A 138,279-nucleotide genomic window follows, 5' to 3' on the forward strand; every position below is an offset into this window, starting at 1 on the left:
GCTGGTCTTGAACCTTGGGACCTTGAGGGAAAAAAGGAGTTCAACTGCCCAGGAGTTCAAAGTCCAGGAAAGAGCTAAGTTCTCCCAGGGCAGAGTGGGGATTGAAGAGAGCAGGGCACCCACAGTGCAGAGTTCTCTCTGCCTTCCTCTGCTGAGCCCAGGCTACTGACATTGGTCAAACCACTTATGCTCTCTGAAGCTCCCAGAAAGTCAGTTCTTCGTCTGGTCTAGTGAAATAATACTAAGGCTCTGCCAACGAAAACAGGCTCCAGGGGCTCCTCATGCCCATCCCAGGTTAGCTTATAAAAATGCTTCTTTTTAAGGTTTACATGTTATTTTATGTGTTTGTACCTATGTCTGTGTGTGAGTTGATGTAAACCACATGTGTACAGGAACCTGGTTCTCTTCAGCCCCAGAAAACACTGTATAAAAGTGAGCTTTCTAAATGCTTTCTTTATTCCAATGTCACTCCTTAACACAAGAGCAGGCCACTGCTCTGTCTGAAGCTTGACTCCCGGCAGACCCTGCTGTGGGCTAAGAATTCTAACCCAGTGAGTTGCTGCTTTTGAAGGTGTGAGCTTCATTTGTTTTTTGTTTTTCTGTGTTCTGCTATTATATTTAATAATTAGCTTTGAAAATAAGTTACATAGGTGTAATTATGAAAATAGCCTACCTTGTACATAAAGTTTATAAATATTTCAAACATCCAAAGCTATACAATAAGACAGTAAAAGGAAGTCGTCAAACTCTCCTCTGACTTTGACTGCCTGGGATGCAGTTGTTCTATTATCATTTAAACCAGGAAATCAAGATGCTTCTTCTTGGCACAGAATCTTCTTTCTGCCTATTTCATTGAATTTATTGTAAGAAAAAATATAACATTTAGCATCTCACCATGGATTTGACAGACACATAAGCATATGAGCATATTTTTAAACTTAATTGTACTTTTCTAATGTATAAGGTTAGAAATTTTAACAGTCCAGTGTTCTTTTGAAGTTTTGCTTAATTCTCCTTTTCCTTAGGCCAGTTGTCAACAGAAATCTATGGACACAAATTCTGTCATAGCAACAATCTAAAACCTAAGATGTTATTAGAGAAAATTTAAAATGGAGTTGAGTAACCACATTTGAAGTTGCCCACTAAATGAGAGTGATCACTGTGGCTTTTTCCTATATTATTATTACTTAGCCAATTAAATTAATCAAATTAACATGTAGTAGCACAGACTTTAAAGATAGAAGATGTTTATTTTAATGATAAAAAATTTTCAACTATTACAGTATTTTTTTAAAGTCAGTAATATGTTTTAACTGATCTCTGAGGATCCAGATTTAAAGTTCAGTACCACTTTCCCAACATACACAAGACATAATCATAGCAAGAGAAAAGTATATGTGATTAACTAAGCTAATGTTTATAATTGATGAAATATGTTACATACTTTATTACTTCTTTTTTCTGGCTCATGCATTCTGATTCTCTGGGATGTTTTGTCTTCTACTGATTGCTTAGAAATTTATAAAAGCGTTGATCCTTAAAGATATGTGTATATGTCAACTATTATCTTCTCAGTCTTGGTGCATACAGGGACCTGGTTCTGAAAAATAAGATCCAACTGAGTGTTGTGTGTCTACGTCCTTATGCTTCACATTAGTGCTGCAGTAGAAACCAGTATGGGAACCTGGGTATGGTCATACACACACGTGCTTCTTATGCCTACTCTCAGGAGATAGAGACTAAAGGAGCTCATGTTTGAGAATAATTAGCACAACACAGGACTACAGGTTACAGGGAGTCACTAACCACAGAGTGAGATTCTGTTTGACAAAAAAAAAATCTTGACCAGTTATTGCATTTATTTACTAATTTCTTTTCTTTTTTTTTCTGTCTTTCTGGAAGATGATTAATTTCTTGCTTTTTCTAAGGTGTAGTTTCCCTCCTTGTGTTGGAGTTCTCCTTTTTTATCCTTTGCAGAGATGAATTTGTAGAAAGATATTGTGTAAATTTGAATTTGTCATTGAATATCTTGGTTTCTCCATTATTGTTAATTGAGAGTTTTGCCTGGGCTGGCATTTGTGTTCTCTTAGGGTCTGTATGACATTTGTCCAGGATCTTCTGGCTTTCATAGTCTCTGGTGGGAAGTCTGGTGTGATTCTGATAGGTCTGCCTTTAGTGGTACTTGACCTTTTCCCATTACTGCTTTCAATATTCTTTGTTTTGTGCATTTGGTGCTTTGACTATTATGTGACAAGAGGAATTTCTATTCTGGTCCAATCTATTTGGAGTTCTCTAGGCTTCTTTTATGTTCATGAGCATCTCTTTCTTTAGGTTAGAGAAGTTTTCTTCTATAATTTTATTGAAGCTATTTACTGGCCCTTTAAGTTGGGTATCTTCTCTCTCTTCTATACCTATTATTCTTATTTTGGTCTTTTCATTCTCTTCTGGATTTCATTGAAATTTTAAGTTACGATCTTTTTGGGTTTTGCATTTTCTTTAACTATTGTGTCAATGTTTTCTATGGTATCTTCTGCCCCTGAGATTCTCTCTTCATTCTCTTCTATTCTGCTGGTGATCTATGACTTCTGATGTCTTTCCTTGGTTTTCTATCTCCAGGGTTGTCTCTTTGTGATTCCTTTATTGTTTTTATTTCCACTTTTAGATCCTGTATGATTTTGTTCAATTCCTTTACCTGTTTGGTTGTATTTTCCTGTAACTCTTTAAGGGATTTTTGTGTTTCCTCTTTAAGGGCTTTTACTTGTTAACCTGTGTTCTCTTGCATTTCTTTAAGGGAGTTATTTACGTCCTTCTTAAGTTCTCTATCATCATTATGAGAAGTGATTTTTAAATCCAAATCTTGCTCTCCTAGTATGTTGGAGTATCCAGTACTTGCTATAGTGGGTGAACTGAGTTCTGATGATGTCAAGTAGACTTGGTTTCTGTTGCTTAGGTTCTTGTGCTTGCCTCTCACTATCTGGTCATCTCTGGTGTTAATTGGTCTTGCTGTCTCTGACTGGAGCTTATCTCTCCTGTGGGCCTGTGAGCCTGTGATCTTAGGAGTGAGAGTGCTCCTGGGGGAACCAGCTCTCTCCAGGCAGGCTTTGGGTTCAGAGTGCTGTGGGACAGTCTTAGATATGGGCGCAGATGGAGACTGGAAAGATTCTGTCCCACGTTGCTCTGCGGTTCCTGTGCTCTGTGGGCTCTTGAGTCCCTCTTTGGACAGTTATTGGAGCGAAAGTGGTGGTATCACCTGTGAGTTTAGGAGTGAGAGAACTCCTGGGAGACCAGCTCTCTCCAGGCAGGTTTTGGGTCTGGAGAGCTGTGGGACAGCCTTAGCTCTGGGCACAGATGGGAGACTGGAAGGCCATTTTCTTCTTTTAACCAAGGGATTAAAAGGACACTGTGGCCTGCAACATCTGCAACACTTGTCCTAAAGATGGAGGTTTATGACAAATACATCTCTGTGGACTCAGCTTTATAAATTCTCTTTTAATAATTTTCTTAACACCCCCAAATTCCAGTAAATTAATCACTTCGTCACCTGTTTGTGAAGTTGGGAAACTAAATTTTATGCTAAATATCTCAACCTCCACAATTAAAGACGTTAATGGTAATCCATTACAACAATCACTGAGCTAGAAGCCACCTTTGTTGGTGGAGGTTGTCCGACACACCATACCATTTAAGGCTACTACACAAGTGTACAATATATCATTTTAGTGAAAGCTATTGGAAGGAATTACATCAACTGCTATGAGGCAGCCTATCTAGCTCTGCCTCAAGTGCACCTCTTTTGAGACACCATCTACTCCACTAATGGCTATGTACTATGCACCTCTTTTGAGACACCCCCTCCTCCACTCATGGCTATGTACTATGTACCTCTTTTGAGACACCATCTACTCCACTCATGGCTCTAACAAACAGTTATGACTCTGACTTTAGGAACCATCTTCCTTGACTCACATATTTCTAAATTCTGAAACATAACACAGGAACAGTTTCTGGGAGCCTAAATAGTGTTGAAATTTTAAAGGTTTTTCTAAAGCTTCTCTAAAACACTCTCATGCTGCTGAAGCATGCTGGAAGCAGCCTGACATCCACCCCTTCACCTTTGTCTTCATACCTTAAAGATGATCTACACTTAGTACTCCTTCCTTACCTTGGATGTTCCTAGATCTAGCAACACATATTCTGATCTGTAAACCTGATAGTTGTTTCCAGTTTTCCAGTTCCTTCATTTCACATATACTCACTGGAGTACCAGTTGTTGGCCAGAAAGCTAACACCTATGATGCTGGCTGGCCTCCCTTGTCCTACAAGAGGAGGTAGACATAATCCTCCCCTCAATCCAGCAAAGAGTTTGAATACATGACAAAGATGTCTACCACTCAGACAATAGGATCAAGCCAAGGCTGCAGAGTACCAAAATAGAAGGAGCTGAGCTGTTCTGTTGGCAGTATGAGGCATTTGCAAAACACAAAAATAGAAAGGATAATAGCAATTTAGTTCCTGTCCACAAATAGCTTCTGGCTATGTATGAAGCTACCAATGCACAAGTCACACCTGGGAATCAAATGGCAAACTAAAAAAGAGTGATGGCTAGTAGGAAGATGCCTGCGATACACTTAATTTTGGATAAATAATGTATGTTTCTCAAGAATTTGATCTAAAGTGTTAAGTCAGCCCTTCCATTGTTCTTTCTCATCTGTTAGACCTTCCTGCAGCAGCACATGACCTGGCAAACAACCAGCACCATCATGTTCTCTAATTGGTAGGACAGACTAGTGTTTTCTATATCATCATCATCGTCATATTTGTAGGGGAAAACGTTTCAGCAGAATTAAAGATCTCCATAAATTGTCATAAAAGTATACTCATTTATAAGGAAAAACTACTCTAATGCTACTTGTGGCTTGTCACCATATTAAGACTTTTAGAATAAGGGTTTTAATATGTAAGAGATCTCATATCAAATTGTTCAAGATAAAGAGCCTTCAACATGGCTTCAGTGTTGAAGCTATAGACTTTCAAAAGTTACCAAAGTGATTTGGAGCTAGGATAAGATTAGAAATAATTATCAGCAATAATCCCTTACTTCCTTTTGTCTTTTACTGTGGAAATACATCTATCTCTGTGGCGGGATTGCTGCAAATAGTGACAATAGCAATGGACTATTAAATGAACACTTATTAGACACCAGATGCTCTATGCAGCTCTTTATCACATTTGATAATCACAAAACCACTGAGACTGTGGCTGTTACTAACCCTGATTTACTGTCTGGAAGACTGTGTTTACCATGTAACATTTATTGATCAGTAGATTTCAAAACATATGGCTAACCAAATAAGAGCCCCAGCACAAGATCTTCAGAGAAATCGTTTAGTCCTCCATCAAATATAATAAGTTTTTAGACAATATATCCAGCTAAACAAAAGTTTGCATCAGCATATTTTCCTGAGAAATGTCAATTGCATCATTTGGTGACAAAATATCAGCATTTGAATTGCTATTGATTATTATATGTTCCAGAATACAAAAAAAAAGTTTACTAATGTTTTAAGAGTTTAGTATGACACATTATGGCTACTACTTTGTGAATTTCCTTATGTTTGCATGTAGAGATGGTTAATATCTTTCATATTTCAAGAAAATATAGATAAATGTTTTCTCTAGTGCTTAGAGGTAGGGTCTAATTCCCCAAAGGGAGTAAAAGATATAGTTACTTAGCTTGGGGCTGTGAGAAACATATTTTTGTAACAAAAATATATTAAAACTGAGAAGCAACTGTTATAATTCATTGAAGGTTCTGTGTATTCAGGTCTCAGGTTTTAGTAACAACTTATAGGATACTATTATAGTCCCAAGTGTCCTTTAGAAATTTTAACTTCAGGACATAAAGTATGATTCCTTGCAAGTGACAGTCCAGTGTTCTTGTTTTGTGCATGCAATATGAAGTCATCAGCTCTTTTTGTTTCTATCCAGATCTGCAGTAGGAAACAAGGAGAATGGCAGACAAAGAAGTGGGAAATCACATGGTGGAGAAGCACAGTCTTATAGATTAGTAATCTGTAGATTTGTCTTGCACTATTATCATAAGCCTATAATTCAATGAAGTCACTAATAGTGGATACCCTTGGCAGTTGGTATTTGTGGCAATGATTTCAACATTCTGTGATTTTATTAATAACATCAGAAATACTCAGAAACGTTCACCAGTATCTAGTCAGTCTGAATCCTTGGAATTGATCTTCCAGTTTTAAAAAGTGTCTCTAAACCCCAAATACGAGGAGAGCCATACACTGTTGATCAATAGATTTTCCAAGTGCAATAATTGTTTCTATTTGGGAGATTCCCATTAGTCCCAGAAGGAAGAACCCTTTGATTGACCTCAAAGAACACAGCAGATGTGGATAAGCTGTGTGTGCTGCTGACTTTATCAGACAAAAGGCAGGCCTTGAAAATAACAGAACACTCTGAGCATATGCATATTGGCTGTGGGAACTAAACGGCTGGTCAAGTACGAGTCCCAAATCAGCCAAATAAGAAACTGCAGATCATGATAGGGAAAGGAGGAAAACACATCCTTTAACCAAAACTCTCTATATACTTAAAACATTCTAGGGAATAAAATGAAAACAAATAAGTATGTTTTTAACACCTGGGAATCTTTGACACATCAAGAAAAATAATTATACATAAAACCCTAAGGGCCCAATTGCTTAAGCTCCTAGATATAGAGTTCACCTTTGATGACATATTTCTTGCTCTCTATTTGAGTTCTGCAGCCAAAAAGATGGCTGCAAGAGGTCAGATAATGAGGATACTTTACGCATCATAGATAGTTCCAAACCAATGATAGTTCCAATCCAATTTAAACTGGATGGAGGGGGTCAGGGAGGGAGTTTCTATACTTTGAAATGAGTGAAGTTTTAGTTCCACCAAAAATTTCTTCTCAGGATCAATTAGTTATCAGGGACATTCCTTTGTCTTCCACCATTAGCCAGACCAAGAACTTGAATACATCTTTAGTATTGAAAAATTCCAGGTCACTGCACTGGGCATTTCTAAGAAAGCAGCATATGTTCTTAGGAAAAGCACAATAATATCCTTCAAAAGGCAACACTGGTTTGCTTGGCTTTTAATTTCTAATATTTCTGTCTGTTAGCATACAGAGTATTGAATTCCATCACAGTGTTTTTATATAAAGGTGTCATTACAGTTTCTTCTCAATGATTTCCAGCTGTTTCCCTTTCCTGTGCCCTCTCCCTTATCCCTCTGTTTCCCCTGCTTCTCCCAGCCAATAAGCTAACTACTACTTTCACCAGGCACATTTCTATTTTTAGTGAGACTAGTACAATATTAAACAAATGAAACAGATCTGGTGACCGAAAGCAAGCCCTGGCTTTACATGCAAGGAGGGGACTCAGAAGAAAAGAAAACTCAGAGGAAACATCTTTCCCACAGCTGGCATGGCCTCAGGGAAATATTTCTAAAAAGACTATTTGTAATTCACCCTGAAAGATAACACCTTGCCTCTCCTGCAGAAGGGGCAACATTTTCTTCATTAATATAGTAATATCTGGCTTCAAAATAAATGTCTTTATCACATTAGAAAACATTCCTTTCATGACATTCATCCTAATACTTAATCAAAGAAACTGGAGGAAGTGATAATGACACTTCCTTTAAGGTCTTGGCTGTAAATTCTTCTGCTCTTATCATCTGGTAGTACACTGCAGGGAGATTAGTACAGCTAGGTGTAGACATTGTAAAGTCGTGCGACGGAAGTATTTCTGAGATGCTACAGAGCCTACCAAGATAACACTCACTGTTTCTTTCTATGGTCTCTTGAGATCATATGGTTCAGGAAAAGAAATTATAATTTAATGTTCATGCTCTCAGGAACTTGGAAAAGTAGCCAAGAACACTGAAGATGAAAGAGTGCAGTGCTTTCTGGGATTCAAGTGCAAGGCACTGACATTTTATAGCCTGTGTACAGAAGGATGCGAGATATAGCCTGTATACAGAAGGATGAGAGATATAGCTTGTATACAGATGAGAGAAATAGCCTGTATACAGAAGAATGAGAGATATAGCCTGCATACAGAAGGATGAGAGATATAGCCTGTATACAGAAGGATGAGAGATGTAGCCTGTATACAGAAGGATGAGCGATAGATATAGCCTGTATACAGAAGGATGAGAGATATAGCCTGTATTCAGAAGGATGAGAGATAGATATAGCCTGTGTACAGAAGGATGAGAGATATAGCCTGTATACAGAAGGATGAGAGATAGATATAGCCTGTATACAGAAGGATGAGAGATAGATATAGCCTGTATACAGAAGGATGAGAGATATAGCCTGTATACAGAAGGATGAGAGATAGATATAGCCTGTATACAGAAGGATGAGAGATAGATATAGTCTGTATACAGAAGGATGAGAGATATAGCCTGTGTACAGAAGGATGAGAGATGTAGCCTGTATACAGAAGGATGAGAGATAGATATAGCCTGTATACAGAAGGATGAGAGATAGATATAGCCTGTATACAGAAGGAGGAGAGATATAGCCTGTGTACAGAAGGATGGGAGAAAGTCACTGCCCACAGTAATGATCCTGGGAAAAACTTCTGGAGGTGTATCCTGCATGACGATAGAGGACTCTGTGAGCTAAACATCACTTCAGTTTTAAGTAGATAAAACAGAAGCAAGAATGATCTAGGGTGGCTCGACCCAATCATTAAGTAACACTGAGGAGCATTCTGAAGATGCAGGGGGAGAGGCCTGTCTTGCTGATGGAGGCAGAACTGTAATGCTATAGTTAGCTCTGTCTCGTCTCACTGTCAGCCTTCTTAGAATGAGTCTGTTCTGTAAGCTTCTACCCCTTTCTACTCCCCCCATCAGTCTACCTATGTTAGAAAGAGTCTATTGCCTCATCATAACTAGAGAGCTAAGCCCAGCCGAACAGTCCATTCCATTCACGTTGTCTCCACTGCATTCTTGGCCATTCATTCATGCAATATTTATTTTAAAACGTAGTCTATACACAATGATTCTATGTCTGGACAAACTCAGCACCATAGAGGCATCATTGCTGGAACTCGGAATGCAATGGAGTGGATGCAGAATAGATAGAGCAGAGAAAAGCAGAATAATTGCAACAGGCAAAAAAAGACACACAGAAAATCCACAGGGTATTACTATCCACAGGGCCTAAGCAACAAGAAAGCCATAATCTATCAGGGTCACACCATGTTCATATATTGGTTCTACTATCACAATAGCTCGGGAGAAATTGTGTGACTTTCTTATGATGATATTTCCTCTGCTACAAAGTGGAAATGGCACTATATGCCTTGCAGTATTGTTACAAGGGTTACATGAATTGACATGATTTTATTAGGTACATGAGACAATGACATTGATAAAGAGCTTTCCTACAACTGTTGATATGATCACATAATCTTTAAGGTCCTTCCCAGGCAGCCAGTACACATTTCTTGTATTTCTTCTAAAGACTTATTAAATACAAAAGCAATCTAGATCAACAGAGCCAGGTCCTGTGTTTCCTTGTCCTATGAATGAGGCTGCTAATGACAACATAGCAATCTTCTCAATGTATTACTATATAAAAAAATTAACCAAATCCTGTCTTACACCAATTCTGCAAGAAAATCTTACCTCCTAGTAAATATAAGATCTGATAGGGAGGAGGCAGCAATGAACAGCCAACACTGTGTCATAAACATGTGTGAAAGATCAGATGTGGTGACCATAACACTGATGAGAGATAAACAGTCAAGTAAACACAGCCTAGGTAATTCCCAAGTAAAAAAATGTGCACAACTCTAATATGTAATTGAACACACACAGGGATTGAGGGTCAGGGATAGCTCCAGTTCTAAGTAGCGAAGCCTTACCTCAGTCATTTTATCCCCAATATAAGATCTTGTGGTACAGCAAGTACTGGAGGCACGATTGGGAAATGTACACTTACAATACTAGAAAAATGACCCTCCATATGAGACTAATATTGCTTTGGATTGAAGAAATAAATAGAAGAATAAAGAGTTTTCAAAAGTTAAGGTAAGAATATGTTTCCTCTTGTCATAAAATCAATACTGAGTTTAAATTTTGAATTGTACTTATGGTGTCAGGCTTTATACTGACATAAACCTCAGGTTTCAAAGCTCATTAACTCTTAAATATTTATATCATAAATGTGCCTTAGAAGGAGCTATACACATTTACAGATTGTTATGTATTGTAGCTGTCTTTAAAAGGAATTTTAACTGTCTGTGCCTTGAAGAGGTGACTTCCTTCCTAAAGTATCATTCTGAACTTTACTCATTTAAATAAAGGCACCTCCAGCTCTCTTGATGGAGCTTAGCATCTTGGAAAAGCATTTTATCACTTAAGTCATATTTATCATTGATTATGTATTATCTGTGTATATTAAGAAGCAATATTAACTACCATGAGCAGTTAATGTTTATGAAACAATCAATAAAAACCAAATGCAACAAGAATTAACTCAAACAAGTAAAAAGACCAGAATTAAGAAAGACCTGAGACTATGTGAACTTCAGAACTTCAGAACAGCAGCCTCTATGATAATTCTTTTCTGCTCAAAAGATGTATCATTTTGATGATGTCAAACTTAATAATCGATGCTGTCTTACAGATTCAGTGATGCAGCAACTTGATAATAACTCTGAGGATTTAGAAATCGATTCACTGATTCACATTTTTTAATTGGACTGTGTAGGGTTACTTTTAAGTGAGCAAACTGTCCAATAATAGACGTAAAAAGAAAGTGAATAGAGATGTAGACACCCGCCTCCACATTACAGCCCTGCCTCTGTTCCACTCAAGAGTAGTCAGCCACTTTCCACTGTGAGGCCCACTGAACGATGTAGACAGAAGGCATGTGTAATGAGAAACAGTGAGACAAAGGCACACGAAGAATGGGATCATATACAGTTGCACGAGTGTGCGCACATATATACTTCACAATGCCCTTCTCAGATAACTACAAGTTCGGTACCGTGTGAGCAAACAGGAAGAAATATAGATTTTCTTTACTTCTATATTTAACAGGGAGATTTAAAAAAAGACTGTTGTTACATCTCAGGTTTGCATCTATGTGGAGAGCTGTACTGCTCAAAGATTTCCATACTAAAATTTCATTGAATGTCCAAGCTGGATAAAATCTGTGACTAGTCAGTCAACCTCACCCTCTTCAGATGTAGGGAGTCAGAGGTCCAGGAACATGAAGAGAACTGTCCAAACTTAGACAGTGAGTTAGAAACAAACTCTGTCCTTTTTCTAGTGCCACCCAGCAATCATTCCACTCCAGCACATTTCTCTGATCTTCCTTCCCCAAGCACACATTTTCTGACACTTAACAATGGTGAAATTAATGTGTCTGTGAGTTAAAGATTGCCTTTAAACAAATTGGTTCATTATTATTTAATTAAGGAGGCTTTGAAGCAATAAAAGCCTTCTTTATGAAAACTGCATAAGCAGCCCATGAAACACTGAACTCAAGAAATGCAAAACCTGTCACTACTCAATATGCAGTGCCTTCCTGGTTGATAAATGCCACCCGATAGTTTTAGAAGCATTAGACACAATAGTGTCCCAGCACTCTGTAGTAATATATTAATGTGATTAGGAGCATAAACTATAAACAAGAATGTACATATTGACTGTTCTGGACACTTGAAGTCTAACAGAAGTCTAACCTTTCAAGTGAAAGGTCCTTCATCTTATGTGCATCAAATTATAGACAAGTCATTTTCTTGAATCTGAAAATGTGGTTCTCCATATGACTTTATCTCACAGCTATGAACTTAATCATACCATAGCTTCCTTGGGCATGAAAAATGTACCAGGAGCACTTAAAACCATAATGCATATACCAATAAACAATTTATACACTGCTGGGAAAGGGATTATCTAAGAGAAACCATTCCTGTAGGCTGAATAAGTGTCCTACAACAGCATTTTCACTCTGGCAGAATGTTTCAAGGTTTCTGTAGGCTGATTAATGCATGAGCCTATTGTATGCCTCCAGAAAGGTACAACATAATAATATGCAATGTCACAATTTACTTTTATTTTTATCTAAAATACTAAATTTGGACTGATTAATAAACTAGAGTTTATCTTCAGATAACAGCGAAATATTTAGATGAGGTTGGTTACATGTCCACTGTGTGAAAACCCTATTTCTGGAACTTTCTCAGAGACATGAGCTTCCACCTAGCAGTCTGCCTGGTGTTTCAGCTGGTTATTGGAAGATACAGCTCACAATCCCGCAGCCACTTCTCTGACATGATACACATTTCTCTGGAGCCAATATCCTTCCTTCTGCTGGCCTCCAGCAGTGCAAGGGCTTTGGGGTTGGAACATTTTCAGTTTGTGTATTCTTTATAAGAACAGCAACTCTCACTTTTTGACAATACCTCCAGCTCTAAGCTTCAAAGGATGCCCTGTCCCCATCTGCTGGCAAGCATGATTGTTAACGCAAGGATATTATTCTTGGTTTCCTTGAGTTTTTAAACAAACTCAGGATTTCTTCTGACCAAGGCATTATTGTATTTTCAGATAAATTGAGAGAGAGAGAGAGAGAGAGACAGAGACAGAGACAGAGACAGAGAGACAGAGAGAAAGACAGAAAGACAAAGACAGAGAGATGCCAGCCTTTAGGTAAATATTGAGACAAATCATTCTCTTTTTTTTAATTAATTCTTTCTCATCTTTATTAAATTGGGTATTTCTTATTTACATTTCAAATGTCATTCCCTTTCCCGGTTTCCATGCCAACATTCCCCTAACCCCTCCCCCCATTCTATATGGGTGTTCCCCTCCCAATCCTTCCCCCATTACTGCCCTCCCCCCAACAATCACGTTCACTGGGAGTTTAGTCTTGGCAGGACCAAGGGCTTCCCCTTCCACTGGTGCTCTTTAGGCTATTCATTGCTACCTATGAGGTCTGAGCCCAGGGTCAGTCCATGTATAGTCTTTGGGTAGTGGCTTAGTCCCTGGAAGCTCTGGTTGGTTGGCATTGTTGTTCATATGGGGTCTCCAGCCACTTCAAACTCTTTTAGTCCTTTCTCTGATTCCTTCAACGGGGGTCCCGTTCTCAGTTCAGTGGTTTGCTGTTGGCATTCGCCTACATATTTGCCGTATTCTGGCTGTGAGACAAATCATTCTTAAGTGTTTGTTTTGAGCTGGGCCTATGGAACTTTCTCACTAACTCATCTAAGACCCTATATTAGCTAAAACCAACCTTAAAATCGAATTTCTTTTGCTCTTGAGTTGAACCATTTTGAAAAACTTATTAAACTCATATTCCTTTAGTCAGAAGTTGTTATCCATAATGCATATTTCTAATTTATACTAAGAGCCCATAATTCTAATAAATAAAATGGCAAAATTACTTATTAGACAACGAAATGGCTTGATTTGAATGTTCAATACTTCATTTTATACTGTTTTATGTGTATATGTACATGTGTTCCCATTCTTGTGTGTGTGGTCATGTGTGTGTGTGTGTGTGTGTGTGTGTGTGTGTGTGTGTGTGTGTGTGTGTTGAAACATGGTCTCATATAGCCCAGACTAGCCTTAGAGTTACCCTTAAACATATGATTCTGCTGCCCCTCAATTGTAGAGGTCTGGAGCATGCGCTGCCGTGCCAAGTTAATGTAGGGCTGAGGGACAGAACACAGAACTTTGAGGAGGCTGCATAGACCTATCTGCCACAACTGCTATTACAGTTTCCTTTAATTGTTGTTGGATTTTTTTATTTAAATTTCAAATGTTATCCCCTTTCCTGGTTTCCCAAAAATAAACCCCATATCCCCTTCCCCCTCCCCATACTTCTATGAGGGTGTTCCCCCAACCACCCACCCACCCCTTCCCACCTCCCCGCCCTAACATTCCCCAACATTTCCCTACATTAGGGCATTGAGCCTTGGCAGGACCAAGGGCTTCTCCTCCCATTCATGCCCAACAAGGCCATCCTCTGCTGCATATGCAGATGGAGCCATGGGTCTGACCATGTGTACTCTTTGGATGGTGGTTTAGTTCCTGGGAGCTCTGGGTGGTTGGTATTGTTGCTCTTATGACTCCTTCAATCCTTTCTCTAATTCCTCCATTATGGACCTCGTTCTCAGTTCAAAGGTTGTTTGCCAGCATCCACCTCTGTATTTGTCAGGCTCTGGCAGATGCTCTCAGGAGACAGCTATATCAGGCTCCTGTCAGCAGGCACTTCTTGTCATCAGCAATATTGTCTGGGTTGGGTGGGTGTATGTCTATGGGCTGGATCCCCAGGCGCGGCAGTCTCTGGATGGACTTTCCTTCAGTCTCTGCTCCGAACTTTGTCTCTGTATTTCCTCCTATGAATATTTTTGTTCCCCCTTTTAAGAATAACTGAAGCAAGCAAACTTTGATCTTCTTTATTCTTGAGCTTCATGTGGTCTGTGGATTGTACTTTGGGAAATCCAAGCTTTTGGGCTAATATATACTTATAAGTGAGTGCATACCTTGTGTGTGGTTTTGTGATTGGGTTACCTTACCTTGTGTGTGGTTTTTGTGATTGGGTTACCTCACTCAGGATGACATTTTCTAGTTCCATTCATTTACCTATAAGTTTCATGAAGTCATTGTTTTTAATACCTGCATAGTACTACACTGTGTAAATGCACCAGATTTTATGTATCCATTCCTCTAGAGAGGGACATCTGGGTTCTTTCCAGCTTCTGGCTATTATAAATAAGGCTGCTATGAACAGGGTGGAGCATGTGTCCTTCTTATATGTTGAAACATCTTTTGGGTATATGCCTAGGACTGATATAGTTGGGTCCTCAGGTAATACTATATCCACTTTTCTGAAGAACCACCAGTCTGATTTCCAGAGTGGTTGTACCAACTTGCAATCCCACCAACAATGGAGGACTGCTCTTCTTTCTCCACATCCTCACCAGCATCTGCTGTCACCTAAATTTTTGATCTTAGTCATTCTGACTGGTGTGAGGTAGAATCTCAGAGTTTTTTTGATTTGCATTTCCCTGATGACTAAGGATGTTGAATATTTCTTTAGGTGCTTCTCAGCCATTTGATATTCCTCTGTTGAGAATTCTTTGTTTAGCTCTGTACCCCATTTCTAATAGGGTTATTTGATTCTCTGGAGTCTACCTTCTCAAGTTCTTTGTATATATTGGACATTAGCCTTCTATTGGATGTAGGATTGGTAAAGATCTTTTCCCTATCTGTTGGTTGCTTTTCTGTCCTAATGACAGTGTCCTTTGCCTTACAGAAGCTTTGCAATTTTATGAGGTCGCATTTGTCGATTCTTGTTCTTAGACCATAAGACATTGGTGTTTTGTTCAGGAAATTTTTCCCAGTGCTCATGTGTTTGAGGCTTTCCCCCACTTTTTTGTCTATTAGTTTGAGTGTATCTGGTTTTATGTGAAGGTCCTTGATCCACTTGGACTTAAGCTTTGTATAGGGCGATAAGAATTAATCCATTTGCATTCTTCTACATGATGACCACCAAGTTGAACCAGCATCATTTGTTGAAAACGCTATCTTTTTTTTCACTGGATGGTTTTAGTTCCATTGTCAAAGATCAAGTGACCATACATGTTCATTTCTGGATCTTCAATTCTATTCCATTGATATATCTGCCTGTCTCTGTACCAATACCATACAGTTTTTAATCACTATTGCTGTAATACAGCTTGAAGTCAGGGATGGTTATTCCCCCAGAAGTTTTTTTTTTTTATTATTGAGAATAGTTTTCACTCTTCTGGGTTTTTTGCAAATTGCTCTTTCTAACTCTATGAAGAATTGAGTTGGAATTTTGATGGGAACTGCATTGAACCTGTAGATTGCTTTTGGCAAATGGGTCATTTTTATAATATTTGTCCTGCCAATCCATGAGCATTGGAGATCTTTCCATCTTCTGATATCTTCAATTTCTTTCTTCAGGGACTTGAGGTTCTTGTCATACTGATCTTTCACATGCTTGGTTAGAGCATTTTATATGAAGGTATTTTGTTATTTGTGACTATTGTGAAGGGTGTCATTTCCTTATTTTTTTCAGTCTGTTTATCCTTCGAGTAGAGGAAGACTACTGATGTGTTTGAATTAATTTTACACCCAGCGACTTTGCTGAAGGTGTTTATCAGTCTTAGGAGGTAGAACTTTTGGTGTCACTTAAGTATACTATCATATCATCTGCAAATAGTGATATTTTGACTTTGTCCTTTCCAATTTGTATCCCTTTGACCTTTTGTTGTCTGATTACTCTGGCTAGACATTCCAGTACTATACTGAATAGGTAGGGAGAGAGTGGGCAGCCTTGTCTAGTCCCTGGTTTTAGTGGGATTACTTCAAGTTTCTCCCCATTTAGTTAGATGTTGGCTACTAGACAGCTGTATTTTGTTTTCACTATGTTTAGGTATGGGCCTTGAATTCCTGATCTTTCCAAGACTTTTATCATGAAAGGGTGTTGAGTTTTGTCAAATGCTTTCTTAGCATCAAATGAGAAGATCATGTGGTTTTGTTCTTTGAGTTTGTTTATACAGTGGATTACATTGATGGATTTCTGTATATTGAACCATCTCTGCATCTCTGGGCTGAAACCTACTCATGATGGATAATCATTTTGATGTGTTCTTGGATTGGGTTTGTGAAAATTTTATTGAGTAATTCTTAATATTCATTGATATTCATAAGGGAAATTGATCTTAAGTTTTCTTTCTTTGTTGGGTCTTTGTGTGGTTTAGGTATAAGTGTAATTGTGGCTTCATAGAAGGAATTGGGTAGCCTTGCTTGTGTTTCTATTTTCTGGAATAGTTTAGACAGTATTGGTATTAAGTCTTTTAAGACTGTCTGATAGAACTCTCCACTAAACCCATCTGGTCCTGGACATTTTTTTGTTTGGGAGACTTTTAATGACTGCTTCTATTTCTCTAGGAGTCACAGGACTATTTAGATAATTTATCTGATCTTGATCTAACTTTGGTACCTGGTATCTGTCTAGAAAATTGTCCGTTTCATCCAGATTTCCACTTTTGGTGAGGATAGATTTTTGTAGTAAGATCTGATAACTTTCTGGATTTCCTCCGTTTCTGTTGTTATATCTTCCTTTTCATTTCTGATATTGTTAATTTGTCACTGTGCCCTCTGGTTACTCTGGATTAGTGTTTATCTATCTTGGTGATTTTCTCAAAGAATCAGCTCCTAGTTTTGCTGATTCTTTATATGGTTCTTTTTGTTTCTACTTGGTTGATTTATGCCCTGAGTTTGATTATTTCCTGCCATCTACTCATCTTGGGTGTATTTGCTTCTTTTTACTCTAGAGCTTCCAGATGTGCTGTCAAGCTGCTAGTGTATCCTCTTTCCAGTTTTTTTTTTTTTTTTTTTTTTTTTTTGGAGGCACTCAGAGCTTTGAGTTTTCCTCTTAGCACTGCATTCATTGTGTCCCATAAGTTTGGGTATGTTGTGCCTTCATTTCCATTAAATTCAAAAGTCTTCAATTTCTTTTTTTATTTCATCCTTAACCAAGTTATCATTGAGTAGAGCATTGTTCAGCTTCCATGTATATATATATGCTTTCTCTCATTTTTGTTGTTTTTGGACACCAGTCTTAGTCTGTGGTGATTGGATAGGATGCATGGGATTATTTCTATGTTCTTGTATCTGCTGAGGCCTTTTTGTGATTGATTATATGTTATATTTTGGAGAAGATACCATGAGTTTCTGAGAAAAAGGTATATTCTTTTGTTTTAGGATGAAATGTTCTCTAGATATCTGTAAAAACCATTTGGTTTAAAACTTTTGTTAGTTTCACTGTGTCTCTGTTTAGTTTCTTTTTCTATGACATGCGTGGGATGTTGAAGTCTCCCACTATTATTGTGTGAGGTACTGTGTGTGCTTTCAGCTTTAGTAAAGTTTCTTTTATGAATGTGGGTGCCCTTGCATTTGGAACATAAACATTCAGATTTGAGAGTTCATCTTGGATGTTATTTTTTATAAGTCTAAGTGTCCCTCCTTAACTTTTTTGATAACTTTTGGGTGAAAGTCGATTTTATTTGATATTAGAATAGCCATTTCAGCTGTTTCTTGGGACTATTTGCTTAGAAAATTGTTTTCCAGCCTTTTACTCTGAGGTAGTGTCTGTCTTTGTCTCTGAGGTATGTTTTCTGTAGGCAGCAAAATGCTGGGTCCTCTTTACCTATACAGTCTGGTAGTCTATGTCTTTTTATTGGGGAATTGAGTCCATTGATGTTAAGACATATTAAGGAGTAGTGATTCCTGCTTTCTGTTATTTTTTGTTGTTAGAGGTGGAATTATGTTTGGTTCCTATCTTCTTTTGGGTTACTTGAAGAAAGTCTACTTTCTTGCTTTATCTCAGGTGTAGTTTTCTTCCTTGTGTTGGAGTTTTCCATCTATTATTGCTTTTATTTGTGGAAAGATATTGTGTAAATTTGGTTTTGTCATGGAATATCTTGTTTTCTTTATCTATGGTAATTGAGAGTTTTGCTTCATATAGTAGCCTGAGCTGGCATTTGTATTCTCTTAAGGTTTTTTATGACATCAGACCAAGATCTTCTAGCTTTCATAGTCTCTGTTGAGAAGTCTAGTGTGATTCTGATAGGTCTGTTTTATATGTTACTTGATCTTTTCCCCTTACTGCTTTTAACATTTTTCTTTGTTTTGTGCATTTGGTGTTTTGACTATTATGTGACGGGAGGAATTTCTCTTCTAGTCCAATTATTTAGTGTTCTCTAAGTTTTTTGTATGTTCATGGGCATCTCTTTCTTTAGGTTAGGGAAGTTTTCTTCTATAATTTTGTTGAAGATATTTACTGGCCCTTTAAGTTGGGAATCTTCACTCTCTCTTCTATGCCTATTATCCTTACATTTGATCTTTTCATTGTTTCCTGGATTTCCTGGATGTTTGGGGTTAGGAGTTTTTTGCATTTTGCATTTTCTTTAACAGTTGTGTCAATGTTTTCCATGATGGCTTCTGCCCCTGAGTTTCTCTCTTTAATCTCTTCTGTTCTGTTGGTGATGTTTGCATCTGTGACTCCTGATCACTTTCCTAGGTTTTTCTATCTCCAGGGTTGTTTCTCTTTGTGATTGTTTCTATTTCCATTTTTAGATCCTGGATGGTTTTGTTCAATTCCTTTACCTGTTTGGTTGATTTTTGTGATTCCCTTTTAAGGGCTTCTACCTATTTATCTGTGTTGTCCTGTATTTCTTTAAGGGAATTTTTTTATGTCCTTCTTAAAGTCCTCTAACATCATCATGAGTTGTGATTTTTATATCAGAATCATGCTTTTTTAGTGTGTTGGGGTATCCAGGGCTTGCTGTGGTGTGGGAACTGGGTTCTGATGATGCCAAGTGGCCTTAGTTTCTGTTGCTTAGGTTCTTATCCTTGCTTCTCACCATCTGCTTCTCTCTGGTGTTAGCTAGTCTTGCTGTCTCTGACAGTAGCTTGACCCTCCTGTAAAACTATGAGTTAGCACTACTCAGAGACCAGCTCTCTCCTAGGGGGATCTGGATACAGAGATCTGTGGCATAGGGTCAGGTCAGGGCACTGGCTGAAACCAGGAGTATCCTGTCCCAGACTGCCCCTCGGTTTTGTGTCCTGAGGGCTCTGGATGGGTTCCTCTTGGGCAAGGAATGTGAGCAGAAATAGTGCTCTCACCTGAGTTCTTGAGTGTGTCAGCACTTCTGGGAGACCAGTTTTATTGCAGCAGAATATGGGTACAAAAAGCTGTGGCACAGGGTCAACTCCAGGTGCAAGCAGAAATCCTACAGTTTCCTTTACAAAAAAAAAATCTATATAACACATTATTTTATCTTAAAATAAATAACTGGATCACTAAATGAACTGGAGAGACTGACAACTATCAGTTTAAATAAAACCTAATTAACAATTAGTCAAAAAAGGTAGAACAAGTAAAAGCTTTTCAAATTCTTCTTACACTTATTTGCTATGAATTTAGTTCTAACACAAACTATCTTCTTTTAAATAAAAAATTTGCATTATTTTTCTGCTATTAAGATTTTTCAGAGGTACCAAAAGTCTATGCAACTCAAACATTTTTATAATAATAAAAAGTCAATTAAGTCTATAAACATATGATTTTATACACAGAAAATTTTCATTATCTTTGACGAGTGATTGTGTTTTGGATAATTTTATTTAGAAATCTGGTCCTTAACTTCATTTTTCTCTAAGACTATTAAAATGAAGGGACATTTTGAACTAAAGAAAGTCACTTTTAATTGCAGACATTATCTTTTTTAAATGCATACTTTATTAGCTCTCCTTTAGTCATAGAAGATCTGCTGGCTAAGCACCCTCTAAAAAAGCAGTTCACCTTATCTTGGAAAGCTATTTTCTGAGTTATAAATTATAAACCAATGTTTTGATGATTGAGGAACTAGAAGAAAAGCTTTTAAGTAAAGACAAAAGAATCTTATCACCCATTGCTCATGATCAAACACAATTTTAAAAGTTTATTTCTCCTACCAAAATTTGTTCACTTTCCCTAAATTGGAAGCTTGTGAAGTTGCTTAAAGAGACAAACACTGGCATTATTAAGTTAGAGTATATGCACATGGGAATATATCAGGAAAGTTTTGGAGAGAAGTTTAGATGTGCTTACCATACTCTTCCCTTCTTACTCCTCTCCCAAACTATTTCCCCAAGAGCTAGTCCAGTGGCAAGGAAGGCATGCATCTCATACAAGGAAGGCAGGCATCTCATACAACGAAGGCCAAGACCTGCATCTCATACAAGTCTCACCACTCTTCCTCTACTTCTGATCCTGCTCCTGACGCTTCAATTAAAATAAAGCAGCAACAACAAAGAATAAATCTAAACCATCTATGTGACCTGAGCTTCGAAAAAGTGCCCTCTGCCACAGTACCTAAAGTCAACAGATCTCCTTTGACATTAGCCTGCTTTTAATTTGAAAGGGAATTAGAGTTCCTACTGGGATGTAAACATCTTCACACTTGTGAGCACAACTGCCACACACCCAGCTTTTCTTCTTCCCTAACAAGGTTTGTTCCAGTCCTATCCTGGGATGCCTTTGACAGCAACTGAAAACAACAGAAGACAGCAGGAATGGGTAAGAACAGGTGCTGGGGCCTTTAGGCAGCCGGCCTCCAGGGGAAGGGCCTCCACAGAGACAAGCCTGGACATCTCTTTTTTACACTGCCCTCCTGCCCTCAGTCACCATGGGATATTGCTTCTTTTCATGCAACAGATGTCTAAAGGGATTGGTAATGATGTGCTGTGACTTTGAAGGCACTGCTGGCAAATTTTCTTAGCTTTCAAGGGACCTAGGGCTGAATCCCAACAAAATAAAATAAGAACAGAAGTGGTCATTCATGTTTGTGCTCAGATATGAGAAATGATAATACAGAGACTGGGGCTTTCCTAGGCTAGGCATTCTTAGGTTTGTGAGATTTCCATAATCAAAGAGAAAATAAATAACATACTCTTCCATAAGGTACCATAAGGTAATGCTTCCTCCACAAACAAGTCAGAACACTCATGTACTCTAGCATTGTAGACATCACTATCTGCCTGACTACTTATCCTTGCTCTTTATCCATACCTTAGAACTGTTCTAACAGTCCAGTACTCTCTAGTGTTGGCTCCACTTATGCAAATGACCCTCTGTCCCTCAAGTAGCTGCCTCTCATATGGATCAGCAGCTTCATAGAGTCACCTAATAGAAATGCAACATCCAAGACTCATCTTAGCCTACAAAAAGACTAACAGATGTGTCAGATGACTCCTACGCTGTCAAATCTGAGAAGCACTACACCATAGCTTCTTAAGTGAACTCAGTTCTTAAGATCAGAATGGAGCAAATTGTTCTGCTCTGAGATTGAGACTTCTGTGAGACTAAGAGTACTTAGGGCATTATCTAATCCACCACTTACTCCAATACAGGCAAGCACCAATGGATTAATGTCGTGGTTGAAAAAAACCAAGGTCAAAGATTATATGAGTAGTTGCAGGATGTGTACTCAAACTCCCTGATCCCAAGATTCCTGACCCTGGCTGCTGACCAGTCAGTACTGTCAGAGAGCACTGGCTCTTCTACATCTGGATCTTGAGAATTGTTTCTCTTTAACATCACAGGCATAGAAGGAAGGTTTTGAGTCTTGGTTCTCCCATCACTTACTTCCATAGCTTTGAACAAACTATTCCTTCAAAACAGCAGCTTCATACAATGTCCACTATAAAAATAATTTTCATAAAATAGAAAATCAAAACTATGATTTAGTTTCCAGTAGCAAATACCAAAGATATACAAATTTTAAACTAATCTATTACCTAATATTAGAAAATATAAGAAGATAGGCTTGAAGAAAATGTCACAAGTAATAAAGTAGGTATTTATTACCCATCTCATATGGAAAATTAAATTATGAAATATTTATTCACTTAAAATTACAATTTTGAAGAGTTGGCAGTCACATTTAAAAATTCTGGCAAATAGGAAAAGCAAGTTATAAAGTATAATGGCAACTACATAAAATTAGGTATGTATTTTCAAAAAGGTAGAAAGTATATATAAGCCTCTTGTGGTCAATATTCAGATAAATGGGTATAAATGACTGTTTCAGTAGTTACCAGATTATTTTATTATTTCTCTCAAAGAAAGTTAATATTATGAAAAGAATGAATACTAATAGAGCGATCATGAGGCCCAAAAGAGTAAGTGACAATGGGGCTCTAAGCTCCACAAAACTGGGCAATTACTGAACCCACACTCAATGCTAAAGCCTTCAAAGCACTGTTGATTTGATCCTCTGAGGTCAGTAACATCACCCCATTTACAGATGAGGAGAGTAGAGTTTGCAACATTCATCCTTCCTGGAATAATGTGCATCTTCTTGGTTTCTTATGTTGGCTTCTTAAATCAAATATTGGGTTTTACATCTACATGGTTCTACATATAGTTTACAAAGAAAAAGTAGAATGTATCCAAAGGATTGGGGCAGGGTTTTTCTCCAGTTCCTTATCAAACTAGGGAATGAAACGACTCCCTGTGGGTGACAGTTCTTCCAGACTATCACCTTACAAGGCTGCTTTGTCTTGTAGAAGGGCACATGGGTAGGGTATTCAAATGAGACAATATCATTTTGGTTGCAAACACATGAAGCAACAGAAATCTGTTGTATTTTAAGCTGCAATAGGCAGGCAATGCATGGCCCAGCTATCAAGAGACATGGGGGGAAAAAACCTACTTCCTTCCCTCAGTTTTCAGCTACCTTATATATAGTCAGGGTGGATATTGCTTTGTTAAGTTAAATTTCAAGACGAACTTGAACACAGATGAGTCTTACTGGAAAATGGCTTTTGAAAAATCGAGGGCTTAGATAGTTCATAAGACTTGCATGGAACTCAGTTTCTTCAACTCTATAATGAAGGGTATAATGACCTCTCAACCCCACATATCTGTTGGACTCTGGGATGAGGACAGTAAGGATGAAAATGAAGACAGTCTATATAGATGTGATGCAAAACAAGGCTGCTTGTGTGCAAGCCTCCATGTCAGCCTCTTTAGGTAAACCCCTGAAGATGCCCTCTTCTCCACAGCCTTCTTTATCTAGATATGTCCTCTCTTGCTCACCTCTGCTTCTATTTGCCCTCAAAATAACTGTTAGTTAGAGCCACTTAAGTTCATGTGCCCTCTCTCCCCAGGCCACTTGCCTTCGAATCTTTCCTCTTTCCATGTGGTGGAAGTTGTATCTTGACCCTAATCGAAAGGAACGCAGGCATCAGCATGCTGTGGGAGGGATGCTCACAGAGTGAGGACTCTGCCTACTAGCATCAGCAGCTTCCTGAGTGAGGTCAGCCTATGTAGTATGTAATAACAGGAACAAGTGGGGAAAGCCACAACTTCAATAGTACATACTCAGATTTCTTCCAGCTGCCTTTGTGAACATGTTCACAGCTACTGTGTTGTAAAATTGATAACATTACCTAGTTAGCAATTATGGAAACTTCAAATGTCACTCTAAATAATAGATTTTTGATAGGTAATTCACTAAAAGAGTTTCAAATATGTACATATAAGAATTTTGTCAAAAATCAAATTCAGAAAAATGAGAAACAGATTTTAATAAACACAATTGCATTCATTACAACTTCTTCACAATGTCTTCTTGACCAAAGGATTAACCACCCAATATTATTTGTTATGTTAAGAATTTTGTCAAAAATCAAATTCAGAAAAATGAGAAACATATTTGAATAAACACAATTGCATTCATTACAACTTCTTCACAATGTCTTCTTGACCAAAGGATTAACCTCCCAATATTATTTGTAATGATATTCCATAGTACAGGTAACATATTTCTCACAGCATACTATATCTTAAATATGCATCAATGTTTGGGACAATCGTCAAAGTGATGTAAATATTCATTAGTACTTCAAGAATAATTGATAATTGAAATTTGCCATAGGTTGTGGTAAATTCTCCAACCCAAATAAGCCTGTGCTCAATTAATACGAATACAAGCTGTACGCCTAGATTCACCATTACACTACTTTATTTCCCAGCTATGAGATCCCTTAAAATTTGTGATTTTTCCAGGCCATGTGCTTCAGCTCCATCTTCCTTCCACCACCTTCTCCTCTCCCTCCTCTCTCTCCTCTCCCTCTTCTCTCTCCTTTTCCCCCACTCTTCAGAGCTACCTTCCCTTCCCCTGCCCAATCACCTGCCTTTATTTCACAAGTTAAAATGGGGAGAAGGTTCTGTAGGAGTTACCTGAGTCCTGAGTACTGACCACGCAGCCCTTCTTGGGGAAGCAGAATCAGCATCAAAATACATACAGCTTCAGGGCAATCCACAACAATAAGTCTACAAACCAATATCCATTTGTTTTTGTCTACAGTTCGTAATCAATTTTATAAAATGATGCAGTGAATTTCAAATTTTTGGCACAGTTTTTTGTTAAAAAAAAACATAGAAATACTGAAATGACTGACTGAACCAGGAATACTCAGAAGAAAGAGCTCCTAGTGATGCAGCCTTCCCTCTTGCATGCAGTCATCTCTAGGATACTTCTCCTTTATCTAACCAGCCTCAAGTCTCCTAGCCTTAATGCACTTCATTTCATGAAAACAACACAAACCATTTAAACATCACTGAAAACAGAGAGAAGAATAAAACAAGAATAGAGAGGTAATATCCTCGGGGCAGCTTTCCAATACAGAACAAAAACTGTTCTGTATTAAAAAGCACACATATATTCTGTACACTTGCATATTTATAGATGAAGACTTACCATCATATAAAACTAACAAGATAGGCCAGGAGAGACCATGCATGCCTACAATTCCAGCACTCATGAGGCTATAGCTGGAGGATTTTGAGTTGTTTGAGGTTACCCTGGACTGCATAGACATACTATCTCGAAAGAAAGAAAGAAAGAAAGAAAGAAAGAAAGAAAGAAAGAAAGAAAGAAAGGAAGGAAGAAAGAAAGGAAGAAAGAAAGAAAGAAAGGAAGAAAGAAAGGAAGAAAGGAAAGAAGGAAGGAGAAACAAACAAACAAGGAAATAAAGAAAGAAGAAAAAGAAAGTAGCCCGTTACAATTCATCCATCAGACATGCTAACTTCTGTGTATTTCATATACATTTAAACTTGGAATGAGGCCAAAGCAAGGAAAACACAATGAACACAAGGTTGCTAATTAAAAAGAAATCAAAATATTAACTATTATAAATATTATCAAATGAAAACCAACCCCAGATTAACATGTAACATTCATTTCTTAACTTATAAATTCTAAACTTATACTAACTTATAATTCTGTATTTATAAGAAGTATTAAAATGGTACTTTACATTTAAGGAGTTTTAAAAATCAATAATTATTCATTATAGATGCAAGAGCTTGTAATGCAATCCGGAAGAAAACTGCTCTGCAATGAACAGGCACACTTGTTGACACCTTTAGGAGAAAGGTGTCCCCTTTCTACCCCTCCCGTGTCTACACTTCCGTCTTCTGCACTGGATCAGCATGAGCAATACCACACCTCATTTCATTGATTTGATGACGATTAAGACTGTTGCATTTTTAGACTTGACATTGCTCAAGAGAGGGAGAGTGTGCCCCCTGAATGAGACTGCTTCTGGGAATCATTTAACTCATCAGAATCTTCTCTCTCTTTTGAAAGGATAAATGTTGGTTTTGTACATGTTTTTAAAACATGTCTTTTCAAAACATTCATTTTCAAAACCATGCAGAGTGATATACAATTTTCTTATTCGGAGATATTAGTCAGATTAGGACTATTGAGCCTAAGTGTAGGCTCCTCCACCTACACTTCTGTCTAAATAACTTGTTGAGAAAAAACTCCCAATTCAGTTCACTCAAATTCATTAGATTCTGAGAGAGGAATTTTGCTCCAATATCTACATGACAGTGCCCTCAAGTTTAACAGTAGTTAGTGACTGTTCAGTGCTCTTGTTAGCATCTTATGGCAGAGGCGTGGACAAGGAGGTGAATAAAGCTTTGACAGATGGTACTCAGCATTTCACTCCTGCTGAGCTCAGCAGGGCCTGTGGTTTCCAAGGTTAGGGCTGTCAACATAGCTGTCTATCAATTGAATAACCAAGTATAGACTGCTTGTCTGTTTCCTATACAAAACTTAGACTTCATGTGCCATTATTGTTGGTCTTTCTGCTGATCTAGTAACTTCCAAGCAGAGGGAGTAAGAGCTCTGATGTAGCCTCACTATTTAAGAAACTACTTGGAAAGAGAGTTCTCGGGGCTGAAAAAGGTAGGCTGTGATCTGGTCTGTCTCTCTTTAGTTTTTCCCTAAGGTTTCATGACTTGAAAACAATTCAAAGTCACCAAAGATTCACTTTTAGTGAGTAGCTAATAGTAAAGTTGTTTAAAGTGCACTTAACAATGTCTGACTCAATGGTGTAAAATATTTTGGTTAAGAAACCTTAGGGCGGTGGATGCTCTTTTAGAAATATTGAGAATAAAAAGGGAAATGCATTTATTAAGTACACGCATGTGCTTAGATGTGCTGTCAGGGCCTGTTTTTCACCTTTCCTAACTCTAAACATTGATGCCCACGCCCTTTTTGTTTCACCTATGTCAAGGGCTCACAGAAAGAATCTGAGGCCGAAAACCAGCAAACTGGCTGTCACCAAAATGTGCCTTTTGTCACACACTCTTAGCAACTGTGTTCTTCGGTAAGTCCACTGTTTTCTGTTATCTGTGCTTTGTGATTTCAACACTTTGTTGATCTTCTGGGATTATATTTTAAAAGCTTGTTGATAGATGTATAAGCCCAGGCTTTTTCATGAAAAAAATTAAAGGCAAGGTAGCAATCTTGATGAAGTCGATGTTCATATTTCAATGCTTATGTTAATTATTCCATGCCTCCTATAATTAAACCAAAACCCATGACTATTATTTCAAAAGGATGAAGAAAGTTTAAACTGAAATATTAAAGTAGAACTTCAAAAATGACCAGGCAGAATTTCACCCCATAACATTACAAATCTTTTTTTCAGTTGCTACTTTTGGTAGCTAACAGAGGGGTGGTTTGCCTGTGTCTTGTGATGTTGGCCTGAGCAATCAAATTCGCTAGTTTGTTCCTAGTAGCAGGTCACATTTCCTCCACAAATATTTAGCCCATGACTTAAAAAGTGTTATTTGGGGAAATGATTAGATATTATGACGTTTAGTGTACTTAATTACTTTGAGGACAAAATAGAAAAGTTTTCATTTTCAAAGACTTTCCTTTTCCACATACACTTTTAAAGTGAATGCTAGAAAATTTTTAAATTGAAAAACGAAGAACTTTTAAAGCCCCATTCAGTGTTTCCATGATTTCATCTGAGGGCAGGTGCTCAGTAAACGTTGCTGCACTGCAATAAAGGGGATATTTTAAGTAAAGGTACAATTAATTCCTGAATTGAAGTGAAACAAATTTTAACCGGGTCTATTTGCAATAAATGATCAGATTATAATTTAGAATGAGCTATTTTCCAGCTGCCTGTACCCTTTGACCTGCTCATATACAGTGTCTCTGAAAACTGCAGTGGATTAAAAGCTATAATTAAGCAGTTTGGAATGAAAAAAACAAACAAACCCACTAAACTCCCTGCAGTTTTCTTCTCTTTCCTTGTCTCTGCTTCTTTAGTTGCTTTGTTCAACAGAGCCTTTGCTAAGCTTTGTGGTCTCCACCTCCTTCCTGCCTCCCCCACATTCACCTCTTCCCTGCTTCCCCCACCTTTACCTCCTCCCTGCTTCTACCTCCTCCCCTGCCTCCACCTCAGTCCCAGCACCAGCCTCTTTGCAGCATTCATTCCCAGCACTGTCCCCCATTCCCAGCACCACCCCCATTTCCAGTAACACCCCCATGCCCAGTACTATCCTTGTTCTCAGCAGCAATACCCACTCTCACAATCACCCCCACGGTGGATTTTTCAGTGATGAACTTACTGAATCAAACTTTACTTTTCACTTTTGAGGAGTTCCTTTTTCAAGGGTTTCTTCTCATTGTGACTATGGGAAAAATGTACTTTTGAAATTCCATCTACGACCATAAACTTGAGAAAAAAGTCCACAGCTGACAGGAAGGCAACAGTCCTGAAGGAAAGAACAAATACAACTTGGGCTCTACAACCATTTACTTATCCACACACTAGGACACTTTTGATTCTCACTCTGGGACATGTGATTCAAAATGTTCAAGGCTAATTAATACAATGAATATGCTCTAATTTCACCATGCCTTTCAGTTTTGGGGAGGGGAGTTGTTGTAACTTGAGCCACAAACACATAGAACTTATCATCACCACCATCACCTTCCCCACATGTTGTGCATCCAATTCAGAACTTCATCTTTTGTAACTAAAACTATATACCTATTAAACAGCTCCTCATTCCTAGACCTTTCAACCCCTGGAAGGCAGTGTCCTTTGCATCTTTGTAAGTTTGGCTATTACAATGACACCCAGAAATGGATCATCTAGCATATGTCTACAAATTTTATTCACATAGGACATGTCAGAATTGCGTTAAGCTCTTTGTTAAACTCAATACTCCTCCACTGTGTGCATATAGTACCTTTGTGCTTGGGTATCATCTGTCATTGTGTACTATGGATGCTTCAACTTTTAGTTGTAACAAATAATGCTATGAAGATAAATGTAAAAATTTGAGTTGTTTAGAATGTAACTCATGCATGCTGAAGAGCACATTAGGATCACAGATTATTCAGGAAGAAGAAAAGCAAAAGATTACAACAATAGCAACAGCTAGGTTTGATGATTGCTAACTTTCTACTTGGCTCTGTACCAACACATCAATGCTCTTAAATCTTAGAGACAATCCGTCTTATTCCTGTCACTTCACACAAGTAGAAACTGGCTAGGCTTGGTAGTGCAGGCTTCTAATCCGGCTACTCCAGAAGCTGAGACAAAAAGCCTGCCTGGCCTACAGAGTAAGTTCAGTACCACCCTTAAAAAAAACTGAGATGGAAGGGAGGAGGGAGACTGACTTGGACTGTAGGTCAGTGTTAGAGTCATTGTCTGGGTTTGTTTCCCCTCCCCCTCCCTCTCCCTCTCCCTCTCCCCCTCCCTCTCCCCCTCCCTCTCCCCCTCCCTCTCTCCTCCCCCTCTTCCCCTCTCCCTCTCCCCCTCTCCTCCTCTTCCCATCTCCCTCTCTCTCATGGGCACACACACACACAGTGTAAAGCTGCTGGTCCAAGGTCATTAAGTTAATTAGTCCCAGGGATATAATTCTGGAAGGTGGGGAGAAGAACCTGTATTTAGAGAAAGAAACAAATCAAAACCTGTATTGATAAAAACCACAGCCAAGGGCCTTAGGGAAGAGTGTGTGTGAGGGAAAATGTGGTTTCTTCCTTAGAAGGCTCCAGAGAATGAAAGCAGGCAGAACAGAGAGGTATTCACTCTGTTTCTCCAACAATCCACATAAGCATGGTAACCCACTCCTTCCTGTCCCTGAGGGAAAACAAGGAAGGTGGGTAAAGTTAACTGACATTTTCCTCTTTGAAGTCAAAGTACTTCTCTAGATTTCTAGAAATAGGGGCTTGAACTACCCTCATTTAACTAGCCAATTAGGTGCCAACTTTGTGCAGTTAGCATGTAAATCATTTTTTTATACAAATACAACCCTAACTCTTGATGTAATAAATAAATTTTATCCAATGAAACAACAAAACATTAAGAATAGTGGGAAGTATCAGCAGGTGTACTTTTGCACACCCTTGAGAAGAGCCCCCACAAATCAGGTTAAAGAGAGAACAAGCTGGTCTGTGGGCTATCTGCAATGCCATGAAGATCAGGCAGCAGTAACTATCTGGTGCAAGTCCATGTGAGCCAGACAGAGCCCAGGCAAGTGACTGGTCAGGTCTGTACATTTTTTTTAACATATGTATGCTGGTAAAATTCAATATTAAAGTAATGTTTTTTGTTTTATTCGCCACCATTTATGGCAGGATAGATGACTTTTTTATTATATAGAAGCATTGTTGCTTCCTTGATGTTCCAACTTATGAATTTACCCTTTTTGCCAGCAGCAACTCCATTCAGCTTCAGCCTAGGTAGAATATTCAGTGACAAAATTCTGCATCCGCGTACCATGTTTTCAAAAGACCCAAATTCTGCAAACCAAACAGAAGAGGGAGCTCTCCATCTGGAAATTAGGCAGACCTTCCAAAAAGAAGTCAAATAAATGTTGGGGGAGATTCTTGTAGTTGAGCCAGTCATTTTGTTTATAGCAACATTGTATGTGTTCTAGAACATTCTGAATGAATACAGAAACTAGCAATATAGAAAAAAAATCACTGGTTAATGAAGAGGTAAAAGATACAAATTTTTCAAGCCCTACTAAAAATTATACTCACATTATATGGTTTACCTCACATTTCATGGCAAAGTATATACTCAGGACATCATGTTCTCTTCCCGTAAAAAAGTAATATTCTCAGAACATGCAGACAATTAATATTAACTTCCTATAGGTCATGATTTTAAAATGAAACTCTGACTTTAAAATTGATAACATCTGGGAAATAATGGGAAAAATGGGTGGCATTTGTCTTGAAAGTTCTATGTAATAAAATTTACTATATTGGGAAAGAAAAATATGTTTTGTTCCCCAATTTGTTGCAACATCTAAAAGTTCATGAGGTTATGACCCCTTTTTAAGAAAGCATCTCCCACCACCTGCAAATACCCTAGGAAAAGCAGTTGGAGACAATAAAACACGTGCTACTTAACGGTTACCAAGGAAACGGTTCTGGTTCACCAATCAGAAAGCCTGCTCTTCCCAGTGGCTTTGTCCGAGGGAGACAAGCGCCAGCTGTTAGTGAATAACCATTGTTATAGATCATCAGGAAATCACAGTCAGCAGGCAACCCAGCCCCGCTGGAAGTTTATGTCTCATATTTGTTCATCACCAGGGCAATTCTCCACCTTTAAAACATCCCCTTAGGCCGGGTTAACGAAATACACCCTGCCTGTGCAGAAGCATTTAAAGAAGACAAGTTAAATGGTCATTTTGCTCAGCAAACAGGTTTCTTCCTGATTTCAGTTGCATAATCCTCCTACCCAGTGTCAACTACAGGGCAAATATCTGAAGCCCCTGCTGAAAAGGGAGTTGTTCTTCCTTCCCTTGATTGACCACTAAGAGAACCACTCCTCACTGTTCGGATACCAAGAGGTTTTTCATACCACGCTGGAAAAGATATTAAAAATCACTGCTGCATCTCCATGTGGAAAAGACCAGTGCAGCTGACAAACAGAGGCTCCATAGATTTAGGTTGGGGCCACTGATACGGAGAGGAATTGAGAGGCCCTAGGTCCCTTCCTCACCTACACACTGGAAAAGCCCACTTTTAGCAGATTTACATCTTTATAGATTTATAAATGCATAATTTTCTTTTAAATAAGAATGTAAAAGCCAGAAAGCACCAAAATCCAAGCATCATACTTCTTCCAAAATTGGTAGGAATATCTAAAGGTCGATGATAGCACTGGTATTAATTTGGCAGTCATCACTCTGCTCTCACAAGTTAAACAGCTGAGCAAATAGAAATATCAATAATTCTTTGATCCATCTGAGGTCTGAAATCACAACAAAGACCTGTCCCCCAACTGGCAAAACAGGGGATGACCAGAGACTCATAACCTATGGAGCAGAAATCCCCTTTTTTTTTACCTACCCAGCTGGGTTATAAGCCCAGATCCAACAGCCAGGGCACCAGGGTGAGTAAAAAAGGTAAGAATTCAAAGCTCCTGGGAGACACAAGTCACAGTGGGGGGGGGGCACACCTCCCCTACAGAAGAGCAAAAGTAACAACAGACAGAAGCTGTCCAAGTGAGTAGTTGCTAGTATGAAATATAGAAATTGTTGAAAGAAAAGACCGCCTACCTAGAATTGTGTGGAAAGGTCAAGGAGAACTAAAGACTCTCTCAAAAACTGAATTGCTTGCCTAGCAAGAAAGAAATACTGAGTTTTTAAGAGGAAAACAATGTGATGTGCTACAGGCCAGGAACTCAGATCTATACAAAACTAGAAAGCAACCAAGAATTAATACATGATGATAAAATAAAGATTTTACTTTTTCTTTTCTTAAGTTTATTCAAAATAATAGCAACAATGTATTCAATATACAAATACAGTTGTTTCCCATACATAAAATAAGTTTTGTGTAAATTTAGATAACTTAAATGAATAAATCAATAATATAAGTGATATAACAGAGGAAATTAGGGATATTTTTATCATAAAGTACTTATGTCACGCAGGAAGTATATTGGGAAGTGAACTTGGATCAATTATAAATGTATATGTACAACGCAAGTCTAGGCAACTAGCAAACATAGTACTCTAAAGAAGTAAAGTTGACATGCTAAGAAAGAAGAGAAAACTGTGTCATATAAAATGCTCAATTCAAAGCAGCAATGACACCCAGGGACCACAACAGGACAGAAGAAATATGGCATCTCTAGTCCAACTGCAACAGTAACCACTGATAGACTATGTGCACTAATCAAATGGCAAGAATAGTTGGGACTAGAGAGAAATGGCCCAACTATTGTTGTCTATAAGTACCTTCTTTGAATATTAAGATCACAAGAAAAAAGTGAAATTCTGGTGAGAGATATGCCATGCTAACAGCGATCAAAATAAAACACAAATGGCTACAGAAAGAACAGTCTTCAGAGCAGAGGACGTTATAGCATAAGAAATGACATAAAAACCTTTAAAGGGTATATCGTACATGCCCAGCAATAGAGGACCCGATGTGCAAGGTACAAGCTGATAAGCCTGTATGAGGAAATAACTAACCCATTCTTGAAATGTACCAACATGCAGAAAATTATAAGGCAGAGTTGAATTTAACAAAATCATCAATAGTGAGCATGAATAGAAAGTTCATTCAAAAGCAACAGGCAACATATTTCTTGGGCTCACAGGCAGCATTTACCAACATAACAGTTTCTGGGTCAGAAAGCACACCTTGAAATTTGTAGAAATATAGACTGTATGATATCTTGCCATAGAGAATCCAAATAAAATTCACCCACTAACATGTATAAAAATTAAACTTTGATATTAACACAATTCTAACTAATCCATGACTCAATAAATGTCAAAAGAAGTTTAAAAGGTTTTAAATAAAACTGAAATAAATAAAAATAAAATATGTATATATAATTACAAATGTGATGTGAACACTTTAAAAATAAATTTAAGCAGTAAGAAGTAGAAGGAAGTTTTAGGAGATTCACCTACAGGAAACTCCATATAGAAAAATTAGATCTAAAGTGAGAATAATATAATTTTAAAAATAGGGCCGAGATCAATTAAATTAAAAAATGAATATCAGCAGGGAAACTTGATAAAACTCAAAAGCTTGTTCTTTGAAAGGATCGATCATATTGATCAGTCTTTCAACAAATAAGAAAAGAAGTGAAAATATAAGGTATAAGAGATGAGACATCATTAAAAATAGCACAGACATTAGAGGGTAAAAAAAGGATATGAATCACTATGTCCCCACAAATTTGATAATCTAGATCATTTCTTAATCTATGAGTCATGACCACTCTGGCAAACCTCTATTATCAAAAGTATTTACATTGCAATTTATAATGATAGAAAAATTACAGTTATGAAGTAGCAACAAAAATAGCTTTATGACTGGGGTTACCCCAACATGAGGAACTGTTTAAACAGTCATAGCATTAGAAAGGTTGAGAAACAGTGACCTACATAAAACCTAACAATTCCCTGAAAGATAAAACCAGTTTCTTCTCCTTCCCTCTGCCCCTCACCTCTTCTATGCCCCTTACAAATTCATCCCCATATACTCCTCCTCTATTTCCCTTCAGCAAAGGGCAGGGCTCCCAGGGTTATCAATAGAATATACCATATCAACTTGCAAGAGGACTAGGCACTTCCCCCCCTATTAAGGCTAGATGAGACAACCTAGTAGGAAGACAAGGATCCCCTAAACAGGTAAAAGCATCAGAATCATCCCTGGATCCCTTTGTTAGGAGTCCCTGAAAAAGAATCTAGGTTGTACAACTATAACATGTATGTAGAGGGCCTAGATTGGGTTCATGCAGACTCCCTGATTGTCATCTACCAAACATTTTAAGTAGAAGTTGTATCTATTCACTGAATACCTTGCAGAAAATAAAGGCAATGGAAATATTCTCTTACTCCACAGACATAACAGTTTTCTAAAATCAAAACTGGACAAAGGGCTGCCAAAAAGAAAAACTATAAAACAATTGTTCAGATAAGCAATGCACAAAACATTAACAACAACACATTATGATATTATATTAACTGTGTATGCAAAGAGTTGTACTTCATGATCAACTTGAATTTATCACATGTGTGAAGTTTATTCAACACTTGAAAAACAATTAGTGTAACAAGAGAGGAAGAACAATTATGATTATATCAGGAGATACAAAAATAGAATTTAACAATAGCCAATGTTTATTTCAGGTGAGCTATCTATACTAGTAAGAGTAGAATGCTCCTAACTTTATAAGGAACATCTACAAAATGCTTAAAGTTAACATTATTATTAATGAGGAAATAAATCATAACGATGAGAAAGAAGGTATACAAATTTTCAAGAAAGGAAGTAGAATTGTTACCTTTGTGGATAACAGACACATTTAATCAGACAACCTGAAAAAGCCACAGGAACTGTTGACACTAATAAGGAACTACTGAAAAGTTGCATGGAATAAGGTTAATCAGCAATTAGCAGTAGAATTTGTAATTAAAAAGATATTACCATTGACATAACAACTCTCCCAATGAAATGTTTATCTAGATCTGCATGAAAATAATAAAAAAAAACTATAACATTCTGATGACAGACAACTAGCGAACTGGAGTGAGGGTTCATGTTCACGAGTGCAAAGATTTTATATTTTCAAGGGATCAGCTCTTTCTTATTCAATCTATATAGTAGAAGTCTGTGAGTCCTGCAATGAACTTTTGTGTACTGAGTGGTATAGCTAAACTCTCACATTCCAGGAGTTTTTTTTTTTTAATTCTTTGGTAATGCCTGCATACATGGTCATATTTTCTGTGGATTAAGATCATTTTCTCCATTCTAATATGTATTCCTTTTATTAATTTTTCTTGTCTTATTGCAGTTGGTAAGATTTCTCAAACAATACTGATAGGATTAGTAAGAAAATAAACATTGCACTGCTCCCATTCTTTGACTAATAATTTTGATAGGTTTCAAATAACTAGAACAGCAAAGCTACTTCTGTAAATATTTTTGGCAATTTAATCATGAATAAATGTGTGAGATTATCATCAAAAAATGACTGTGAGTCCTGACAAACTGATTCTAAAGTATTTGCAAGAGGCAAGCAATCAACAATAACACTCAGTGTTAAAGGAGAACCAAGCCTCATGGCTGACACCAGTCAACATAGAGACAGCTACACTAGGCGAGACAATTGGTGAGAAAAGAGATCAAAGAACAGGATAGAAATACACATAAACATAGCAAACTTAATGCTGACAAATCAGTTAACATAATACAGTGAAGAAATTATTGTCCTTTCAAAAATAGTGCTGAAAAAAAAAGCCTAGACATAGATCTTCCAATCTTCATGATAATTAAGAATTAACTGAAAATACTTCCTAGACCAAATATATAACAAAAAACTAAAATTACTAGAGGATAGCAACATAAAACCTAGATGACCTTCCTTTCAAATCTAACACCAAAAGCATGATCCCTAAGAGAAGTGATAAACATAACTTTATTAAAAACGTAAAACTCTGCTCTTCAGCGTGTAAGAGACTGAGAAGTCAAGATACAGACTAGAAGGAAAAGTTTAAATATTCATATGATAGAGCAGTATTACCCAAAATACATAAAGAACTCTTATAACTCAGTGAGAAAATGACCCTCACTAAAATGCAGAGAGAAAAACCTGAATCAGCATTTTATTAAAGAAGAGATATAAACTGGGTGGTGGTAGTGGTGCATTTAATCCCAGCCCTTAGAGTGGGGAGGGAGGTGAGTGATAAGTGGGGCAGAAGCAGGTGGATCTCTGAATTTGAGGTCAGCCTTGTCTATAGAGTTAGTTCTAGAACATCTAGGACTACACAGAAAAACCCTGTCTCAAAAAAACAGAAGGGGCAGGGGAAAGAAGAGGAAAAATGTGTGAAACAGCATATGGAAGACGTTCGACATTCTATGTTATCAGGACTCATAAACTAAACAATGGTATACTGTACTTCTATTGGAATGACCAAAGCACTGACAACACCAAATGCTGTCGAGGAGATATCTCATTCCTTGCTAGTAGGAAGGCAAAATTGTACCACCACTTATAAGAAAATGTGCCAGGGTCTCTCAATGCTATATATATAGGGTCACTGTAGAACTCATAAATCAGACTCTGATATTTACCCAGAGGAGGTGGCAAGGTGGTCACACAGAAACTCAAGCTCAAATGTTCACTCTACCTACCCATAATCACAAAACTGGCATACAATCAAGATGACTTTTAGGAAAGGAATTAATAAACCCTGGCACATCCAGGTGAAGGCATGATTGTTAGTAAATCATGAACCTGCAAGGACATGGAAGAATCTAAGAATATATTTTTGTTAAGTGAAGAAGTCAATCTGAAAATACTATATACTACCATATGATTCCATCAATAAGACCGAACAAAGGCTCGAAATGTGGAGATAGCAAAAAGATCAGTGGGGACCGGGAGCTACAGAGAAAGGACTCAGCATGAGTTTTAGAGCAGAGGGAGTATTCTGTGTACTCTGTATGGTACTATACTGTTAGACATGTGTCATAATCTAAGCCCTACATAAAACACCAAGGATGACCTCTAATGAAAACTATGGCTTTGATGTAACAGCCATGTATCCACATAGGCTCATCTCTTAAGGAATGCACCACAAGGCTGGGCATGCCAGTAGTGGAAGGGGTGCATGTGTGGGGAGAAAGCACACGAGAACTCTTTGTACTTTCTGTTCAGTTTTGCTCTTAACTTAAAACTGTTCTAACAGATAATTTTTTAAGAGAATTCTCAAATTCACATCTTAAAAATTTGGGTTCAGGATATCTTGGTTGGAGCTTTTAAATCTGTTTCATAATCCAACACATTTCTGATTCTTGGCCAGGCTTGAGAATTACTGGGTGGATCTTGCTGTGAGTTTTCAAAATGCACATTAAACTATTCCCCTCCTCAGACTTTCAATCCGTGCTTTGGATACTCTTGTGAATGCATGTGTACTGATATGTTAATGGCGGATAATGCTTATACAGAAAACCTGTGCATTTATAGAGGACTATTTCTAAGTAGTCTAGGAATATAGGCAAAAAATCATGAGGCTTCCCCAAAGCTCTCTTCCATCCATGCTTTCAAATGGATCCACAAAGTCAGACTGTTGCAAGGGGGGAAATCAGGGACATGGTAACAAGCAAGAAAGCAATAACCAGGAACAAGACAACTGTAATTCTAAACTGAATTTTACTTCAGGAGGACAAATATGTGTCTAACGTGCACCCACAAGCACATAGAAGACAAAAGGCAAACTTTGGGAATGCAAATTGTTTCAGAAGAAGCCTCATCTTTCTCCCATAGTTGGAGTTTCCTGGTCTCTACCTTTAAAGATCTAAGAAACAAACTGTTCACACTCTTGTTCACAGAGTTTGAAGCACAAGCTGCCCTGCCACACTTTTCCACATAGCATGAAATGTTTGCATGTGGCCTCTCTGTGTCTCACCATATTTGTCCCTCTCTGTCTCTCTGTCTCTGTCTCTGCTCTTCCCTCCCCCTCTCCCTCTCTCTCTCTCTCTCTCTCTCTCTCTCTCTCTCTCTCTCTCTCTCTCTCTCTCTCTCTCTCTCTCTCTCTGATAGAATGGTTCTCCCCTAAAGTCCAGATGTTTTCTATCTTTCCAGGCTGCAATTATTTCAACACATGATTTCAACTGCACTAACACCAGATCAGGACCACCTGTTACTCTTATGAAAGATTTGATAGTAAGTCTGTATTTATGGTTTATTTGGAAAAAAAATAATACAATTAAAGATGTTCTTAAAATCATCCTGAGGACCAAGGATGTATACAAGTAGATTGGTAGATAAGTTACTATGTTATGTAAACACAATCAAGTCCAATTTTTTGAATCGTTATTAAATAAATTTGAATAGAACCCAGGAGTTTAAAAAATATAAAGTGCAATTATATGCTTGGAAGGTATCACTGGACCTTTAAAAGATTAATTCTGCCTTTAAATCAAATATCACCTAAATTCTCTATTATAATACATTTTAATATATGACTAAATATATAAAATATTTATATATTTCAATTTTCTCTTATCTGAAATTAAATATGTTCATTCTGATATCAATAAAATGTGAATATATATATATATATATATATACCCATACATATGCCCCTCTGAAATAGTGGACATTTGATATAAAGTACTTTAATAAATCGATGAACTGTAAGTAGTAAATGCTGATTTAACACTTTCTATATGCCTGCGATACAGTAGTAAATAAAATATTCCAAATTTCTGTTCTACCAAAATAATGAAATGACTGTATAGTTAACAGATGGAAAATAGTACCATGAGCAAAAACTACCAGCACTACAGAGTTAATATTGTGATATTCACAAATTGTGCTGTGCTCATATAGTAAATACTGCATATTGTTTCAATGCTTTAAAGATTAGCCACAGATGATGTGATTCATAAGACAATTACTTAGTAAATAAAAGAGACACAGGGAAACTGAAGATTACAAGCACAGCTCCTACTGCACTCTCCTTTTGCTTCTTAGATATATCTATCCATTTAAAATGATTTAAAGAAACACAACTGCAAGTTCTAGCACATAGATGGCCTGACATTCAAGAAACTCAAGGGCTGTGAGATTCACAGTGTGGTCAAGCATCATTAGAGGTGAGAGAGCTGGCATTTGTCTGTCACCTTAGCCTTCAGAGACACTTTTTTTTTTTATTAACTTGAGTGTTTCTTATTTACATTTGGAGTGTTATTCCCTTTCCCGGTTTCCGGGCAAACATCCCCCTAATTCCTCCCCCTCCCCTTCTTTATGGGTGTTCCCTTCCCCATCCTCCCCCCATTGCCGCCCTCCCCCCAACAATCACGTTCACTGGGGGTTCAGTCTTAGCAGGACCCAGGGCTTCCCCTTCCACTGGTGATCTTACTAGAATATTCATTGCTACCTATGCGGTCAGAGTCCAGGGTCAGTCCATGTATAGTCCTTAGGTAGTGGCTTAGTCCCTGGAAGCTCTGGTTGCTTGGCATTGTTGTTCATAAGGGGTCTCGAGCTCCTTCAAGCTCTTCGAGTTCTTTCTCTGATTCCTTCAACGGGGGTCCCGTTTTCAGTTCAGTGGTTTGCTGCTGGCATTCGCCTCTGTATTTGCTGTATTCTGGCTGTGTCTCTCAGGAGCGATCTACATCCGGCTCCTATCGGCCTGCACTTCTTTGCTTCATCCATCTTGTCTAATTGGATGGCTGTATATGTATGGGCCACATGTGGGGCAGGCTCTGAATGGGTGCTCCTTCTGTGTCTGTTTTAATCTTTGCCTCTCCCTTCCCTGCCAAGGGTATTCTCGTTCCCCTTTTAAAGAAGGAGTGAAGCATTCACATTTTGATCATCTGTCTTGAGTTTCATTTGTTCTAGGCATCTAGGGTAATTCAAGCATTTGGGCTAATAGCCACTTATCAATGAGTGCATACTATGTGTGTTTTTCTGTGATTGGGTTACCTCACTCAGGATGATATTTTCCAGTTCCAACCATTTGCCTACGAATTTCATAAAGTCATTGTTTTTGATAGCTGAGTAATATTCCATTGTGTAGATGTACCACATTTTCTGTATCCATTCCTCTGTTGAAGGGCATCTGGGTTCTTTCCACCTTCTGGCTATTATAAATAAGGCTGCGATGAACATAGTGGAGCACGTGTCTTTTTTATATGTTGGGGCATCATTTGGGTATATGCCTAGGAGAAGTATAGCTGGGTCCTCAGGCAGTTCAATGTCCAATTTTCTGAGAAACCTCCAGAGTGATTTCCAGAATGGTTGTACCAGTCTGCAATCCCACCAACAATGGAGACACTTAATGCCTTCTTTCTTGCTCTTGTGTTTGTGTCCTGTCTATAGTCCTTACTTCCTATCTAAAGTCAATTTTTCTTAAATATTTTATGAAATGAATCATATATGTTTCATTATATTTATGAAACAATAATTTTAGAGTTTAGCAGGACTAGAAATACCATTGTAGAGTGAATAATGGTTTTACATCTTCCATGTAATTGCACGTTGGCAGACTGGGAAATCTCTGCAGGCAAATGTGATGTCACTGAAGAAATCACACACTTACTTGTAGAGATTCTTCAGTCTGACAACATCAAGCATCAAATCCCTTTATTAAGCTGTGATTTTTCTATATTCAGTGCTTTGACTTTGACTGAGCCCAGTGAAATAGCCAAATGAAAGCTTGTCCATTGAACCTTGGCTTCATTTGTCTGAGGATGGCTCATTCTCACCAAATTTAATTGTAAGGTTAGTTTGTAACATGGCTTTGAGCAGTGGCAATCAGGGCATGACCTCATGACCTACCTACTGCTGACATTACCTGGGAACCGCTTAGAAATGGGAGCTCTCACACCCATGTCAAGAGCTCCTCAATCAGGACTCCCAAATGACTCCAGCAATCTCTGCCAAGTAATGCTGGCTGATCTTCCACTTTGTAACCACTGACTAAAAGAAAATAAAAGATCATAGTAAAAACTGAACTCAAAACACTCATCTCACACTAAATAAGACACAAAAGTGTCCTAGTTAGGTTTCTGTTGCTGTGATAAAGCACTGACCAAAAGCAGCTTGGGTGAGGAAAGGATTTATTTGGCTTACACGTCCTGCCCACAGTCCATCATTTGGGGAATCCTCAGCAGGACTCTTGAAGGAAATCTGCTTACGGACTTGTTCCCAGGTTCACATTTGGCTACCTTTTACCTACCGATCTGTAGGAGAGACGTGCCACAGTGGGTTGGGTCCTCCCACCTCAAACATCAATCATGAAAATGCCCCAAACACAACTAAAGGCCGATCAGGTGGAGGTAATTCCTCCATGGAGACTCCCACTTTCCAGATATGTCTAAGTTTGTGTCAAATAGACAGAAACTAACCAGCGCAAAAAGACTGACAAAATAATATATAGTAATAAAAATACTGTCTAGAATGCATGACCTTTATAAAATGATAGTCACATGCATACAGATTTGAAAAAGTTTCATCTTCAACTCTTCACCAATGAGATTACAGAATTCTCATTAGAAATAGAGTTAAGAAATCTATTCAGAAGTAGAGAACGTTTTAATCTGGGAGGAGTAAAAGGATACTGACATCATTCAAGTTGTGAGCCATAATTCTTATTAGATTGTATTGCTACATTCTTCACACAGCTTTGAAAAGTTATTCCTAAGGTCACAAAATATGCACTTAGCCTGCACACAGAGAAGGAAAATGCTTTTACAATGAAATTATTTCAGCCTGGCCCAATAATATTCGAAAGACTTAAGACTTATTCTCTATGTAACATATCTTGGCAAAATAAATGATGACTTTATATGACTGTCTTTTTCAATGTTCTCTGTAGTTTTGCCCTATGAACAGTTAAATTTGGCAATAAAACTTTTACATATTTCCTTTGTGTTTAATATTATAAAGTTGCATGGCTGAAGGGTAAATTACAATTGCACTTGGCCTCAGACAATGAGTAAATTTCATAATTTTTGCATTACACATCAAACGTAGTACTTAAAAGATTGCTATGCCTGTTAACCAGTAACCCCTGGTAGTGTGTTAGTAATTTATCTTCCATTAAATTCTTAACCAATTTATTTTGATCACTTGTGGACCACACCAATTTCCCATGACGTGATGGAAAATGTAACAAACAAAACTTGAGTTAGATCACACACAAAGCATCAACTTACTCAGATCATAATAATAAGGTTTGGGTCATTCACTAAAAAGTGAGAATTCAGCTATTTCTGAACTCTACAAATAGTGTGAGAGGTCAGCAAGGTGTTTTAGACAACACTGAGTTACCTCAGGGAGAACCTTCATTTTTGATGAAAATAGAGTGGTTATCTAGACCCAGACCTTTTGACTTTCACATATTGATTCAAACATCCTGCAGTTGCTACAGTTCCAGCAGGCATTTGATAATGGGGGAAAAAAGCAAGGGTTAACCAATGTATGAAATTAATATGCAAAATCATTCAAAACATGAGAGTCTACTGGAGAAAGCAACAATAGAGCAATACTAGAAATCTAGCACAGTGTTACAACTACTGACATGATCATCTAATAGATACTACTGCATGGAGCATGTCAAACACGTAATCTGCCTTCATTTTCTCACAAACACAATAAAAATACTATTAAGAGTCCTATTTATAGGTTGGAGATGTGGGTCAGCAGTCAAGAACACTTGTTCTTCTGGATAACCCAAATTCAATCTTTAGCACACAAGATGGCTTACAACCCTCAGTAACTCCAATCCCAGGCTAGTCTGCACCCTTTTCTGGCATCTGTAGGCACCAGACATGCATGTGGTCTACAGGCACACATTCATACAAAACATCCGTATATATATAAAGCAAATAAAATAATTTCTAAAAAAGTCATAGTTTATGAAGACAATGAAGCTCAGAAAGGTTCTAAATTGGAAGGAAGAAAGAATGAAAGTGTGCACAGCTCAGTGTTTTATACATAATAGTACAGAAGGACAAGCATGAAACTACAGCTTAGAAAATCTGGGTTAAGTATCAAATTTAATTTCTGTGTACTAAATGTAGTCATATTTAAAATAAACAAGGTGTTCTCTTTCCTGATTGTATCCTATAGCTGGAGAAAGGTCTTGCCAAAAAAAATGTAGAATGTTGCCTTTGAGTTTGGGGTGAACTGCACAGGCCAGGCATGGCCTAGACTCTGGCTATTTCAACTCACTCCAGATTGCATCCATCTAAGTGAAACTACAAAGGAGTTTGGTGGGAGGGTCAATCAGTCTCCTTCAGTGCATCCTAAACACGCTTTTCTCTTTTCTTATCACCCATCCCAGGGCCTGTTCCTTGTCTGAGCCCTGGTGATCCCAAGAACATCTTTGGACACACAGCTTTTCTAGAACAGCTGTGCCAGGTAAGTCCATAAGATCTTCCCTCCCCTTCTTCCACGGGATACAGGGTTTTAATTAACATGTAGTGAAGTATGTCTCAGGACCCTAGCGTTCAGATCTGTAAAGGAAGAGAGTGGCTACTTTCCTCAATAGAATTATTCATAGAATGCTGATTTTGCTGGTCGCCACATACACAGCCCCTTCTGTCCTTGCAATAACTTTATCTGAAGCTAGACTATTAAAGGTTCCACTTTGCAGATGAGAAAAACCGAAATTCATACAGGATAAATAAATCTTCCCGTATGTTCACTATGGTTTGACTGTAAGGCTCAAAGGTAAAGTAGCCCTGGTCATGCAATACTTATCCATCACTCTGTGTCAGGTTCCTTTGCACCGTTAGACATGTTCCTACAATTGCTTGAATTGCCTATATTTGTTACAAAAATGCAATGGGTAATTACTCACCTTATCACAGCTAAATAGTTCATCCAAAAGCAAAGCTATTAAATTATAATACACTGGCCGATGTGGACAACTAGAAAGTCTAATAAATTCTAGATCTATTTATATTTTAACCCCAATACCAAAACAATAAAATTGACCTTCTTCTACTAAAGACACAGCAAACATAAAATTCACATTCTTATGAAAGAAATCCTCCTCCTTTCATAATGTTGGGAGCAATTTAAAATCAAGTTTAAATAAACCATTAATACATTCTAAACACTGTGGCGATCATGTGGAGTGTTCTTCAAAAAAGACTGCTTTAACACTCATAAACAGAGAAACGTGCCACAGTCGCTATTAACCACCCAATTTACATATCATATGTACTCGATCTTCTGTGAAGTTTCAAAGGAAATATCCATCCTCTTTCTCATTTGTCCCATGGATTTCTTTCCTTTGCTAGTGGCCACCTACCACTGGTGGCTACCACAGAGAAGCTCACAAATTACGAATGACCAAAATATAGTTACAATACAGATGTAAAATGAAGTCAACTCTATTAATATGCACAGTTAATCACTAGAATGAGGTTTTTAGTAGTGACGTTCCCAGCAAAAGAAGGCATGGCTACTCTCAACTTTCATAGGAAACACAGTCCTCTCTTTTTACTTTCTTTGATTCAATATTTGTTTTTCCCTTACTTCTGTTTTTCATAACTTTTTCTCTTACTCCTCCCCACTTCTACATCTGCAAATCCCAGAGCCATATGTTTGGGAATTGTAAGGGAAAGAGCAAAATAACTTCAGTGGTGCATAAAGTATTATCATTAACTCCCATCAAATGTTCTCTCTTGAGGCTCCAACCAGGGACTTCAGAAGAACTAGAAGATGTATTTCTTGTACAAGTTATTGCTTTAGAGGGATCACAATGAGCAATATTAAAAGGCTACATATCACCATTATCATTATTGACAAATATTCGCTGAGAACATGATGTACTTAGAACAGTGCCAAGAGCAATATATATATATATATATATACATATATATATATACATATATATGTATGTATGTATGTATGTATGTATAAAAGCTCTGGGAAATTTGTAAAAATGGGAATTCCTCTTTGGGTTAGAATATTCTAATGGGTTTGAGAAGCATATGAAATTATCTCTTATATTTTGTTAATTATGCATTATACAGGTTTTATGGATTTAAGAGCTTACTCTGACTCATTTTTTTTAAATCATGCCCTCTTCTCACTTTATGGGTAAACAGTATTAACTGGTCGTATTTATTTTAAATGTGTGTGTGGAAGGGATATAAATTTATTTAAGAAATTCAGCCTGTGAGAACTATGGGTGGTAAATATTGATGAAGATAAAATGTCCTCTCCCTTGACCTGGTGGTGGTTCATTTTGTGATAATTCATCAAACTGTGTACTGACAATTTCTGTGTTTTACCTTGTCTTTGCCTCAACAAGATAATTTTAAAATATGTATTTCTGAAGAATCTTGACATCCTTTCCTACAAACACACACTGTCAAGAAAGTTCTAGGTGTTTATTATCTGCTTCCTAAGACCACTGTTGCTTTTTCTGCTGCTGTTAATGTTTCAAGTCCCAGCCTAATAGATTGTTTTCAAGTATTAAAATTGAGGCACCATATCGACCTTTTGTCAACCCTCTGCCCTTCTTCCCTAGATGCCCCCATCTTCTCTGTGAGATCAGAACTTGCCTTAATACTTTTATAGTGATGTAGAATGCTGCTCCTCTCCTCCTCTTCTCACAAAACCATGTCTAAACTCCTGAGCTACTGCCCACAAAACCCCTAGTCGTCTCTCATAGTGCTGGGCTGAGTGGACTTTCCAGGATCTTATTTACAAAGGTCTTTATAATTACTAAAACAGCTGTGCTTCCTGATTCTCACTCACAGTTGTCTCCATACACACTTGTGTTTCCATACATTAAGTTCTATATGGTTTTATAACTCCAAAGAAATATACTACTATTAAACATTCCTTCACATTTACTTGATTTCTTCAAGAATCTTGATTAAATTGTTGTGCAAATCAAATAAGATAATCCACATAAAATTTAGTGCAAATTTAAACTCACAAACTCACTCATAGAAGCATCTTTGAGGGCAATATCATATGTTGTTAGACACTTCATATAAATAGTCTTATTTAAACCTTGAGCATTATAAGTAGCAACTACCAAAGAAAGTATTTCCAGGCTGATTTACCCACTCAGAGATTACAAACCACTGAGCCAGCAGAATAACCTGTCACTGCAGTTACTTGTTGCTGTGCCCGTAGTCCCTAAAGGCCTTCAAAGTATTCAATTTTAAGAAAGAGATGCCAAGTTGTAAGAGCTATAGCCCAGTTTACATAGGTAAGCAATAATAACTGTTCTAACATTTTTCCCTCTTTAATCACACATGTCATTTTCATTATCTAACTTACAAATGGCTGTTATTAAAAAGGATGTGTATTAAACTGCTTAGCTTCTAGTTGGGAGAATGCAACTAATCCTTTGAACTAGAGATGACCATTTTTATGGCTTTGTTGAAACTTACACTAGAGAAAGATAAAGCTTATTTACTGGGACCATCCTTTATATCAGCAACACTTCTCTGTTATTAATTGTGACCTACTCAAGAATGTCTCCACCATGCAGAATGTGAAAAACATGCCAAAAGGAAGCACAACTCAATAGCAGTTCCGGCTTTGGCCTTGGGCAGGACACTCATTTATGTGCACGATGACTCAACTCCCTTCTCGTAATGCCTTATCTCTAAACACCATGCTCCATGAATGCCTTCCTCTATCCATAATCACTGTTATCCTCTTCCACAAAAATCTAGAAACTATGCACTTGATAAACAAACAAAATTCATTACCAATGATAGATTTATTTAAGGCAGCTTTACAAAAATTCAGCTTCAAGCTTGTATTTAACAAAACTCCAGTCAAAATGCTCATTTGTAACTGTGGCTAAATATTTCATTGAAATTGGTTAGAAGCCAAACATTTTCTGAATGCTTATGAGACTACAAAAACAGTAAATAATATCTGGCTAACTCTCAAACCTTGAAGAATCCAGAGTTTCCATCACAGAAAAAGCAAGACAATGAGGTAAGGAAGAGCCAAGCCTGGAAATGACTTGGACAATCACTCCTTGCAGAAACATACTGAGGGAGACTGTAGGCTGCCATAGCTTCTAGGAACATAGGGTAGTATCCATGAGAACACTGAAGACTTGCTGAGAATTATCTTACCACCTGCACTATTTACATTGCTCTAGATTTTCTACCATTGTTTTGCTTTCTAAGAGCTATGCAACAGTTTGTATACCCTTGATCTCCTATAGTTGACTTATTGCTCTGACTAGAACTTCAAGTACTATACTGAATAGATAGGGAGAGAGTGGACAGCCTGGTCATGTTCCTGATTTTAATGGAAATGCTTTAACTTTCTCTCCATTTAGTTTGATGTTGGCTATTAGTTTGTTGTCTATTGCTTTGATTATGTTTAGGTCTGTCCCCTGCATCCCTGATTTCTCTAATACCTTTAACATGAAGGGGTGTCAGATTTTGGCAAAGGCTTTTTTGGAGTCTAATGAGATAAACATGTGATACTTTTTCTTTCAGTTGGTGGATTATATAGCTGAATTTTTGTATATTGAACCATCCCTACATCCCTAAGATGAAGGCTTTTTGATCATGATGGTTGGTATCTTCGATGTCTTCCTGGATTCAATTTTATTGAGTACTTTCTTTTTTTGGAGCTGAGGACTGAACCCAGGGCCTTGTGCTTGCTAGGCAAGTGCTCTACCACTGAGCTAAATCCCCAACCCCTTTATTGAGTATTTTTGCATCAGTGTTCATAAGAGAAATCAGTCTGAAGGTCTCTTTCTTTGTTGAGTCTTTGTGTGGTTTAGATAAACAGGGTGACTGTGGCCTCAGAATCAGTTTGTCAGTGTCCTTCTGTTTCTGTTTTGTGGAATAGTTTGAGGAACATTGATATTAGTTCTTCTTTGAATGTCTGGTAAAATTCTGTACTAAAACCATCTGGCCCTGGGCTTTTGGTTCGAAGGCTTTTAATGACTGCTATTTCGTCAAGGGCTGTTTAAATAGTTTACCTGATCTTGATTTAACTATGGTACTTGGTATCTTCCTAGAAATCACCCACTTTGTTAAGATTTTCCAATTTTGTGGAGTATAAGCTTTTGAAGTAATACCTAATGTTTCTTTGAGTTTCCTCAGAGTCAATTGTTATGTCTTGATTTTCATTACTGATTTTGTTTATTTGGATACTGTCTCTCTGTCTCTTAGTTAGTTTGGCTAAGGGTTTGACTATATTCCTGATTTTCTCACCTCCCTCATCAACACAAAAAGAGCTATTTCCATCTATCCTTTTTTCTTATGTGGTCCCTAGCACCAGAACTTTGTCTCAGTCATTCATTCTTCAATGTCTCTAATCACTCGTTTCTATAAAAGAAAGTGACATTATTCTAAGGTGAAGAGTCTGAACTTTCATTCATGTTGCTTTAAACTTGTTTTACTCTTCTTGGGAGAATAAAAGAAGATACGTTTTTATTAAATAGGCAAAATCTGTTTATTTTTTATGCCTAACTAACTGGACCTTTTGACCACTAAAAAAAAAACATTAATTACATTTTTTTCTAAACTTAAAATTGTTTTTAAGATATAAAAACAAACCTAAAACTAGTTTTAGGTGCTCACATGAAGAACCTGTGTGTGTGTGTGTGTGTGTGTGTGTACGTGCATGTGCACGCGTGTGTTGGGAGGATGCCCACAAAGGCCAGAAAAATGCCCTGGAGCTGTGAGTCTCCAAATATGGATTCTTGGAACCAACATGTTGCCATCTACAAGAGCAGATATTTCTGAATCATCTCCCCAGTTTCTCTGCCTTATTTTTTCTGACAAGGTTTCTGACTGGACTTGAATCCTGTTGACTGACTAGACTACTTAGCCAATAAGGCTCAAAGGTCCTTCTGTGCCTGCCTCCTCATGGCTGGAGCATTTTTTACGTGAGTGTTGAAGATAAAATTTACATCCTCATGCTTGTGCACAAGCATTTCACCAAACCAACTACGTCCCTGATCTCTACACAGAAAGTCTTTGAAACTATATCTACTTGTTCTTTCTCAACTGTTTGTTTGTTATGTCTACCTGACCATTTTCTTACTCAAAACTGCCAATTTTCTAACTCATCAACTTATCCTAATTGTGTCAATTTTCAGTTATTCAAGGACAAATTATGAACTGCAATTTTATAAAATTATAGAATTATGGGAATCAGTAATTCTTTGGTTCAACAGATGTTTTATTTACTTTAACTTTTATTTTTACTTAATGTTCATTAAAAGTCAGGTATATCAATGCTGAGAGTTTGAATATATCAAAGTTCTCAGTCTAATGAAAGAGGTAATGTGTAAATCAGAAAGCATCACTGTGTATAACAAGTACAGAAACAGATATTACAAAGTCAAAGGGATTGCCAGCAAAAGAGACCAGAGAGAGAGAAATCAGTGCCTGGCATTTTTTTATTGTATGTTCTCTGCACTACTGCCCAAGTGTAGGCTAAACCAAGGTGAGAGGAGGAGAAAAATATTTCAGTTATGATTTTGCTGTGTGGAGCAAAGGCAGAACATGGAACTTTAGATTCTTGGCATTTTGAGTTTGTTTTGGCTGGAGTTGACCAGGTAGGAGAAAAACTGGTCTAGTTTGAAAACAAGCTAGTGAGAAAGGCAGGAAGAATTCCCACCAAAGTACAAACCAGAGCTCCTAAACATAAGCACTGAATCAAAATCTCTAAGTCGGTCTCATTTGTAATGTTCTCCTGTTATGCTATCTAAACCAAATTGTGGAGACTCTATTAAGCTGTTCCTTCTCATGTCATTTGTTGATCATTATTTCTACCATTGATCAGTCTCACTCACTGGGCTAAAAGGAGCTGCAGTGACAGAATTCCCCGACACCCAGGCTGGAGAGGGTAGTAGTGGGGCACAGAGTAGGACTTTTGTGTTGCTTTAAAGTCTGAGGGTCTACAGACATTCTAGCTCTCTAACCATGCTGAATTGTTGATGATAACTCCTAAAAAGTCCTAAACACTTTCTTGCTCTTTTGGGGGTAAAAGGCTACTGGCTTAGGCAATTGCCACCTGTAGCCTAACAGTGGGGGATTAAGTAATGTGAGCTTTGTTCTATCTCAGCAGGAATTGTGCAGTTCTAACTTTCAGCTTGCTAGTCCTGGCAAGAAAAAGGGACACTCTGAAGAGTGATTATAGTGTTTACTACTAAGTTGTAAAATGTTTCCTATGAAAGCTATTTAAGAAAAGGAGGAAAGAGGAAAGATCCTAGGTGGGGCAAAGGAAAAATTTCTTATCTCTTTGTCCTCAGTTATTAAACATTTTTCAGAATACATGATCACTTGTTAAAAAGTTTAGCACACATTCACACATAAAATCAAATCATAAGTTGAAATAGAAGTTTACAACAGACCATGTTTACTTGCATATCCACTAGGAGTAATTATGTGGCTAAACATCCATCAGCTGCCACTGCTTCACAGGTTCATAGAAAGTTGAAAACCGTAACTAAGTTATTAGTGAAGCTTTGTATAGATAAACAGTCAGTATTTTATATTGTCCTAGCTCCTATAATAAATCATTAGTTCCCTTTTTATGACCTTTGGTTAATTGTTTTACAACCTCTTGGAATGTGTTCTGAGTAGCAGAAAGTTTGGTTACTAAGAGCAATTAACTAGTGACACATGGGTGACAGAGTTCTCATTGCAGTTTTGACTATCAGAAAAGGACCTAATAGCAGTCCCACTATAAGACAGCTTAATAATCACTGATATAATTTTAGGAATTTTTACAGGATTATCATTAAGACTTAAGAAGTCCCATATTTGTCTATATAGCATCACTACAAGACAGTACATCCTCATAGATCTGCAGCAATCTGCTCAAAGGGGGTGGGCTAATATCTAGTGATTATTATATTTGTTTAATAGTAACAGAAAAAGCATATTAATAGTAGGAATCATTCCTAAAATGAATTCTCTTGGGCCTTGCCTATAGAGCAAATATGTCATGGATTAATCTGAAGCAAACCATCTCAGGAAGACCATCTGCTAGTTATTAACTTGTCCTATTATAGCTCCTGACACTGCAGCTCATGGCCCAATCTCATGACAGAAGAGTCAAACAAGGAGGACATGGAAACCATCATCCACAAAGCAGATGTTCCTCGTCACACCTGCGCATCTGCGAGGTCTTTTTTTTTTTTTTTTTTTTGCTTTGACTTATGTAATTTCTAGTTCCCTTGTCTGAGGAAGCCTTTGGGTTTTGGCATTTCTAAACTATAGAGCTTGTTTAAAAATGTCTCTTGGGTGAGTTGTTTTAGAGCCATTGGCGTCTATTCATGCTTGGTAGTGTTTGTATAAGGATTAAGTCATGGAGATCCTTTCTTAATACAAAGATGATTTTATGATATAACATGCAAGACTCTCTATAAAAGAAGCTTGTGAAACTAAAGTTTATCTCAGCAATAGTTTGATCACTCTCATCATATAAAGTTCAGAGAACTCCATGTGATTTCACCACCAGGTCTTTACCTGGTACATTCAGTAAAGAGACCAACAGTTCTACCTAGAGCCTTCAACAACCTCTGCTCAAAAGATTTTTCTTGCAGGTCCAACCTGGTTAGCTATGAGTTAGTTTAATCTCAGCTGGCAACTGTGAGATGTCCCTATCATTCCTCACAGTGGTCTCTGGGATTATGCTAAACAGAGCAATTTCCTTGACCTCCTGGACCCAAAGATGGCCACGACAACCTGACTCAGAACATCAAATTTCAATTTCATACAGATCTGTGAGAATTACTGCCTGTGCTCAACCTCTTCCAAATCTTTCTGATGCTTTTCTAAAATGCTTCTGTGTCTGAAAAAGAAACTAGCTAAAATTCACTTATACTCATAATGCACTTGCTGTGTTATTTGTTGTTTTATATTTCATGTTAAAATTCAGCAACAATGTGAGGGTTTCAGAAGCTGAACACAGAGTCTTTTCTCTGTGAAGGGCTGGCTCCCGTACTTCCTTTGTGGATACTTGTCCATCAAATTCCTGGCAATCAATCTAGGCACTCCTCAAGGCTCTCCTCTGACCTCAGTTCTCCAGATACCACACTTAATCTCCCTTTCCTTTTCTCCATATACCTTTTGTTCAACTGTTGTGAGATGAATACTCAGTCTGGGCAGGTGGAGACAAAATCATTGGGCCTGGCTGGCCAGTTAGCTTAGCTGAATTGGTGAGCTTCAGTTCAATGAGAGATCCTATTTCAAAAAACTAAGACTAAGAGTAAATGAAGAAGACACCTAGTTTTGACACATAAAATTGCAGTGCACGAATAACCACATATTCATGTGTATGCACACAAACACGTACGTATACATCTATATAAATAGATAAACATACTTTAATAACAAAAAAGTGAAAAATTTAATTTTTCAAGGTTGAGATTCAAGGCCAGTTCTCTTCTTTAGTCATCCATTAACGTAAAACAAATCAGATGAAACAAATTTATACGTAAGTATATAATCAACTTTTATTCAAAAATTATTAATAATGATGTTTCAGAAGTGTTTAAAGGCATGTAATATTCATGGATGCCTGCCGAAAAAAGGCCTGTATTCCTAAACCTGATAAAGTTACATTTATGTATCAAGACAAATTAATATGACCTATTAATTTTTGCAACATTTCAGATTAAATAGAAGTTAGTTAGTAGAAGAACTAGTTATTTCCAAAGAATGAGCTCTAAACTCTAAGTGATAATGTAACTTCCCTACAATATAAAGAGCCTTCATATTTAAAATCTGCAGTGTTGTTAGACTTTTGTAAAGTACCAACATTTTCCAAATAATATATATATAGTTATGCTAGTTAAAATAACCCTTTCCCACCAAAAAGGTGTTAAAGAATTGCTGTTCTTGGTAACATTTTCACAAAGAAAAGAAAATGGTTGCGGTTCAGTGGGATAAGTAACTTTACAAAATGGTTGCTGTAGCCTGTGTGTTGACATCAGCATTTTCTAGTGTGTCAGTATCACTGGAATATCGCTGCTATTTTACATGTCAGCAGCACTGTCTGCACACAAAGGCCTTGATAAGAGTGCCTAGAGAGGGTCTGCACATCATTATATAAGAGCCATCCAAAGGATTCAAATCTGAGATCTAAAGCAAGAATCAATGTGTCTGATCACAAGAAAGGTGGGGTCTAGTGAGTTGAAATGGAAAAAGAAATACTCAAGAAATGAGACTGGAGAAGATATATTGGGGATGGTGGTTGACAAGGACTTTGGGTTTTGGCATGAGTGATTTGAGAAGCAATCATAAGCTTTTATTGAAAGTAGATATTTGTAATATAATTTAATTGAAGAGGATTTTCTTGGCACCTAGTAATTTGGAAATTCTTAAGACACACATTTATGGTGAATTTCAATAACTTCCTTGCAACTTATCTTTATAAATATAGAGAAAAATGAAACTTAATCAAGAGCCCTAACTCCTGGAGATCAACTAATCAGATATTCCTTGTTAAAAACAAAAACAAACAAACAGAAGAGAAATGCCAGACACAATGGCACCAAACTTTTGTAAGTTTCATAATTGTAGAACTGAATTGTGGAAGTAATTGACATCAAAATATGTGAGTAATTTGGCACTTCTGTCAGTAAAACTCTCCAAATGTTGTAAGGTTTGGTTCATTCAAGCCAGTACTCACCACATTGAAGTACAATACAGTAACGGAGACAAGGGTCTGCATTGCTCCCTGTCTGAGAAATTGTTAGGAATTCTGGGAATAATCTATCAGCATTCTAGCTCAGCACTGTACCAGCAGCAAAGCTTGAGATACCCCCTCTCCATCAATGATGTAAAAGTTACTCCAGACAAAGTGAAAGGAACTATCTCTTAACCAAGCCATAGAGTTGTACGCATTGACACTCTACAGGCCTTAGATGTTGAATAGCACCTCTCATTTGAGCCTAAATTCTCTATCTGCCCAGAGTAGCCAGTTCTATGATGGTCATTCTTTAGCCCCCCTGGTTTCTCCTTTACCATGGCCTCTACTTCATTGAGGCTTTTGGTGTTATTCACATCAAACCCCACCTCTATGTCAGGATTTAACCTTGCAATCCATAGTGATCATTTACCACTCTCCACTATTGCCTATTTGGTATCCTGAACAAAGGACATTATTCCAAGGCAATTCCTTTAGATGTTGCCTATGCCCTGACCAGGTGTCCCAGCATATATATACTATACATCAACATAGTAGTCCAAATCTTGCCCTGAATATTCTCTAAGCACTCCTAGCTTCCTCTACAATCAGACATGTAGACTTTGCAGTATGCCACCACCACAGTTGTAATAATAGTTTCTTCCTGAACCCTAGCTTTCCAAGCAATGTATTGCTTCTCTAACTGAGCTAAGGTCATCTACTGATCTCATTCCCCCTGGATCTCTTGACTGAACCTACATAATGCTAGAACTGAAAGGAAAATTGAGTCTATATAAACAAGAAAGGCTTCTTTTCTCTTTACTTCAATAATAAACCACTCTAGCTTGTTAAAATGGGACCCTGTGATGTCACTGACAACACACATTCATTCCTGGCCTAAGAATGTTAATAAGACTTCAAAGAGGGGTCGGGGATTTAGCTCAGTGGTAGAGCGCTTGCCTAGCAAGCGCAAGGCCCTGGGTTCGGTCCTCAGCTCAGGAAAAAAAAAAGACTTCAAAGAAGCCATGCCATCAGGCATCAGTGTTTAGCTCAGCTAGCTTAGGCAATTGCACCAGCCTGTCAGCTGCTGAAAGAACCCCTGTACTATTAGGAAGGTCTGTATTGACAGTAATTTCACTCCATTCTTGACAATATGCTAGCCAATCCCTGCTTTCTGCCTTCAAAGAATTTTATTTTTCTTCTGCTTCAGAAAGGGTGTATTAAAGAATGTAGGCAGCCTGAAGTTTGACCAATCATAGCTCCATGCTCCACCAATAATGCTTTGATGTCATGCCCAGAGTGAAAGCAGCCAGGGGCATCCTAGCAGCACCCTTCATAGAGGCTGCCCAGAGGCCAGTTCCGTCTGTTCTCTGTAGAAATACAAATTGAAGGCCTGGCCCTCTCTCACAATACACTACTGGAGAATGAGCAGCTTCTGAATACATGAAAAACATCATCTTTATCTTGCTTTGGCAATGTTCTCACCAATAATTCAATAGTTGTGTCTTCAGTGGTCATCACAAGGTCCCTAAGCCAGCTGGAGCTGTTTATCAGTGAGGTAGAGAGATGGAGAACACTCTCTTCCTTATTGATTCAATCCTGCAATGTTTAAAACTTCTTCAGTTACCCTGCCAAGTATGGATTAATCTAACTTGTTTTTTCAAGAAGTTCTTGAATTCTGGACCTTTAGATAGCTACATTTGGACATTAATGGCATTATTAAATGCTTCTTTTCAAAATGTGTTCTACCCACATCTCATTCTCCACTGGACATGAATACAATGACCACCAGAAGGTGAGAAAAGAAGCTCAGCCCACTTGTGTTTCCAACAAGAAACCCCACCTTTAACTCTTGCCTCATAAAATTTAACAGCCTTTCATTTTCCACTCAGCACGTACCCAATGCCAGTGAAGTCCCAGGTGGGAAGGTTGGCATAAACATACCATCTCTGCCCTTGGTAAACTGGAAGTTATTTGTTAAACTACCACATAACTATGTCCATTGCAATTATGAATGCTTAGCTGCTATGAGCCAATGATGGGAAAAGATCATCTAGGCAGTAACATCGACATTTAAAGAGTTTGGGACAAAGGAAGGCAGATTTGGAAGAAGTCTACGAGTGAATAAGCTTCCATACAGTTACCTGACATGTAGCATTTATATATAATCAAGAGGATCTTTCTAGAGAAAAATCAAAGAATAATCTAGAAAAGAGTTTCCTTTTTTTTCAGATCTATCTTGATCAAGCCCCTCAGTTTGGAGAAGAGCTCTCCAGCTTTTACAAAAATTTTTAGAGTCTGAATTTTAGAATTCTGGTTTCCTAGGGCTGGTCTCTTAGTTGTCTGCCATTAGTGTCATTTCACAGCATCTGTAAGCATGTTTGCATTTTTTAAGCTCAAGAAATCAAAATAGCAAGGTTTCTTTTTACTCTTTTCTGGGGTGAAATAGAACTAAGGAGTTGAGGCTATATTTCCACAGACCCATAACAGTACACAGACCAACATGCAATGTCCTGGACTGTGCTAACTAGTAAGATTTGAACTTCTTGGTGATTAATTCTGACATCTTTCCCTCTAGATTACTGTATTCACTTATCAATAGTTACATTTACAATCACTTGGTCCCACTTAAGTCAAACTGTCTGACTAGGTTAAGATAGGTGTTTTTAAATTATGGTTCCTGGACCTGAAAACATGTTCTAAATTCTACCTATACCATATCTGCCAACTCAGAAGTTCAAGACAATTCTTCTGTGATTCAACTTTTTATGTACCCATCTCCCTGAGTCTCAATTTTCTCATCTTATTCTCCTCTTGTAATGGACAGTGACTTTTCAATGTCCTTTCACCGCAGCCACCATTGTAGTATTCACAGCTTTTAAAAAGTACTGTAATCGTACACCTGACATTCCAGTAGCTGAGAATTATGTCATGAGAAATCAGACTCCAGTCTTATTTTTTTTTTATTAAAAAATAGAAATGTGTTCTTTTATGTGACGGTTTGAGTATAGGAAAGTGTGTGGCGGCAGGAGACACTGGGCCGCCGCAGAGTTGGGATGTGTTTGTGCCAAGATATCTAGCAGACATCTTGGGGTACCGCGGTGCGGACCTAGCGGGGTAATAGACAAAAATACCTATTTTATTTTTATATTATTACAACAACAAGAAAGGCCGAAGGGAAGCATTCTGTAACAAGGCACTTTTCTGGAAACCAGGTACATCTTCAACTTCATCTCCCGCTTTACTCCCCTCTGAACTCTGGCCCGAATAAATATTTTGTAGTAAACTTGTAAAAGTATACTAAACACACAGCACATAGATGCAGTCTTTATTCATCTATGTACTACCCATTTTCCAGAATTAACAGATGCTTTCAGTTTGTCACTTTGACTCAGAAAGCAGTATATAGATGAACATACAACTATGCTTAGCTCTGTTCCCCACCATTTTCCTCTCTCACTTTCACTTCTATGTAGGAAGCATATATATATATATATATATATATATATATATATATATATATATATATATATATATCTTTGGATGTTATTCCTAACTGTATCACTTTGCCCATATGCTTCAACACTGTCTAGGTTGTCCTAAGTTGTACATATAGAACTACTTTGTTCATTTTAGCAGCTGCTTAGACAGTCACTCTATAGTGTATTTCTATAATCTCCTATTAGACTTTATTCCACACTACTTTCTGAAATGTGTATGGATATCCTCCTACATACTTCTGCACACTTTCAGGAAATCTACATGATGCCTCTTCCCTCCAGGAGGCATTGCTGGATACAGTGTGTACAAGATCATCTTCGTTCAAGTTCAATGATCAAGTGTTAGACCTTTGATCATTCTGATGGCTATGTAATGCGTTCTTCCAGTCTTATTATTTTTAATGAGACACTTCCCAGAGAAAAATCACACAGAGCATATTCACACTGTTCACATCACAAAGGATCCCATTCTCCACGTCCCTTTATTTACTAAATCACATTCCCTTTTAGAGCACAAACGACACAATGATAACGTGATACCTCGTTACTGTTAGAGTTATTGAACCAGTTCCTAACCTGCCAAGTCTAGCTGCACAACCCTAAGTGGTACCTACAAGGGAGCCCTAAAACATCATTAGAAGTTGGCTTTCAGTCCTTGTTCTGAGACTCCTTCTACAGCAAGGTTACCTGCAGCCTCTCCAAGACAGCTCTGCTTACAAACCTTTTGGCTTTAGTTAAGACTGTCTATGAAAAATATAAAAACTGAACCCCAAGAAAGTACTCGTTAATCAATTGAATATATTTGATTGTGAGGTAGGAAGAAAGACATAAGAGATGGGGGAAGAAGGAACATGATTTAGGATATTTTACTGATAGTCAAAGTGTTTACATTTTTACTATTTGTAAAAAAAATTACTGTTTTTAAAATAAAATCTTACCTCTGAGGCTTACTGTTACCGTAGGAGCCAGAGAGAAAGCAGCAAGTAGACTTTAACTTCCCAGATCTATAATGCCATCCTTTACTCTCTGTCTAAACCTCCTAACCAATATTGTTATCCCTCATATAAATAAAAAGCTCCATTAAGCAAAATTTTATTCTGAATTTGACAAAATCCTAGAAGATTGATTAGATTTTTCAATGAGAAGTATCAAAACTAATTTTCAATATTACTAATAAAGTAGTAAATCAGCCACACCTTGGGCTTGTGTGACTGCTGTTCTTGATATCATATTCCAACTGCACCTAATGTCACCTCATCAGTGAATTAAAATCTAGTATGGCATGATAACAGTGACTTTTGAAATGGGAACATTTTTTAATATGATGGTGATGCGTATCACCTTCATGTGGTTTATTGAAACACAGTGTATAAATACATCCAAACACATAACCTTATAGACATTAATTATGTGCTTGTATTGCTATTTTTATACAAATTATCTTCAGTAAACTTAGGGGAGAGATAAGTAGTTAAATGTATATTAAAATGCATTTTATTCTAATAAATGAACCTAGTTTAATAAATACAGAGAATCATCTCATTGTAATCCACTTTAAGGCTTTAGTGTTTTTAAACTATCATGACAAAACAGGACTTAGTAGCCTGAGTAAACTGTCTTTTAAAATATCTTTATCTACTTATCTGCCTGTTTTGCCATTAGGTAAATATGTATGCTGAGCAATTTTTATGTTTTTCTTGGTAAATTTGGGGGACTTGCTTATTAGTATGACTTTGGATTGCTTTATTAAGAGCGTTCATAAAGGATCGCCTACCCACAAATAAAAGAATAAAAGAAAGTGAGTTGCTGTGTTGGGAAATAAGCAGTGTTCACCACAGTCATTGTAGTTTTGATGTCGCAGATACTGCATCAGGAACTGACTGGATAAGACTCAGTCACCATCAGTTCCTAATGCATTGCCTTCAGCATCTAAACAGCCACCAGCAAACATCTGAAGCTAGACTTGCTGTGATGTGTTTATGTTCATCTGACAAGAGATCTTAATTTAACTCTAAGGAACAAAGGTTTCTTTAAGAGAAGTAGGCCCAAGATGCTAAAATAGCTAGCATTATTAGCCTGGAACTTTGGGGGATTAATACTGCAAGTGGAAACATTAATCTAGTCCCATGTGTTTCCTATAGTGTACTGTGCCTTCCTGACAGAATATAGTACTAAATAAAACAATTCAAAAAGCCACTTATCACTTTTATTTCTTGGGAGAAAACTGAGTACATTTCTTTCTTTGCTTAATATAAACTTCTAGGTTTATAGGGTTTTAAATATGCATAGGAGATATGCAAACTAACACCCTTATATTCTCTGTTGAATGGATAGTTTTCAGAAGAGAACAATCTTGAAAATACTGTGCTTTAGTTTGAGTCAGGCAATATCATATATAAGTAACTTTGCAGCTTTGTAGATGCTTGTCGTATAACTATGTCCATGCTATGTATATGCTAGACACATTGCAATGTGTGCTTGTAATTGGGTCTTGAAGATGAAAGTGGGCCATAAACTTGACCAGATAACGACTATAATTGCAACTATTGTACAAGATGTGGTTTCAGTGCTTAAGCAAATTAAGACATTTCCTATTCCAGGGATACAGTTATTGGTCTTCAGGCATGCACACGTACACACACAAGTAAAAATAAAACATAAATTTAAAAATAATAGTTTTGAAAAGGAATTTGGAAAAGAATCATGAGGAAAGGATGACACAATGTCTCAGAAAATAAAAATATTTGACACAAAATCCTGATAACCTAAATTTAATCCACAGATCCCATGGTGAAAGAAGAGATTCCCAAAACTTGTCCTCTCTCTTGCCTTTTTGTGCAGTTGCATAAAGGCTTCACACACACACACACACACACACACACACACACACACACAATTTAAAACATTTTAATAAATCTAAAGTGCAAGATGAGGATCTACTTCTTCAGGCAAAACAAAAAAATAGTGAAAATATCTGTGTCTATGTGAATATACACATAAAGGTAACTGAGGAGATGCCAAGATAAGTAAGGAGATAAGACCGTCTGCTTATGATAACCAATCAGTCTTTCCCAGACACCCCTTCTATTCTCTCATTGCCTGATGAGCTCATGTGCAAACAGTCCATGGTGGTGGGAAATGGACTTCTTGACATATGAATTTATATTCAGCAAGGCCAACCTAACTGAGACCATTGTTGAGTTCCCAGTCAAGCAGCAATAGCAGAGACCTACACTGAATTCCCAAAGGAACAACATTTCTTCAGTGCTCAGCCATCCAGTTGGTGGTGGCTGGTTGATTACAAGGGAACTCTTTCAACATAAAATGAAGTATGGTTTTGTTGTTAACTAAAACATATATTCTACATATAGATTTTCTTTCCCTGCATGCCCTGCTTCTTCCTAAGGTACAATACACTCTCTTAAAGAATGTAGCCACCATCAGTATAGTCTGTGGTCAAGGAGCTAACTTCATAGCAAAAGAGTATTGTCAATAAACACATGTACATGGTAGTCACTGGTCTTTCCACATTTTCTATCATCACCAAGTGCCTAATAAAAGGTTGAATAGCGGAAGAGAGTAGACAACCCAGGAGTGCAGACATCCTGGGACTGCAGGACAGACTGCCACCTCTGCACACCTCGGCCCACATCCCTGGTCCAAGGGGAAACTGCACAGTGCCTCTGGACACAGGGATATAGGAACAGACAGCCACCAGTACCCACAGTTCTGGTCTGTGCCCAGGACAGAACAGAACTGGCCAAACAGCTCCCTGAGCCAAATCCCGTGGGGGAGAGAGCTGGACCCTCGGAAGTGTGGATACTCCTGAGAAGTCAGAGGAGAATACCCTCTGCCCACAGTCCAGACCCAAGAGGGAATCGCATAATGCCAACTGTGCCCATGGGATGCAAGGACCTACACAAGCAATCAAGGGCAGAACCCTTTGATTCCTGTCAGTGACTAGAGCTGGAAGACAGTCTCCAGGAGCACCGACAGACCTAAAATCAGAACAGTTGTCAGGAAAGGCTGAAAGAAAACAGGAGAACAGTTCTACAGCAGTGCTGACACAGAGACCTACAGCAGGGTCAAGTCACTCTCAGAAACAGCAAGACAAGCATACACCAGAGACAATTCAATGGCTAGAGGAAAGAGCAGGAAACTAAGCAGCAGAAACAGACTACTTGGCATCATCAGAGCCCAGTTCTCCCATCAAAGAAAATACTGGATATCCAAACACACCAGAAAAGCAAGATTTAGATTTAAAATCACATTTTTTGATAATGATGGAGGATGTTAAGAAAGACATGAAGAACTGCCTTAAAGAAATACAGGAAAACACAAGTAAACAAGTAGAAGCCCTTAGAGAGGAAACACAAAAATCTCTGAAGGAATTCCAGGAAAATGCAACCAAACAGGTGAATGAATTGAAAGTGGAAATAGAAACAATAAAGAAAGTACAAAGGGAGACAACCCTGGATATAGAAAACGAAAGGAAGAGAAAAGGAGCCATAGACACAAGCATCACCAACAAAATACAAGAGATAGAAGAGAGAATCTCAGGAGCAGAAGATTCCATAGAAAACATCAACACAACTGTCAAAGATAATGTAAAACGGAAAAAGCTACAGGCCCAAAACATACAGGAAATCCAGGACACAATGAGAAGATCAACCCTAAGGATAATAAGTATAGAAGAGAGTGAAGACTCCCAGCTCAAAGGACCAGTAAATATCTGCAACAAAATCATAGAAGAAAACTTCCCTAACCTAAAGAAAGAGATGCCCATAAACATACAAGAAACCTACAGAACTCCAAATAGATTGGATCAGAAAAGAATAATAGTCCCGTCACATAATAGTCAAAACACCAAATGCACAAAACAAAGAAAGAATATTAAAAGCAGAAAGGGAAAAGGTCAAGTAACATATAAAGGCAGACCTATCAAATCACACCAGACTTCTCACCAGAGACTATGAAAGCCAGAAGATCATGGAGAGTTGTCATACAGACCCTAAGAGAACACAAATGCCAGCCCAGACTACTATATCCAGCAAAACTTTCAATTAACATAGATGGAGAAACCAAGATATTCCATGACAAAACCAATTTTACACAAGATCTTTCTACAAAGAATAATAGATGGAAAACTCCAACACAAGGAGAAAAACTACACCATATAGAAAGCTAGAATATAATTTCCTTTCAACGAAACCAAAAGAGAGAAAAACCAAATATAATTCTACCTCAAACAACGAAAATAACAGGAAGCAGCAATCACTATTCTTTAATATCTCTCAAAATCAACGAACTCGATTCTCCAATAAAAAGATATAGACTAACAGACATGATGGGTAAAGAGGACCCAGTATTTTGCTGCCTACAGGAACACACTTCAGAGACAAAGACAGACACTACCTCAGAGTAAATGGCTGGAAAACAACTTTCTGGGCAAATGGCCCCAAGAAAAAGCTGGAGTTGCCATTCTAATATCAAATAAAATTGACTTTCAACCAAAAGTCATTAAAAAAGATAAGGAAGGACACTTCATATTCATCAAAGGAAAAAAATCCACCAAAATGAACTCTTAATCCTAAATATCTATGCTCCAAAGGCAAGGGCACCTATATTCATAAAAGAAACCTTACTAAAGCTCAAAGCACACATTGCACTTCACACGATAATAGTAGGAAATTTCAAAACCTCACTCTCATCACTGGACAGATCATGGAAACAGAAATTAAACAGAGGCATAGAGAAACTAACAGAAGTTATAAACCAAATGGATTTAACAGACATTTATAGAACATTCCATCCTAAAACAAAAGGATATACCTTCTTCTCAGCATCTCATGGGAATCTTCTCCAAAATTGACCATATAATTGGTCAAAAAACAGGCCTCAACAGACACAGGAAGATAGAAATAATCCCATGCATCCTATCAGATCACCACACACTAAGACTGGTCTTCAAAACAACAGTAATGACAGAAAGCCCACATATACATGAAGGTTGAACAATGCTCTATTCAATGACAACTTAGTTAAGGAAGAAATAAAGAAAGAAATTAAAGACTTCTTAGGCTTTAATGAAAATGAAGATACAACATTCCTAAACTTATGGGACACAACGAAAGCAGTACTAAGAGGAAAACTCATAGCTCTGAGTGCTTGCAGAAAGAAACCTGAGAGAACATGTATCGGCAGCTTGATAGCATAACTTAAAGCTCTAGAACAAAAAGAAATAAATAAACCCAAGAGGAATAGAAGGCAGGAAATAATCAAACCCAGAGCTGAAATCAACCAAGTAGAAATGAAAAGGACTATACAAAGAACCAGGAGCTGGATCTTTGAGAAAATCAACAAGATAGCAAAACCCTTACCCAGACTAACCAGAGGGCATAGAGAGTGTATCCCAATTAACAAAGTCAGAAATGAAAAGGGAGACAGAACAGAATCTTAAGAAATTAAAAAAAATCAGATCCTACTACAAAAGCCTATATTCAATAAAACTAGAAAATCTGAAGGAAATGGACAATTTCTAGACAGATACCAGGTACCAAAGTTAAATCAGGAACAAATAAACCATCTAAACAATCAATAACTTCTAAAGAAATAGAAGCAGTTATTAAAATCTGCCAACCAAAAGGAGCCCAGGTCCAGATGGGTTCAGTGCAGAATTCTATCAGACCTTCATACAAGACCTCATACCAATACTGTCCAAAATTCCACAAAACTGAAACAGACAGAGCACTACCAAATTCCTTCTAAGCCACAATTACTCTTATACCGAAACCACACAAAGACCCAACAAAGAAAGAGAACTTCAACCAATTTATGTTATGAATATCGACGCAAAAATAGTCAATAAAATTCTTGCAAACCAAATCCAAGAACACATCAAAACGATCATGCATCATGATCAAGTAGGCTTCATCCCAGGGATGCAGGGTTGGTTTAATATATGAAAATCCATCAATAACAAACTCAAAGATAAGAACCACTTGATCATTTCATTAGATGCTGAGAAAGCATTTGACCAAATTCAACACCCCTTCATGATAAAAGTCCTGGAAAGATCAGGAATTCAAGGCCCATATCTAAACATAGTAAAAACAATATACAGCAAACCAGTAGCTAACATCAAACTAAATGGAGAGAAACTTGAAGCAATTCCGCTAAAATCAGGGACTAGACAAGGCTGCCCACTCTCTCTCTCTCTCTACTTATTTAATATAGTACTCGAAGTCCTAGCCAGAGCAATCAGACAGCAAAAGGAGGTCAAAGGGATACAAATTGCAAGGGAAGAAATCAAAATATCACTATTTGCAGATGATATGATAGTGTACTTAAGTGACCCCAAAAGTTCCACCAGAGAACTACTTAACCTGATAAACAACTTCAGCAAAGTGTCGGGGTATAAAATTAACTCGAACAAATCAGTAGCCTTCCTCTACTCAAAGGATAAACAGGCTAAGAAAGAAATTAAGAAAATGATATCCTTCACAATCATCCCAAATAATATCTAATATCTTGGCATGACTTTAACCAAGCAAGTGAAAGATCTGTATGACAAGAACTTCAAATCTCTGAAGAAAGAAATGGAGGAAGATCTCAGAAGATGGAAAGATCTTCCATGCTCATGGATTGGCAGGATTAATATAGTAAAGATGGGCACTTTGCTAAAAGCAATCTACAGATTCAATCCCCATCAAAATTCCTACTCAATTCTTTATAAAGATAGAAAGAATGCTCTGGAGTTATCTGTATTTTGATGCTAATTCCACTGCCCCAAGGACAGCTGCCTAGTCACATACTCAGGAATCAGGTGACTTCACCAGAACCTTCTCCCTATTGAATTTGTAAAATACAGGTGAGGGGCAGGTACAGGATAGAAGGAGGCCTGTCATTGGAGGAGAAGGAAGGATGGTGGGAGAGAAGTTTGAAGGAAGAGGAGGAGAGTGGAATGGAAAGGAGGAGAGGAGAAGGAGAGAGAGAAGCCATGGCAGGAAAATATGGCAGGTGACGTTAAAATTCCATGCTGTACCTTTATAGGTTGTTACAAATGTTCTTAAGGGATGGATGGTACTGTGCTTTGTATGGTTAGGTGGGCAATTATATCTTACCAATTGGGTTAAAGATTATTGTGATGTGTGTTCTTTTATGTGACAATTTGAGTGTAGGAAAGTATGCGGCGGCAAGGAGACACTGGGCCGCCGTGGAGTTGGGATGTGTTCCCACCAAGATATCTAGAAGATATCTTGGGTCACTGCGGTGCTGGACCTAGTGAGGCAAAAGACAACCAATACTTTTTTTATTTTCTATATTGTTACAACAACAGAGCAATTTGCAAATTCATTTGGAATAACAAAATACCCAGGATATTTTGTTACTCAACAAAATAAAAGAACTGTACTCAACAATAAAAGAACTTCTGGGGGAATCACCATCCCTGACTTCAAGGAGTATTACAGAGCAATAATCATTAAAACTATATGGTATTGGTACAGAGACAGGCAGATAGATCAGTGGAACAGAATTGAAGACCCAGAAATGAACCCACACACATTTGGTCACTTGACCATTGACAAAGGAGCTAAAACCACCCAATGAAAGAAAGATAGCATTTTCAACAAATGGTGCTGGTACAACTGGAAGTCAGCATGTAGAAGAATGCAAATAGATCCACTCTCATCACCATGTACAAATCTTAAATCCAAGTGGATCAAGGACATCCACATCAAACCAGATACACTCAAACTAATAGAAGAAAGAGTGGGGAAGAGTCTCAAACACATGGGCACTGGGGAAAAGTTCCTGAACAAAACACCAATAGCTCATGCTCTAAGATCAAGAATCGATAAATGGGACCTAATAAAACTGCAAAGCTTCTGTAAGGCAAAAGACACTGTCATTAGGACAAAACGGCAACCAACAGATTGGGAAAAGATCTTTACCAATCCTACAGCTGATAGAGGGCTAATATCCAAAATATACAAAGAACTCAAGAAGTTAGACTCCAGAGAGCCAAATAACCCTATTTAAAAAATGGGGTACAGAGCTAAACAAAACATTCTCATCTGAGGATTATCGATTGGCCAAAAGCACCTAAAGAAATGTTCAACATCCTTAATCATCCAGAAAATGCAAATCAAAACAACCCTGAGACCACCTCACACCAGTCAGAATGGTTAAGATAAAAAACTCAGGTGACTGCAGATACTGGCAAGGATGTGGAGGAGGAGGAACACTTCTCCATTGTTAGTGAGACTGCAAACTGGTACAACCACTCTTGAAATCAGTGTGGAGGTCCTCAGAAAATTGGACATTCCACTACCTAAGGACCCAGCTATACCTCTCCTGGGCATATACCCAAAAGATGCCCCAACATATATCAAAAACACATGTTAATAGTAGCTTTATTTATAATAGCCAGAAGCTGGAAAGAACCCAGATGCCCTTCTTTTTTTTTCCCCATCTTTATTAACTTGAGTATTTCTTATTTACATTTCGGTTGTTATTCCCGGGCCAACATCCCCTAGCCCCTCCCCCTCCTCTCCTCTATGAATGTTCCCCTCCTCATCCTCCCCCCATTTCTGCCCTCCTCTCAACAATCACATTCACTGGGGGTTGTCTTGGCAGGATCATGGGCTTCCCCTTCCACTGATGCTCTTACTAGGCTATCCAGATGCCCTTCAACAGAGGAATGGATACAGAAAATGTGGTACATCTACACAATGGAGTACTACTCAGCTATCAAAAACAATGACTTCATGAAATTCATAGGCAAATGGAATGAACTAGAAAATAGCATCCTGAGTGAGGTCACTCAATCACAGAAAATCACACTGAGTATGCACTCATTGATAAGTGGATATTAGCCAAAAAGCTCGAATTACCCAAGATGCAATCCAAAGACCACAGGAAGCTCAAGAAGGTTGATGACCAAAATGCAGATGCTTCCACTCCGTCTTAAAAGGGGAAAAAACATATCCATAGGAGGGGATATGGAAGCAAAGTTTAGAGCAGCGACTCAAGAAATGCCCATTCAGAGCCTGCCCCACATGTGGCCCATACACACACACACACACACACACACACACACACACACACACACAAGCCACCAAAGCTAGATAAGATTTATGAAGCTAAAAAATTGCATGCTGAAAGGGACCGGATATGGATCTCTCCTGAGAGACATCCACAGCATGTCCAATACAGAGGTTAATGCTAGCAGCAAACCACAGAACTGAGAATAGGACCCCCCTTGGGGGGAATTAGAGGAAGTATTGAAAGAGGTGAATGAAGGAGCTTGCAACCCCATAAGAACAACAAGCCAACCAACCAAAGCTTCCAGGGACTAAACCGCTACTGAAAGATTGATTATACATGGACTGACCCAGGGCTCCAACTGCATATGTAGCAGAGAACAGTCTTGTTGGGGCATCAATGGAAGGGGAAGCCCTTGGTCCTGCGAAGGTTGGACCCCCAGTGTAGGGGAATATGGGGGGCAATAAGGGGGATGTATAGGGGGAATACCTGCATGGGGGAGGGCGAGGGGAGGGAATGGGGGCTTATGGACAGGAAACCGGGAAGGGGAATAACATTTGAAATGTAAATAAAGTTATCTAATAAAAATTTTTTTAAAAAGGTGGAATAGCCTTTTAAATACAATTATCGTGCCAACTGAGTGGCAAGACCTAGTATGGTCTGGACAAGGTTCAATGGAAAGCTACAGTAGCTCCAAAATGAATGCCACTGGGAAGTGGTTTGATTTTTCTATGTCATTTTTTCATCTAAAAAATAGGAATAATAGCTTCATAGCAATGGTTATGAAGATTATCAAATATGTATGTAGGCAGGTGTTTAAATAACATCTAAAGTACAATAAATATTCAAATTAGTATAATATTAATTCTGTTTGTGGTATTATTGTGTGTGCATGTGTGTGTGTGTGTGTGTGTGCACGCGCGCATGCATGTGTGTTCCTCAAATCTTTTCTATCCATGAAAACACAATAATCTCTTTAAAAGAAAACTTGAAGGTTATGATATTCTCCTGGTTAATATCTTAAACTTCCCTATAATTTTAATAAAATAAATTCTGTTTACCAGCCACATCAGCACATGTTTTAAAGAATGCCTATCCTGATCAACTTATGCTATACTTTTTTCTCCCTATACTAGCAAGGGTCCAGAAGGGATCTGATGACCCACTCTAAAAGGTAATTGAAGAGACTTTGCAGGGATGAAGTCAGGGTTAAGGGACCCAGAAAACTTAAAAGACTCAGGTCTTCTAACTAAACAGCAACAGAAAGATATTACTGTTCTAGTCCCAGGAAAAAAAGAACAAAGGGTGTGATAACCACAACTAGACTCATGAAGCCCTTAAGTCAAGGGAAGAAGACACTCTGAAAGCTCAGCTATTCTAGTCCTTTCTTCTCCAGCCCTCTGGATTCTAGCCAACGCCTGAAACAGGAACAAAGCTGCTCCAGTTTCACAGAATGAAGATATCAGTGGAAGCAGCCTTGTCTTTAGGAAAGCCAGATTCACCTTTTCCAAGGTTTTAAGGAGACAAACTGAGCACGGCAATTTCTATTTCTACTGTTCCAGATGGAAGGGCAAATAATGCCTAATGAATAAATAGCTGTGAGTTTCTTTCTTTAGTCACTGTGGATATGGCTTCTTGTGTCTAAGTCACCTTCCTCCACATCCTTTCAATGACTATTGCTATCTAATGTAATAAATTCTCCCCACCACTCCACCAATCTTTTATCACATGTTGTATTTCCCACCCAGGCACATCCAGTCTCTGCGGGGCTGGGTGCATCCCCTCTCACTGAGGCCATACAAGGCAGCACAGTTAGGGAAAGACATTCCACAGACAGTCAACAAGCTGCTTCATTTGCTGGGTAACCCATATGAAGACTGAGCTGCCCATCTGCTACGTATGTGCAGGGTCCTCTGTTTAGCCCATGTATGCTCTTTGGTTGGTGGTTCAGACTCCAAGAGCCTCCAGGTGTCCAGGTTAGTTGAGTCTGTTGGTCTTCCCTTAGAATTTCTATCCCTTATATACTATCTAACTTACAGTGACCAGGTGCTGTAAGATTTCAAAAGGAAAATCTCTAATTCCACTACTTGGACTAAATTATGAAGACAAAGAAAAAATATGGAGTTTGTCAAGAAAAAAATTAAGAAGTGACCTGGCATATCTCTATCATAGCCCCTCTCTAAAATAAATTTGAAATGTGTGGTATGAGGAGATTCTTAAAGACTTCGAGGAAGTTAGAGGAAGACTCTGAAGAGGGGTGTCCTTTCTAGCATTCATTATCCTATGAGGCTCCATGCAGTATATGTAAAGTGGAAAGTCTTGAGTAATGTGAAATGGTGATTCCACATCGCAGAGCTGCAGCTGGCCACACTCTGTAAATAGCTGTCATTGTAGAAAGCATGCCACCGGAGGTCCTGGTCGTTTCTGGGCAAGTGATGAACTCTATGTTGGAACTTGTCACACATTTGACCAAACAATCCCTAATCCTACTATGCTTATTTGAGCCAGACACACAGAGTGGGCATGTCTGTTCCCTATTACCAACTCATTGATCTGGCCTTAAGAGCAACTTGGGAATGGGGGCCATGGACCATGTCACATCAGTCACAGATAACAAACCATCACATGAATATCCTAATCCGTAAATAATAGCCCTTCTGAGAACCCACATGATACCCCACATGCTGGATGGCATCTGAAAGTTCCGAGAGTTGAAATCACATGCAGCCCAGCAAGTCCCTGCTGAATTCACATCTAAGGAGCTTTGCATGTATTGTTTATTCCAGCAACTTTATGGAATAAATTACACACAACAAATTGATTTCAGATGGTAGGATATGAAGAGCTGATGTGCAGTACAAGGAAGGTGAACTCCCACTTCCTCCCAACCACTTCCCCTCCCCAGCATCTCAGTCCTGCAATCCACATGCGGTTTAACTTTGGAATGTAGAAGAGATTAGAAAGCTATTAAGAAGTGGGGATTAGAAACTTAAAAAAAAGCATGGGTATTGATTGTTAACTCATCACCCTTCCTTGTCATTTGGGATCGTTGTGCATGCAAGCATGAGAAAATCTAAAATACTTTTCTTCCATCTCTGCCTTATGAAGTTACCAAAGTCAAATGTCTTCCTGATATTTTCTGGCCATCCCAGCATTCAACACACATGAAAGCTCACTTCTTACCACCACACAGTGGCAACATCCACACTCATGAAAGAAACTAGGTATAGTGGCACATACCTGAAATCCTGGTGAGGCAGGAGAATCAAGAGTCCAAGGCCTGCAGAGGCTACACAAGACATCCTGTTTCAAAGGGGAAAAGAAGAAAGAAGTGGAGGGGGGATGCACAATAATCCTGAGAGTCTTTTTATTCCCTATGAAGCTAGTCTTTTTGAAGAATTATGTTTAACAGTAAAGTGCATTATTTGGTATACAGCTCTAAGAATTTATAACTGTATAAACTCAGGGAACCACTACTATGTCGGATCATTCACACACCCTGAAGTTCTCATGTGTCAGTCCTACCTGCTTCTAGGCACTGGCAAACCTTTGGTTTTATGTTTTTAAGAAGATTTTACAGCCTTTGTCGTGTAACTTTCCCCAATCAAAATGCCTTTGGGATTCACTGACTTGCTGCCTGTTGACAGCTTCCTTCCATTGTAATCTGTCTACTGTATATATGAACTGTTTTTCCTCTTCCATATGGAAAAACTCCAGGAGCTTTCTATTTTTGTTAATTATGAATAAAGATACTGTTAACACATGAGTGTCTGGTTTTTATTGTGTCTGTCAGTCTTTGTTTCTCCTCAGTCAAAAATTAGGAGTGAGATTACTGAGCCATGCTATCCACACACGCTTAACCATACATACACCCTTGCCAGGCTTTCCCCCCCATGGTAAGTAATACTAGATATTAAACAGATAATTTACTTGCCTGGATGATTCTAAAATGTTATTTGCAATGATAAAATGTTGCGTACACTATAACCAGAGGCACTTAACATTGCCTTTTCTATTTGTAAATTTTCAGTTAATATTCATATTTTAACATGATTTCTAAAAATGAAATCAAACACTTGGCAATTATAAATACAAAAAGTCTTCAGTAATCTACTTGCAAATGAGGAAATTTTAGTGAGAGGGGGAATGTAGGAAGAGTTTCTCACTGCAGCCGGTTTAAGCTTCTTAACCCAGTGTGACATGTCCAGTCCAATTTTCAATTCACAAATGAGTCTCTCCCTCCTTCTCACCAGTAACATCCACCCCAGGCTGGTTACAGAAGACAATGGAACCTGAGCACTTTTCAGTTATCACACTAATGGGAAACACATGTGGGAAGTGCGGCCCAAAGCCCACACAGATGAGGGTGCCCTGAGAACACACAGCACAGAACATGAGCTGCTAAAGACGGCTTACGCTCTTGGATAACTGAACTTGGGGCAATGTTTGATTCCTTCTCATTGCTTTTTAGAATATTTATAGTCTCTCCCTCTCTGTCCACCATCTTTACCCTTGTACTCGTTCCGGTGCGTTGTTTAAGGAGAGCTATCTCTAAAGCTCACCATATTTGTTCTTATATGATATGTAAAGGACCAAATACTTCCTGGAGGGAAGTGGCGACATCTATCCGTTCTTCTAAGGTCCCAATGACAATCAGTGCACAATTCCACCAACTGTGAGGAAGAAGTGAGTTTACTGGGTGTCTTTACTGGTGAGTGGTTATGTCCAGGGCTGTTCATGCCTCTCCTCAACAGGCTGCCCATGAAAAGCCTTTACTCAGTAAAGTAAGGGCTTCTTGAGCTTCATTTAGGAGTGCCTCTCCCCTAATCTCCCTCACCCTTTATATTGTAGCACCTTGCTCAGTCAAGTAAGGCAGAATTGCATATAACATGTGGTTATAGGACAACTGGATACCCAAGTGAGGGTCTTGGGAACCTCCCCCCTTGCTATGAGGAGATATAAACAGTATACAAGACAAGATGGGATGATTCTTTTAGAATGGAGTATAACTAAACTCTACAAGATGACAGCTGATTGCCTCAGAAGACAGTCACTCATATCAAAGATAAAGAAACTAATCAATAACAACAAAGTTGAAAATCAATGACTTGGTAACCTTTATTTCTTATCTCCTACATATGCCCAACAATTAAACAGCTATTAGATTTGGAGAGTTCTTTTTAAAAAAATAAATGGATATATTTCTTTATTTCCATTTCAAATGTTATTCCCTTTCCCAGTTTCCTGTCCATAAGGCCCCTATCCTCTCCCCATCCCCAATAAGGTTGTCCTCCTGCCATCCACCCCCTCTTACAATATAAGGAAGATTCCTACAAAGAAGATGGAAAAACAGAGTGGTTGTTCTTTTCAGATAGTAACACTAATACTCCTTAGAGCATCTAATTATATCCAGAACACACAGGTCAAAACTAGTTCCAGCATAGTCGTCTTCTACAATACCCTAGCAAAATACCATACTTTGTGTGGCTTAAACAAAAAACAAAGACCAGCCAGACAAACAAACAAACAAACAAAACAGCAAGGAAAATACCAAATGCTGCAGCTCCATGCTCCTCATCTGGGCTCATAGGAAATCATCTAGACACCAGTGAGCTTGCATATCCCCACCCCTCCAGTTCTGCCTCATGCAATATATGTTGTTTCTTTCTGGACAGGTCTACTCCACAACTGAAGCTTTCTTGGGTAGGTATCCCATTGTCCTGGCATCTCCAAAATTCTGGGATCTCTATTGCAATGACTTTGCCTCATAGCTTCACATAATGACCTGTTGAGCCCCCTTTCTGATAGTGCTTAGCCTAGGCAACTTTCAGGAAACTTGGTAAGGACTCCATGAACCTTTCACTCTTCTTACATGGTTCAAGCCTTCAAAACCAGAACCACATAAATGATGCTATCAAGTTCTGCTACAAGCTTGAGATGTAGTGAAGATTTAAGTGCCTGTGTATTTTGACTCTGAAAAAAGACCACCTTTCTGGTGGTAATTGAGTAAGGAATCTTCTTAGTGGCCTCCTCAGTTTAGGCTTATTCCTTTCAAGTGAATTCACATTGAGACCAAGCCTTTGGTGAATGTGGTATAACCTTGGTTACCTTTCCTGTTTTCTCAGAACAGAGTGATAGGTTTCGATATTTCCAATTTCCAACAAATTCAACTGATTTCATATCTGCCTTTTCTGCAATTGAATCATTCTTTCCTCACCACGCTTCACATTCTTGTATCTTTTTGCTCCACATATTGCTCTCTCTCACTGTAAACCTGGAACAATAACAACAACAATAACACTAAGCAATAACCATGCCAAAGCCTGAGTGCAACCCTGCCTTGCGATTTCCTCCACAAATTGTTTATTACTTTCAAATTCTGCTGTACAGAAACTCTCAGAGCATAAGCAAAAAGTAATCAGATTCTTTTGCCAGAATACAAAAATGAATGGCTTCTAGTCCAATTACCAGTAGAGTTCATGTTACCCTCCGGAACCTCATAAGCTGGACCTCCTCATTCCACATTTTCCTCAGTACTCTAGCCTTCTAAACTCACAACAAAATGCTCCACTAAGCTCTGCTTTGAGCATTTTAGGACTTTTCTAGCCCCAAAATTTAAAATATTGCTATTTTTCTCCTGCAAGCTGATTTTTAATCTCTACATTCCGGTTGATCATAATACTGTCCAACTTCAGTACTAACTTTTTTCTCTCTTATTGGATATTTTTTAATTTACATTTCAAATGTTATCTTCTTTCCTGGTTTCCACTCCAGAAACCTGGTATCCCATCACACCTTACCCTGCTTTTATGAGGCTGCTACCTCATTCACCCAGTCACTCACTCCCACCTTCCTGCACAGACATACCCCTACACTGGGGCATCTAGTCTTGGCAGGACCAAGGGCCTCTTCTCCCATTGATGCCCAACAAGGCCATCCACTACTACATATGCAGCTTGATCCATGGGTCCACCCCCATGTACTCCTTGCATGGTGGTTTAGCTCTGGAGGTCTGCTTGGTTGATATTGTTGTTCTTATGTGGTTGCAAACCACTTCAGCTCTTTTAGTCCTTCAACTCCTTCACCAGGGACCCTATTCTCACTTCAGTGGTTGGCTGCGGGCATCTACCTCAGTATTTGTTAGGCACTGGCAAAGCCTCTCAGGAGACAGCTATATCGGGCTTCTGTCAGCCTGGACTTCTTGGTATTCTAAATTGTGTCTGGGTTTGGTGGCAGTATATGGCATGTATACCCAGGAAAGGCAGTCGCTGGATAGACTTTCCTTCAATCCCTGATCCACCCTTTGTCTCCATATTTCCTCCTGCGAGTATTTTTGTTTCTCCTTCTAAGGACTGAGGCATCTACACTTCGGTCTTCTTTCTACTTGAGGTTCATGTGGTCTGTGATTTGTATCTTGGATATTCTGAGCTTTGGGGCTAATATCCACTTATCAGTGAGAGCATACCATATGTGTTCTTTTGTGATAGTGTTACCTCAGTATGATATTTTCTAGTTTGATCCATTTGCCTCAGAATTTCATGAAGTCATTATTTTTAATAGTTGAATACTACTCCATTGTATAAATGTTCCACATTTTCTGTATCCATTCCTTAGATGAAGGATATCTGGGTTATTTCCAGCTTCTGGCTATTATAAACAAGTCTACTATGAATATAGTAGAGGATGTGTCCTTGTTATATCTTGGAGCTTCCTTCAGGTATATACCCACGAGTAGCATAGCTGGGTCCACAGGTAGTACTATATCCAATTTTCTGGGAAACCTCCAGACTGATTTCCAGAGTTGTTGTACCAGCTTGCAATCCCACCAACAATGGACAAGTATTCCTTTTTCTCCATATCCTCGACAGTATCTGCTACCACTTGAGTTTTTTTTTTTTTTTTATCTTAGCCATTTTTACTGGTGTGAGATGGAATCTCAGGGTTGTTTTGATTTACATATCCCTGAAGACTAAGGATGTTGAACATTTCTTTAGGTGCTTCTTGGACATTCAATATTCCTCAGTTAAGAATTCTTTGCTCAGTTCTGTACCACATTTTTAATAGGGTTATTTGATTCTCTGGAGTTTAACTTCTTAAGTTCTTTGTATATATTGGATATTAACCCTCCATCAGATGTAAGATTGGTAAAGATCTTTCCCCAGTCTGTTGGTTGCAGTTTTGTCCTAATTATAGTGTCCTTTGATTTAGAGAAGCTTTGCAGCTTTAAGATGGCCTATTTACTTATTCTCCATCTTAGACCATAAGCCATTGGTGTTCGCTGATGTGTTAGAGGCTCTTCCCCATTTCCTCTTCTATTAGTTTCAGTGTAATCTGGTTTTATATGCAGGTCCTTGATCTACTTGTAATTGAACCCTGTACAAGGAGATAGGAATGGATCGATTTGCATTCTTCTGCATGCTGACTACCAGTTGAAACAGCACCATTTGTTGAAAATGCTGTCTTTTTTCCACTGTATCGTTTTAGCTCCTTTGTCAAAGATCAAATGACCATAGGTATGTGGGTTAATTTCTGGGTCTTCAATTCTATTCCGTTGATCTACCTGCCTGTCTCTGTACTGATACCATACAGTTTTTATCATTGTTGCTCTGTAATACAGCTGGAGGTCAGGGGTGGTGATTTGCCCAGAAGTTCTTTTATTGTTGAGAATAGTTTTCACTATCCTGTTTTTTTTTTCATTCCAAATGAACTTGCAAATTCTTCTTCTAACTCTATGAAGAATTGAGTTAGAATTTTTATGAGGCATTGCATTGAATCTCTAGGAGGAAACCTATTTGATCATGATGGATGATCATTGCTTTTGGCAAATGGCCATTTTTACTGTATTAATCCTGCCAATCCATGCGTATTGGAGATCTTTCCATCTTCTGAGATTTTTTCAATTTCTTTCTTCAAAGACTTGAAGTTCTTGTCATACAGTCTTTCCTTTGCTTGGTTAGAGTCACACCAAGGTATTTTATATTATTGTGACTGTTGTGAAGGGTGTCATTTCCTTAATTTCTTTCTCAGCCTGATTATATTTTGAGTAGAGGAAGGCTACTGATTTGTTTGAGTTAATTTTATATCCAGCCACTTTGCTGACGTTATCAGCTCTAGGAGTTATCTGGTGGAATTTTTGGGGTCACTTAAGTATACTATCATATCATCTGCAAATAGTGACTTCTTCCTTTCCAGTTTGTATCCCTTTGACCTCCTTTCATTGTCTAATTGCTCTAACTAGGACTTTGAGTATTATATGTAGGGAGAGTGGGCAGCCTTGTCTATTCCATGATTTTAGAGATATTGCTTCAAGTTTCTCTCTATTAAAGTTGATGTTAGCTACTGGTTTGCTATATATTGCTTTTACTATGTTTAGGTATTGGCCTTGAATTCCTGATCTTTCAAAGCCTTTTACCATGATGGGGTATTGAATTTTGTCCAATGTTTTCTCACCATCTAATGAGAAGATCCTGTGGGTTTTTTTCTTTGAGTTTGTTTATATAGTGGATTACATTGATGGGTTTCTGTATATTCAACCATCCCTGCATCTCTAGGAGGAAACCTATTTGATCATGATGGATGATCATTATGATATGTTCTTGGATTAAGTTTGAGAGAATTTTATTGAGTGTCTTGGCATCGATATTCATTAGGGAAATTAGTTGGAAGTTCTCCTTCTTTGTTGGGTCTTTGTGCGGTTTAGGTATAAGTATAACTGTGGCTTCATAGAAGGAATTAAGTAGTGTTCCTTCTGTTTCTATTTTATGGAATAGTTTGAAGAGTTTTAGTATTAGGTCTTCTGTGAAAGTCTGATAGAATTCTATACTAAAACCATCTGTTCCTGGGTTCTTTTTGGTTGAGAGATTTTTTTTTTGTTTTGTTTTGTTTTTTTATTAACTTGAGTATTTCTTATATACATTTCGAGTGTTATTCCCTTTCCCGGTTTCCGGGCAAACATCCCCCTCCCCCCTCCCCTTCCTTATGGGTGTTCCCCTCCCAACCCTCCCACCATTGCCGCCTTAACTGCTTCTATTTCTTTAGGAGTTGTGAGACTGTTTAGATGGTTTATCTGATCCTGATATAACTTTGGTACCTGGTATCTGTCTAGAAAATTGTCCATTTCTTCCAGATTTTCCAGTTTTGTTGAGTATAGGCTTTTCTAGCAGGATCTGATGATATTTTGAATTTCCTCAGTTTCTGTTGTTATGTCTCCCTTTTGATTTCTGATTTTGTTAATTTGGATACACTCCCTGTTCCCTCTTGTTAGTCTGGCTAGGTGTTTATCTATCTTGTTGATTTTCTCAAAGCACTAGCTCCTGGTTTTGTCAGTTCTTTGTACAGTTCTTTTTGTTTCTCCTTGGTTGATTTCATTCCTGAGTTTGATTATTTTCCTTTGTCTACTCTTCCTGAGTGGATTTGCTTCCTTTTGTTCTAGACCTTTCAGGTGTGTTGTCAAGCGGCTAGTTTATGGTCTCTCCAGTTTCTCTTTGAAAACACTTAAAGGTATGTCTTTTCCTTTTAGCAGTGCTTTCATTGTGTCCCATAAGTTTGGGCACGTTGGGCCTTCATTATCATTAAATTCTAAAAAGTCTTTTACTTTTTCTTTATTTCTTCCTTGACCAAGTTATCATTGAATAGAGCATTGTTCCACTTCCATTTGTATGTGAGCTTTCAGTCATTTTTATTATTTTATTCAGTCATTTGTTATTGAAAAACATCCTTAATCCATGGCAATCTAATAGGGTGCATGGGATTATTTCAATCTTCTTGTATCAGTTGAGGCCTGTTTTATGACTGATTATATGGTCAAGAGAAGGTACCATGAGGTGCTATGAGGAAGGTATATACTTTTGTTTTAGGATAAAATGTTCTATAGATATCTGATAAATCCATTTGGTTTATAACTTTTACTAATTTCACTGTGTCTCTGTTTAGTTTCTGTTTCCCTGAGTGCTTGAGATGTTGAATTCTCCCACTATTATTGTGTGAGGTGCAATATGTGCTTTGGGCATTAGTAAGATTTCTTTTATGAATGTGGGTGTCCTTGCATTTGGAGCATAAACATTCAGATTTGAGAGTTCATTTTGGTGAATACTTTCTTTGATGAGTATTAAATGTCCTTCCTTATCTTTTCTGAAAATTTTTGGTTGAAAGTAGATTTTATTCGATATTGGAATGGCTACTCCAGCTTGGTTCCTGAGACCATTAGCTTGGAAATTATGTTTTAGCCTTCTATTCTGAGGTAGTGTTGTTGTTGTCACTGAGGTGTGTTTCCGGTATGCAGAAAAATGCTGGGTCCTCTTTACCTATACAGTCTAATAGTCTATGTCTTTTTATTGGGGAATTGAGTTAATTTATTTTGGAAATATTATGGACCAATGATTGTTGTTTCCTGTTATTTTTGTTATTAGAGGTGTGATTTTGTTTGTCTGGCTTTTGGGTTTGTTGAAAGATTAATTTCTTGCTTTGTCTAGCATGTTGTTTCCCTCCTTGTGTTAGAGTTTTCCATCTATTATCCTTTGTATGGCTGGATTTGGGGAAAGATATTGTATAAATTTGGTTTTATCATGGACTATATTGGTTTCTTCATCTATGGTAATTGATAGGTTTACTGAATATAGTAACCTGAGCTGGCATTTATATTATCCTATGGTCTATATGACATCAGCCTAGGATCTTCTAGTCTTCAAGGTCTCTGTTGAGAAGTCTGGTGTGATTTTGATAGGTCTGCCTTTATATGTTACTTGATCTTTTTTCGTTACTGCTTTTAATATTCTTTGTTTTGTGCATTGGTGTTTTGACTATTTATGATGGGAGGAATTTCTCCTCTGGTCCAATCTATTTGGTGTTCTCTAGGCATCCTGTCTATTTATGGTCATCTATTTCTTTAGGTTTGGGACCTTTTCTTCTATAATTTTGTTCAATATATTTACTGGTCCTTTAATTTGTGAATCTTACCTAGTCTCTTCTATACCTATTATCGTTAGGTTTTATTTTTTCAATGTGTCCTGGATTTCCTGGATATTTTGGGTTAGGATTTTTTTGCATTTTGCATTTTCTGGACTGTTGTATCAATGTTTTCTATGGTACCTTCTGCCCCTGTGATTCTCTCTTCTATCTCTTGTCCTGGATACCCCAATACACTGGAAAAGCAAGATTCTGGTTTAAAATCACATCTCATGATAATGTTAGAGGACTTAAGAAGGACATAAATAACTCTGTTCATGAAATACAGGACAACACAGGTAAACAGGTAGAAACCCCTAAAGAGGAAACACAAAAATACCTTAGTGAATCACAGTAAAACACAACCAAACTGGTCAAAGAATTGAACAAAGGATCTAAAATGGAAATAGAAACAATAAAGGAATCACAAAGGTAGACAACTCTGGAGATATAAAACCTAGGAAAGAGAACAGGAGTCATAGATGCAAGCATCATCAACAGTACCAACTTTCTATTTCAGTCATGTTTCTCCATACTATCATCAAATACCTAACAAGAAGCAACTGAAGAGAAGAATTTATCTTGGTCCACAGTTAATAATGTTGTCTGCTAAATAGGGAGATTATAGCACCAAAACTGTGAGGCAACTGTGCCCTTCCATAGTCAGCAAGAAGAAGTGACACAGTTATTGATGCTGGGCTACTAAACTTCATAGCCCATCCCCAAGTGCCTCAATCTCTAAAGTGATGCTTCAGATTCTAAAGGTTCTAAAGCTTTCTACAACAGTGGGTCTATGCGGTGAACAACATTTTAAACAAATGAGCCTATAGGGGTCATTTTACATTCAAACCCCAAATGCCCATCTCCAAGCACAATCACATTGGGGTTTAGGCTTCCATTCTTGAACCAGGGGACAGTGGTGGGGACACACAGTTCAGTCTTACATAAGAACAGTTCGAACTTTATACATTGTGCATTGAACATATCCCTCACACCTGTCCACCCTCCCCTCTCTGCCCTATCCCTCCCATCAGTCACCTTGTTTCTTTACACAGTTTTGCTTCTGCTTTCATGTGATAGATACATGCATGATTCCATGTGATATATTCCTACATGATTTCATGTAGCTCTATAGGATCAAGAAATCCCAAATCAGATAAAGCATATATTTGTCTTTCTGAGCCTAGCTTAAATCTCCTAATGATTGCTTCCAGTTGTGTCTCTTTTCCTGTAAATGATATAACATTCTTCTTTGTGGTTGAAACGTTCCACTGTGCTCATATATCGCAGTTTCTTTATCCACTTCTCAGCCATGAATAGTTCTACAATAAGCAGTGTTTAAGAATCTCTGAGATATGCAGACCTGGAATCCTTTGGATTCCAGGAATAATATGACTTGGTCATATAGGAGATCTACTGTTAGCTGCTGTTGCTGCTCTCCTTCCCCTTCTTTCCCTTCCCCTTCCTTCTCCTTCTCCTTCTCCTTCTCCTTCTCCTTCTCCTTCTCCTTCCTTCTCCTTCTCCTTCTCCTTCTCCTTCCTTCTCCTTCTCCTTCTCCTTCCCCTTCCCCTTCTCCTCCTTCTCCTTCTCCTTCTCCTTCCTTCTCCTTCTCCTTCTCCTTCCTTCTCCTTCTCCTTCCTTCTCCTTCTCCTTCTCCTTCTCCTTCTTCCATTTCCGCTCCCGCTCCTGCTCCCTCTTCTCCTTCTTCTTTAGAAAGTTGGAGCAATATTTACATGAGATTTGGAGACAAAGAAACTAAATCTTGCTTGGGAAAAGATAAAGTATCTAGCAATCAAATAGCATCAATAATAAAGCAAAAGGTAGAATATAATCAGAGATTTTAAATTTCAACTAAAATTAAGACCTGAAATACATCTAAAATAGTTTAGAATGCAAGTACATAGCAAAATCTAGCAACAACATGAAACACATTTCAAATGTGGCAGATTAATGAGCACATTTGACTCTTCAGACAGAACAGTAAAACATTCATACTTTTACAAACCTAAAGATATTTTATTGTTTATTTTTATTAAATTTTTATTAATTAAAAGTTTTTAAATTTTAGAATATTTTGATGTAGATTATTTCTTCCCAGAAATCCTTCCATATCCCCTCTCCTCCCCACCCACCGAATGTTAAGTTCTTTTTTTAAAAAAATCAAACAAAATTCCAATACAACAAAACAAAAAACAAGAAAACAAAATAAAACCATGCCCCCAAAGCATAAAAACAAACAAGCAAGCAAGCACTAAATTGTAACCAAATAAAAGCACACATATATAGTAAAAATCAATTAACCATCATTCTGATGTGCAATGGGTTGTAAGCTCATTCCCAGTGCACAGATAAGAAACTTGAAAACGAGAGAAGTTACTAGCTGTAGGTCCTTTAGTTATGCTGAGTGCTGGAATAAGTCAATGGGAAGAGGGAAAGAGTACTTGCTGTGAAATCATCAAGATGCTAACTGTTGGCTTCAGAAAAATAGGGCCAGTGCTATTCTTCATCAGGACTAGTCCCAGGAGCTCTCCTGTGAGCCAGTCTGGCTGTTGCTGGTTCCAAAACTCCCATTTGAAAAAGGAGAAGAACATAATGTGGTGGTTTGAATATGTCCCCAAAGGCTCATATATTTGAGTGCTTAGTCCATAGGGAGTGGCACTATTATGAGGCATGGCCTTGCTGGAGGAAGTGTGTCACTCAGGGTAGGCTTTATGATATCAGAAGCTCAAGCCAGGCCCAACATCACTCACTCTTCCTGCTGCCTGCTGATCTAATTGTAGAATTCTCAGCTTCTTTCCCAGTACCATGTCTGTCTACAAACTGCCATGTTCCCTGCCATGATGATAATGGACTAAGCCTCTGAATTGTGAGCCAGCTCCAATTAAATATTTTCCTTTATAAGAGTTGCTGTGGTCATAGTGTCTCTTCTCAGCAATAAAAGTCTCTAAGTAAGACACATGAAGTTGGGGAGATAGAGATAGGGGTGTGTCTTGGAGGAGATAGAGAAAGGAGGAAGGAATATTATGAAAATACATTGTATCAAAGTCTCAAAGAATTTAAAAATAGGGGGAAAAACTAATGCGTGATAGCATGCCTTTATAATTCTAATGTTGGGAAAGTAGGAGACAGGCAAATCTCTGGGGCTCACTGGTCAGCCAGCCTAGCCTATTTGGTGAGCTCCTGACCAATGTGAGACCAGACCGTGTATAAATAAACAAGCAAAGAAACACTAGAAAACATGGCAGATCATGTTTGAAGAACAATACCTGAAGTTGTCCCATGGTTTCCATACACACACACACACAACACAAGCATACACACACACACACACACACACACACACACACACACACACACACACACACATGAACGAGCATGTGTATTAGAAGAAATGGAATTAATATCCTAAGGGTGCCTTTCCAAGTTTCTGATTCAGAGTTATAGATGGCTACGACTTAAACTCCAATGAGAAAGCCTAGGTGTGATTTATCACAGCAAATTTTCTTTGGCATTAACTTCCCACACCTTTCTTCTACCTATCCAAAGTGACAGCCATTTTTGGGAGAACCTAATGAATGAAGGGGCATTCCAAAGGAACTCCTTCTCTTTTTAAAATTTTTATTGGTTATTTTATATATTTACATTACAAATGTTATCCACCTTTCCAGGTTTCCCCTCACAAATTCCCTATCCCACTCTTGCCCCCTGCTTCTATGAGGGTGCTCCCCCTCCCCCACACCCACACCCATCTCACTGCTCTAGCATTCCCCTACACTGCAGCATCAAGGAACTCTTTCACATATGAAACTGCTGCACACCTGTCTTGTTTTTGGTTTGGTTTGGTTTTGCTTTCCTTATTTAGGAGCTTTCCTTGGCCAAAGGTCACTTTGTGACTCTGACAGAGTCTGTTTCTAGCTTTTGCCCTTTCTATCCCTGTTCTTTTGATCTCTGCAGACCTGTGCTCCACTGCCACTCTTCTCACTTCGAACTGATTATCCCATACTTACCTCCTATCCATTTTGATTGCACTCCTAAGAACATTTTGAAAAAAAGGAAATGGTTTTAACATCTTGGAAGCATGGTGGTAATCAAAACAGATGCTTGGAAAACCTATCATCATATGTTCTGTCCAGATCTTCCCAAACTGAGAACTTCTCATTCCACCCCGCTCCCCCACCTTTCTTCATTCCACTGAATGCAATTGAGCTGGTGAATTATGTGTATTGAGAGCTTCAGGTAGAGGCAAGATCCCCTATGGAGATCAAGCTTTTCTGGTAGGGGTAGTGAGTTCCTGAATAGCACAGTTCTGCCTAATAACCTGAATCCAAGTGGATTGGAAGAGTTCAATTTCCAATAGATGACCTATTGAAGACTTCCTAGCAGACATCAAGTTTAATAAAAACAAAAACAAACAAACAAACAAAAACCCAAACTAACTCTTCCCTATTTCAAGTTAGCTTTTGAACAAAGGAAAGCATCTGGAATCAGATCCTTTTAAATTAAGTCTCAACTCTGCCATGAACAAATTCCTATAGGTCTGTTCTCTCTGCGTAAGATGTATATGAACTGTGCCTGGATAAGAATCCATGAACTGTATCTGCATGAAAATTAAAAGAGGAAATGTTACCTGGGATTCTGGGTGTGTGGTCAGTACTCATTACAGCAATCAAACTTCAATTCCCCTTGTCTTTTCAGACCTCACAGGAAGAGGGGTGTGGTCCCACAGTGAGAAAACAGAACGAGAGTGTGATGATATTAAACATTTTAGCTGTGCCTACTACAGTCAGGCCTTATGCTAAGTACTTTAATCCATTTGGTTATTCTTCCAAACCTGTAACTGCTCCATAAGCTCTGCTTCATAACTAAGAAGCTAAATTTTTGTAGCTTCCCTCTGTTAATAAGTGATAGATACAGTTGTGATTAGATCCTGGATTATCTAACTCTTTACTATAAAATGCCAGATTAGAGAAGACAGAGGGTTTGCATTAGTGATATTAGTGATATTCCTTGGCTATTATTTGTTTTGCACACTGTTTTTAAAATCATACAAATGACTGGAAGACAGTTCAGTTAGTCAAGTACTTGTCTTGAAAGCATATGGTTATGAGTGTGGTTCCCATAACCCACATAAGTATGTAGGGTAGCAGTGTGTGCTTCTAACCCTAACAGTAAGGAGGATCTCCAGGCAGATTCATGGGATCAGATGGCCTAGCCTAGTGGGTAAGTCCTAGTTCTGTGAAAAACCATGTCTCACAAAAGATAGATGGCACCTGAGGAACAATGTGGCTCTCCTCTGGCATCCACACAAATGCATAACCATGAACATATGCATACAGGGTATCAGAAGAGATGTTACACATATTCCTGACACACAAAACATGGGAAGCTCTAACGGGAGGCAGCAAATGTTAACTAGCATGCTCTCCAGACTAAGATCTCTAAGTCATCAAAATCTGCCAAACTCACAGTCATGTTTCGTTGGACCTGTTTCACTGGTAATCTGAATGCTCTCTTGAGTTGATGTTCTGGAAAGACAATACAGAAAACACTGTCTTAGTCATGAGGATGCAAGAACTATGTTTGGTACTGTGCACTCAGTGGTTGAAATACTTCAACAACATTGAGGACCAAAGTAAGTAGGAAAGAGGTCTTCGTGAAATGTAATCAACAATCACATTCTGATCCCAACCAACAGAGAAGATACTTGAGGAAGTCTTCCAGCCAGACATGCAAGGGTTATAAACCCACATATCCTAGCACCTAAGTAAGAATCCTACAGTGGAAGTTTTCAGGTGGGCAACACCATAAAGACTCAATTGCTTCCATTGTTAAATGTATCCTTTTAACATGTGTCTAAAGAGTCTGAATTCTCACATACTTCTCAACTTGAACAATAACATTCCAAAAATTTGTTTTCTCCCTTTTTCTATTTAGGCATGACTGTATGTAGTAAAATCCTCCCAGAAAACAGTGACATATGAAAGGTCTGGAGGCTATGAAAAAGGAAAACCCTGATTTACAAGGAAGGAACCACGCGCCCAGCATGACTCCAGAGACGGTCCTGACTGGGGTGGTGAAGGAATGAAGACAAGACACACACAGGGACAAAGCTGGGATCAGGTGGTCTGGGCTCTCAGCTGGAGGAAGCACAGCAGCTCAGGAGCTCAGCATGTTTATTACACAGTGGAACAGACAAGCAGGGTTATTGCATACAGATAAACAAGGAGACAGAGTTGATGGAGCACAGCTGGAACAAGGAGACAGCTTTAGCTAATCTGGGTACAAGCAGTCTCTGTTGGGGAACAGTACTCAGGTCATAAAAACCATGGGAGGAGCTATGGTGGACATTTTCTACATACAATGTCAACCCTTGCACATAGTCCTGCATTGAAGACTTTGCCATTTACCTCTGAACCTCACCCCAGGGATTTGCCATTTCTCTTGGACCTTTAATGTGATCTGGTTCAGGTCGCCACAGACATTACTCAGTATTTCACTTATTAGGGTTTTCTCAGGTAAATTAAAGAATTTACCTAAAACCACAAAGCAAAGAAATAATTGCCTGCCATACTCTTTACTCAGGTCAATGTTCCGCTGGAGTCTTCACTCTGCCTCCCTCAGATCTCTACATAAGCTATTCAAGAAAGCCACAATGTTGTCAACATGGGGAAAAAATATCACATATTCTTTATATAGAAGTTTACCTAGCAGACATATCTTTAACCAGGTGAGTTTTAGCATTACTCCTCAGCACTTCTCTCTTTGTTAGTATATATTTCTCATTTCACCTTCATGCTTTTATTTCAATCAATTTTAATAACTAAGACCAGAAAAAACCACCAGTTTTTATTTTTACCATTTTGTTTTATTATAAATCTGCAGTGGCTTCGGGTTTCTGTCTGAACGTAGAGCTGAAAACCACGTACCAGGAGTGCTGATACACCCGACAGCAGAGGTAAGACCAACTCTTCTGCTCTGAATGACCCACCTGGGGACCTTAGGACACACAAGCCCAGGAGTAGTCTGGAACAGGACCCTTGAGGTTTCTGCCTGTTCCCAGAGCTGAACTGGTCCCGCAGCTCTCTTTACCCAGATCCACCTGTAAGAAAACAGGTCTACAGGAGTGCTGACACACAGGTTTAAGGAGGGTCAAGCCACTGTCCGAGACAACAAGACAAGCTAACAAGAGAGACAACCTGATGGCAAGAGACAAGTGTAGGAGTGTAAGCAACAGAAAGACTACTTGGCATCCTAAGAGCCAAGTTCTCCTTCCAAAGTAAATACTGGATATTCAAACACACCAGAAAAGCAAGATTTGGATTTAAAATCACATCTCCTGATGATGACAGAGGACTTTAAGAAGGACATAAATAACTCCCTTAAAGAAATATGGGACAACACAGGTAAACAAGTAAAAACCCTTGAAAAGAGAAGAAAACAAACTCTTAAAGAATTACAGGAAAACACAAGCAAACAGGTAAAGGAATTGAGCAAAACCATAATAATGGAAATAGAAACAATAAATAAATCACAAAGAGGGACAACCCTAGAGATAGAAAACCTAGGAAAGAGATGAGGAGTCACAGACACAAGCATCACCAACAGAATGCAAGAGGTAGAATAGAGATCTCAGGGGCAGAGAAAACATTGATACAATCATCAAAGAAAATGTAAAACACAAAAAGTTCCTAACCCCAAACATCCAGGAAATCCAGGAAGGTCAAATCCAAGGATAATAGGTATAGAACAGAACGAAAATTCCCAACTTAAAGGGCCATTTAATATCTTCAACAAAATTATAGAAGAAAACTTCCCTAACCTAAATAAAGAGATTCCTATAACCATACAAGAAGACTACATAACTCCAAATAGATGGGGCAAGAAAAGAAATTTCTCCCACCTTATAATAGTCAAAACACCAAATGCACAAAACAAAGAAAGAATATCAAAAGCAGTAAGGGAAAAAGGTCAAGTAATATATACAGGCAGACCTATCAGAATTACACTAGACTTCTCAACAGAGACTATGAAAGCCAGGAGATCCTGGGAAGATGTTATACAGACCCTAAGAGAACACAAATGGCAGCCCAGGCTACTATATCCAACAAAATTCTCAATTAACATAGATGGAGAAACCAAGATATTCCCTGACAAAACCACCTTGTCACAATACCTTTCCACAAATCCACCCCTACAAAGGATAATAGATGGAAAACTCCAAAACAAGGAAGGAAACTACACCCTAGAAAAAGAAGGAAAGTGATCTTCTTGCAACAAACTCAAAAGAAGAGAGTCACACAAACATAATCCCACCTCAAACAACAAAAATAAAAGGAAACAACAATCATTGTTCATTAATATCTCTTAACATCAATGGACTCAATTCACCAATAAAAAACATAGACTAACAGACTGTATACTTAAAGAGGGCCTAGCATTTTGCTGCATACAGGAAACAGACCTCAATGACAAAAACACACACTACCTCAGAGTAAAAGGCTGGAAAACAATTTTCCAAGCAAATGGTCCCAATAAACAAGCTGGAGTAGCCAGGAGCATAATAAATCTAATTCTAATATCGAATAAAATCTTTCAACCAAAAGTCATCAAAAAAGATAAGGAAGGGACACTTCATATTCATCAAAGGAAAAAATCCACTAAAATGAACTCTCAATCCTGAATATCTATGCTCAAAATGCACAGGCACCTACATTCACAAAAGAAACCTACTAAAGCTCAAAGTACACATTGCACCTCACACAATAATAGTGGGAGATTTCAACACCCCACTCTCATCAATGGAAAGGTCGTGGAAACATAAACTAAATGGAGACACAGAGAAACAAACAGAAGTTATGAGTCAAATGGATTTAACAGATATTTATAGAACATTTCATCCTAAAACAAGCAAAAAAAAAAATACCTTCTTTTCAGAACTCATGGTACCTTCTCCAAAACTGACCATACAATAGGTCACAAAATAGGCCTCAACTGATACAAGAAGATTGAAATAATCCCATGCATCCTACAAGATCACTATGGACTAAGGCTTCAATAACAGAAAGACCACATACACATGGAAGTTGAACAATGCTCTCCTCAATGATAACTTAGTCAAGGAAGATAAAAAGAAAGAAATTAAAGACTTTTTAGAATTTAATGAAAATGAAGGCACAACATACCCAAACTTATGGGATACAATGAAAGCACCACTAAGAGGAAAACTCATAGCTCTGAGTCCCCGCAAAAAGGAACTGGAGAGAACATACATTAGTAGCTTGACAGCATACCTAAAAGCTCTAGAACAAAAAAAGCAAATACACCCAAGAGGAGTAGAAGGCAGGAAATAATCAAACTCATGGCTGAAATCAACCTAATAGAAACAAAAAGAACTATACAAAGAATCAACAAAACCAAGAGCTGGTTCTTTGAGAAAATCAACAGGATAGATGATAGCCAGACTAAACAGAGATCACAGAGAGTGTATCCAAATTAACAAAATCAGAAATGAAATGGAAGACATAACAACAGAATCAGAGGAAATTCAAAAAAAATCATCAGTTCCTACTACCAAAGCCCATATTCAACAAAACTGGAAAATCTGGATGAAATGGTCAATTTTCTAGTCAGATACCATGTTCCAAAGTTAAATCAGGATCAGATATACCATCCAAATAATCTCATAATTCCTAAAGAAATGGAAGCAGTTACTAAAAGCCTCCCAACCAAAAAAAGCCCAAGACCAGATGGGTTTAGTACAAAATTCTATCAGATCTTCATAGAAGACCTAATACCAATACTATCCAAACTATTCTACAAAATAAACAGGAGGAAGACTACCCAATTCCTTCTATGACGCCAAAATTATGCTTATACATTAACCTAACCACACAAAGACCCAAAAAAGAAAGAGTATTTCAGACCAATTTCCCTAGTGAATAATGATGCCAAGATACTCAGTAAAATTCTCACAAACTGAATCCAAGAACACATCAAAACGATCATCCTCCATGATCAAGTAGTCTTCATTCCAGGGATGCAAGGATGGTTTCATATATGGAAGTCCATCAACATAATCCATTATGTAGACACACGCAGAGGACAAAACACATAATCATCTCATTAGATACTGAGAAACCATTTGAAAAAATTCAACATCACTTCCTGTTAAAAGTCTTGGAAAGATCAGGAATTCAAGGACCATACCTAAACATAGTAAAAGCAATATACAGCAAACCTGTAGTCAACATCAAAATAAAGGGAGAGAAACTTGAAGCAATCCCACTAAAATCAGGGACTAGGCAAGGCTGCCCACTTAATCCCTATTTATTCAATATAGTATTTGAAGTTGTAGCCAGAGCAATCAGACAAGGAAAGGAGGTCAAAGGGATACAAATAGGAAAGGATGAAATCAAAAATATCACTATTTGCAGATGATATGATAGTCTCATCTTAAATGACCCCAAAAGTTTCACCAGAGAACTACTAAGCCTGATAAACAACTTCAGCAATGTGGCTGAATAATTAAATATATAAAATTCACTTAAACAAATCAGTAGCCTTCCTCTTCTCAAAGGAAAAACAGGCTGAGAAAGAAATGAGGGAAATAACACCCTTCACAATGGTGTTACAAACAATATAAAATACTTCGATGTGACTCTAACCAAGCAAGCGAAAGATCTGTATGACAGCTTCAACTCCCTGAAGAAAGAAATCGAAGAAGACCTCAGAAGATGGAAAGATCTCCCATGCTCATGGATTGGCAGGATTAATATGATAAAAATGGCCATCTTGCCAAAATCAATCTACAGATTCAATGTAATTACCATCAAAATTCCAACTCAATTCTTCATAGAGTTAGAAAGAGCAAGTTGCAAATTCATTTGGAATTAAAAAAAAAAAAAAAGGACAGCGTAATCTATAAATGAACTTCTGGATGAATCGCCATCCCTGACTTCAAGCTGTACTACAGAGCAATAGTGATAAAAACTGTATGGTATTGGTACAAAGACAGGCAGATAAATCAATGGAATAGAATTGAAGACCAGATATGAACCCACATACCTATGGTCACTTGATTTTTGACAAAGGAGCTAAAACCATCCAGTGGAAAAAAGATAGCACTTTCAACAAATGGTGCTGGTTCAACTGGTGGTCAGCATGTAGAAGAAGGCAAATTGATCCATTCTTATTGCCCTGTACAGAGCTTAAGTCCAAGTGGATCAAGGACCTCCACATAAAACCAGATACACTCAAACTAATAGAAGAAAAAGTGAGGAAGAGCCTTGAACACATAGACACTGGGGAAATTTTCCTGAACAAAACACAAATGGCTTATATTCTAAGATCAAGAACCAACAAGTAGAACCTCATAAAACTGCAAAGCTTCGTAAGGCAAAGGACACTGTCATTAGGACTAAACAGCAACCAACATATTGGGAAAAGATCTTTACCAATCTTATATACAATAGAGGAGGGCTAATAGCCAATATATACAAAGAACTCAAGAAGTTTGACTCCAGAGAGTCAAATAACTGTGTTTAAAAAACAAGATAATGAGCTAAACAAAGAATTCTCAACTGAGGAATATTGAATGGCTGAGAAGTACCTAAAGAAATGTTCAACATCCTTAGTCATCAGAGAAATGCAAATGAAAAGAACCCTGAGATTCCACCTCAAATCAGTCAGAATTGCTATGATCAAAAACTCAGGTGACAGTAGATACTGGTGAGGATGTGGAGAAAGAGGAACACTCCTCCATTGCTGGTGGGATTGCAAGCTGGTAAACCACTCTGGAAATCAGTCTGGAGGTTCCTCAGAAAATTGGACATAGTATTACCTGATGTCCCAGCTATACCACTCCTGGGCATATACCCAAAAGATGCTCCAACCCACATGTTCTAGTATGTTCATAGCAGCCTTATTTATCATAGCCAGAAGCTGGAAAGAACCCAGATGCCCTTCAACAGAGGAATGGATGCATAAAATGTGGTACATTTACACCATGGAGTACTAGTCTACTATAAAAAAATTACTTCATGAAATTCATAGGCAAATGGTTAGAACTGGAAAATGTCATGCTGAGTGAGGTAATCCAATCACAAAAAAACACACATGGTTAGCATTCACTGATAAGTGGATATTAGCCCAAAAGCTCGGAATACCCAAGATGCAATCTACAGACCACATGAAACTTAAGAATAAGGACGACCAAAGTGCAAATGCTTCGGTCCTTCTTAAAAGGGGGAACAAAAATTTTCATAAATATCTATGGACTGAAGCAATGGCATTCATAACCTGCCCCACCTGGGGATCAAGTCCATATATATATATATATATATATATATATATATATATATATATATATATATATATATATATATATATATGAGAGAGAGAGAGAGAGAGAGAGAGAGAGAGCCACCAAACCTAGACAATATTGATGAAGCCAAGAAGTCCATGCTGACAGAATCCTGATATAGTTGTCTCCTGAGAGGCTCAGTCAGAGTCTGAAAAAAACAGAGGTGAATGCTAGCAGCAAACCATTGAACTGAGAACAGGGTCTCCATTAGAGGAGTTAGAGAAAAGTTTGAAGGAGCTTAAGGGGCTTGCAACCTCATAAGAACAATAATACCAACCAACTAGAGCTCCCAGGGACTAAATCGCTGCTCAAAGTGTACACATCAACAGATCTATGACTCCAGCTGCATGTGTAGCAGAGGATGGTCTTGTTGGGCACCAATGGGAGGAGAAGTCCTTGGTCCTGCCAAAGATGGACGCCCCTCAGTGTAGGAGAATGTCAGGGTGGCAAGGGGGAAGATGATTGGGGAGGTGGTATAACCCCATAGAAGAAGGGGGAATGGGACACGGGGCTTATAGATGGGAAACTGGGAAAGGGAATAACATTTGAAATGTAAATAAAAAATATCCAATAAAAACATCTATATTTTGAAAAAAATGAACCTGCAGTGGTGCTGATTATGTCTACAGTTCTCTTAAGTGGAATTTAAAACCATTTTCTTGCTCTAGTCTCTCCAGTCACAGCCTCTCACAAGTACACAAACCATTCCAACCACTCCCCAGTTCTTTTTTGGAATATGCTGAATGATTCTGAAAGACTTTGTCATCCCCCAAACACCACCCTAAAAATGAGTCATTGGATTCCAGGCCTCTCTTCTTGTCAAGTTGAAGAGAGTTCAAATGTTCTATCTGACCCAGGTCCAATGATGACGAGGCTGTGTATAAAAGATGATGTGTATGCTCTCCTGAAAATATCATGGCAAAGTGTGGTGAGGGAATTCTGTGTCAGCAAGGGGTCTTCCAAAAACTCACTGGAATCTGGGCTAACATTGGAATTTTTTTCTAGCAGCTGTAGCCAAACACAATGTGTACATGTCTGTTTATGTAACTAAAAGTCAACCTTCATTTTAGTAATGTACAGCTTAATTTTTCTCACATCCAAAACAATGAATGCTACCTACTTTGAGTTTCTCTACTTTATACATTTAAGCAGACATAAGAAACTGAGAAAACAAACCAGGGAAAATAATAGCTGCCTGATCAAAATGAGTAAAACATTTTGAATGGAACATTCCACGATGTGGATGGAGAATGTAGAAAAGACATTTTCAGCATGATATAGCACTAACCATGATTTCCCAAGAAATTGCCACAAAGCTGCAGTTTTCACAAGACCCATTCATCTGTTCACCATGTGCATCAGCAAAGGACATACTTCCCTCAGTTCAGGATTTGCCTCATCCCAGCTTATTCCCTGGCTATTCTGCTAGGCTTCAAAATGACTCCTGCCTCAACAATTCTTGTAGACATCCCATGCTAAGCCTTGTCCCCACTAGTATTGATGTGGTGTGAGCATATAATGAACTCTGTGAACTACCTAAAAGATGACTGTACTTATTCTTTTTTCAAACTATAACTATCTTGAAGAGTGTTCCCCAACTCCAAATGTTGTGTTTCTGGGACCTAGAATAAATCTTAGCACATAGCAGATATTTAATAAATTCAGAACTTTTATGAAAAAAACGTTTAAAAGTCTCATAATGCCAATGGGGTACCACTACAAGTCTCCCTATAAGCAATGTAATCTTCAAAGGTTTCGTTGCATGATATCCTCGGTTGGTCTTTAGTTCACTAATTATAAAGGTATACATAACCAGAAAGAAACAAAGTCCCAGAGACCAATAAGTATCCCACCATATCAACCAGCCCCCACCTACAGTTCTAAAGCTAAAAGAGAAACTAATTGTTTTTGAGCTACTTGTTTTATATATGTGAAAACTGAAGTCCACACTCTTGGGATGTACAGCTTAGCTTTCACTGAGAAGTGTCAGTTCCACACGTTATTTCCTACTCATGTTTCTTCAGTAGGGAGCCTCTACTCTCTGGAGACAGACTACTTGATAGTCTTAAGGATACTTTAATCCCCACAGCACCACTGCAATGGTGGTGATAGGAGCCATAGTTTGAATATTCCTTACCTACCAAGAGATAGAGGTTTCCATTAACTGAGAAATGTGTACCAATGGATAGACATGACCTTCTATTGAGGGGAAAGTCAATGGGAAAATAGCATGGTTTCCTAAAACTATTGAGACAAAGAAGCAAATCCTTCTATTTGGCCACAAGGGGGCAGCTGGGACATTTCCTCCTAAATATTTGAGTTCTAAACCACTGTGAAGAAATGTGCTCTGTGGCTTTGGTTCACCATGCAATCTAACAGTACCTTTTAACTGAGTTCTCAACATGTCACAGCATTTTCTCACGGTGTTTCTTGGAGTGTGTATTGTTTTGTTTTAAGACAAATTATTTTCCAATTTCTTTCCAGATCTGGAGAACTCTCTGGTTTAGAACTCTGGGCCAAGATTACCATCTACAAAGATCTTTGGAGAGCAATAAATTGTTAGGCTAATTTGGAAAGCCACAGAAAATGTTTTATTTTAATTATGTTTGACCCCAGATAAAAATAAACAGTAATGATCATCTGATTCTGCCACACTTAATAAAGCTTGCTCTAAGTGCTTCAGGATTTGCCAAATATTTGCCTCATCACCTAGGCGTCTTTCGTCATTCCCATTTTTGTGATAGCCCAAAAACTTTCAAGTCAAAATTTATTGTGGAATTTTATCACTGAGCTAAACAGTGGGAGGTCCTCAAACAAAAAACCAAGCAGAGATTAGTAACAGCTTAATTCCACATCTTTATAGTTCTGCAAAAAACATAAATTCACTTCATCATTTAGGTACATAAATAGTTGGAAGTTAATTTAAAACACAAATGCTAGGTCTGATATATATGTGCCCTGGAGGGTAGGGTGCATGTTCACCCGACAGTTACAGGCACTTTAACAGTACAGGTTTTTTATCACTAAAATAGATACAAAAGTGTGCTCTAAGGTTTTGTGAGTCCTTTCTCTACCATCATCGTTAGGACTGTAACTCAGCCCCAACTCACACTCACACATGCATACATCCTGCTCTGACCCTGAGTAACTTCTGACATGTTGTATGTGGCTTCTGTTGACATATCACTAAAACCCTTCCCTCAACTACAAGATGCCTGTGAGCAAAAACGAATTTTGCCCTTTTCACTGAGTGCTATATTTTCAGTTTATACTCATGCTTGGCACACTATGGAAACTCAGGACTTTAGCAAAATGGTGCAATCATCAAAGAAGAAAAGCTATTATACATTTGAAAATGACTAATTTATTTTAAATTTTCAAATCTTCTGGATCAGAATGAAAGTATGTTTCTTAAAGCATTCTTGGGTTCTTGGTCATTGCTAAGAACATCCTCTGGAATGCCCAGACACAGCTGGGCCCTGTTTTTCCAGGTCATCAGAGATGGGCCATATTATTAGCAAAGGTGATCCTCATGAATTGGCTTATCATCACACTGGCAAAGGAGTAACTTACTAAAAATGTCACTGACCTGGAAGTAAGAGCCCATAGTTCTACTTTTGCCTCTGCCACTGGCAACCAAGGAGTTCAAATACTTATTTAAATTCTTAATGTCTCAATGTACCCATCTAAAGAACAAAAACAGAAAACAAGTAACAGAAAGAAAACTGTAGAAAATTAACCTTGCTAATGCAAAAGACTTTTGGAGTGTCACAAAATATAGGCATGTTTAGAAAGTACAAAGCATTTTTTAAAGAGGCATTTCAATAATCAGTGTTTCCGTGTCTCTGTTAAATACACCTCTACTTTGTATGACCACAGACCTTTCTTTTCTTCTTTTCTTTAAGGCAGTGTTTCACTATGAACCTCTGGTTGAAACTTACTATTAGACAGGAGCAGTCTCCTAGAGACCCACCTGCCTCCATCTTCTAAATGGTCATCTACTTTTGATGACTTAATGGACAGTCCTAGAATCGATACTATTCTGTCAATCAAGAGATTTAGGTTAACCCAACCCCCAGACTTTCCCTTTGCCTATGGCCGATTTGACCGACATTGGAAGTCTGTGCTGGTCCCATCTCTCTAGCAAATCTTAACTGGAAACAAACATCACTTGAGGAGGGGCATGCATCAAGCCAAAGTACCCAACAGCTCAGTTGGCATGTCTAGTGCTGGGGAATGAGCTTCTACAGCTCCCACTTGATAGACAAACAAACATATTCTTTGCTCAAGATGATAGGATCACAAACTTTCCTCCTGCATGCATTTCACAGTAAGTACTTAAAGAATGGACAATAAGGGGAGTTCTTCCACAACCATGTCAGGACAGCCTTCATACCCACACTTCTCACCTCCTGATAGCTTTCTCATATATTCATCCATTCAGACTGTAAAGCCTGTCTGACTGCACTTGCTTGCCATACCCAAGGGATATTGCCATGCTGCCCTCTCGTGGCACATGCATAGTGATTCTCTACCCTCAGGGACTGCCTTACTTTGTTCTGTTTCACCTCACAGCTTATACAGATCACAAACCCTTACTGTGACTAACCCAAAACATGTATAGTCATGCCTAGATTGACAAATCCCCAAGCGTGCCCAGAACAGTGTAAGCAATCCTTAACTTCAAAAATAAAATGTTTCAAATTTTTCTTTTAAACGTGCATTCTCTAGCACTTGGGAATACATTTTTCTATGGGAACAATACACCCATTCCAAAGTATTCCTTCAGAAACATGTGAAGAACATCTTCCTATTTTGTGCTGTCAGTGTAGCACAGTAGAAACAGAGGCATGGCAGTCAGCCTCTTTCCTCCTGAACAACAAAAGGGATAGTGGCAGAAACAAATAGTACTGATGCAGTGTCCTGTGTCTGCCGATCAGACCATCCACAAAACACTGACAGCAAGGAAGTTGAGGTGGGCCCTCTGCCTGGGTGGACTCAAGAGGTTCCACAAAAAAAAACAATCAATCCTGCTGAAGCTGAAGAATGAGCCAGCAGCAGGCAACAGGCAGATGAGGGGAGAAGGGTGTTTCTGGTATGTGGCTGTCAGATTGCCAAACCAACACCCAAGCACCAATTTAACCCCTGCTTTAGTGGAGAGCTATGTAAAGGCAGAAATAGAATAGAACTTTGTAAGCCAGTCTAACCAAGCTTGGGCTGGGGCATCAATCTAAGACCCTCAGAAAGACATGCATGGTCCTGGGCTAATTAATCACCCACCCATCATTATCTACCACAACTTCCCCGGAGCAAAGAAGGAAAGCCATCTCTTCTTTGGGACTGAGTAGGCTGTTCTCGTGCTTTCATTTTCTTGTAAAGTTTTAATGTGAATTTGAGGTCACGAGTCAGGCTTATTAGACACTGTACCTACAAAACAGGTCCACACCCTGAGGAACTTAAAAACGAGCTATGTAGGCAAAGATTGTGCATATAAAATAACTAAGAGCATAAGAACATAGCTGCCAAAACAATGACACATGTTGTAAGCACTATACCCCAAACCTTCCTTGCTTTCTCTTGAACATAGCTCAGTTTAGTTCAACAAGTGTTTTACATTAAATGCCCACTGCAGGTCTGCTGATGACATAAGGCAGAATTCAGCAATGCAAAAGGCAGTGTCCACAAAGTTTTGCAAACGTAAATAAGCATTCCTCCCAGAGATGTCAGATTAAGTCAACTCTGGATAGACTCTAGGGAGTCTAATTAATAGGAATTATTTTTAACTCAATATGGAGAAACAACATCAACCCTGAGTAGGTATGAGAAATAATTTCCTACCAGTCAGAGCTGTCCCAACTACAATGAACCTCCTTGGGAGAGAGCACGTTTCCAGTCAAGCTAGAAAATTATTTGGCAGTAATCTTATAAGGGTGATGCAAAAATCAATGAACATTCGTCTCCCTGCTGTGATTGAAAGAACCTCTGCACCTCTCCCAGCCATAGCCCTGTAGACATATCTGGGTAATCATCCTACAGCAGCAGCAACGGTTAGGTTCATTAATTAGAAGTACCAGAGCCAAAAGTAAGTGGTGACAAGAAACTAGGGGTTGAGAAGATATGACTTTCACCAAGAGCCTGCACAGACAGAGTGGAGAGTGTCAGAATGTAGGAACTCAGTACTCAAAGGGGTTTGTGGTCATTAGACAAAGACTTAGCATGTAGAAATACTGTCTGAGGGTCCATCAGAAGGAAGGAAGGAAGTTGTTTGAAAACCTGGCATGGCTCAGGACATCAAAACAAATGGCAAGGGATATAGTTCAAACACCCTGAAGCAAAGTCAGTGCACTGGTATTGGTGTATCTGTTGTAACTCTTGAAGTAAGAAAGTGAGCCATGTTTAAATCTCTACCCAACCAATTCCGAGATCAGACTTTGAGTTCCTATAAGCTTCAGAATGCAGTGCAACTGGATTAGCATCTTTGCACAAGGACTCTTCTGCTCTGAGCTCTCCAGTGACAATGTACAGACAGAGAACCCCTTACAGGAGAAGACAAGGCTATCAGCAGGGCCTCTCATGCTGTGCTGGAAGGAACCGAACAAAGTAAAATTATCTTGATTCTTAAATTTCCAACGTAACTCCTTTTTTCCATCTTTCACCTCTCCCAAACCCTTTTACTGAATTTGGATTAATCAGTTAAGACAAATGAGTGACAGTGGAATCAATTCACTACATAGGAACAGTATTTTAAGAGAAAGAAAGCAAATGCATGATATCTGATCATGATATTACAGGCTTTGCCCAGAGCCCAGAGAAGCCCATCAAGAGGAAACAAATTTCTTTTTTAAAAAGCTATCAACTTAACATTGCAAATCATTTGCTAGTCTTGAGGGAAATCGCCTAGTCTTGCAAAACTTGATAATTACTGATTCATGACTGATTTAGGAAAACATGGACTTAAATAACCAGGCCAGGGCAGGACTGTAGACGGCAAGGCTGGCTGGAAGCTCTCTTGCTTTCATTATCCCTTTCATGAGTACCTAACATTTTACAAAGTCAGGCTCCTAGTACTTTGAATGTCCATAAAGCCCAGAGAACAGAAATACCAGCTAAGGTTGCCCAACCACCTGTATGTTCTCTTTTATCTTGACCTGGAATCCGGGAAGCTGGAGAAAGTGATTTCAGCAATCAGGATGCATTGTTTACTGTAAAGTATCAGCTCTCAGACTCTGAACATATAAACATCTCTTCTATAAACGGACAGCACTTCTGCGGAAATTGGGAGGAAGAATTTAATTACAGCTTGGAGCCAACCCTGTGCACCACAGAAAGTACTGCCTGCATTTGCAAAATGCACTTTCCCCACCATACGCTCTGCTACAAAGTGCCTCGTTTGGCCAACAGACAGCATGCACATGGGAGATGGGAGATGGGAGCCGTCCATCTGCACTTGCCCCTGGAAAAAACTGGATGTTTGTTTGTTTGTTTAAAGGATGTGTAAATCTCCATCTGCAAAGAAGGAAAATATTCACTCTCAGCTGGAATTGTTTTCTTATTGAAGATTAAGAAATTAAAAGTATTATTTTATTCTGGAACTACAAAGAAAAGCACACTGAAATAGTATCCCAGAGTCAAACAGGCACCCTCTGGCCTCAGAGACTGCATTGAGTTTTCTTTTCAAATCTTTACCTTTCGACTTTCTACTTCCAAGTAACTATGCTCTTGTTAGTTAAAAAAAAAAAAAAAGCAGGCCCCTTTCATCCACTTGGTTTTTACTAACAGTTCTGAATATGCACATACATTATAAAATGCAGACCTTTTAGATCTATTTACAAACCACAAACACCTTCACTTTCATAGGGATGAAAGGCAAATATTTAAAGAGTAAAATTTTTAAAAAGGCATTTTAGCAAGAGAATGATAAAGCCCTTTTGCACAGATCACAAATGAGGAGATTAGTAGAATCCTGCTACAACTTGACTGTATGATTATGTATATGTATACATATAATGTATAGGTAGAGATATGTATGTGTATATGCAAGCATGTAATATATATATACATATATATACGTGTGTTTGTGTGTGTGTGTGTGTGTGTGTTAAGTATTTATGCCATAGAGCCAAAGGTCACTTTGAGGGATTTACCATTCAAATAATAAAAAAAAGAATTGGGTTAGGAAAAATATTTGTGTATAAAGGTATTTTCTGTAGTGCTGTTTATGACAGATAAAACAGAAAAAACATCATATAAGGAAAAACTTATATAACTTATATAATTTATAGTAACAGGATACTATATAGCTATGAATAATATCTATGAACACATGATAACATGAAAATGCTTGTGTAATATTAATTTAGAAGATAAACATCGCACATGTCTAAAACATTTGCTTATAAGTGTGCTTATGAAACTAAAATTCCTCAAAAATACAAAATATTACAATAAAATTTGGGCAATCTTTTTTACCTTTTCCCCCACATTTTCTGAATTTTCTTTAAAGGGAACATTTCCCATTTAATAAGCTCATAGCCTAACAGTTAAAGGTACTTGTCTCCAAACCCAAGGACCTGAATGATTTCCCCAGAAAAGGAGAGAACTGACTCTCAGGCCATGGGATGTACACATACACTAGATGGATAGATAGATAGATTGATGTAAACATGAACATAAAATAATGAACTCTAAACAGATACATATTAAAGTTAAATAGATAAGTAAATGTAAAAATTAACACAAAAGATGCACATATACATTTATGCACACACATATACATTTAATAAATAAATGTAAATTTTAGCATAAAATATGGAATCCTAAAGAGGTACATATTAAAATTAAGGTTCAATATTTCATAGAGAAGAAAATTCACAGGTAAAAAATATTTTAGTGGAATTGGTGTTTAGTGGACTCGCTGATAATCATTCATTTGATGCATGAGTACATAACCTGTCTGAAGGAGATTGGAAGTTGTGGATGGAGAGAGGCACCTAGTCCACATCACATAATGCAGGATAAATGAACTCTGGGGAGAAAGAGGAGTCATTCAAGAAATGGAATGATATACCAGCAGAGAACTTGGAGGAGGAGGAACACATGTGGCAGAGTCTGGATCGAGTCACGTGAAGCCGAAGGGACAAAGGGGAAATTAGCACAGAAATCTGATGTCAGAAGCTGAGTGCGGAAATGTGGAGGAAGCAGGCACACAGAGAATGGGAGAGTGGGTGTGGAGGCAGCAGGCACAGAGAGACTAGATTAGGCGCAGAACCAATTTGCCCTGTTCGAAACCAGAGAGAGGGTTGGGCTTCAAGTTTATTTCAAACGTTGCCAGTCTGCCATGAGCTTTACCTCTAGTGTCTGTCAACTTGAGGCATCTCGTCTAAGCAACCAAGTCTGTGCAACTCCATGCCTGTGCCATCTCCACCCTTCCCTTCCCGCTGTGCTGTTTGTCCCTGGCTTCTTTCTTGGATCATCTTCCTCATAAGTAAGGTACTATTCTTGGGATATATATATACATATATATATATATATATATATATATATATATATATATATATATGAAATGGGGGGCATCACTGCTCACCTCTGCACTTCTTTCAGCCATCCTCTTCAGAGTAGCTATCTGCACCTGTGTGTCCTCATCTAGCCTTAAGCTGTCACCTCTGTTCAGGATTCTGAACCTGCATTCCAAGCCTTAATCTCAGCCCTCTTCCAGGTCTGTATTGCTACCACCCACAGGACATGGCTGATACTGGCTCTTTAACCAAACCGGTTACTTCCAAATTCCTTGATATTCCATGTACTTTATGTTTTAATTCAAATAAATGTATTTGGTATCTCAAGTCAGAGGCACAGCTTTCTCATCAGTTTTCCCCTCTTCCTAACCACCTTTTACCACATCCATCAGACAAAGGACTTGGTGGATCCCAGCTTACAACCCTCACACAGTGTAACCTCTATTACTAAAGCCTTAGTTTGAGCTCTTATCCTGTCCTTAGACCATTTAGGCCATAAAAGCTTTGAAATCGTATGGAGCAGCTAGCATGTGCCTGCTGCTGGGCATACCTCTGGGCAAAATTTCACTCAATTTTGTCCTTGCAGCGTCCAGTCCTTTACCTGTCCTGCCTGCCACCAGACTGAAGTGCATTTTCTCATCAGAAAACAAACGTATCCTATTGTTTCTTTTGAGTTCCCTTTCATTACAAAATAAACCACACATTCCTAGGTACAAAAGACTGTACAATCTGCCTTCATGAAATACCCTCCCGCATCTCTCCCATAGTAGGCTCTTTATAATTTTCAAGACTGTGGCTGGGAGGAGGCAGTCTTTGATCTAAAGTGATTTCTGTTCCTTTTATACCCTGGGAGACTCTGATCTTTCTTTAATGACCTGCTTAAATGATCTCTAATCCTTAACTCCAGAATCCAGCTTGGATCATGCTGTGTTCCCACACAACTTTATTTAGACCTCTGCCAAGCACACTTACCAAAATTCTCAGAGCTATCGTTTTACCCACCTGTCATCATCCCTCGCAGTTGATAGAGGACCAATACCAAGCAGTGTGTGTTAGTGTCTGTCTATATGTCAGTCTTACCTCCATGTCTGCGTCTTACCTATCTCTTCAAGCCTCGTTCAATCCAAGCCTCCTCCTTGGGCCTTCTCAGTCCATGCCCTTCAGACCAGTCAGGTCTCAGTGTCGGAACAACCATAGCACTTACCATCTGCCTACAGCACTTAACAACATGGATGCTTGAACCACCAGACACCCCAGTGTGTTCTTCAGAGCCTCTTCACTAACCTGAGTCTCACGCTTGCCTCATGTTCAGTACTCTACAGCCTTCAGCTTGTGCGTAACTTTCTTTTCCAGAGAAAATGAGAATGGTGGACACCAAAGCAGGGAGAACAAGGAATGGCACCTTTCCTCTGAAGAAACTGAAGAAAGGGGGAAGCAGACATAAGTATCTCAGAAGATACCAAAGTCCTTCATACGAGAACAACAGACTTATTTTATTAAGATAAACAAATCAGAAAAACAAGGCAACATACAGAGCTAAGCTAGCCACATGATCATTAAATACAGCCAAATACGAACAGATATGTGTGCGTTCACTGTCCATGTGGAAACAGAGGAGAAGGCAGGAGACTGGATTTTTCCAACACATCCTACACTTAATTTACATAACTACTGTACAGTGGCTTAATAGAAAGATGGAAAGAAAAATAGCTGAAATGTGTGGGTAGTTCTGCCCTCTGCCCATTGAAGGGGCAGTTATGTCCACTTGCCCCCAACAGGACACCAGCTCCTGATACTAATGCTAGTGGTCAGGTTAAAAGATAAATTCACACCAGCTTCCTCCACTACCTGTTTCAACAATAAGGAAAACTCTAAACCTCTCAGATAAAACATGTCAATCCGTTGCACCATGTGTTTATTATTTTATATTAAGAAACTTAGGAGCAATCTTGGAGACTTTCAAGGACATTGATTTTATATAATTCTTATACTTTTCTGACTTTAACGTTCAATCTTTTAATGAGATGTGACTCCTCTGTAGTTAAACGTCTTGATAGATTCTCAACTCCCAAAAGGAGCTACCAATGTTCTACTTGCTTGAGGAATTTGGTCATAGATGTCTCCCAACTGCAGCTGAATTGCTGGATGTTATAATACAAATGTAATCACCTCCTCCAATTGCAAGTTGGTAGCAATAATAATGTAAATGTATACCCCACAGTGTATATCCCATAATGCTCAGGGCTTAAGCAAAGCAGAAGTGCTTAACTACTTAACAGGTCATTTTATCTGTGGTACCAATTCCATGATCAAACTGAGAGTCTGAAGTAAATGTCACTTGGATAAGAGTGCATGTCTTCACCAGTCGGAATGTCTAAGATCAAAAACTCAGGTGACAGCAGATGCTAGCGAGGATGTAGAGAAAGGAACACTCCTCCATTGCTGGTGAGACTGCAAGCTTGCGCTCTGGAAATCAGTCTGGAGGTTCCTCAGAAAAATTGGATATAGAACCACCTGAGGACCCAGCTATACCTCTCCTGGGCATATACCCAAAAGATGCCCCAACATATAACAAGGACACATGCTCCACTATGTTCATAGCAGCCTTATTTATAATAGCCAGAAGCTGGAAAGAACCCAGATGTCCTTCAACAGAGGAATGGATACAGAAAATGTGGTACATTTACACAATGGAATACTAACTACTCAGCTATTAAAAACAACAGCTTCATAAAATTCACAGGTAAATGGATGAAGTAACCCAATCACAAAAGAACACACATGGTATGCAATCACTAATAAGTGAATATTAGCCCAAAAGCTTGGAATACTCAATATATAATTCATAGACCATATGAAACTCAAGAAGAAAGAAAACCAAAATGTGGATGCTTCAGACCTTCTTAGAAGGGGAAACAAAATACTCACAGGAGGTAGAGGGTAGGAGGGATGTGGGAGGAAGAAGGGAGGGGGAGAGGAAAAATGGGGGCAGGATCAGTTTTGGGAGGAGACTGGGATGATATTCAGAGGGTCAGGAATTTGAACAGAGGTATGTAGCAATGGGGGATGGGGAACTAGGGGTAGCCACCACCAAGTCCCAGATGCCAGGAAAGCAAGAGGCTCCCAGGACCCAACAGGGATGAGATTAGGTGAAATGCCCAACAAAGGGGAGCAAAAACTGTAAAGACCCTATCCAGAGGTCAGGCAAGGTCCCCAGTTAGGGGATGGGGCCACTCACTCATCTCCAAATTCTTAACCCAGAAGGGCTCTTGTCTAAAGAAAAGATGGTGACAACATGTGGAGCAGATACTGAAGAAAAGGCCATCTGAGTGCCCCACCTGGGGATCCATCTCATATGGTGTCACCAAACCAAGACACTATTGCTGATGCCAAGAAGTGCTTGCTGACAGGAGCCTGTTGTAGCTATCTCCTGAGAGGCTTCAACAGAGCATGACAAATACAGAGTTGGCAGCTCACAGACAACCATTGAACTGAGCATGGGGACCCCAATGGAGGAGTTAGAGAAAGCACTGAAGGAGCTGAAGGGGTTTGCAACCCCATAGGAAAAACAATGATATCAACCAACTAGATCCCCCAGAGCTCCCAGGGACTAAACCACCAACCAAAGAGTATACATGGAGGGACCCTTGCCTCCAGCTGCATATGTAGCTAAGGATGGCATTGTCTGGTATCAATAGGAGGAGAATCCCTTGGTCCTGTGAAGGTTAGATTTCCCCAGTGTGGGGAAATGGCAGGGTGGTGAGGTGGAAGCAGGTGGCTGGGAGGGGGAGCACCCTCAAAGAAGCAGGGGGAGGACGGAGGGGAGAGGTTGCTTCTGAAGGGGAAACCTGGAAAGGGGATAACATTTGAAATGTAAATACATAAAATATCCAATGAAAAAAATAACTTGTATTTCTATCATGTTTCTTGTGTGCTTCTGTCATGTTTCTTGTGTGCTTTCATGATGTTTCTTGTGTGCCTGCATCATATTTCTTGTGTGCATTTATAGCCAGGAAATGACTAGCAAAAGGGAGAGTCATTGTTGACCCCAAATTACTCATCAAATATTAAATAACTGAATGTTATAATATTCAATTGAGAAGGAATGGAGATGCTCTGTTTAAAGAGTAATAAAAAGATATTGTCATCAACATTTTTTGTACAAAGATAATAAAAAAATTCACTTGGGAAAGAGACTCGCCTTTATCAGTAGCCTAGGAGGGAGCGTCATACCAAGCAAAGTTGGGTACACCAACTCCTCTAGAGAAAACAAAGATCTGGAAAGCAAAATCTCCCAGGATTAATCAGCAAAATGGAGATAGATGAGTAGATTAGTCAAGATTTCTTTATGTTTAAATAACGATCACATGTCAAGTCTAATTTTAAAACAATATTTTTAGAGTAAGAAAAGCCTTTCACTGCTGGTTCCTCACACACCATTTCTTTCGCTAATTTAACTCAACCTACAAGTCAGCAGGGTGTAGGTGGTGAGATGACCACTGAGCAATAACTCCACGTCACAGACTTACAAAAATCAGCTATTTGTATAATTTAAAACGTTGTTTTTGTTGTTGTTGTTGTTGTTGTTGTTGTTGTTGTTACTCAGCTAACCAGGCTAACTTACATGTGGCATCACCAAAGAAGGCAACATAAATACGTTCCTCACATGAGGAGCAAATTATTTCAAACAGCACGTGTCCCGTGATGAAGAGATGGGAGCTAATCTAATCCCGGTTTAACAGTAAGATCTGCGCCGTTTTTATGTTACTGGTCAGCGAGTGCTTTTTTAACTCACAGGTCGAAGTTTTTGAACATTAGAACAAATAAATTCACTGTTTTTCCAAGCCTGAGTGCCGCGCAGTGAGCCTCTGAACACAGAGGCTCCTCATTCCACTTTGGGTTTACTTTCGTGTTTGTGTTTAACTGAACCGCCTCCGAGTGATTTTTAAGTATTGAGGTGAACACAGCCATCCTTTTTCAAGGATATTTTGGGTAACTGTTGTAAAGCAGAAATGCAAATCACTTTTCAAAAAAAAAACTCTTGATGTGAAATTAAAAAGTAAAGTTAAAATCACCCAAAGGGTAAGCGCATGTAAAAACAAACTCAGTGGGACAAACTCCTCCATACGCATCTTTCTTAGATTCTATCAGATGCTGTTTTCTTCTCAACAATAAACCACAATTTACCTAGAATGCAATCAAGCAGAAAGTTCAAATAAACAGGTGGTGTTTTTCCTATGTCCTTATTTCAGTTAAGGTATTTATTGCATGCCTACAATGTTCCAAACACTAGGTTGGAAACAGTGAACATATGAAAGGTATAGCAGAGACTTGAAGATGGACAGCTAACGAGTAAACAAACTTGCAGGAATGTCAGGCAAGAAGCAATGCCCAATCCGTCCATAAAGGCAAGTCTCAATCACACCGCCTTTCACCGCCCACGCCCACGTAGGGCTGTCCACTGGGTCAGGCACTCACTGCTGGCTTCCTAACTGTAGCTGAAGAGCACAGTGAAGCCAAGTAGCCCCAGCTTCTGCTGTACTCTCTTCCTTTCAGACATATTTCTATTGTTTTGGATCTTCTTAAATGTGGCCAATAATGTGCATGTTCTGTTAATAATACTTATTTCCATATTTTAAGTAGATGAAGCCTAAAATCTCTTGTTATCTAGTGCAAAGTCTTACATGGAATGTACGGGGTTAACGGATAGTTGCTAAATGGCTGCAACCATTTCCAAATGCACAATGGGTGCTGTTCCTCATGAGGCTCACAGCAACGGTTTCAAGTGAAAGTTTAATTTTACTTCTTGTTACAGTAAATTCCTCTTTTAAAAGGAAATTATTCCAGGTAAAGAGAATCCTGATTAGAAAACACAAACTCACCGTAGGATGAAGAGCCCTGTAGTCTTCCATAGAGCTTATCCAACACCCCTCTCTCCATCTCCAGAGGCCCCATCCTTGTAGAAAGGCCAGCATCCCCTCCACACTACTGTATGTCTGTTTCTAATACTCCACAGATCACCAAGAATTGTGACAGAGGAAATTCAATACATACGAGATTTGGATTTTACCTAAGGTCAGCAAAATATTTAGCTGCATAGAATCTTCTGTTTTAATGCCCCATTTTACAGTACCTTAGGAATGTTTGAAAAATAAAAGGACCTACCCTATCAGATGCTGTCAAATAAAATTTGTTTAAAAATATATTCTGTTTCAAATAATAAAAGGGAAATGAAAACACTTTAAAAATACAAGACCATATATATATATATATATTTCCCTAATTGGTTTTACATATTATATAACTAAAATATGCTTATAACTTCTCAAAAACCATGTTTTTCATTGGTAAAGATGTTGGTCTTTATTATCTATATTTTTTTATTTGTTAACAAATTATTGGGGCATGAATTAACTGTGAAAAAATAAAACTAGATTCCTACTTGTCAAGTTTCATCAAAATGAATCCCAAATTAACTAAATGTTTACATATTTAAAATATGAGATTATAAAATCAGAAAAGAAAATATATAAACATTTTAAAGTTCTTAAAGGACTAGGAGTTCCTGAGATTGGCTCCAAAATTAGACACATCAGAGAAAATGCTTAAAATCAAATATATATGATTCTAATTTTACATTTCTAGATCTATAATCCAAACTATGGCATATTCCAAGAAATGTTTCCACATATAATACCTAAAAATTCACAATAAAATCTTAAACAAGCTTTAGTGATCATGTAGCTTAGGTTTCATGGAAATAAAGGGATCCCTCAGACGTAAAGTTCACTTGAAAGCTAGACTCCAGGAAAATTATTCAAGCTTGCAAAGGTAGGTACGGTTGCTAAAATATTACATTTTGAATGCACTAATTTGGGGGGGCTTCAGATGTTTCTATGTGGAACAAGAGCAACAGAAATTAAGGCAAACGAATGTTCATAAAGCTGAAATCTTGAAACAAGATATTCCTTCGACCAAGGTAATTTGAAAATTAAATAGGTAAATAAGCCTCTAATCCACATTAAATTATAAAAAGGAGAGATTCCACAGGGTGGTATTCATTTGAGTTTGATAGCAGAACTCAGCTTATCATATGCCTGAGAAGCACTTAAAACAGACTTGAGTTGCTCTTGACTTTGTCAAACTGCACTTGTTTCATGGGACTTGAATGAAACCATATCCACAGGAGGCACTTTTATCCCAGGCCATGAAGAGTCTCATAGATGAGCTTGGATAACTGTGTGCTCCCAGGAACTAAGCTGTTGTGAACAAAAGTCAGCAAAACAACCATGCAACTCAAGTAGATCCAGAAATTTCTGGGGCTGAGACAATCAGGTGCCAAGTTAAAGCATACAATTTCACTGCTTTTAAAAAAAATGCAGTGCAGATAATGAAGAAATAAAAACTATAAAATGGGCATTCTCAAAAATGATAAATGTTACTTCTATGATGCAGAGTCTCACAGTTAAGATTAGAAGTACATCTGTCAAGGTAAACAACAACTGAGGCAGAATTGAAGCTAGAACCAGTGAAACCAATCATCATGTGCAAATCTGCTTCCATGCAAGCAGCAACAGTGATCCAACGCTGGAGAGTAAAGGAGGGGCTGAGAGGTAAGGTGAGGTCTGAACACACAAACATTCTAAAATCCCAGCTAAAAACAGACTGAAAAGATGAAGCAGAATCACTAGACTTCCAGAAGGGAATAAATCCTCAGATTCTAATTCTAACAATGTCAGGGGTGATAAATGGAAGCAAGAAACCACAGCACCTGAAGTGAAGAGATGAATGGCAGATCATATATAACAAAAAAAGTGCCAAAATGTGGTCTAATGGAACTAGAAAATCCCCGTTACGTAGTATATTTCCTGTGCCTTTTCTAGCATACCACTGTGTCACAACTGTCTTCAAACAGCAACGTGCTGTACAGGTGCAGCTATGCCATCTAGGTTTATAGAAGTACATTCTGTACAATGGCAGGATTGGTTAAGAGCACAATTCTTGGAACAGAGCCCTGCTGTTAAGTAGCGTTATGGCATTAGGGGTGTGGGATGTGGAGACTAGAGGTTGACATTAGCCTCCTCTTTTGTTCTCAATTCTTCTCCACCTTGTTTTCTGAGATAGGGTCTCTCACTGAGCCTTATCAGAATTCTCTAGATGCATGCCTGTAAATAATTAAGCACTTAAACTGTTTATCTAAAATATAACAATCATTAAAGGATAATTTCAAAATAAAAGATTTTATATCTAGTAGACAAGACATTTATGTTTTAAAATCTACATATTGATTTATCTACAGATAGATTTAATTGAAAGTATGCTAAACACTAAAAATACAACAATCTATTTTAAAACTATAAATGTTCCAGTGAAAAATGTAAGGGTTTTCTACCCCATTAGTCATGCAGACAGTATAAAATCAGAGTGCAATGTGACAGCATCTCAACTGTAAGCATGTCAACAGTTCAAATGCATAACAAATGAAAGATCACTTATACTCCACAAAATGTATTATCTTTTGCAAATATGCACATATATATGTATATATATATTCCTGTATATATAATTTTAAGTCTAGATTCACATATGAAAGAAGGCATGTGCTATTTATCTGATCTAGCATATTTTGCTTAATATAATGATTTGTATTCATTTATTTATATCCAGTTATATTCATTTTCCTGAAAATATTAGATTTTTTTCTTTTTCTTTTTCTTTACTGCTCTATAAAATTCCTCTGAGCATATGTACCACATCTTTTTAATGTTTAAGCTCTTTTTCTTTCTTGGCAATTATGAGCAGTATAGTCTTAAACATAGAAGTGCACATCTATGTGGTATTTTGAACTCTCTGTGTATATACCCAATGGTGATATAGCCAAGAATTATTTATTAGTGCAATTTTTCCTTTGAACACTTTGGTAACAGATATCAGAAGCCCTAATCAGTACTAGTAAACTAAAACTTGTGTTTCTAGAAATTTGTTCTAATTTTTCATATATGAAAACACTGAATTGGACTGGAGAGATGGCTCAGTGGTTAAGAGCACTGACTGCTCTTCCACAGGTCCTAAGTTCAATTCCCAGCAACCACATGGTGGCTCACAACCATCTGTAATGGGATCTGATGCCCTCTTCTGGTGTGTCTGAAGATAGTGACAGTGTACTCACATACATACAATAAATAAATAAAATTTAAAAAAAGAAAATTAAAAATTGTTTATAAGGTATGGTCAGATGTCTGAATGGTTAAAACAACAGCTGCTCTTACAGAGGACCTGAGTTCTACTGTTAGCACACAGACAGCACTACACAACTGTCTGTAACTCCATCACTGATGCCCTCTCTGGCCTCCATGGACACAGTATACACATGACATACAGACAAAGCACCCATACATACAAAAATAAATAAATAATTATATTTAAGAAACTTTCTATAGTAATACAAAGTGATAAACCATTTAAATGACCAATAATTCAGAACTGGAAAAATAAATTTATTGAAATATATATCATAAAATATTCATATATCACATTATACAAATCTAATTGTGTAAAGAAAATGTATTGACGATAATGTTAAAATGGAAAGAAAATAAATTGGAATACAGGGGCTGGAGAGATGGCTCAGCGGTTAAGAGCACTGACGGGGCTGGGGATTTAGCTCAGTGGTAGAGCGCTTACCTAGGAAGCACAAGGCCCTGGGTTCGGTCCCCAGCTCCGAAAAAAAGAACCAAAAAAAAAAAAAAAAGAGCACTGACTGCTCTTCCAGAGGTCCTGAGTTCAATTCCCAGCAACCACGTGGTGGCTTGTAACCATCTGCAATGAGATCTGATGCTCTCTTCTGGTGCGTCTGGAGGCAGTGACAGTGTAGTCATATACATAAAATAAATTGGAATACAAGTAGGCGCAGTATGACTATAGTAGACACAGTATGACTACAGTATGTATAGCTAGAATGAAAATAAGGAACACACAGTGACGTGATGATACTAGTTACCTCTAGATAGTTACATTTGAAAAACTATTTCATCATTTGGCTTGTCATCATTTTCTATTCAAATTATATATAATTAATGATTCTAAAGGAAAAAATATTTAAATATAGTACTTAGAAGAATAGCATTATATAAAAACCAACTCATATAGTATAGCTTTTAGAAATCTCGTTCTTTTCTTTTGTGGCAAACCTGGCGTTTCTAATTGGAAGTCCTGAAATCTCGAGGGTTGTGGGGTGTAATATCTAACTCAAATGTTTTATGCCATAGAAGATAGGGAAGGTCACCAGTAAAATGGTTTAAAAATGTCTTACAGAAATATGGCCACAAATTTAATATAAAAGTTCACAAAACAATAAAAAATATAAACTTACTATCAGGAGAAAATCAGAAAAATTAATAAATTAAGAAAAGGTCATTAAGAGTTCATTAACAGCATCATTAAATATGAGCATGCTGCCTTGATCAGGAGGTTTGAAACTATAAATTGTTTATACATTGTGCATCCACTATGGGCACTCGAACTCTCTCCTGACAATACAGTTAATAATGGGCGGAGACGAGAGGAACCCTAGATGCCATGGCAACTAGTAACAGAACCCAGGGGTTTTCACCACTTTCTCATTGCTTGGAACTTAGCCTAGATCAACAGTGACTAAGAATCATAACCTCCACTTCACTCTAAGCAGTTGCCTGATCCCTTTGCCTGAAGAAAAGTATTCAATCTAAAGAGCTGTCTGCTAAGGCGGCACTTCCAGGAGAGTCCTCGGTGCTACAGAAAGGAAAGTCCGGTCCTGACTTTTCCCATGCTCTAAGCAAATGTGCATATACGAAGAAACCAAGGATTGAGATTGTAAAAACGCAGGAGACTTCCAGTACACGTCCTGTCATTCAGCTTCAAGCTATTACACAAGTGCAGGTATGCTTTCATTAAATGTGGTAAACCATGCTATAATCACAAAGAAAACCTTAAGAGCCATTTTGAACTTGATGCACTATTGAGAAAAGTGTAAGCACTATATTCTCCCTAAGGAACAGCCTAAATGCTCCAAAGAGTAGCTCCCAGTCAGCACTTTCTTTCTCATTACATCTTACATTTTCACAGCGAAATATTTTCCTGTTTGCGTTAAAAGTTGTATTAGGAGATAATGAACAATTATGATCCAATTTGCTAACAAACATCCCCTAGAGTTCCTTAGTCACTCCTTCTAGTCCTTCATGGTGACGACCCAATGAGCTGCATCTCAGCTTTTGTTCCAAGACTAAATTTATGTGGTAAGACCTCTTCTTTCTTAGAGATACCACTTTGAATGGTGATTGAATTAGCATTTGCTAAGTATACAGAGCAAGGATCCCAAACTTAAATTCCAGTTGAAAGCAGCATCCCATAGTTCCCAAGGTCTATCACTAACTAGTATTTTTTCATGGCTAAATAAGACAAAATTAATATTTAGGAGGCCGGGAGGCAGGGGTGAGAGGTGACTGAGAGGATCAAACTGTCAGCCATTTGGGTAAATGTAACATTCAGAAGCAGCATTTGCAGCTACAATTTGACAAATTTCTAGTAGGAAGCATTTGTGCATGAGGTTTAGGACAGGCAGAAGTCTAGGGAAGCGTCACTGGAGTAATGGAGCATCACTTGCTTCAAATCTCTTCGCCCTGACTCTGACTTTCTCAAGAAATATTGTATCAGCAGAAAAGAACAAGAGAAAAGACCAATGGAGACTTTTAAGAAAGATGTTCTAAAAAGAAACCTACTCTGTCTGAACCCGTGTGCTGGCTCTCTGTTTTTTGGGTTTTTTTTTTTTTTTGCCTCAGAGCTCAGACTTGAAATATGAAAATAAACTAATCTTGGATTACCAGGTGCTCTTTAAAAATAAAATTTTGCAGGAGGGACCTGAGGGGGTTGTTAATAGTCTGGAAAAGGCCTATAATACACAACTAAGCCCTCTCCAGGCTTCTAAAAGGAATTACCACACAAGGATTCAATTAAAAATATTGTAGGTTCTATAGCATAACTCAGTTACTTGGGGTAGCATAAATGCTCTGACTGTTGAGAAGTTAGAAAATGAATTATTCAGCTACTAGTGAAATAAATATCTCTACTTGGGCTATATAAGCCACAAGCCCTACCCACACTTAGGAGTTAAGAGACCAAGTACATCTTAGATGTGTGTATGGCCTTGAATTTCTGGATAATATATTAAATAAAAACTGTTTAAGGGGTCTAAGGAATATTTCAAGTTTCTCCCCCCACCCTCCGTGGCCACAGTTAATTTAAATCCATCTCTTTCCTCTTATTTTGTCAGGAAAAAAAAAAACTTTAGCTTGACTCTTCCCTTTCAAAAAGACACTTTGTGGACAACTCACAAGATTCTTCTGACAAACTGGGTTTTTTAGTGGCTTGTTATTCTTTTGGTGAAAAGCTATAAAATGCTAGAGTCAGAAAATAACATTATACCTAAAATATGGCAAAGTAAGGAGTCCTTCTCAGCACATGCCAGTATCTCCTTCAAAGAACAAGAGCAAACAAAACAAAATAGTAGGCATGGCTCCCTCTTCCCCGCAGCCTTGGATAAGCCTTGACCTGTGATGCCCAGGGCCTGAGCCATTTCACTATGCGCTTGTTTTCCTGTGCAGAGTAAGCTCCTTCAGGTATGCGACAGACCCCGACTCTCTTAACTTTTACTGGTCATCGGGACAACACGCAGCAAAGTTAAACCCTTCCGGGATCTGTGGGCTCAGGTTCATCCCAGTTCTGAATGTCCAGGCTTCCTGTTCAGTGCTACAGACAGACACAACACCGGGTCCTACCACAGAGCGTGGCTCTGATGACCGACTCGCAGCAGTTCACCTGGAAGTAAAAGCCACAACTATGGCAAAACAACATGCTTGTCTTCTTTTCTGGTTTCTAAGAGTATTCTCTGCTGGTTGGCACCCGTTTAAAACTTATGGATGCTTCTCCCCTCTGGAGTTTACTTCTGCTTTCTTATAGTTCCAAAGCATATGTTTTAAATAATCATACTCCCATTATTTATGGGTTATTTCAGAAACTAAAGGTAACCTCAGATTTTGTGGGTTTGAAATTAAAAAAAAAAACAAAAACAAAAAACAACAAAAAAAAACGATAGGGCTTTGTAAAGGCAAAATTAAGTAGAGGTTCTTAGAAATTCAAAACGCAAAATGAGGTAGGAGTCTACAAGTTTCTGGTTTAATTAACTTCATAGTTGCCTCTAGGAGGGTGCTCCCCCTTCTCCACTCCCTCGGGCATCCCACTTCCCTGGGGCCTCAAGTCTCTACAAGATTGGGTGCACCTTTTCCTACTGAGGCTGGACCGTAAGCCCTCTGCTACATATCTGCTGGGCAGAGAGTCGGGTAGGGGTAGGGGTGAGGGTGAACCAGCCCATGTATGCTTTTTGTTTGGTGGCTTAGTCTCTGGGAGCTCCCAGGGGTCTGGATTAGTTGAGACTGTTGGTCTTCCTATGGGGTTACACGCCTCTTTAGTTTCTTCGGTCCTTCCCCTACCTCTTCCATAATGATCCCTGGCCTCAATCCAATGCTTGGATATATTTGCATCTGTCTCAGTCAGCTGCTGGTATGACCTCTCAGAAGACAGCCATACTAGGCTCCTGTCTGAAAGTGTACCATAGCATCAGTAATAGTGTCAGGCTTTCCTGCCCTCCCCATGAGATGGATCCCAAGTTGGGCCAGCTTCCTTTCATCTCTGCTCCAGTTTTTGTCCCTGCAGTTCTTTTAGACAGGAACAATTCTGAGTCAAAAATTTTGATGGTGGGTTGGTAACCCAATCTCTCCACTTGAGACCCTTCCTACTGGAGGTGGTCTCTTTAGGTTCCCTCTCTCCATTGTTGGGCATTTCAGCTAAGGTCATCCCCATTGAGTCCTGGGACTCTCTCACACTCCAGGTTTCTGGTACTTTCTAGAAGTTTTCCCCACTCTCCACTCCCAGAAGCTGCATATTTTCATTCATTCTCCTGTCCACCTGGGCTTCTCTCCTGCCCCCATTCCTGACTCTCCTCCCCTTTTCTCCTCTCCCTCCCATTTCCCACCCAGCTGCCACCCCCTTTCTGCCTTCCATAATTATATTTCTCCTTCTAAGTGGGATTGAAGCATCCTCACTTGGGCTTTCCTTCTTGTGAAATATCTTACGGTCTGTGGGTTGTATCCTGGGTATTCTGTACTTTTTAGCTAATATCCACTTAGCAGTGAGTACATATTGGACATGTCCTTTTTGGTCTAGGTTACCTCACTCTGGATGATATTTTCCAATTCCATCCATCTGCCTGAAAAATTCATGATGTCCTTGTTTTTAATGGCTGAATAGTAAGTATTCAACTGGTAAACAAACCACACTTTCTGTATCCATTTTTTTTTTCACTGAGGGACACCTGGGTTGTTTCCAGCTTCTGACTATTACAAATAAGGCTGCTATAAACATGACGAAGCATGTATCCTTGTGGTATGGTAGGGCATCTCAGGGAGAACTATTTCAAATTATCTGAGGAACCACCACAATGGTTGTATCAGTTTCCAATCTCACCAGCAATATTGTCGATATTCCTCATCTGAGAATTCTTTGTTTAGCTCTGGACCCCATTTTTAATAAGGATATTTGACTCTCTGGAGTCTACCTTCTTGAGTTCTTTGTATATATTAGATATTAGCCTTCTATTGGATGTAGAATTGGTAAAGATCCTTTCCCAATCTGTTGGTTGCAGTTTTGTCCTAATGACAGTGTCCTTTGCCTTACAGAAGCTTTGCAGTTTTATGAGGTTCCATTTGTTGATTCTTGATCTTAGAGCGTAAGCCATTGGTGTTTTGTTCAGGAAATTTTCCCCAGTTCCCATATATTTGAGGCTCTTCCCCACTTTTTCTTCTATTAGTTTGAGTGTGTCTGGTTTGATGTGGAAGTCCTTGATCCACTTGGCTTAACCTTTGTTCAGGGCAATAAGAATGGGTCAATTTGCCTTCTTCCACATGCTGACCTCCAGTTGAATGAGCACCATTTGTTGAAAATGCTATCTTTATTTTCCCCACTGGATGGTTTTAGCTACTTTGACAAAATCAAGTGACCAGAGGTGTGTAGTTTCATTTCTGGGTCTTCAATTCTATTCCATTGATCTGCCTGTCTCCGTACCAATACCATACAGTTTTTATCACTATTGCTCTGTAATACTGCTTGAGGTCAGGGATGGCAATTACCCCAGAAGTTCTTTTATTGAGCATAGTTTTTGATATCCTAAGTTTTTTATTATTCCAGATTAATTTGAGAATTGCTCTATCTCTGTGAAGAATTGAGTTGGAATTTTGATGGGGATTGCATTGAATCTGTAGGTTGTTTTTGGCAGAATGGCCATTTTTACTATATTAATCCTGCCAATCGATGAGTATTGGAGATCTTTCCATCTTCTGAGATTTTTTTCAATTTCTTTCTTCAGAGACTTGAAGTTCTTGTCATATAGATCTTTCACTTGCTTCGTTAGAGTCACAACAAAGTATTTTAGATTATTTGTGGCTATTGTGAAGGGTGCCATTTCCCTAATTTCTTTCTCAGCCTGTTTATGTCATGTCTGTCGTTGTCCTTGTTTAGCTCATGTTTAAGTAGTCATGTTGCTAAGACTTTGTAGTGTCTGACACAATTCCATAGCAAAGTCTCAGATTATCTGGTTCTTGAAATCTTTTCAATCCCTCTTCTGCAAAGCTCCCTGAGACTTAGGTAAGGGGTGTTTTGAAGGTGTATCATTTGGGATTGGGCTCTACAGCTCTGCATTTTGATTGGTTGTGGTTTTCTCTAACGTTTTCCATCTATTGTGAAAGTTTCTTCTTTGACAGTGGGTGAGAACTACACTTATCTGGGTGTATAAACAAATATTTAAAGTATAGTTAGGGTTGATGCTGACTTGATAAAGTAGCTGTTGTAGACTCCTCTCCAAGATCTGTAATTTCACTAACCTTGTGTTTCCAGTATGAAATATGATTTCCCTCTTGCTGAGTAGGTCTTAAGTCTGATTAGAGAATCACTGCTACTGCAAAGGTATTTGTGTCACCACAGTCTTAATTTGTGGTTCATAGGTATCATGGCTTGTTGGTTACTTCCCTCCTTTGAAAGCTTTTATGGCACCTTCTGGTGCCATAAAAGACTTTCATGACCAAAGCTAGTGCTCAAGGAGAATTTCTCATTTCAACTTTCTAGGGCCTGTACCTAAAGTACATGATGTCTTGTCAATATAACCTTGCCTTTCAATTCTGGCCAGGGGGCAACCGAGGGCAATGGCAATGATTTGTAATGTTTGGGGAACCTTTTTGAACAAGTATGACTAACAACTGAAAAGAAGGCTTCTCATGTTTCACTTGGGGTTTTTATTAGATGCTCTTTGGCTCTTGGAGAGAGCATTTCCCAAATGGGAAAACTTCATTTAAAGTATGTATGTGTACTTATACACAGACTCTTGTGTATTATGGTCTTTTTAGGTAATTGATAGTATGATTCCTTATGACTCTTTCAAATACCCTTATTGCTATTTTACCCTCCTGTCTCCTTCTGAATTTATCTCCTTTCCCCTATCTAATTAGAGCCCTAAGACTAACACAGTTTTTTTAGTACTAGTCCATTATTTTTTATTAGCTTTTTGATTTGTGGTAGTCAGACTTCAACCCTACACACAAACTGTTCTCTTCAAGGAAAAAGATCACCTTTGTTTCTAAATACAATCTATATTTTTTTCAATTAAAATGAGTCTATTCTATTCTGACTTGACCCTTGTTGCCTCATTTGATTTAAAGGCCTTTATGACCCAATCCTGGCTTATTTCCCCAGTCTTAATTCCTCTTTTCTCTTAAATATCTTGACTTTCTTTATGATGAACTATATGTGGCTGCCCTGAAGACTCACTAAGTCTGTACAAAGCCCTTTCCTTCATTGCTGCAGCTAACTCTCTAGAGCTGAAGTAGGTACCCTCTGACCTCCTTATGCTGAGCTGACTGCCTCCTCCCACTACTCTCTGCCAAATGACATCAAGGAAGAACTGACTGCTTACATAGAAATCTAAGCCTCAGAACCACAATATTCTCAAAACATTTAATCCAACACCATCTGCAGAAAAGATTAGGAGACAGAAGAAAACTTTTAAAACAAATGAATAATTTGTAAATGCAAATAACATATCCAAATTCAAATTGAGCAGACTTCCATTCCAATACAAAGAAGTGACAGTGTTTGAGGCGATGGATATTCCCATTTTCTGATCACACATTGTATGCCTTTACAGAAGTATCTATCATACTGCACTTATATATGTATACTACTACATTATTCAGAACATGAACTAAATAATACACTCACAAATGTAAATCATTGATAGTTTTGTATAGACACTTAAGTCTTATTTTCTATTCGTAAATTACAATACACATATGTATTTAATAATTTCAAATAAAATTCTCTAGCAGTTAGCCAGCTCATAATTACCTAATTAAATCTAATTACTCAGTTAAACACTGGTAACTCTGTATAACAGTAAAATCAATAATTTAATCTACATTACTGCCCATCAATAATTGGGGTTTTAGGTGTAATTTTTTTACAGAATTTATTGACTTAATAAATGATATACAGACCAGACAGTAGCAAACTGAATGATTTTGTAATTTATGAATACTCAATCAGCTTCAAATATATAACCAAGATATTTCTTTTAGAAATATTATTTCCACAAAGTAAGTGCTAGTCAATTTAATGCTTTATTATAAATACATAATATTTAAATACAAGTTCACTATGATTTGCAAAGAACTTTAGGGTTTGACCATATCTTAAACATTTTATGTTTTCAATTTTCACCATTTTTCAAACCAATTAGAGTCTCAAAATACTAAAACATATTTAGAAATGTTCAGTCTCAGAATTGTAATTGGAAAGCTAGAACATAAGCAAAATGAACTTGTAAAAGGAAGTGAATGAGCATTTGTTGCTAACCATATTTGACAAGGAGATGGGTGAGAGCGAAGTTTTCTTGACAGTATTCTCTGTGGTGTATGCTGAGATTCTTCAGCCTAGCCACAGTTTCCAAGACAAACATAATCATTCAGTTATTCATCCAACACGTGTTCATGAAGAATCACTTTCCATAACAATCATTGACATAGAGGCAAGCACCTCTTCTTGGGGTGAAGTTAAGAGTGAGCGGGGATGAATGTTAGACAGTAGCTTATCATTACAGACAACCTGGGTTTCTTGATTTACCTCTTATGTCCCTTTACTTTATTTTATAAGCTATTTCCCAGGCCTAGATAACTGTATCTCTCACATTTTTAGTATGTGTCTCAAAACACAATATCCATTATTATAAAATCAATTACGTTTGAAGAAATTGATGTCATTCACACCTAAGAAACATTATCAGCAATTTGCCTTCCTCTCATCCCCCACTCTCATCCCCTATTCATTTCCTCCTATGTTTTCTCCACTTCCTGTCAGCTAATTATACCAACATTCAGCTGGTCTCCCAAGAAAGAAAGTTAAGAATGCTGTGAGCTTTCTTCTTCCCACCAAAACCATGTCTTGAATATCTTCCCTCAATACCTAACTCTAGTCACTATGCAACAATTGCAATTTGGTCTCCAACTACTCGAAACATCAAACCTGCTTCAAAAATACACTCAGCAATCCTTTTGAGGCCGGCAAGCATAGGGGATAATTTGCAAATTCAACTCTCTGCTTCCTGTTTTCTTTGTTGTTAATGAAGGAAATCTTTAGACTTAACCAACACTGCCTGAAGTTTACCCAGCTCTTCAAAATCTCCTCCTTTATTCCTTCAGTGAGACCCACATCAAGATATCACTGGACATCTGGTATGCACTAATCAGCCATATATAAATCTGTCACTTAACTTGTTTTTTCCCACTGCCTTCTTGGGGGCTTCAAAAGAAAGCAACGGGAAAAAGAAAGAAAATTCACTGCCATATAATAGAAGGCCTCTTTTCCTCCTGCTGTTGTCCCCAGTGAGTGAATTTCTTTTCATTCCAAACCTACTGCTCTATTTTTTTTTCTTCTCATTGCCAATGTTTATAGTCATTTCTTAAATGACTTTGGTCATGTTTGGCCCCTCTTACTAGCTAGCTAATAGGACTCCTTATTTTGCTCTACATTTTTGGTCCTGCCTCCTTCTATAACTAATCAGCTTTGCTTCTCCAAAAATTAAATAGATTCAGCTTCAAAACATCACAAACATCATAAAACATCATACTGGGTTAAGATGAGAATCCACTTAAATTCTGCCTACATAGGCTAAAATAACTTTGACTAGGTACCCTCCTATCTCCTTCCTCAAGCCCCTTTTAGAACAACCATGACCTACACATTTGTTAACATTAACAATATCCTACAGTTCAATCTTTACCATATGGTCAGGTTAATCACAGAAATGGCCTCTCTCCTTTCAATTTTCTATGTTAGTTACTTTTCTCATCACTGGACAAAATAACTACTCAAACTAAGCAAAGTAAGGAAGCATTTATGTTGGTTCAAACTGGTTCGACGTTATAGTCCATCACAGCAGACCTGAGAGGGAGTAAAGTAGTTACTCACACTGGCAGGGCTTTGTGGGTTCCACCCACTTCTTAGTTTTTATTCAGTTCCTGACTGTTAGTGCTCCTACACACAGAGGGGGTCTTCCCTGTTGGGCTCAGCCTTTCTGGAAACATCCTTAGTTCTCACTGAAGAAACATGTATTCAGGGATATGTTTCTATGGTGATTCTAAATCCTATCAAGTAAATGATCAAAGTTAAGTATCTCTTTAACAAAACTAAAAAGCAGAAGTCTTACAAATGGGAGGACCCATGACTCCAGCCACATATATAGCAGAGGATGGCATTGTCCACCATCAATAGGAGGAAAAGCCCTTAGTCCTGTGAAACTCATTTCCCCAATGTAGGCTAAGGTCAGGACAGTAAGGTTGAAGTGGATAGGTGGGAGTGGGAACATCCTCACAGAAGCAGGAGGAGAGGGAAGGAGATATGGAGGAGAGGGAGAAACAGATAACATTTGAAATGTAAATACATAAAATATCCAAGAAAGATAAAATTAAAAAGAAAACATTTCACAATAATAACAACAACAAAAAGAATTTCTTGCCCTTAGAGTGTTACCTTATCAATTCTGTTTTCACATCCCAAGGACTGTTCTTAGAATGCACAAACCAATGGGTGAGTTTCCATGAACTCTATGAGGGTGACTCTAACTGAGACTCCTCAGTGAGGGAAATGGAGCCCAAAGTGGCCAGCTCCTGTAGCCAGACAAGACTCCCCATGGAGAGATAAGGATACCAACCCACCCATGAAATCTCTGGCCCAGATGTGTCCTGGCCACAAGAAGTACAAGGACAAAAGATGGAGCAGAGACTGCTAACCATTGACTGGCCCAACTTAAAAACACCCCATGGGCAAGAACAAGTCCCCGACACTATAACAGAAGCCTACCTTAACTGTCAACCTAGCAGTTGACTGAAACATATGCAGAGATCCACAGCCAAACATTAAACAGAGCGTCTTGTGAGTCAGGGAGTCTTGTGAAAGAGTCTGGAAAGGATTAAGGAACACAGAGGGGATAGGGCTCCACTAGAAGACTGACAAGAGTCAACCAACCTGGGGCATTGGGAGTTCCTACAGACTGAACCACCAACCAAAGATCATACATGGGCTAGACCTAACCACTCCCTTGATACACATGTAGCAGATGTGCCCCTTGATCTTTATGTGAGTTCTCCAACAACTGGAGCAGAACTGTCCCTGACTCTGTTGCCTGCCTGTGGATCCTGTTCTCTTAACTGGGCTACCTTGTCTGACCTCGGTGGAAGAGGATGTCCCTAGGCCTGTAGTGACTTGATGTGCCAGAGAGGGCTGGTACCCAGGAGGTGTCTCACCCTTCTCAGAGAAGAAGGGAAGAGGAGACAAGGGAGGAGCTATATGAAGGGGAACCAGGAGAGGGGGCTGTGATCAGGATATTAAATAAATAAATAAATAAATAAATAAATAAGGAGAAAAATCTTTCAAAAAAAAAAAGAATTCACAAACCAAGTAACTATGGTAACCCAGGAACTTCCAATAATCCAAGTACATTTAAATTCACTTTCAGTGATTGTAATTCAAAACACCAAGTACTATATTTACTGCTTACTACTACTATACTACTATACTAAAAAAAAATACTGTTCAAATACACTGGTGATTTAGGGAACAAAAAACAAAAGGGGGCTTTAGCCTTTGTGATTTTACAAGAAATGTCTGATCATGGCTGTCCCAATTTTTTTCTTTCTTTCATTAATGCCTGTCTGAGTATTATATTTGGTCTCTACATTTTAAAACTATTTGTCAATTGTATTTCTTGTAAAGGATTCAACAGTGCCATCTCCAGATGATCCCTACGTAAGGCTTTCAATCCTTACGGTTAGAAGCTCCATCCTCCTTCAGCTCCAGACCAGACAATGCAGACCTCTTATCTATCTGGATTGCCCTTAACTGTGGTTCTACCTCACACAGCCCCATAGAACCCCCACCACCCTAAAAGAACAATTGGTAAGGGCCACACATTGCCCTTGCTCAGTTATTTTAAAAAAGTTACTAAAGAAAAATCTTCCATAAGACTAAGGTTTTTGATGTAAGGAATATGGCCCTGGACTGAGAAACCAGAGAAATTCTGAACAAGGGAATTTCCACAATATAATCCTGGCCAGATTTCCTTGCCCAGAGTCAAACCAGCCAGGACTGGTACCATTTGGGTGGTGAGAATTGCATGCTCTGGACCCTATCAAAAGGAGGATAAGTCCTTAGTGCAAGCTACCACAGTCCGCTGTTTTGAGAACTTTTCTGCAACTGCCTTCAGCTGCTACTTTCTTGTACTCTGCCCAACCATGTATACCTTTACACAAAGGATGAAGAAAAGAAAAGGGGAGAGAAAAATTGAGGGAATAGGACAGGAAGGAGGTAAAAGAGAATAGTAGGTGAGGGACTACAGAGCATATTACTGTGTAAAAAAATAATTCAAAAGGTAATAGCTGGGGAAGACAGACTGAATTGTCTGTCTAAAAGGAGTTGAATTTGAAGTGAAAACTCCCAGTAGGAAGCAATGGGGCAGAAACCAAAACAGATACAAGCACTTGTAATAAAGAGACAGAAAAGCAATGCCGAGGCAAAAGCATTCTGCATAAACATCATAGAGTATATTCTCACCTTGGGCTGCTAGAGGATGAGAATAGCCCTTGCCTTCATGGAGGCCTGGTGAAAGGGTTATTATCCACCTCATTTCACAGGCATGAATTTCAGCACCATTCAACATTTCTGTAAAGACTAGAAACACACCTCGTCAAATATGTAATGTATGTTGTGTAGATAGATGGTACTGATGAAGTCTAACTTAGTCAAAAACAGACAAGAAAGGCTAGAAATGAAGAGGGAGGACAAGCTGGTCAGGGTCACACTCACCTGTGATATCAGAACTCAGATAGTGGCAGCCAACAGATCTGGAGTTCAAGGCTAACCTGGGTACTACATAACAAGACCCTATATTAAAATAAATGAATTTGAAATGAGAAAGAAGGGAGAAGGGAAGGGAGGGGAGAGGAAAGACATTTTTTCTAGTGTCTTGCTCTGCCACTGTGAATCTGAACACTTATCTACTTTTTAAGCCTCTTTGTTGAGCAGGGGCAAATGGACCCCCATTTTTCTCTTTCCTTTTACTAAAAAGTAAATTTATCTGTTCTTATGCTTTGAAAATCCTTTCTAAGCTTGTCATTCTTCTAACTGAACTAAACAAATTCAATACAGTTTTAAAATTCTTGAACCTTTTAAAAATTAACTACAGTGAAAGCATCTGCTTAAACAGAGATTTTAAGGAGGAAAAAAAAGACTGAAATACAAGCAATATCCATGCAAAGTGTCTCTTGTGGATATGTAAACTTTTAACCTCTTACCTCTATTGAATGATTTTCCTTATTTGACCTATTTAATCATCAGTAAAGGTCAGACATGTCTTTCTGTAGATTTGTTCTGTTAGCAGAATACTATAAATTCTAAGTAGAAAGTATTTTCTTTAGTCTCAGCAACGAGAAAGAAGTTAATACTAGTTTATCAAAATAATTTATGTTTTAAATTCCTCAAAGAGAGAGAAAATAATAATGTCCATTCCATTTTAGACTTTGGTCTCAGGAGTTGCATTGATATAGGTTATGGCACACTCTGGAATGTGGGGTGGAGAGAGTAATAAATTATCTTTACTGAAGCTATTATACATTTTCTACAGTTATGGATTTCAACACTTTTTATGGTTTGGTTTGGACCATTATCTCCTAAGGAATAGTTTAAATATTTCCAAAGAGGTTTTAAGACCAAGTTTAACTATAATCAAGATACAATTAAGTAGTCACTACAGGAAGGTGAGAAACATCTATGTGGTTAAAAAAAATAATACACAAAAATGAGGGGACTTTTTCAATCTTAAAAACAAATTGTGCAATGGTTGTGAGTGTATGAGGGTCTGCATGTCCCTGAGGCAGAAGCAGGTCCAGAAACTGGGCTCTCTGCTACCACCTTTGTGTTACTTCTGGGAATGGAATCCTGTCCATCAAGCTTTTGAAGCCAGTGCTCTACTTACTGACCCATTTCACAGGCACCCCACAGATCAGTTAAATGACTTTATTTTAGTGTTGCAAAGTAGAACTAATAAGTGGATATTAGCCCAAAAGCTCAGAATACCCAAGATACAATTCACAGATCAGACGAAGCTCAAGTTGAAGGATGACCAAAGTGCGGATGCTTCAGTCCTTCTTAGAAGGGGGGACAAAAGAGGAACACTCCTCCATTGTTGGTGGGATTGCAGACTGGTACAACCATTCTGGAAATCAGTCTGGAGGTTCCTCAGAAAATTGGACATTGAACTGCCTGAGGATCCAGCTATACCTCTCTTGGGCATATACCCAAAAGATGCCCCAACATATAAAAAAGACACGTGCTCCACTATGTTCATCGCAGCCTTATTTATAGTAGCCAAAAGCTGGAAAGAACCCAGATGCCCTTCAACAGAGGAATGGATACAGAAAATGTGGTACATCTACACAATGGAATATTACTCAGCTATCAAAAACAACGCCTTTATGAAATTCCTAGGCAAATGGTTGGAACTGGAAAATATCATCCTGAGTGAGCTAACCCAATCACAGAAAGACATACATGGTATGCACTCATTGATAAGTGGCTATTAGCCTAAATGCTTGAATTACCCTAGATGCCTAGAACAAATGAAACCCAAGACGGATGATCAAAATGTGAATGTTTCACGCCTTCTTTAAAAGGGGAACAAGAATACCCTTGGCAGGGAAGAGAGAGGCAAAGATTAAAACAGAGACTGAAGGAACACCCATTCAGAGCCTGCCCCACATGTGGCCCATACATATACAGCCACCCAATTAGACAAGATGGATGAAGCAAAGAAGTGCAGACCGACAGGAGCCGGATGTAGATCGTTCCTGAGAGACACAGCCAGAATACAGCAAATACAGAGGCGAATGCCAGCAGCAAACCACTGAACTGAGAATAGAACCCCCGTTGAAGGAATCAGAGAAAGAACTGGAAGAGCTTGAAGGGGCTTGAGACCCCATATGTACAACAATGCCAAGCAACCAGAGCTTCCAGGGACTAAGCCACTACCTAAAGACTATACATGGACTGACCCTGGACTCTGACCTCATAGGTAGCAATGAATATCCTAGTAAGAGCACCAGTGGAAGGGGAACCCCTGGGTCCTGCTAAGACTGAACCCCCAGTGAACTAGACTGTTGGGGGGAGGGCGGCAATGGGGGGAGGGTTGGGAGGGGAATACCCATAAGGAAGGGGAGGGGGGGGGATGTTGGCCCGGAAACCGGGAAAGGGAATAACACTCGAAATGTATATAAGAAATACTCAAGTTAATAAAAAAAAAAGAAGGGGGGACAAAAATATTCACAGGAGGAAATACAGAGACAAAGTGTGGAACAGAGACTGAAGGAAAGGCCATCCAGACACTGACCCACCTGGATCCATCCCTTAAATAGTCACCAAATAAAGACACTATTGCAGATGCCAAGAAGTGAGTGAATGCTGACAGGAGCCTAATATAGCTGTCTCCTGAGAGTATCTGCCAGAGCCTGACAAATACAGAGGCGGATGCTTGCAGCCAACCATTGAAATGAGAACAGGGTCCCCAATAAGGGAGTTAGAGAAAGGAATGAAGGAGCCAAAGGGGTTTGCAATCCCATAAGAACAACAATATCAATCAACCAGACCGCCCCAGAGCTCCCAAGGACCAAACTACCACCCAAAGAATATGCAGGAATGGGCCCATGGCTCCAGCTGCATATGTAGCAGAGGATGGCCTTGTTGGGCATCAGTGGAAGGAGAGGCCCTTGGTCCTGCCAAAACTAGATGCCCCAGTGTAGGGGAATGTCAGGGCAGAGAGGTGGGAGAGAGTGGGTGTGTGGGTACGGGGATACCTTCATAGAAGCAAGGGGAGGGGAATGGGATAGTGGGTTTCTGGAGGGGAAAGGGGATACCTTTTGAAATATAAATTTTTAAAAAGACCAATAAAAGAATTAAAAGAAAAAAGAGAACATTCTTAAAGTTAACAAATTATTATGGAAAGGTTCCAAGTGGGCAATATGAATAACACTGGTTCAATTCTTTTTTTTTTTAATTTAATTGTTAAGACACACCAAGTGCATTGGGTGACCTTACCCTGGGAAAACCATCTTTGTGACCGTGGTATCTTCCCTGCCAGGTAAGTATGGTTCAATTCTTTAAATTGCATATTGAGGGGAAATTAGACATTTAAGAGACTAATTTTCATAATTTCATGCTCAGTAACAACAATCATCTTGAAATCCTATCAAACTGGAGTAGGGTTCCAAAAAAGTTAAGTCTGAAAGGAAGGAGGGGGCATTTGTAGCTGAAAACAAAACAAAGCTTCCCATCTGTGTCCACCTCTGAGGTTGCCTCACAGAATCTGGGAACTTGCTAGAAAGCAATTTTCCTCAGGGCTTTACATCATACATTTTATCTCTCCAAGGAAATTCTAATTACTGGTTCCAATCATTTCTGATTGATTTGACTTTTATTTGTCCAAGATATTCTTTGCTCTATGATGAAATCAGGCCTCTAATAAAATTCCAAATATTTCAGAACAATTTACCAGCTCCAGATGACTGAACGTTTTCTCATGTCCATCTGGCCTTCAGGAAGAGAGCTTCACAAAGGAGATTCTGAGGAATGATGTATCTGGCAGTTACTAAAACCAAGGACTCGCCAATGACATGCTGGACATCAATTAATCTGGCGTAAATGCAAACTTGTCGATATTCTTTGAGGTCCAAGATTCAATACCAGCATCACACATTTTAGTAGATTGATCTTCTAACACATGGCTTCATATTTTGAGGACATTTTGAAAATCAATTACATAAACACACTATTTTCAGTGAACACATTTAGAATTACTGGCAAGCCAGGCATGGTGGAATTACATTGATAATTCAGGAGGTGAAGGCAGTAGAATCAAGAATTCAAGGACATCCTTTGCTATCTAACAAGTTCAGTGCAAGCCTGAAATACATGAGACCATGTCTCAAAAAGAACGTTTGTATATAAACATAATATATGTTTATGCTATAAAACAAATATATACATATATAGTAGAGAGACAGAAACAGAATGGGGTATGGTGTGTGTGTGTGTGTGTGTGTGTGTGTGTGTGTGTGTGTGTGTGTGTGTATGAGGGAGAGGGAGAGGAAAGGGGGAGGGGGAGAGGGACTACAAATCAGGACTCTCCAACCTCAACCTTCTAAGTGCTGGGATTTCAGGGCTGTGCTACTACTTTTCTGTGTTTCAGTTTTGATCTTTAGGGTTTTGGTTGTGTTTTCTCTTAAGAAACTAAGTGCTGAACGTTCACTTGAGTTAGTCCTTTCTTTGGTCTTTACATAAACTCCAATTCAATGCTGAAAGTCAACATAGAGTGGAAGAATTTCATCACTGAACAGTAGTCACCATCACATCATGGGCATGCTTGAATCATAGCAAGTCTATTAGGAGAGCATATATGTGCCTATCAAGAGAATATTGTCAGGGACAATAATGTTCAACTTAGCTATTCAAAAATATTGAATTTTTAAAGCATCAATATGAAGAATGACCTAGGAAAATAATAATTTGATTAGCATTATTCTTGCTCATGATCAATTTTTATCAATCCACTAAGAATACTACTATATAACAATAAATTCTTTCCGCAATATTAATCAGTCAATTCATCCAAATTCTGTCTATAGTTGTTACTTCTCCTTCTGTACAACATATTTTTATGAAATGAGAATATATTAGCATTGCCTGATTTGACTACATGGCCATAACTGTCAGATAATTTAATGATTCATGTCTTGGTCTCTAAGAATCTAGAGATAACCAGTGTGGCTCCTTATTGTACTCAATTAATTCATACCTCTATGAACCTCTTTTGGAAATAAGCCATACTTCCAATCAAATCTGATTCAGATACATGCTGCCTATTCATGGTCTTCAACATCTAACATCTCTGAAACTGTGAATTCTTCCCACCAAACAGAGCTTGAAGCCTTTAAAAGTCTCAGCTTTTCTTAAGCTCAGAGCAATTTATCAAGTTAAGTTTATTGTCCAACTACGCCCCACTCAAGTCTGTTCTCCCATCCTTGTGGTTGTTATGGCTGCACTCTCTGTAGGTGGCTGCTTTTTTGTGTTCCTTGTGTACTGAGTTCCACTGGTAGAGAGGAATAATGTTGAGAACCCTCAGAGCCACATTCCCAGCACCAGACCAGATAACTTTGAACCCTCACTGTGTGACCCAGGTAAGTTACTATTTATTACCTGCCTCAGTCTCCTTTTTGAATAAGCAGGATGTAATAGTATTAGGAAGCTATAGGTCACAGTCTGGTTATTAGTTTCTGGGACAATAAGCATGCTGTATAATATTAGTTATTTCTACTTTAATAGTTATTAATAGTAAGAGGTAGTCTATCATATGTTTAATGTTTGAAATTCAAAATGTTAAATATCACAAATTAAGAAGGTATTTAGGGGGCACTCCTGAGGCTGCAGAGCGGAAGAGACCACCAACACTGCTCACCCCTGCCCACATCCCTGGCCCAAGAGGAAACTGTATAAGGCCTCTGGGCTCCCGTGGGGGAGGACCCAGGAGCGGCAGGACACCTGCCTGAGACACCGCCGGAACCTGAAAGAAACAGACCGGATAAACAGTTCTCTGCACCCAAATCCCGTGGGAGGGAGAGCTAAACCTTCAGAGAGGCAGACAAGCCTGGGAAAACAGAAGAGACTGCTCTCTGCACACACATCTCGGACGCCAGAGGAAAACACCAAAGGCCATCTGGAACCCTGGTGCACTGAAGCTCCCGGAAGGGGCGGCACAGGTCTTCCTGATTGCTGCCGCTGCAGAGAGCCCGTGGGCAGCACCCCACAAGCGAACTTGAGCCTCGGGACCACAGGTAAGACCAAATTTTCTGCTGCAAGAAAGCTGCCTGGTGAGCTTGGGACACACGGAAGCAGAATTTCTCTAGGACCGGGCACGTTCTGTGTTTACCGGAAGTCCCACACCCGCGGATCCCGGCCCGCAGCAGCTCTCTGCTCCCAGACCCGGTGAGAGAGAGACCCAACCGCCTGGTCAGGTGGGCACTCCTGAGGCTGCAGAGCGGAAGAGACCACCAACACTGCTCACCCCTGCCCACATCCCTGGCCCAAGAGGAAACTGTATAAGGCCTCTGGGCTCCCGTGGGGGAGGGCCCAGGAGCGGCAGGACCCCTGCCTGAGACACCGCGGAACCTGAAAGAAACAGACCAGATAAACAGTTCTCTGCACCCAAATCCTGTGGGAGGGAGAGCTAAACCTTCAGAGAGGCAGACAAGCCTGGGAAACCAGAAGAGACTGCTCCCTGCACACACATCTCGGACGCCAGAGGAAAAAGCCAAAGACCATCTGGAACCCTGGTGCACTGAAGCTCCCGGAAGGGGCGGCACAGGTCTTCCTGGTTGCTGCCGCTACAGAGAGCCCCTGGGCAGCACCCCACGAGCGAACTTGAGCCTCAGGACCACAGGTAAGACCAAATTTTCTGCTGCAAGAAAGCTGCCTGGTGAACTCAAGACACAGGCCCACAGGAACAGCTGAAGACCTGTAGAGAGGAAAAACTACACGCCCGAAAGCAGAACACTCTGTCCCCATAACTGACTGAAAGAGAGGAAAACAGGTCTACAGCACTCCTGACACACAGGCTTATAGGCCACTGTCAGAAATAGCAGAACAAAGTAACACTAGAGATAATCTGATGGCGAGAGGCAAGCGCAGGAACCCAAGCAACAGAAACCAAGACTACATGCCATCATCGGAGCCCAATTCCCCCACCAAAACAAACATGGAATATCCAAACACACCAGAAAAGCAAGATCTAGTTTCAAAATCATATTTGATCATGATGCTGGAGGACTTCAAGAAAGACATGAACACACTTAGGGAAACACAGGAAAACATTAATAAACAAGTAGAAGCCTACAGAGAGGAATCGCAAATTTCCCTGAAAGAATTCCAGGAAAACACAATCAAACAGTTGAAGGAATTAAAAATGGAAATAGAAGCAATCAAGAAAGAACACATGGAAACAACCCTGGATATAGAAAACCAAAAGAAGAGACAAGGAGCTGTAGATACAAGCTTCACCAACAGAATACAAGAGATGGAAGAGAGAATCTCAGGAGCAGAAGATTCCATAGAAATCATTGACTCAACTGTCAAAGATAATGTAAAGCGGAAAAAGCTACTGGTCCAAAACATACAGGAAATCCAGGACTCAATGAGAAGATCAAACCTAAGGATAATAGGTATAGAAGAGAGTGAAGACTCCCAGCTCAAAGGACCAGTAAATATCTTCAACAAAATCATAGAAGAAAACTTCCCTAACCTAAAAAAAGAGATACCCACAGACATACAAGAAGCCTACAGAACTCCAAATAGATTGGACCAGAAAAGAAACACCTCCCGTCACATAATTGTCAAAACACCAAACGCACAAAATAAAGAAAGAATATTAAAAGCAGTAAGGGAAAAAGGTCAAGTAACATATAAAGGCAGACCTATCAGAATCACACCAGACTTCTCGCCAGAAACTATGAAGGCCAGAAGATCCTGGACTGATGTCATACAGACCCTAAGAGAACACAAATGCCAGCCCAGGTTACTGTATCCAGCAAAACTCTCAATTAACATTGATGGAGAAACCAAGATATTCCATGACAAAACCAAATTTACACAATATCTTTCTACAAATCCAGCACTACAAAGGATAATAAATGGTAAAGCCCAACATAAGGAGGCAAGCTATACCCTAGAAGAAGCAAGAAACTAATCGTCTTGGCAACAAAACAAAGAGAATGAAAGCACACAAACATAACCTCACATCCAAATATGAATATAAAGGGAAACAATAATCACTATTCCTTAATATCTCTCAATATCAATGGCCTCAACTCCCCAATAAAAAGACATAGATTAACAAACTGGATATGCAACGAGGACCCTGCATTCTGCTGCCTACAGGAAACACACCTCAGAGACAAAGACAGACACTACCTCAGAGTGAAAGGCTGGAAAACAACTTTCCAAGCAAATGGTCAGAAGAAGCAAGCTGGAGTAGCCATTCTAATATCAAATAAAATCAATTTTCAACTAAAAGTCATCAAAAAATATAAGGAAGGACACTTCATATTCATCAAAGGAAAAATCCACCAAGATGAACTCTCAATCCTAAATATCTATGCCCCAAATACAAGGGCACCTACATATGTAAAAGAAACCTTACTAAAGCTCAAAACACACATTGCACCTCACACAATAATAGTGGGAGATTTCAACACCCCACTCTCATCAATGGACAGATCATGGAAACAGAAATTAAACAGTGATGTCGACAGACTAAGAGAAGTCATGAGCCAAATGGACTTAACGGATATTTATAGAACATTCTATCCTAAAGCAAAAGGATATACCTTCTTCTCAGCTCCTCATGGTACTTTCTCCAAAATTGACCATATAATTGGTCAAAAAACAGGCCTCAACAGGTACAGAAAGATAGAAATAATCCCATGCGTGCTATCGGACCACCACGGCCTAAAACTGGTCTTCAATAACAATAAGGGAAGAATGCCCACATATATGTGGAAATTGAACAATGCTCTACTCAATGATAACCTGGTCAAGGAAGAAATAAAGAAAGAAATTAAAAACTTTTTAGAATTTAATGAAAATGAAGATACAACATACTCAAACTTATGGGACACAATGAAAGCTGTGCTAAGAGGAAAACTCATAGCGCTGAGTGCCTGCAGAAAGAAACAGGAAAGAGCATATGTCAGCAGCTTGACAGCACACCTAAAAGCTCTAGAACAAAAAGAAGCAAATACACCCAGGAGGAGTAGAAGGCAGGAAATAATCAAACTCAGAGCTGAAATCAACCAAGTAGAAACAAAAAGGACCATAGAAAGAATCAACAGAACCAAAAGTTGGTTCTTTGAGAAAATCAACAAGATAGATAAACCCTTAGCCAGACTAACGAGAGGACACAGAGAGTGCGTCCAAATTAACAAAATCAGAAATGAAAAGGGAGACATAACTACAGATTCAGAGGAAATTCAAAAAATCATCAGATCTTACTATAAAAACCTATATTCAACAAAATTTGAAAATCTTCAGGAAATGGACAATTTCCTAGACAGATACCAGGTATCGAAGTTAAATCAGGAACAGATAAACCAGTTAAACAACCCCATAACTCCTAAGGAAATAGAAGCAGTCATTAAAGGTCTCCCAACCAAAAAGAGCCCAGGTCCAGACGGGTTTAGTGCAGAATTCTATCAAACCTTCATAGAAGACCTCATACCAATATTATCCAAACTATTCCACAAAATTGAAACAGATGGAGCCCTACCGAATTCCTTCTACGAAGCCACAATTACTCTTATACCTAAACCACACAAAGACACAACAAAGAAAGAGAACTTCAGACCAATTTCCCTTATGAATATCGACGCAAAAATACTCAATAAAATTCTGGCAAACCGAATTCAAGAGCACATCAAAACAATCATCCATCATGATCAAGTAGGCTTCATCCCAGGCATGCAGGGATGGTTTAATATACGGAAAACCATCAACGTGATCCATTATATAAACAAACTGAAAGAACAGAACCACATGATCATTTCATTAGATGCTGAGAAAGCATTTGACAAAATTCAACACCCCTTCATGATAAAAGTCCTGGAAAGAATAGGAATTCAAGGCCCATACCTAAACATAGTAAAAGCCATATACAGCAAACCAGTTGCTAACATTAAACTAAATGGAGAGAAACTTGAAGCAATCCCACTAAAATCAGGGACTAGACAAGGCTGCCCACTCTCTCCCTACTTATTCAATATAGTTCTTGAAGTTCTAGCCAGAGCAATCAGACAACAAAAGGAGATCAAAGGGATACAGATCGGAAAAGAAGAGGTCAAAATATCACTATTTGCAGATGACATGATAGTGTATTTAAGTGATCCCAAAAGTTCCACCAGAGAACTACTAAAGCTGATAAACAACTTCAGCAAAGTGGCTGGGTATAAAATTAACTCAAATAAATCAGTTGCCTTCCTCTATACAAAAGAGAAACAAGCCGAGAAAGAAATTAGGGAAACGACACCCTTCATAATAGACCCAAATAATATAAAGTACCTCGGTGTGACTTTAACCAAGCAAGTAAAAGATCTGTACAATAAGAACTTCAAGACACTGAGGAAAGAAATTGAAGAAGACCTCAGAAGATGGAAAGATCTCCCATGCTCATGGATTGGCAGGATTAATATAGTAAAAATGGCCATTTTACCAAAAGCAATCTACAGATTCAATGCAATCCCCATCAAAATACCAATCCAATTCTTCAAAGAGTTAGACAGAACAATTTGCAAATTCATCTGGAATAACAAAAAACCCAGGATAGCTAAAGCTATCCTCAACAATAAAAGGACTTCAGGGGGAATCACTATCCCTGAACTCAAGTAGAAGGTATTTAGAAATGTTGAAGACCCTAATTCCAACTGTAACTTCACTGTTTATTGAGGATCCACACAGTCTCATGACCTAAAGAGTAGACCACAGCAGACCTGTACCAACAGCCTGCTGCTTCTAAAATATTCCAGAAAAGAGAGAGACATACAAACAAAACCATGAAAAACTTTAATTTATTTGGTCTGGAACGAATATGATTTCCAAGCTCACGTCACAGAGCAGCGAATGATATGCCACCAAGATTGACAGTGACAATACCAACAGTGACAAGAAAGTCCTGAAGGCTTCTCATTGTGCATACTTTTAATACTTGTAAAACATCTAGTGTAAGGAACGTCACTCGCCTCCCTCTGTTTAACATAGGAGGAAATTGAGGCCCAGAGAGGTTAAGTTCAAAGTTCACATAGCTGGGACACACCAGTCAAGACTTGAATACAGGCTTGTAGGCCCTATGCCAGCATGTTGGTTATCTTAGGGTGTGTCTGCCATTCCTAAGCCATTCTATGTGATGGCAGGAGATCTGATGCTATGACTATCAAAGTCAAGGCACACATTCTCCATTAAGCCAGGGAAAAAGTAAACCTCATGCAAATTACATAGAGAAAAAAATGTTCTCCATCAAATTATGGTATCTGGATTCAAGGTTATATATGATCCAGGCAAAGGATAAACGAAGTAAAAGCTCCTAGGCTGCTTAGTTCTCAACTTGACTGTAGCTCACAAAGGCAGGCCTGGAACTTGGAGGTCTTGACATCCATCCCTGCTAGAATTTCCAGAGGAAAAGGTGGTCTGTGTCATTAGTACATGCTAGTGCCACTGGCTCACACACTAGTGAAGGCCATGATTCAGTCATGCTGTCATGTTTGCTGTGCTGGTACTGACCCTTTTCCCCTTCCTGCTGAGCCTGCAGGTTTTTCTTCTGTGTACATTTCATGATGCTCAGTGAACATTCCTCAACAAGCTCGTACACCACGTGCTGTGGTTTCCAAAGGAAAGCCAAGAAACCATTCACAGAAGAGAGATAAGGGGCAGGCAACAGCAGTGTGATGACTGTTCACAGTGTGTGAGGAGAGCAGATCGGAGCACATGGGGACAATGAACACAGACTACCCTTTCTTCAGGATCTGGGCTATAGCTAAGTGGCAGAGTAGTTGCCTGACATCCATAAAGCCCTAGGTTCATTCCCAGCACCACAAAAAAGAATCAAACAAAACAGCTTTCTTTCAGTTCTTATTAGTCCTACCGTGGGATAATTGTCCACCACGAAATAACAGGCACCAAACATCATCGCTGCTTGCAACACCTCTACACTAAGTCAGGACACTGTTTAGGACAGGAAGTGACACCTGAATAATATCCTGTTAGGGTGGAGCACCAGATGTTCTGATATCTAAAAACAATTATTCAAGTGTTTTTGATATTCTCCATGGGTTTCTTGTTCTAGCCTCAAAACAACCTCGAGGGACCAGTAAGATGACTCAGCTGAGTAAGGGCGTCTGCTGCCAAGCTGATAGCCTGAGTTCAGTCCCTGGGGACCACATGGTGAATGAGAAGTGACTCCCACAGGCTGTCCTCTGACCTCTGCACATGTGGCATGCACTCATGTGCTCTCTCTCTCTCTCTCTCTCTCTCTCTCTTTCTCTCTCTCTCTCTCTCTCTCTCTCTCTCTCTCTTTCACACACACACACACGTCATTTTATAAACCTTAAAAGTAGAAAATTTTAATCCTTTCATTTGACAAAAGCAATGACTTTTTAGAAATCCTAACAAAAGATAAGTTTTCTCAAAACAGATTTCTTAAGTAGAAAAGGGACGAAATATCAGGAAGTCAGAAACATCATCAAAACCAATAGAGGGAACACAGGGGGAAAAAAAAAGACAAGAACATACTCAGAGCACTGGAGAGGAAGTGACTGGAAAAGCACTTCCACAACTAATCACGCAAAATCAATTCAGAAACCAACCAAATCTTTGGACAAAATCTTTAAAAGGAAGCTTTATCAATAGATAAGTGAAAATGCTGTGTTCGATCTGTAAGGTGAAACTGCGCAAGGCACCTTAGCAACGAGAAGAGATAGATGGTGCTGTAAATGTCAAGTGCCCAGTGTCAAGTGCCAAGTTACAGAACAAAGTGGGAACGGATGAAGGAGAAAGATCTGTGCCCTTTGCTTAGAAAGATAAACATACAAGCCTACTCCTCAAGTATTCCCCTAAAAAACGTTTATGCCTACTCAAAAAATTCTAAATGAATACCCAGTCAGCTTTATTCATAAACAACCCAAAGAGCTATCAGAAAGCCAGCAGAAAACTTGAGGTACAACCACATGACCAAATGCCATACAACAGTGAAAATAATGAACTTCTAAGGAGGCTCACCCCAAAGCAGGGAATGAATGAAAACAGATCCAAAGCAGTTATATACTGTGTGATTCTATTTACAGGAACTTCTGAGGGGAACAGCTGCAGATGTCCAAAGGTGCACACACAGAGAGATCAGTCAGGCATTGTTACAGTAATCCAGATGGAAAATGCTAAATCAGAGCGGCTGCAAAGATGATAAGAAATTGCCCAGTTCTGCATCTATCTCAAAGGGAAAGTCAGCATAGTTTTGTAAAGAACTAAATGCACTATGCAAAGAAATGTAGCCAACTGGACATGAGCAGGAGGGGATGAAATTCCAGTTGATTGAGATGGTGAAGCTGAGGGGTGGAGCAGCCTGAGGAAGAGGACGAGGCTGGAACGTGTTCAGTCTGAAGTGCCCAACAGATGTCTAAATTAAGGCAGCGAACCAGCAAGTGGGTGTGCAAAACAATCGCTGGACTGCAGATAGATGACTGGAAGCTTGTAACTTCATTGCTCCAAAGAAAGAGTCGAAATGAGTTTAAATAAGCAAACACACAGGGAGAAATTTTTATTGTATAGAAACAGAGAATCTACTTTTTCAAAGAAAAGCAGTTTGGGGTCACTGATGACTAGTAGGGTTAGGGAACTTACTAGAAACTTAGTAGTAAATGCCTTTGCTACAATCACCAAAGCCTTCCATACTTTGTAAGTTCTGCAGATCTGATCCTGTCCAGTACTGGATGACTTGTTACCACACCAATGTTTACTTAACCCACCCACCAGGAAGAGAGAAGAGCAGCGACCACCTAACTGCTGCTCTCCAGCAGTCTCTACCAACTCACCACTTCCACAACCTCTGCAGTCCGCCCCGGACAGGACAGTCATTAGCAGGTTCTGTAGTTCTCAAATTGCGTTTGGTGATTTGGTTCTTTAAAGGCACACCTGCAGCCAAAGGGAAATAACTGCCTAACTATGGGGCGGGAGAGGCTATCAGAAATAGCTGCAATCTGTGTGGTATGACTTGATGAAGGGGGTGGGGGATTCTCTCTTCAGATTCCTGAAATTCCACCATTATTATGGAAGATGCAAGAAAAATGCCTAACTTAACTTTGGATGGGCAGTAATCCGGAGAAATAAGAAACCGTAGATGAGACAAGAAGGAGATGAGTTAAAAGACTAGCACATTACACACGCACGCACACACATGCGTGCATACATGTACACATGCAGCACGCACACATGCTCACATGCAACATGCGCGCGCACACACACACACACACACACACACAGGGTGGGGGGAACGGCACATACCCCAGGATGG

At 38.7% G+C, this 138,279-nt stretch overlaps 2 long non-coding RNA genes and 3 other non-coding genes across 8 annotated transcripts; 4 read left to right on the forward strand and 1 right to left on the reverse strand.

The window, feature by feature from the left end:
• Positions 1-673: 673 nt before the first annotated feature.
• On the reverse strand, positions 674-83,257 carry LOC102550402 (uncharacterized). 4 transcript variants are annotated; one of them, XR_005493516.2, is made up of 4 exons: positions 30,630-39,687; positions 28,544-28,690; positions 1,445-1,600; positions 674-844 (listed from the first exon to the last, which is right to left on the reverse strand). It is a non-coding gene; the product is annotated as an uncharacterized LOC102550402 (long non-coding RNA). The 4 variants fall into 4 exon arrangements; XR_595988.4 differs by lacking the exons at positions 674-844; positions 1,445-1,600 and adding exons at positions 12,931-13,214; positions 19,741-27,966 and having other exon boundaries at positions 30,630-39,688; XR_005493514.2 differs by lacking the exons at positions 674-844; positions 1,445-1,600 and adding exons at positions 27,797-27,966; positions 82,007-83,257 and having other exon boundaries at positions 30,630-30,728.
• Mir216b (microRNA 216b) lies at positions 40,948-41,049 on the forward strand. Its single transcript, NR_037355.1, has one exon. It is a non-coding gene; the product is annotated as a microRNA 216b (primary transcript).
• LOC102550342 (uncharacterized) lies at positions 43,763-94,513 on the forward strand. The gene is made up of 5 exons (XR_005493518.2): positions 43,763-43,839; positions 85,500-85,685; positions 86,148-86,292; positions 86,448-86,520; positions 94,411-94,513. It is a non-coding gene; the product is annotated as an uncharacterized LOC102550342 (long non-coding RNA).
• Mir216a (microRNA 216a) lies at positions 51,999-52,104 on the forward strand. Its single transcript, NR_031928.1, has one exon. It is a non-coding gene; the product is annotated as a microRNA 216a (primary transcript).
• Positions 59,407-59,511, forward strand: Mir217 (microRNA 217). Its single transcript, NR_031929.1, has one exon. It is a non-coding gene; the product is annotated as a microRNA 217 (primary transcript).
• Positions 94,514-138,279: the final 43,766 nt, after the last annotated feature.

This window comes from Rattus norvegicus, chromosome 14, assembly GCF_036323735.1.
Source record: "Rattus norvegicus strain BN/NHsdMcwi chromosome 14, GRCr8, whole genome shotgun sequence".
In the NCBI taxonomy this organism is placed as follows: Eukaryota; Metazoa; Chordata; class Mammalia; order Rodentia; family Muridae; genus Rattus; species Rattus norvegicus.